This window comes from Mustela nigripes, chromosome 13 (assembly GCF_022355385.1).
Source record: "Mustela nigripes isolate SB6536 chromosome 13, MUSNIG.SB6536, whole genome shotgun sequence".
NCBI lineage: Eukaryota > Metazoa > Chordata > Mammalia > Carnivora > Mustelidae > Mustela > Mustela nigripes.
In genome coordinates this window covers 51377837-51518349 of record NC_081569.1, presented here as the reverse complement: position 1 = coordinate 51518349, position 140513 = coordinate 51377837, and the positions used below count along the sequence as shown (strand labels likewise).

The 140513-nt window shown below is 36.0% G+C and overlaps 7 protein-coding genes across 7 annotated transcripts; 2 read left to right on the top strand and 5 right to left on the bottom strand.

Moving 5' to 3' along the window:
• Positions 1-19365: 19365 nt before the first annotated feature.
• Positions 19366-20304, bottom strand: LOC131999326 (olfactory receptor 4F4-like). The gene has a single exon (XM_059372102.1). The coding sequence runs from the start codon at positions 20302-20304 to the stop codon at positions 19366-19368; it is 939 nt and encodes a 312-aa protein (XP_059228085.1).
• An 18573-nt stretch (positions 20305-38877) lies between these two features.
• On the top strand, positions 38878-39816 carry LOC131998651 (olfactory receptor 4F6-like). Its single transcript, XM_059371139.1, has one exon. It carries the CDS (start codon positions 38878-38880, stop codon positions 39814-39816), a length of 939 nt encoding a protein of 312 aa, XP_059227122.1.
• Positions 39817-44719: 4903 nt separating this feature from the next.
• Positions 44720-45626, bottom strand: LOC131998649 (olfactory receptor 4K3-like). The gene is given in 2 exon segments (XM_059371138.1): positions 44720-45424; positions 45426-45626. Coding segments are annotated over 2 exon segments (906 nt in total).
• Positions 45627-81207: 35581 nt separating this feature from the next.
• Positions 81208-91390, top strand: LOC131998648 (olfactory receptor 4F6-like). Its single transcript, XM_059371137.1, has 2 exons — positions 81208-82119; positions 91373-91390. Exons 1-2 carry the CDS (start codon positions 81208-81210, stop codon positions 91388-91390), a joined length of 930 nt encoding a protein of 309 aa, XP_059227120.1.
• A 19690-nt stretch (positions 91391-111080) lies between these two features.
• Positions 111081-112019, bottom strand: LOC131998647 (olfactory receptor 4L1-like). Its single transcript, XM_059371136.1, has one exon. The coding sequence runs from the start codon at positions 112017-112019 to the stop codon at positions 111081-111083; it is 939 nt and encodes a 312-aa protein (XP_059227119.1).
• A 6811-nt stretch (positions 112020-118830) lies between these two features.
• On the bottom strand, positions 118831-119772 carry LOC131999325 (olfactory receptor 4K13-like). Its single transcript, XM_059372101.1, has one exon. The coding sequence runs from the start codon at positions 119770-119772 to the stop codon at positions 118831-118833; it is 942 nt and encodes a 313-aa protein (XP_059228084.1).
• Positions 119773-129327: 9555 nt separating this feature from the next.
• Positions 129328-130254, bottom strand: LOC131998646 (olfactory receptor 4N5). The gene has a single exon (XM_059371135.1). The coding sequence runs from the start codon at positions 130252-130254 to the stop codon at positions 129328-129330; it is 927 nt and encodes a 308-aa protein (XP_059227118.1).
• Between the last annotated feature and the right edge of the window lie 10259 nt (positions 130255-140513).

Below are 140513 nucleotides of genomic sequence, written 5' to 3'. Positions count from 1 at the left end.
AAAAAAAAAAAAAAATGCATATCTTACATTACATATGTATCTTTTTAAAAACGCTTGTAAGGATTTTCCACCTGTGTCTTTTTAAAACCCTTGTATGGATTCTCATTGCCCATAGGGTAAAAGTTTTATTCAGTATCAGGTTATTCATTGTAACTCGTACCTACATGTTGAATTCTGAATCTGTAGCTTTATCTCTTACTCCAGAGTAATATATCCGAATCAGTATGTGGCATACTCAGATGGAAGTTCCACCTCCATCTTGAAGTTAATGTCAAATTGAATTTATGATATTTTAATTGACAGCAATGCTTTAATAAATGTCATTACCATTCTCCCCAGTGCCCAGTGTAGATATCTGGGTCATACTCTGTCCTAGTACTTCCAGCTTCAGTTGCACAATTTTTACTTTCAACTATTTTTCATTTCAGTTCCTTCCTCATTTTTATTGTCATTTTGTCTTTTACTTCTGGTCTACATATTTTCCCATACTAATTGTTGAAGAGGCTCCTAAATTATCTCCCCATTCCATTCTTCATCTGTCCATTCCATTGTACAGTCTATTTCCATATCTGTCTATCTAAAGATCAAATAACACCACATGGCTTTCCTACTTGAAGCCTTTGGTGGATCTGTCAAGAGAAAAGTTTTGATCCCACAGCATATCACATAAGACCATGAGAAGAGATGAGCAATATTTGACTTGAGAGGATATTTCCATAAAAACTTTAAGAAATGAAAGTACTAAATAGTCACTGGATAAATTTCAAAATTGACCCGTGATTTAAAAAAAAAAAAAACTCTTAGTAAAATAGGATTAAGAAATATTTTAATATGATTTTATGGCTAACAGACACATCAAAAAAATGTTCATCAGCATTAGCCATCAGGGAGATTCAAATCAAAACCATATTGAGATACCACCTTACACCATTTAGAACGGCCAAAATCACCAAGACAATAAACAAGTGTTGGAGAGGATGTGGAGAAATAGGAACCCTCTTCTCTGTTCGTGGAAATGCAAGTTGGTGCAGCCACTTTGGAAAACAGTGTGGAGATACCTTAAGAAATTAAAAATAGGGCTACCTTATGACCCTGTAATTGCACTACTGGGTATTTAACCCAAAGATACAGATGTAGTGAAAAGAAGAGCCATATGTACCCCAACATTCATAGCAGCAATGGCCACAATTGCCAAACTGTGGAAAGAGCTAAGATGCCCTTCAACAGAAGAATAGATAAAGAAGATATGGTCCATATATACAATGGGATATTATGCCTCCATCAGAAAGGATGAATACCCAACTTTTCTATCAACATGGATGGGACTGGAGGAGATTATGCTGAGTGAAATAAGTCAAGCAGAGAGTGTCAATTATCATATGGTTTCACTTTTGGACCATAAGGAATACCATGGAGGATATTAGGAAAAGGAAAGGAAAAGTGAATTGGGGGAAATTGGAGGGGGAGATGAACCATGAGAGACTGTGGACTCTGAGAAACATACTGAGGGTTTTGGAGAGGATAGGGGTAGGGGGTTAGGTGAGCTTGGTGATGGTTATTAAGGAGGGCATGTATTGTATGGAGCACTGGGTGTGGTGTATAAACAATCTTAGAACACTGAAAAAATAAAATAAAATAAGAGATGATTTTAATAAATGTTTAAACCAATAGTCAATGTCTGGTTATAGATGGTGTATAAACAATGAATCTTGGAACATTGAAAAAAAAATTAAATTAAAAAATAAGAAGTTTAAAACCATGAACATAAAGAAAGAAGCCTGCCGCACTATGTTTCAATGATTTACTACAGCAGAAATATTAAATCACATAATATTCTTGAAAGAATAGTATTGAAACTAAAATCATTCCCAACTCAAACAATTTTCCATGTCAAAAACTTACAATTAAATGAAAAATAAATCTAGCAAGATTATTTTAATAAATATAATAAATAATAAATAGTAAATGACATTAAAATTTGATTGAAAAGCTCTCATTTGTAAGTAAAACAAATGTGTAATATATGCACTCTATTGAAAAAAACAAACTTTCCTGCAACATTTGAAATGCAGATTAAAATCAGAATGAATCCATGCAAATAGAAAATGTTTTTACAACTAAAAAAATCCATTCTTAATGAACTATCTTGAGCAATAACTGCAGTGTCCATTAAAAGCCCAACAGAAATGTTTTGGAGCTTAACAAAGATAACTAAATGTCCATTTCAAAGCTCAGGGATATTTTGAAAAAGAAATCAAGTGCGTACCAAGGGGAGAAAAGAGAATACTTTCTATAAAAGATATTGGGATATATCATAAACCCATGCTAATTAAATAATGATTGATTTGACTGAAATTGACAGGTAAATAGGACAAACTGTAGTTATGAATATGATACAAGTTAGGGAACTTAGTATATGATAAAGAGGGAAAAACAATTAAATAGGATAATGGAGGACTTTAGAATTTAGAATATATCTAAATTCAGAGTATTCAATGGTTATTAAACATATAGCTCAACACTGGAAACAAACTTTTAAGTATCTTACTATATATCTTACAGCAAAGTATATTGTAGATTATTAGAAGCCTTACATGTAAAAATCAAGTTGTAAAGTTTAATACATTGAATTATGATTCACTTTCTAAAACTTGAGATTGTAGCATTTACCTCAAATTCAGAAAGCAGATTCCATTTTTGTATTTTCTCCTCAACAGACTGAATAAGCCTTTTGATGTTGTAGAATTGGAGAAGCAGTGCTTCCAGTTCTCAGGTGAAGGGAAATGTGAAGTAGTACAGTCATTCCAGAAGGCAGGTGAGTCATAAAAGTAAAAAATATTTTAACTGTAATTCAGTAATGCTATGCCTTGAAATTAATTGAAACAAAATAGATAAATACAAAAAAACATATGTTACTTTACTTTAACATTTCTTATAATATGAAATGTTTAATGATAAAAGACTGATTATGTGGATATATTCTATTTTTAAAAAGCCATTTGGTCTACATTAATGAGCATGGAAAGGTATGAGTTAAGTCCAGAAAACTACAGTAAAAACTAATCACAGTAAAAAAAAAAATAAATAAATAAATATTTTTACTGGTGGAGGGGAGTGCAAATGACATTTAAATGAATAGAGTTTTAGAATTTGTCCCAAATATCTATAGGTGGTGTGGTTAAGACTTTTTTAATTTGAATATAGCTGACACACAATGTTACATTAGTTTCAGGTTTGATTCAGTATCGTTATATGCTGTTATGTTCACCACAAGTGTAACTACCATCTGTTGTCATACAGGTGGTGGAATTTTAACTAATCTTATGCATGTTTCTTTACCCCCAACTTGATTTGCTGTATTTTTAGAGGTAATATTCATTTTTTTTTTAATTTGAAAACAAATGTGTCAAAATAAATTGAGGAGATGGAAACATTTATATAGAAACCATTTCAATACATAGTAAAACAGTGTTTAAGGGCACAGACATGGGGACCAAAATACATCCCCAGGTCCCCCATTTACCTGCTGTGTATTCCATATGAATTACTCAGCTGCCAGATACATCTGTTTCTGCATCTGTTAAAGACAGATACTAACAGTCTCTATTTCCTGTAATTGTTTTGAGGACTAAATGAGTTGAAACAAGAAAACATCAGATAGTGCTTGGACATACACAAAGTGCTAAATAAGTGTTATATATTGTGATTATTTTGATGATTTTCAGGAAACAGACCAAAGTTTTAACAGTGATTGAGTAAATCTGGCAGACAGAAAGCTAGCATGCTTTTTTCATGTTATTTCAGTAGGAATAGAAGAGAAAAGGCATAGACATTGCATCTTATTTTTAAGATCCTAATATTCAGAGAAAAGGGAGATGAGAGACACAATATACTTCATATACTATTTTCAAAAAGATACTAGAGCTCTGAAGAATATGTTACGTTCATCTGTCATGCAATTTTAACTCTTAGAATAAGACTAGAAGGATATAAAACAGTGTGAATGAAAATTATTCAAATAAAGTGAGTTAACAAAGGAAAGGGGTAACTAGGAAAGAAGTAAACTGTGGGGAATGTAAAAAAGGAGTTAATTATGGAACCTGATGCTGGAGAATTAAAGATGGGGTTTTCACCTACCTGCACAGGCTCTGGTTTTCACCCTCAGCAGCTTCAAGGGATTGAGAAACACAGAGACATTCACTCCCTTCTAGATTCATCTTTATTAATTGAGACATAAGGTTATAAATAGTTGTTACTGTTAGGAATGAAACCAATTACAGGATTGGGTATTAATAACTAACATTTATTCTATTATTGGCTGTCTATAGATGTTAGGAGTTTCATGACATTAGCTTTTTCCCCAAGGGTCAAGGTACATGAGATGCAGAATAAGTCACAGCGAAATTAAAGAATCTGTGTGTTGAAAAGTAATTATGTGGTTTTGACAGTATTTTTACAAATTTGAGATCAGAGACATTATACATCACCGATATTTTAAACTATAGAATTGTTGAACATTATTGTGAATCACTAATTATATTTTTTTGGCATCAATATCATGTAAAAGACAAAATACCACTACACATTCTTTTTCAAAACATTTTTGTATAAATTCAATTAATTAACATATAATATATTATTATTTTGAGAGGTAGAGGTCAGTCATTCATCAATCTTTTATAGTACCCAGTGCTCATTACATCACACACCCTCCTCAATGTCCATCACTCAGTTACCCCATCTCTCCATCTCCCTTCCCTCCAGCAACCCTCAGTTTCCTATGATTAAGAGTCTCTTATGGTTCGTCTCCCCCTCTGATTTCATCTTGTTTTATGTGTTCCTCTCTTCCCCTATGATCATCTTTTTTGTTTCTTAAATTCCACATAGTGATATTATCTGATAATTATCTTTCTCTGATTGAGTTATTTCACTTAGCATAATACTCTCTAGTTGTATTCACATTGTTGCAAATTGCAAGATTTCTCTTTCTTTTTTTCTTTTTTTCTTTTTTTTTTTTTTTTTTTGATGGCAGAGGAGTATCCCATTGTGTATATATACCATTTCTTCTTTATGCATTCATCTGTTGAGGACATTTGGGCTCTTTCCATAGTTTGGCTATTGTGGACCTTGCTTCTGTAAGCATTGGGTTGCATGTGCCCATTCATATCATTACATTTGTATCTTTGAGGTAAATACTTAGTAGTGCAATTTCTGGTTCATAGGTAGCTCCATTTTCAACTTTTTGAGGAACCTCCATACTGGTTTCCAGAGAGTCTGCACCAGCTTACATTTCCACCCAAAGTGTAAGAGGGTTCCCCTTTCTCCGCATCCTCACCAATATCTATCATTTCCTGACTTGTTAATTTTAGCCATTCTGCCTGATGTGAGGTGGTATCTCATTGTGGTTTTGATTAGTATTTGCCTGGTGCCAAGAAGTGTTGAGCATTTTTTTAATGGATCTGTTGGCCATTTGGATATTTTCTTTGGAGAAATGTCTCTTCATGTCTTCTGCCCATTTCTTTTTTTTTCTTTCTTTCTTTCTTTTTTTTAAATTTTTGCTGTAAATCTGATTTAATGTTAGATACAAATATATACAATATCTTAATGTTCCTTCTGACATATTTTGCAATATATAGATATAAAGTATGAAACTGACAGTAGCTCCATAATTTGCATACACTTCAAAACACCTGTTTATTACATTCTATCTCTGTTCTTCCAATTACAGTTAATTTTAAAATTCTCTTATTAGATTGTTTAGTATGAAGCTTCATATAAAATAATTGCTCTTCATCAAATGCGACAGTATTTTTTTATGTTCAACTTTTTTTTTTAAATTTCTTTTCAGTGTAACAGTATTCATTGTTTTTGTACCACACCCAGTGCTCCATGTCCTCCCCGATATCTACCACCTGGTTCCCCCAACCTCCCACCCCCCCACCCCTTCAAAACTCTCAGGTTGTTTTTCAGTGTTCATAGTCTCTCATGGTTCTCCTCCCCTTCCAATTTCCCTCAACTCCCTTCTCCTCTCCATCTCCCCATGTCCTCCATGTTATTTGTTATGCTCCACAAATAAGTAGCAAGACAGGAAACAATGTGTGTTGGAGAGGATGTGGGGAAAGGGGAACCCTCTTATACTGTTGGTGGGAATGCAAGTTGGTGCAGCCTCTTTGGAGAACGGTGTGGAGGTTCCTCAAGAAATTAAAGAGAGCTTCCCTATGACCCTGCAATTGCACTACTGGGTATTTACCCCAAAGATACAGACGTAGTGAAAAGAAGGGCCATATGTACCCCAATGTTCATAGTAGCAATGGCCACGGTCGCCAAACTGTGGAAAGAACCAAGATGCCCTTCAACGGACGAATGGATAAGGAAGATGTGGTCCATATACACTATGGAGTATTATGCCTCCATCAGAAAGGATGAATACTCAATTTTTGTAGCAATATGAACAGACTGGAAGAGATTATGCTGAGTGAAATAAGTCAAGCAGAGAGAGTCAATTATCATATGGTTTCACTTATTTGTGGAGCATATCAAATAGCATGGAGGACATGGGGAGTTAGAGAGGAGAAGGGAGTTGGGGGAAATTGGAAGGGGAGGTGAACCATGAGAGACTATGGACTCTGAAAAACAATCTGAGTGTTTTGAAGGGGCTGGGTTTGGGAGGTTGAGTTACCAGGTGGTGCGTGTTATAGAGGGCATGGATTGCATGGAGCACTGGATGTGGTGCAAAAATAATGAATACTGTTATACTGAAAATAAATTAAAAATAAATTTAAAAAACAATAAATAAATAAAAAAACAAAGAAGGAAAAACGTTCCATACCATGGATTGGAAAGGCAAATATTGTTAAAATGTTTATACTACCTATAGTAATCTATACCTTCCTTGTAATCCCTATGAAAATACCAACAAATTTTTTCATAGAAATGAAACAAATAATCCTAAAATCTCTATGGAAACATAAAAGCATCCATATTTATCAGTGATATTGGTCTGAAATTCTCCTTTTTGGTAGGGTCTTTGCCTGGTTTGGGGATCAGGGTATAATGCTGGCTTCATAGAAAGAGTCTGGAAGTTTTCCTTCTGCTTCAATTTTTTGAAACAGCTTCAGGAGAATAGGTGTTATTTCTTCTTTGAAAGTTTGGTAGAATTCCCCAGGGAATCCATCAGGTCCTGGGCTCTTGTTTTTTGGGAGGTTTTTGATCACTGCTTCCATCTCATTACTAGATATTGGTCTATTCGGGTTGTCAATTTCTTCCTGGTTCAATTTTGGGAGTTTATAGTTTTCCAGGAATGCATCCATTTCATCTAGGTTGCTTAGCTTATTGGCATATAACTGTTGATAATAACTTCTGATGGGTTATCGGTTGAGTACTGATTTGTAACCCAGTATGCGGTCTATTCTGGAGAAAGTTCCATGTGCACTTGAGAAGAATGAGTATTCTGTAGTTTTAGGGTGGAATGTTCCGTATATATCTATGAGGTCCATCTGGTCCAATGTGTCATTCAATGCTCTTGTTTCTTTATTGATTTTCTGCTTCGATGATCTGTCTATTTCTGAGAGAGTCGTGTTAAGATCTCCTACTATGAATGTATTCATATCAATATGACTCTTTATCTTGATTAACAGTTTTCTTATGCAATTGGCTACTCCCATATTGGGGGCATAGATATTTACAATTGTTAGATCCTCTTGGTGAATAGTCCCTTTCAGAATGATGTAGTTTCCTTCTGTATCTCTGACTACAATCTTTAGTTTAAAATCTAATTTATCTGATATGAGAATTGCTACCCCAGCCTTCTTTGGAGGCCCCTGTGCCATTTTATGGGCACATTTAGGCCATTCACATTGAGAGTGATTATTGATAGATACGTTTTTATTGATATCGTGTTACCTTTGAAGTCTTTCTTTCTGTAGATTGTCTATATATTTCAATATATTTGCATTGAAATATATTTCAATGCTATTCTTAGGATTTTTCCTCTTTTATAGAACCCCCCCCCTTAATATTTCCTGCAGTGTCGGCTTGGTGGTTGTGCAGTCTTTTAAGCCTTGCTGGTCTCGGAAATTTTCTATCTCTCCATCAATTTGAATGTCAGTCTTGCTGGATAAAGTATTCTTGGCTGCATGTTCTTCTCATTTAATGCCCTAAATATATCTTGCCAGCCCTTTCTGTCTTGCCAGGTCTCTGCGGACAGGCCTGACGTTGTTCTGATGGGCTTTCCTCTGTAAGTAAGGAGCCTCTTTGTCCTAGCAGCTTTCAAGAGATTATACCTATAATTATGATTCCTCAATTTGACTATCAGGTGTCTTGATGTTTTTTTGGAATGTGTAATCTTGGGTGGAGACCTTTCGGCCTCTAGTACATGAATGCTTGTTCCATTCGTGAGATTGGGAAAATTTTCATGAAGCACTTGTCCCACTATATCTTCTAGACTTCTTTCTTTCTCCTCCCCTTCAGGGATTCCAAAAATTCTGACGTTGGAATGTTTCATGGCATGATTTATTTTCCTGATTCTGTTTTCGTGGCTTCTAAGGTGTTTGTTCCAGGCTTCCTCCTGATCCTTTCTCTCTATCTGTTTATCTTCCAGATCACTAATTCTATCTTCTGTCTCAGTTACCCTAGCTTTGAGAGGATTTAGATTAGATTGGAACTCATTGAGAGCATTGTGAACCTCAGCCCTGGTAGCTTTTAACTCCGCCCTAACATTGTGGACATCATCTCTGGTCACTTTCAGCTCAAGCCTAATCAATTCCATTTGGTCATCCATGGCTTTCTCCAACCTAGTTATTGCCTGGATAATTGTTAGCCTGAATTCTCTTTCTGACATATTGTCTATGTTGATAGCCATTAGCTCTGTTGCAGAAGGTCCATCCTCTGTATTTTTCTTTTCTTGGGCATTCCTCCTCCTAGTCATTTTGGTGAGAAATGACTGAACATATGTAGCTGGATGTATCGACTGTGGTGCAGTCAAGGTGCACCCTGGAACACTTCTGAGCAATCAGGATTCCCCACCCATACGAGAAACAAAAGAAAAAAAAAAAAAAGAAAGAAAGAAAGAGAGAGAGACAGGAAAGAAAGGGAAGATGAAAGAGAAGGTTCAGCCCAAATGGGAGCCAAGGTAAGATTTATGAAGTATACAAACAAAAACAGACAAACACAAAGACTGATAAAAGTATATGACAAGAGAAAAATATATATATATATGCAAATAAAGGAAAAGCCTGGTCAAAAAGAACCCCAAGTGTAAGATTTATATACTATCAGGACAAACACAAAAACACAGAAACAGTGGAAGAAAAAGATGGGAGAGTGGTTATAAATTCTCAGTGTGGGCGAGGAAGTTTGTTTTGATTCTTCCTTGGATGTATCTTGATATCTTTGTTAAATGACTCAACTTTCCTAAGGTAAAGGGGGATTAAAAATTGGTTTACCTATAGGGGTAGTATTGATTGGGAAAGGGATTACTTTGAAGTTTAACTCTGTATGAATATTAAAAAATAAAAATAAAAAGGAATAAACTAAACTAAAATTTTTAAAAAGTTCAAAAATAGAAATACAAAAGAAAAACACAGGTGTATGTATCAAAAAGTTCAGGTTAGAAGGTTATTACGGAATTTGATGTACTGGACAGCTCACTGTGATGGCAAATAGGTTAAAAAATTATCTATATAAAAAAAAATGAACCAGAATAGTGGGAATGAGTTAAAAATAAAAGTTGTCCTATGAAGTAGTGATGGTTGTTCTCTTGTAGTCTTTTTTTTTTTTTTTTTCCTTTCTTGGTTGGTTTTCTGGGGGAAGGGCCTGCCATGTGGGTCTTCACTCAATGATGTTCCCTGAATTAAGTCCTCCCGCCCCCCTCAATGGGGTGGGCTCTGAGGAAACTGGTCTTTTTCAGGCTTTTGTTCTTTGGCAGTTTTTATGTTTGTTCACTTTTTTTTTTTTTCTCTCACCTTGACCGCTTTTGATGGTTTTTGTAGTTTTAGAGGAAAACAAACTGCACCCTGACCTCCCTGTCAGAGAGAAGCCTCAGTTTGGCTGCAGAGCCCAAATAAGTTCCCCCTCTGCTGCTGGCAGAGCAGGTTCCAAGTCGCGGTCCCTGGGGACGCAGGATCTTTTGCTTGTACCCAAAACCACGGCAGGCAGCAGTGGCTGTCTGGGCAGCTCTAGACCACCAGAGAGGTTCCAAGCAGCGATCGCACACTGTGATTTTCCCGCTGGCCCCAGGCTGGGAGTGCCAGTCTTTCTGGATCTAAGAGTGCCCGGCTTGCACGCACCTCTTTCAGGGGAGGCTGTGGGTCACGCACACGTTTCAGGCTCCGAGAACAGGGTGCAGGTCTGAAAGCACCATGCTGGGCCTTCACGCGCCTCTCTTAGGCTCTGAAACAATGGCGTGGGTCAAAGAGCATAGGCTGGGCCTTTGTGTACCTCTCCCAGGGGAGGATGAGGGGCGTGCGCATCACAGGCTGTATAGCAGGGCTTGCATGTTCTGTCATCTGGTGAGGCTACCAGCCCCTCACAGGAGCTGGACCCCACACGTTCTCAGGCGTGCTGGCGGCTTAGGGACCAAGACCTGGTTTCTCCACCACACTCTCTCTTGCTCAACGCCAGGGGAGGCTGTCCTGGAAATGGTGACTTAAGCCCCTGTCCCTAGCCACCCCGATTCCCACAGTTTCCCCCCGCCTGCGATCCTTTGTTCTTTTGGAGTGCTTTCAACCAGTCTCCAAGTTAAGGCTGGTCCCCAGACACAGGTCACTCTCTCTCGTATTGGGGGTATTACTTTCTAACCAGTCGCCTCTGGTCGCTCCCTCCCCCTTTTGTTAATCTTCGATATCAGTTCTCCGTTCTCACTCCGCTTTACCTGCCCACTGGCGTCTTCTGCCCCTGTAGAGATCCACATGTGTATAATTCTGATCTAAGCCTGATTTCATGGGTGATCGGAGTTCTTTGGTAGGTAGGTAATCAGCTCACTTTAGGGTATAGGTTTAAAAGGCTCCACCTCCTACTTCCCTGCCATCTTGTCCCTCCCTCCATTTTTTTGTTTTTTCCTCAATTTCTTTTATGAGTGTTCTATAGTTTTTGGAGTACAGATTGTTTACCTCTGGTTCAGTTTATTTAAGGTATCTTATGGTTTTGAATGCAATTGTAAATGGGATCTACTCCCTAATTTCTCTTTCTTCCATCTCAGTGTATTGAAATGCAACTGTTTTCTGTGCATTGATTTTATATCCTGCCACTTCGTTGAATTCCTATCTGAGTTCTAGCAATTTTGGTGTGGGGTATTTTGGATTTTTCACATAAATCATCATATATCTGCAAAGAGTGAGATTTTAATTTCTTTGCTGATTCAGATGTGTTTTGTTTCTTTTTATTCCTGATTGCTGAGGCTGGGTATTTAAGTACTATGTGGAACAGTAATGACAATACTGGACATCCCTGTCATGTTCCTCAGGGAAAAGGCTTTCTGTATTTTCCCCATTGAGAATGATATTTTTTGTGGGCTTTTTGTATATGGCTTTTATGATATTTAGGTATGTTCCCTCTATCCCTACACTGTGAAGACTTTTAATCAACAAAAGATGCTGTACTTTGTCAAATGCTTCCTCTGCATCTACTAAGAGAATAATATGGTTCTTGTTCTTTCTTTTATTAATGTGGTGTATCACACTGATTGTTTTGCAGATGTTGAACCATCCTTAAAGCCCAGGAATAAATACCACTTAATCATGGTGAATTAGCCTTATAATGTACTGTGGCATCCTATTGGTTAGTCCTGATGAGAATTTTGGCATCCATGCTCATCAGGGATATTGGTCTGTGATTCTTCTTTTTGGTGGAATCTTTGTCTGGCTTTGGGATCAAGGTAATGCTGGTTTCATAGAATGAGTTTGGAAGTTTTCCTTCCATTTCTATTTTTGAAACAGCTTCAGAGAAATAGGTATTAATTCTTCTTTAAATGTTTGGTGGAGGGTACCTGGGTGGCTCAGATAGTTGAACACCTATCTTCAGCTAAGGTGATAGTCCCAGGATTCTGGGATCCAGCCCTGTGTCAGGCTCCCTGCTGGGCTGGGAGCCTGCCTCTCCTTCTCTCTCTCCTACTCCCACTGCTTATACTTGTCTCACTCTCTCTGTAAAAATAAGTAAATAAAATCTATAAATAAATAAATAAATAAATAAATAAATATTTGGTAGAATTCCCCTGGGAACCCATCCAGTCTGGACTCTTGTTTGTTGGGTGATTTTTCACTACTTATTCCATTTGCTTGCTGATATTGTTCAGGTTTTCTACTTCTTCCTACTTTTGTTTTGGTGTGTATACATCTCTAGGGATGCATTGATTTCTTCCAGATTGCCTAATTTGTTGGCATGTAGTTGCTTCTAATATGTTCTTGTAATTATTTATATTTCTGTGGTGTTGGTGTGATCTCTTTCCTTTGTGATTTTACTTTGGTTCCTTTCTTCTTTTTGACAAGGAAGGCCAGTGCTTTTTCACTGTTATTAATTTCTTCAAAGAACAAGCTCCTAATTTCCTAGAAAGGAAGCAAGCAGTGTTCTACTGTTCTTCTGATTTGTTTCATTAATTTCTGCTCTAGTCACTATTAATTCTATTCTACTGCTGTGTTTATTGTTTGTTCTCTCTCCCACTCTTTTAGGTATAAGATTAGCATATATATTTGAAAACTTTCTTGTTTTGTTGAGAAAGGCTTGTATTGCTATATACTTCCCTCTTTGGATAAACTTTGCTTTTTCCCAAAGGTTTTGAACAGTTGTGTTTTTATTTTCACTTCTTTCTAAGAAAACTTCTTTAATTTCCTGGTTGACCCATTCATTCTTTCGTAGGATGCTCTTTAGCCTCCATGTATTTGAGTTCTTTCCAAATTTCCTCTGTGTTTGAGTTCCAGTTTCAAAGCATTGTAGTCTGTAATTTGCAGGCAATGACCCAGTCTTTTTGTATTGTTTGAGACCTGATTTGTGACTCAGTATGGGATCTATTCTGGAGAATGCTCCATATACACTTGAGACAAATGTATATTGTTTTACTTCAGGATGGAAATCTTTGAATGTATGTGTGAAGTCCATCTGGTCCAGTCTGTTATTCAAAGCCCTTGCTTCCTTGTTAATCTTTCGCTTAGATAATTTGTCCATTGCAGGGAGTGGATGTTAAAGTCACCTGATATTATTGCATTATTATTGATGTATTTCTTTAATTTTGTTACTAATTGGTTTATATAATTGGCTGTTCCCATGTTAGGGGCAAAAATATTTATGATTCTTAGAACTTCTTGTTGAATATACCCTTTAAGTATGATACTGTGATATTTCTTATCTCTTATTACAGTCTTTAATTGGAAATCTATTTTTTCTGCTGTAAGGATTGCCACCCCAGCTTTCTTTTGTTGTCATTAGCATGAAAAGATTTTCCACCCCTGTACTGTAAATCTGAAGGTGTCTTTGGGTGTAAAATGAGTCTCTTGCGGACAGCATATCAATGGGTCTTGCTTTTTTATCTAATCTGATACCCTGTGTCTTTTGATTGGGACATTTAGCCCATTTACATTCAGCATAACTCTTGAAAGATATGAATTTAGTGCCATTGTATTCCCTGTCCAGTCACTGTTTCTGTATATTGTCTCTGTTCCTTTCTGATCTATTTTACTTTTGGACTCTCTCTTGACTTAAAGGACCTTTACAATATTTCTTGTAGGGCTGGTTTAGTGATAACAAATGGTTTTAGTTTCTGTTTGTCCTGAATGCTTGTTATCTCTCCTTCAATTTTTTAAATTTATTATTATTTTTTTAATATTTATTTGACAGAGAGAGATACAACAAGAGAGGAAACACAAGCAGGGAGAGTGAAAGCGGGAGAAGCAAGCTTCCTGCAGAGCAGGGAGCCCAGTGTGGAGCTAGATCTGAGGACCCTGGGATCATGACCTGAGCCAAAGGCAGACACTTAATGACAGAGCCACCCAGGCACACCTCTCCTTCAATTTGAATGACACCCTAACTGGATAAAGTATTCTTGGCTGCATATTTTTCTCATTTAGCACCCTGAAAATATCATGCCAGTCCTTTCTGGCCTGTTATGGTCTCTGTGGTTTGGTCTTCTGCCAGTTTAAAGTTTCTACCCCTCAAGGCTACAGATATCTTGTCCTGAGCTGCTTTCAGGATTTTTTCTTTGTCTCTGTGATTTGCAAGTTTCACTAATTCATGTCAGTGTGTTCGCCTATTCTTATTGATTTTGAGGGGAGTTCTCTGTGCCTCTTGGACTTCAATGCCTGTTTCCTTCCCCAAATTAGGGAAGTTTCTGCTACAATTTGCTCCAGTATACTTCTGGACCTACCTCTCATTTTCTCTCTCTCTCTCTCTCTCTCCTTTTCCTCTTTTCCTCCAGGGTCCCAGTTATCCTGGTATTTTTTGACTTTATACTGTCACTTATCTCTCACATTTTCCCCTTGTGATCCAGTAGTTGTTTATTTCTTAGCTATTTCTTAGCTTCTTTATTCTCCATCATTTTGTCTTTTATATCACTAATTCTCGCTTCTACCTCATTTTTCCTAGAAGTTAGAGCCTCCATTTTTTATTACATCTCATTAATAGACTTAATTAGATTTTAGTTCTTTTGTTTCTCTAGAAAGGGATTCTCTAGTGTCTTCTATACTTTTTTCAAGCCCAGGTAGGAATTTATAACATTATTCTGAACTCTAGTTCTGACATCTTACTTATCTCCATACTGATTAGGTCCCTGATTTTTAATACTTATTCTTGTTCTGTTTTCTGAGGTGAGTTTTTCCATCTTGTCATTCTGTCCAGAGAAGAATAGATGAAAAAGAGTAAAATACTAAAATGGGAACAGTGATGCCAGAGAAACATACACTAAACAAATCAGAAGATACCTGAAAATGGAAAACAAAACAAAACAACGCATTAAAATTTTTAAAAAGGGAGTAAATATAATGAGAGAGCTGAAGAGAATAGAGCAATATACTGGATCCTGTGTCTATTTTGGTGTTTTGTTTTGTTTTGTTTTCAAACTAGATCCCAAAAGTGTAAGAAAGAAAACCTTATATATGTAAAGAAATGAAATTAAATACAATGAAAGGATAGAATGTAAATGTAAAAATGAAAATTAAAAGAGGGAGGGAAAAAAAAGAACAAAAATAAGAAATATAAACAGTTAAGCAGAACAGAGCAATACACTATATCCTGAGTGTGTTTTGGTCAGTTTGTTAGATGAAACTACAACTCAAAATGATAAAAAAAAGAAAAACATATATGTAAACATTCATTCATGTAAACATTCAAAGGATAGAATGTAACTGTAAAGATGAAAATTTTAAAAGCTTAAAAAAAGGTAGGAAAAGAAAACGAAAGTGAATATGATTAGACAGGTGAAAAGAACAGAGCCATACACTAGATTCTGGGTTTCTTTTTATCTGTTCCTTAGAAGAAACCACACTCCAGGGGCACCTGGATGGCTCAGTGGGTTAAAGCATCTGTCTTCAGCTCAGGTCACCATCCCAGGGTTCTGGGATCAAGCCCCACATTGGGCTTTCTGCTCAGCATGGAGCCTGCTTCCTCCTCTCTCCCTGCCTGCCTCTCTGCCTAGTTGTGATCTCTGTCTGTCAAATAAATAAATAAAATCTTTTAAAAAAAATCACACTCCAAAATGTAAAAAAAGACAAATATATATACACATATATTTTATTTTTGTATGTGTGTATATATATAGTTCATATAATATATACATTTATTTTTGTATGTATATGAATAATATTAAATACAATGAAAGTATAGAATGTACTTTAAAAATGAAAATTAAAGTAGATTTAAAACAGAGTTATTAAAATATGAAATTGGTTGAAGATAGGAAGAGAAAAAAATTAAAATTGAAAGACTGAAGAATCATGGGGAAAAAAGAAATGAATTCCGCATACTATTTTCCTCTAGTGCTCGAGTTTTGCAGTTTTGTGTGATCCATAAACTTGGTCTTAGCCCCATGTTCTTGCTGATCTTCTGGAGGAGGGGCTTGTTGCCTTGACTCTCAAGTGTCATTGCACTGGGTGGAATTGCACCACCCTTGCCAGGCAGCCAGGCTAAATACACTGCTTGGCTTGCTCTATGTGGGTTTTGTTCCCTGAAGGCTTTCCACGCCTCTTTAGAGGATGGAATGAAATGTAGCCTCCCCATCTCCAGCCCTGGAGCCAAAAGCCCTATGATCCAATCCTCAATGCATCCTTAGGGAAAACAGTCCATTTTGTTTCCCTGGTTTCCCTCCACATTCCCTGCTCACCAGGCCTGTGACAGAGTATTTCTCTTTCAAGCATGTGACCCTGTTTCGAGTCTCCAAACCCTGTAGACTCCTGCAGCATGCCACTATGCCACTCCTCCCAAGGGAGGAAGGGGAGTCTTGCCAGTTCTGCCACTGCTTTTTGGGTCCCTGCTAAGAGAGTGGTCCCAACAATGCCACAGTCTGTGGTATATGGCAACCCTGAACTGATTGCAGCTGGCTTTCTAGCTCCAATGCTTTGGTACTCTGCCACACCTAGGCATCCTGAGACTACACCACACTGTCCCACCTTGGATTCTGCCTTCCTTTGTCACCTAAGCACCCTTTAGACAGGGATATTCCTCACTGGAGCTGATTTCTAGGAAGTTCTTATTTTGTGCTCCTGTGCTATGTGACTTTGTGGTAGCCAACTTACTTAAGCTCCCTGCCACCAGGTTTATCTTCTAATACTTCACTTCAGACTCACATTTCCACACATTCTACCTTGCAAAATGTGACCTCTTTTATATTTCTAGACTTGAAGTTATTTTCTAAGATCTGTGGTGGGGTTCCCAATTGGTCAGAATGATTTGATAGCTATCCAGCTAAATTCCTGGATCAGAGGAAAATGAGGTCTCCTCCTCTGCCATCTTGGACTCTCACTACATACACTTAATTGCTAATTCCAGTTAGAATTTTGAGTAATATTAATTGACATTTGAAAAATATGAATGCTTAAAGGATCAAATGAATATAAACTCAAAAATTTCACTTGGAGTTTTAATACCTATAATTACTCTATACAAATTTATAGAGATAAAGGAATGTTTGTTTTGGGAGAAAAAGATGTTCATGGGTTAAATACCATAATGGTGTTTTTCAGTCCTCACTCACCACTGAATAAGCAAACAGAGTTACAACTATGCAAATTCTGATTATCAATTATTATCCTTTCTAAGTGGTACGACTATAAATGTTGGAATTTTTAAAAGCCTTGTTTATTTGAGAGAGAAAAAGTTGGGGGGAAAGTGTGAAGAAAGAGAGAGAATCCTCAAGTAGACTCCATGCAGAGCATGGACCCTCCCTATGTAGAGCTGGATACCAGGACCTGGAAATTGTGACTGAAACCAAAGTCAAGAGTCAGATATTTAACTGACTGAGCCCCCCAGGCATCCCCAGTATTGGAATTTTTAACGTATTTTTATAATGGAATAAACAGAAAAGGAGCAGAAATAGGGCTTCACTGCAAAATTACTTGGATTTCTATTTGAACAGCTGTTACTTGGGATCACTCTTTTGAAGAAAAGATTTTCTTTTTAAAGTAAACACAGAAGCTATTTACTTAAGGTGAATCTATTTTCTGGAGGGATTAGCTCCAGAACACCAGTCCCTATTAGCTAAAATGGGAAAGCTTTTTATAGGAAACATATTGGCCACATCCCTATACACTGAGCTATAAAAATAGTGAATAACAAAATAAGAAGGAGAATATAATGAATCATACAGAATAAGAATACAGGCTAGTTGTGAAGTGTGAATTTTGTGGACAAGGAATGATCAAGACAGCTTCCAAAGGCCGAGGATCTATTTTCTGCAAAACTGAATCCATAAATATCTATTGCTTTCAGGCAGGCCTGATTAAATAATGGGAAGTCAAGAGGTTTAGCATTAAAGAATTAAGAATTATGCCTCTCTTGACTATTTGCTCTCCTCCTCATCGTAGCAATATAAACTACAAGGAAGGTAAGGCAGTATGACTGTGCAATGGCATGGTGCATTGTCTGTACTGACATGATAAAAGTCTGAAGTAATTCATTGTTTTTCAGTGGTTAAGTCCATTTTCACCTACCAGCAGAGCATAACGTTTCCATTAATACACACTGGTACATGTTCTCAACAATGATTGTTAGTGTCAGATTTTTTTCTCATGCCCATTTAAAAGGTGTAAGGTAGTATTTCATTCTGATCGTAAGTTACATTTTCTTAATTAATAATGAGGTTGAGTGTTTAGGGTCCCGTGGTATTTCTTTTCAGGCATAAATAACGATTCAATTCATTTGCCCTATGTCTCCCCTTTTGGGTCATCCTTTTTTATTCATTTCTAGGAGGATTTTGGATCTTTATCTAAATTTATTGTATTGCTTTCATTGATGGCTTCTTTTTGGCTTTCTTCTCACCCCTTTATATTTCTTTTGCTTTGAAACAGCACATTCTTCTATTTTCCCCATCCTCCTAGCTCTCTTTGCTTTGATATAAGGTAAAATGATAATTATAAAAATCCTTTATTAACTCAAGGAAATAATGCTTCAAGGGGTTGCAAATGATTCTTCCGTGTTTTTAACAATAACAACAACAAAATTGCCGAGAAATTCCAACTTTAAATCAACAATGAAGACTTGGAAACTTGAACTATAAAGGTAATGCTGTGGAGTACAAGTACAATATCATTACAACTTGTTTGATTTATTTCTCAGTAGAAATAGACCACTCGAATAGTTTTAGTATCTTGTCTAGCTAACCTACAGTTGAGGTAAGTAAATCGTGTAATTTTAGAAATGAGTCCAATGATAAGTAGTCCAGAATAGTTTTGTAATAATACCTAACCTGGGTAAAATGTTTAGCATGGTGTTGGGAATGTTGGTAGTGTTAAATAATGGTAGTAATGATTACTTTTATAATTATCATTGTTATCATCTGAAAATCTTTAAGTAAATACAAAGGAGTATTTATCCAAATTATGATTATTATTTATTGTCTTCTCCAAGTGGCAAGAATGTAAGTGTTGGATTTCTTAAAGAGATTGATTTATTAGTAGAGAAATAGAGAATAGGGAAGTTCTAGAGGAAGAGAGAGAATCCTCGAGTCAACTCTAAGCTGAGCAGGGACCCCCATGCAGGACTGGATCCCAGGCCCCTGAAATTATCACGTGAGCCAAAATATTTTTGTAATGGAATAACCGCAAACCATACATCTGGGAATACTCCAAGCATATAGATATAAATAAATCTCATACCCAGTTTAGTTTATAGGTCAAATGTGGCCAAATTGGGATGCATTTTTTGATTATATGAGAAAACTAAAAATAAAAACTAAAAATTATCCTGTGAATCCATATGCTGATTTATCAGTCTCTTTATGGCATTCCTAATGTCTTTATTTCTCAGTGTATAAATGGCTGGATTCAGGAGAGGTGTGATTACTGTGTAAAACACAGCAAGAAACTTGTCCATCCAAGTGATGTTAAGTGGCCACAGATAGATGAAGATGCAGGGTCCAAAGAATAGCAACACCACTGTGATGTGGGAAGTACAGGTAGAGAGTGCTTTTGATGCTCCGTCTTTGGAGTTTAGACGGACCGTTAGGAGGATGTAGGTGTAGGACATCAGTAAGAGAATGAAGCAAGTTGTTGCCAAGATCCCGCTGTCAGCATTTATTAGCATTCCTAGAGTATGTGTATCCATGCAGGCCAGTTTGATCACCAAAGGGATATCACAGAAAAAACTGTCCACTATTCTGGATCCACAGAAGGGCAGATCTAAAATCATGGCTAGCTGGCTCATGGCATGCACAAAGCCAATGGTCCATGATATCAAAACTAACCAGATGCATTTCTGTCTGTCCATGATGCTAGAGTAATGCAGTGGCTTGCAGATGGCCACATAACGATCATAGGCCATTGTCACCAGCAGCACCATCTCGCCACCTGCAAAAAAATGCACACCGAAGATCTGGGTCATGCAGCCACCAAAGGAGATGGTTTTATTATCCTTTAGAAAGTCTGTGGTCAGTTTAGGGGTAGTTACTGAGGAAAGGCAGAAGTCCACAAATGAGAGATTGGCTAAGAGGAAGTACATTGGGGAATGGAGATGAGGGTCAGTGATGAATAAGAGCACGACAAAGAGGTTGCCCACAACAGTCATCAGGTAGAGCATAGAAAAAGGCAGTAAGAGGAAGGTCTGGAGCAACCTTGAATCACAAAGTCCACGAAAAATGAACTCAGACGCCATAGACTGGTTTGCTTCCTCCATTTTGTACATGGAATTCTATTGGAGCCCAAAGAAAGAGATGAACTAAGAACTTCTAGAATGGAAAGAAGAATCTCATTAACACTCAGGTACTGAGAGCAGACATGTCCTATTCATGGGCAAAATTCAAATCTTACCATTGTACTAGCTGAAAATTGAAAATAAACTGTTCTTGAATTTATAGGTAGATATAGACTTATAGTTAAGATGGGGAGTTAAGTATAGAGGGATAATTCAAACATCTTACCTATCAGAATTACAGTTGTCATGGGAATCAAAAATGATTAAAAATGTCAATAGTAAGGAATCATGGAAATAATTTCTCCACGGCTTGAATTTACCTCCTCTGCAGGGATAATACATAGCTTTAATGCATCAGAGTTTCTATCCCCCCAGGGCAATAACTGAATGCTACCTTTCTGATACAAAACATGCTTCTCAGAAACAAATCTATTGCTAAGTGTATATGTGTTAGCAGACTGAACTGAACAAAACATTCAGAAATTCTGGGGAAAACTGTTAATCAGATGACTTGAGAAAATATAAATTTGCGTTCCAAAAGAGACCCTGGATACTGACTATGCATTTCTAGTATCCAGTATTTCCCTGCATTTGCAATCTCCCCTTAAAAGGATATTTCCACAAAACTTACATATTTCTTGGCCTGAGTAACATTATTTATGAACATCCATTGACTGGTCCTTGGTTCTTTTGTGGCAACAGAGATTTCTTTTCTGAGATTGGATTAAATGTTGGAGATATGAAGGATATCTTACTCTTGACTCTTCTTCTTGGGGGGTCATTGTACCTAAACTATTGACTTACACTGTTTAAATTGACCTCTGTGGAATTACATATATTTGCTATCTAAACTATTGACTTACACTGTTTAAATTGACCTCTGTGGAAATACATATATTTGCTATTTTCTATAAACCAGGAGACCAACTCTTTTTCTCTTTCATTCCTTCTCTTTTTCCATTCTTTCTTTTGTTCTCTTCATTTCTGGATCTTTCTAATATCCTGTTTTTTTTGTTTTTGTTTTTTGTTTTTTTTCAGGCTATGATGTTCGGATTATAGAGTTGACGACATAGCTCTTCATATGTACCAGGTCTGTGTTAAGCACCTTAAAAGCATCTATCTGTTTTGCTTTTCATTTGTTTCTTTGTGTTCCTTCCATAGGGTTTAAAGTACTTTGCATTTCCACCAGCAATGTATGAATTACCTGTTTTTTCCAAGTCTCTCCAATGCAATATTATTGTCATATGATGATAAAAATAGCAACCCAATGTAGTTTTAATTTCTTATTCTGAGATTAAGCATTTTTCATATTTTTAAGGATCATATACCTCTCCTTTCCTTTGAACTGCATAGTCCCTTTATTTATTTATTTATTTTCCCCCATTTTTCCTACTGGAATTTGTTCTTTCTCTTTCTAAGTTTTTTTTTTTTTTAATTCAAAAAACTGTACACCTTTTTTTTTTTTTAACAAAAATCAACATGTCCATGTGTTTGCTATCTCATTTTTTAGTTCTAATGATTTTATTTAATTTTATGTTTTTATTTTTTTGGTAAGTATATTTAACATGAACTTCATAACCTCCCAAACTATCTATGTAGATACACAAATTATCTATTTTTCACATTGTAAAATAAATAGTAATAAATGAGAATATAAAGTGAGGTCTCTTTTAATATAACTTCACTACTAGATAATTGCTTCTGGTGGAAACCTTGATTTTGACAAGTCTAAGAAAATAAATAAGATTGATATTTTTAAAATATTGTATAGAACAAATAATATTTCTGAAGTAATTCATTTTTTTCAACGAAAAGGTAACAGAGACATGAATAATTGTAAATGACTAATAATGATAAGAATGAGATATACAGGGGCATGTGGGTGGCTCAGTGGGTTAAAGCCTCTGTCTTTGGCTTGGGTCCTGATCCCAGGGTCTTGGGATCAAGCCCCACATTGGGCTCTGCTTGGTGGGGAGCCTGCTTCCTTTCCTCTCTCTCTGCCTGCCTCTCTGCCTACCTATGATCTCTGTCTGTCAAATAAATAAATAAAATAAAAAATAAAAAGACAGAATGAGATATACAGGTTCACATTAAAATGAATCAGCATCATTGTTTGATTTTATTTATTTATTTAGAATATTTTATTCATTTGACAGAAAGAGAGAGATCATAAGTAGTTAGAGAGTCAGCTGTTGGGGGCAAGCAGGCTTCCTGCTGAGCAGAGAGCCTGAAGCAGGGCTAAATCCCAGGACCCTGAGACCATGACCTTAGCTGAAGGCAGAGGATTAACTGACTGAGCCTTCCAGGTGCCTCTCAATGTTTAAGTTTAAATTTTAGACACTTTGGCCTACTAATTTTTTAGTGAAGCATTTCTCCATTTTCTACTTTGAGGAAAGACAAAACAAGTAAAATCCAAAAGGAATTAGAAAATGTCAGGATAAGTTGGAAGGTTTTTGAGAACCAGTCATCCCCGATCTGGACTTCTGGGAGCATCTATGAATGTAGATAGGCAGTGCTTTTGTTAGTGTATGAAATGCTGTTAGGAATTTAGAAGTCCCAGGGATTCGCTGGGAGAGAAAACCCATAATCATTCCCCTAAGATATTCACTGAAGAACACATTCAGAACTCTAAACTCTATAGATAGGTATGAAAAAAAAAATGCTTCAGGGGAAGAGAAAGAAGTAAGTTTCAAAATAGGGGAAGACATTGAATGTGTGAGTCAAACACTAGTTGTCCAGGATGTACTTACCTTACACAGATCACTCCTGAAACCGGTTCCTTCCTTGCTTACTGAGAGGTCTTACTCTAGAATCTACCTTACTTGGAATGAAGTCCAATTAAGTTTCTGCCATGAGCAGTGTTGGAGGATTGTGTCCTCCTGGATGTGCAAACTGTAAGGAGTAGCCTCTGAGCTTGTAGGCTTTCCATCTCAGTGGCTTAAATAGAGCCAAGTGTTTGGAAAGGCTTTCCCTATCATGCTCTTGGGGATCCTGAACTTCCAGTTGTCCCTGAGGAAAATTTGGGCTTTGAGGGCATCATGCAATAACCCATGCCTTTCAAAGCTAGATCCAAGGTAGTCCAGTTGAATACAAGTAAAAGTGTAAGAGAAGGGGGATCAAAATGTTTAATTACTTTGTTTATGAGGAGGCTATAACTTTCATTCTTTAGCTGTCTGTCTACTTTGTCATAAAGTGAACTAAGATGTCAGTTCCAGTCCCACCAGAATCTAGTTGAGTTATGTAGGTGGGCAGGTTGCAAGTAGCTCCTCATTGGCATGTTGCAACTATGGTCATGATTTAAGGGGCTACTTGAACTCACTTTCTTGGATTTCAGAAGGATGTTAGGTCTCAGCCTTCACATTCCTTCCTTAAGCAGGTCCTAACATCAACAGTTTGAGTTTAAAGCATATTAGAGGCATCTCTCTAAGTGATAGAGAGATAATAAAAAGATACTTTTGGGGGCACCTGGGTGGCTCAGTGGGTTAAGCCTCCACCTTTGGCTCAGGTCATGATCTCAGCGTCCTCTCTCTCTCTCTCTCTCTCCCTGCCTCTGCCTACTTGTGATCACTCTTTCTCTGTCAAATAAATGAATAAAATCTTAAAAAAAATTATATTTTTAAGTCATTCATTTATGAAATAAATAATATGTGAATGTTATCTAACTTAATAAGATTTCAACCATTAAAAATAGGTGTATTTGGAGAAAATAGTGAAGACCCCCTTCTCCTGTGCTCTCACAGTCTCATGCAATCTTGGAGGTAACAACTACCGGTCTTGCAGTGCATCCTTCTGTTCCCGTTCCCATCAATAACGATGACTATACATATCACCATGTGTCCTTAGAGAATTTTGTCTTTTATCTTGCTTTTGTGTTTGTTTTTACTTTTGATTTTAAATAAATTAGATGTGAAAGGCTATTAATAAAAGTCTCCCATTTCTTTCTTTTTCTCTTATTCCTTACTGGCCCTAGCCTTCTATGTCCTCTTTGCTGTCTCATTTTATCCCTTTCAGAGTTTTATTCATTTTTTTCATGTCTAGATCACAAAAAATTTATTTGCCCCATGAGACATTTTGTATCCCAATGTCTAGAGTCCATAGCCATCTCAGTCTGAGAACATAAAGTTTCAGCACTTATCACTTGCTTGTGTACTACAACAGCTTTCCAGGGAACAGTTCATATAATAATCACGATACCACTTAGATTCAATTATAGAAGGGAAATAGGACAAAGAGGCTAAGTGACTTTCCCAAGCCTTACAAATGTTAAGTGAAAACCAATCAGAGGTGCCTTTTGGGAAAGGATGCTGGTTTAGAGGAAAGTTTGAGGGAGTGTATGCTTGCAAGAAACTTGAAAAAACAAAAATAAAAACCTTTGTAATGCTTTACTCTTAGAGAGCTCTTGTTCTCTTTCCTTTCCTGGCTATTGTTTACTTGAGTGTTTTCATTTCTAGAATCTCATTTAGCTGTATACTTATGATTTCCTTAGTTTCCTACTTTTCCATCTCTTCTCTGTCCACTCTTTCTGCCACTATTTGGCTCACACATAATGGGCACATTCAAGGATTAATAGCAGTCAGAAGGATGCCAATTTGAGACTTATTAGGAACTACAAGGTCATGGGATACTTGGGTGGCTCAGTGGGTTAAGCCTACTGAGCCCTTTGGCTCAGGTCATGGTCTCAGGGTCCTGGGATTGAGCCCCACATTGAGCCCTCTGCTCAGCAGGAAGCCTGCTGTCTCTTCTCTCTCTGCCTACTTGTGATCTATCTCTCTGTCAAATAAATTAATAAAATTTTAAAAAAAAGAACTACAAGCTCATGATGTGAAAGGAAATAATGACTTTGTAATCAAGCATTAGACAAGTTTGAAAAGTACAACAAGAACATATAGGAGACTTCTGTTTTCTGTCTGACAGGTAAAGAGCTTATAATTTGTCACTTTTATTTTTACAAGAAACTGAATTGCTGAAAATCATTTCCCTTTTTTTGTACCCATAAAATAACTGAAATCGTAAGGCAAACTGCCACTTTGAAACCTAGAGAGAAAGGCATATTTAGAAAGACTCAAATTAAGCCTGATTAACTGGAGAAGAAGCCCCTGGAGCAGTGAAGTTGTAGGGACACTTGATTGGTAATTTTGGTGATTTGTTGTAAGCTTGAGTGTGGAATAGCATAGGAGCTTTTGGGGGCCACATTTTGGGATGGCACGCTTTGGGGGCCTGTCCATCTAAGAACCCTACCAGGTTCTCACTATAATGATTTAAGAAGGATCTTTTTCTCATGGTTATACCTGAGGATGGGCAAAGAAAACATTGTGAACCATACTCAGGGTCTTTTCTATAACTAGGGGCAAGTGAAAGATCTTGTCAGAGCACAACTTTAAAACCTTTCACAGGTGAGTAAGGAAGTTTTTCCAGGCCAATTTTTTTTTTTTTTTTTTTAAGTCTTGATGGGCTAACCAACATAGTCAAAAGGGGTCAGGGCTTTAAAATGATTTATCTGGGAAGGAAGTAGGAGGCAGAAGAATTAAATGAGCTACACCACTGGAGAAATAACCTTAAAACACAGATCCACTAAAGGATGGTAATCTAATACCAGAAAATTACAGAATGTTCCCTTGCCCTTGCAGTATATCACAATATAATCAGGGCTCAGGTATAGTGATAACAGATTACAGCTAAAAGAATTGCATGTCACAGATTTCTCTGAGGAAAAATGTGTAGGGAGACCCAGTGTCAAGAGGAGAATAAAACAAATGCACTAGAGAAATTTGGCCTCAACATAGCCAAGGAATGAAGGAATGAGCTTTATGATGCCCGTATTGAAAGGCAAAGACAAAGAGAATGAAAAAAAAAAAAAAAAAAAGCAGAAGAGAACAACCGAAAATTGTGGGACAATAAAAAGAGATGTTGTGTATGTGTTGGTGGATGGCCAAAGAGAGAAGAATAAAAGAACAGAGCAGAAAAAAATACTTGAAGTAATAATGGGTTAGAACTGTCAAAACATAATAAAAGAACCCTAGATCCAGGGAGCCAAGAGAAGACCAAAAATGATAAATACAGAACAAAACAAAAGCCCCACACGTAGGCTTATCAAATACAAATACAGAAATTAAAAGACAAACGGGAAATATCTTGAAAGAAAGAAAAGGTGGAAAGGACATCATACCAATCACAATGAGCTTCTTGTTAGAGCCATGCAAACAAAAAGAGTGGAGTGGAATTCTATAGCCGTGAAATCATCCTTCAAAGTAAAGGAGAAATAACAAGTTTTAAAGACAAAAACTGGAGGATTCCATTATCAGAAAAGCTATCCTGAAATAAATGCTTTAAAATGTTCTTCAGGCAGCAAGAAAATGAAAGAGTCCAGAAACTTGGATATACATTTTAAAAATGAAAGGCACTGGAGAAGGAATAAGTGATAGAGTGAAATGCTTTTTCATATTCTTAACTGATTTAAGAATAATTCCCCTCTCTCACCTTTTAAGGCAATAGATGTAATAATGTATGGGTGGTTATAACATGCAGATGTATGAATGTTACTAGTGTCACAAAGGTACAAAGTGAAGAATTGAGAATATTGTGTTATAAGGTATGTGTAGTACATGTGAGACAGTATAGTATTATTTGAAATTGCATTTAGATTAGTTACAAATGTATATTAAGTCTATGGCAACTTCCAAAGATTTTTAAAAAATATAATTTATATGGTAAGAGAGGAGATAAGTGGAATCAAGAAAAAATATATATTTTTTACAAATTTTGCTCAAACACAACTAAAATTTTTAAGTAATCTGTATCATAATAATAATGATAACAGTAGTCATCAGGACCTTTAGACTGTGGATAAAATATTGCTTAGATAAAATTTTATAGCTCTTCAACTTTTAAAACAAACCAAGTGAGAATGAGCAAAATATTATAAATTTTTGTTTTTTTTTAACTTTGGAATATAAGTGATGGATAGGATAGTAAACCCAAGCAACATGGCAGAATGTAATATATAGAAAAGTAAATATTAATCAATTTAAAACCAAATTCACGGTAAAATCAATGAGTAAATCCAGAATAATTTCTTTGAAGAAAATATGGTAATTGAAATATTAGCTAATAGCTTTAAATAAAGAAAGCATAACTTCATAGTATTTTAATTGAGGATGAAGAAATCAACATAAGCACAGAGGAAATTTTAAAATAATTTAATATTTATTTTCAAAAATGAACTTGAAATGCAAAATTAATTTGGAGGAAGTATTTATTACAAGTAACTCTAAAATTATTTAAAAAGAAAATCAAGCAAACCAATTATACCAGGAAAACACACACAAACCATTTCCCCAAATAAGCACAGCTCTTCTCCAAAATCAAGACATTTCAAAAGTGTGGGAAGACTACCAATCCAACAGTGAAACAGTGTGGTTCTTTAATATGGGGGCTAGATAAAGTCTGAAAGTCTTATGAAAAAGAGAGATACAGTGTAACTTTTTTTCTGCCTTTTTTGGTAATTCACATCTTGTCTTTCAATTTACAGCTGGATTATTAGCAGTCTTTTTCTCATGCCTCTACTTCTATTACTATTTAGCTACTTAGAATACTGTGCATTTAAGCTTTAATCTTTCTTCTGCAGGCATTGCATTTAAATATCATTTATATCTATAGCACAGTTCCCACCCTGATTTGAAGGCCCTTCCAAACATGTTATGTTTTGTAGGAATTTTAGATATTAATGTCTTACTTTCCTGGTTTCCCAATTTACCAGGTTTAGTTCTTAGAAAAATTTCATAAAAATAATTTCACAGGGAAACCTGGGTGGCGCAGTGGGTTAAAGCCTCTGCTTTCAGCTCAGGTCATGTACCCAGCATCCTGGGATTGAGCCCCACATCAGGCTCTCTGTTTGGCAGGGAGCCTGCTTCCCTTCCTCTCTCTCTGCCTGCCTCTCTGCCTGCTTGCGATCTCTGGCTGCCAAATAAATAAATAAATAAATAAATAAATAAATAAATAAAAATAATTCCACAATATACATAGTATGATTCCTTTTGTATCTAAAAAAAGGACGTAGTGTATATACATAGAAAATGTTTCAAGGGATGCAAAAGAACATATTCCACAATGATTACTTCTGGGAAACTAGAGAAGAACTGAGGAATTTAACACTCTTTCATATTTTTTGAAATTATTTTATCACATATGTGTAAATATTGATTGAATAAGCTAGACAGATATTTAAAAATATTTTAAAGTAGGGGCACCTGGGTGTCTCAGTCTTAGTGAAGCATCTGACTCTTGATTTTGGCTGAGGTCATGATCTCAGGGTCCTGAAGTCGAGCCCCACATCAGCTCCATGCTGTGCTCAATGGGAAGTCATCTTGAGAGTCTCTCTCTCCCTCTCCCCCTGCACCCACCCCCCACATTCAAATAAATCTCTCTCTTCAAATAAATAAATACATCTTTAAAATACATATATTTTAAAGTAACATATTTTCATCTCAGTTGGATTCTGGACATAATGTAGGGAAGCCACTTTTACAATAGATATTTCAGGAATATTTTCAGCTCAATAGACAATAAAATTTTCCCTGTCAATAGACAGGAAAAGTTTCAGCTCAATGGACAATCACAAAATTATGAAGACCCTGAATCATCAAAGCACAAGTTTAGCCTCCATAGAGAGTATTCTAAATTCAGCACGAGATGTTAACATGCAAAAACATTTTGTTGTTAACAAGCAGAAAATAGTCAATAAACATTAGTGATTTAAAGAATGAACCCATGTTGTCCATTTCCATATCGATTGAATTTATTTATAGGCATTCCTTTGACATTTTTCACTCTAAAAGGCATAAGTGTGCATGGAGCATTATGTTTAGGGCTGCTTTCACAACTTAATACTAACTAATTCATTCAGTCAAAAACTCTGTTTAATATTGTTAGGAATCGGTTGGACAGTTAGGTGGTCAGGGCCAGGGTCTCCAACAAGAAAACATAGAGTCAGGACAGCTAAGACAAAATAGCTCTACCATCCTGTTTTGTAGCTTTGATAAGACCATCAACACGTGAGCATTAACCATAGGTAGACAGTTGCTAATCAAAACCCTGACTGGCATGTATTAGCACACCCTGGTTGCTTAAGACAGTTTTGCAAAAGAGCTCATAAACACCCTAGACTTGGAAACTCCAGTGGCAACCTTTTTGGGTCCTCTCCCTCTTTGGGAGCTTTGTACCCAATAAACTTTGCTTTGCTGTCCATCACTCTTTGCATGGTCTACCTCTTTATTCTTCAAAGCTGTATGACCAAGAACCATGAGCACTAAAGGAAAAATCATGAAACAATATGGACATCAAATAGTTGGTTTATCAACCATGTTTTCCAGTTTGTTTGTTTGTTTGTTTGTTTTTTTAAAGATTTTATTTATTTATTTGACAGAGAGAGATCACAAGCATGCAGAGAGGCAGGCAGAGAGAGAGGAGGAAGCAGGCTCCCTGCTGAGCAGAGAGCCCCATGCGGGCCTTGATCCCAGGACCCTGAGATCAGTGGGCTTAACCCACTGAGCCACCCAGGCGCCCCAGTTTGTTTGTTTTTTTGTTTGTTTCTTTTTGTAGTATTGAATGGGTGGATTATAAGACTTCCATTTAGTTAATCTCACAAATATTTAAATCGGTGATTATTGAAATATATTTTTTGTAGCTCAACAGTAATGAATAAAGAGTAAATTACTCTTCAACTACTGTTTTTATCATAAATGTATATTCCAAATTAGTCATTAAAGGAAGCTATATTGGGACACCTGGGTGGCTCATTTGGTTGGGCATCTGCCTTCTGTTTGGGTCATGATCCTGGGGTTTTGGGATCAAGCCCCATGTCAGGCTCTGTGCTCAGCAGGCAGCCTACTTCTCCCTCTTCCTCTGCTGGCCACTCTCCCTGCTTGTGCTCTCTCTCTCTGGCGAATAAATAAATAATTTTTAAAATAGTTTTTTAAAAAAAGAAGTTATATTAATGACTCATAAATCTTTTTGTATGAAAAGACTTTAGAAGTTATCTAATATTAAAAAATCTAGTATAATTTTACTCTATGGCAATTCTGTCAGTAACTGATTATTAATTTTTGCTCTAATTCTTCTGATGACAGAAATCTCACTCCCTAACTACAATAATAATTTCATGGAAACTGATGTATGCATAGTCTGTTCTTTCATTCTCATAATTTATTTAATTAATTAATTAAAAATTTCAAACAGATTGAACACTTGGGTGGTTCAGAAGGTTAAGTGTCTGCCTTCAGCTTAGGTCATGATCTCAGGGTCCTCAGATTGAGTCTTGCATCTGGCGCCCTTCTCAGTAGGAGCCTGCATCTCCCTCTCCCTCTGTCTCCCCCTGCTTGTGCTCTTTCTCTGTCAAATAAATAAATAAATAAAATATTGTTTTTAAAAAATTAAAATTTTAAAATTAAAAAATTAAAAATATTTAACATATTTCAGTCAATTTTCAGGAACTAATTTCTATTATTATTGATGAGGGAGCAGGAGGCTGACTGAGGACAAAGCAAAAGCTGGCGCCTTGCACCCCCTCTCCACCCGCTCCCCTCGGTAATATGTGTAACATTCCTCAGGCACCCCTGACTGCCATAAACGAGAAACAAATAGTTAACTTGCAGAGATCACAATCCTGCAAGACAGGAGTCTTCCTTGGTTTACAAATGTCCTAGAGATCTACAAACAAAGAAGTTACCTAATCAACAGCACAATTTCCAGAGGCAAATAACTCAGTTCCTCAAGCCCTAATGTCACCCCCAAACAAAACTGAAGGAGGCTGAGGTAGAAGGAAATGTAAATATAGTTAAATCTCTTCTGAAACTAAGTCTAACTAACAAAGATGCTTGATAGCAGGATTGTGACATCCACCAGGAATCTCCCAACTATCTTGATGTTAATAGCTGGCCAAAAGACTACATTGTTCAAGCAGCAAGGCCTCTGCATCCCAGCACCTTGTAGGCCCTCTTCAGCATATGAAAGCTCCGTTGAAACCTCCCTTCCCCTCACCTTCCCCCAACTTCAAGGTGCAGCCATCTATCCTAACCCTGGGCAGCAGCTCTTTTTGCCCAAGGATCCTGTCCCTGTGCTTTAATAAACCACCATTTTACACCAAAGATGTCTCAAGAATTCTTTCTTGGTCATCGGCTCTGGACCTCAGCCCACAGAACCTCACCTAGATTCTAGAACTTCACCATTATTTCTATTTCTATTGTATTAATTACTCACTTGGTCATTTACTTTGTATAAACACGATTTTAAAAATCACACTCAGCTTTATATCCTATCTGTGCCTGTGAATGTTTAAATAATTAGTGCATAAAATTTCTCAGCTACTTTTATACTCTGCAAAGTAGACTTTATGAAGAACATGGTGTAATAATAAACAAAAAATGACTAGTAGCAATTTCATTGACAACAATTAAATTTGGATATTTATTTCAGCTGAAATCATGTGTTTGAAAGTAATTCTTATTCTAAAATTAAATTCCCATGATTAAAGGTGTGTGAGGTTGAATTTTTTACTTATTTACATTTCTGAACAACATTCTAGCTATTTATTATGTCTGGTGTTAGGGCAGAATCCCAGAATTAGGTGAGTTCTCTGCTACCTACCTTAAGTGAATCATGTGTTGTAAGTTCTCATTTTCAATCTATCAAGTCAGAAGTATGTGATGAGATATTTGTCATATTGATCACAAAATTTAAAACATACCTAAACTTATTTTTTAAGCTACCTTAACTTATGAACCCCTGTTGATATGCTATAAGGATGACATAAAAGGGAGACAGTATAGTATAGTGGTTAATTTCTTGATCTCTGAAATCAGATACATCTGGATTTGAATATTGGTTACATAAAATCAACAGGGTGACCTTGGTCAACTTATTTTGCTTGAAACTTAACTTTATTAGAGTGAGAATTCATGTGCAGACTTTCTCACTTAAGCCTTTTTGTTAATATGCTTCACAATAGAAATTTAAAGTGTGCTTACTAAATGTATTAATAGCTATTTCCTGTTCACTGAGATTAGTTTCACAGGTGTTTTGTAACATCCTGCTGCCTGGAAATAGTGATTCTCCTTTAAAGGATTCCCCAAATGTGCTTGGTTGCACAAATATTTGTTTTCCTTTAATTTAATTTTACTCTATAAACTCCTATATTCCATCTTTCTTCAGACCATGGGGATTCTAAGGCAGAATTCCCGAGGTGAATGAACTGAGGACTATTAGGTCACCAAAGTATAGTTTGGTCACAGAGAGCTGACATTTTTGCTGGAACAACTCTAATTTACTCTAGTGATATCTCAGTAATAACTACAAAATGTCACAAGGATAGATTTTTAAAATGATACAGGCATTTCTGAAGATACTCCTTTTTAATTTCATTTTCTTGTCTCCATTTTGTTGTTGTTGGGTCAGGTAAGTGAGATAAAATTAAAGTTGATAGTCTTCTGCAATTCCAGAATTATAAGGATACTGTCTCTCCTTTTTAGTTCAACAAACATTTTTTGAATACCTCCCAGGTGCTAACTTTTAGCAGAGGAAAATTAAAACTTTTGGCTACATGGGTTGTTATATATGGGTAGATTATACCCTGATTTATGAGAAGAATTTTTGTGTGTGTGTGCCTGGGTCATAGCATATTCCAGGAGGGGCTAGAATGACTTGGACAGTGATTATTAGGTACACTGCTTTGGACTGTGCCTTGAAGGTTTTTGAATACTCATTAAGAAAGAGTTGTTGTTCTCTTTCCATGCCCCATACTTTTGGCTCAGATAAATTCTACTGGTTATTTCTATTTATTCAAATTTATTTTATAGAGTACTGAATTTTCTACTCCATTGTCCTTGAAGCTATAAGGACATCTAAGTGTGACCCTAGAATACCTAAAGGTATTCTAGGTTTCATGCTTGTGGAGTTGCAGGTATAGGTAGGAGTGGGGGAGGAATGAAGATGGTCATATTCTATCAGCCGTGTCAGGTATAGAGAACCCTCCTCTGGAAATAAAAATGTTTTATGTGCGTGAGTCTCTCTTGATAAAAATATACTTTTTGGATGAGTTATATAGTGTGGTGCCTTAGAAGATTCATTATTCAAGTGTAACGAAAGCCATTTGAAGTTTACAAATCAGTGGATTTAAAATAATTAAAGTAATATCTGTACTTTCACAGAAGGCTTGGTTTGTAGAAGGCATCATAATTTGTCTGGTAGATCACAGAATCTTACAGGACACAAGTCAGGACCAGTGAAAAGAGTCCATTAGCAAGACACAGGGAAAACAGAAATGAGACTTTCAGTGATTTCTCACTGCCCAGGATTACTTTGTGTTTCTTTGCAATATGCTTTAATCCTTGTTCTCACAGAATTCATGAGAGGGATACACAGAAACTTGGTTTCCACTGGTCAAAAAAATATAAATTCAGTATGCAAATTTGCTATGGAATTTTCAAACTTTGATTCTTTTCCCACTGGACAGACATTAGAGAAATATTCATTTCATGCTTGTAACTTCTTCAAGGGCATGAACTACATATTTGGATATTATTGCAGGGATCATAGACTTTTCAGGGATAGGGAATGTATTCATAGGGAATCTCTTTAAAAAAAAGACTTCTAGAAATATACAAATACCGTCATCAGATAAAAATTCCTAAGGGCACCTGGGTGGCTCAGTGGGTTAATCCACTGCCTTCAGCTCAGGTCATGATCTCAGGGTCCTGGGATCGAGTCCCGCATTGGGTTCTCTGCTCAGCAGGGAGCCTGCTTCCCTCTCTCTCTCTCTGCCTTCCTCTCTGCCTCCTTGTGATCTCTGCTTGTCAAATAAATAAATAAATAAAATCTTAAAAAAAAAAATTTCTAAGAATATATTCTATAATGATTTCAAAGTTTCTGGAAGTGGGGGAATATAAAATAAATAAGTAAACTGACATTAAAAAATAATTTTTCAAAAGACTACTTCAATTGGTCAGATGTCACAAATATCAGTTATTATAAGCATGTCAAAATTAGTTTAAGAAATTTAGATATCTTTAGAAAATCTAATAGAAATTAGAGTGAAGAGTTGAAAAATGTCCTGTTTGTTTCAGTTATTTCTAACTTGTATTTAAAAAATAAAGAAGTAGGGGCGCCTGGGTGACTCAGTCAGTTAAATGGCTGCCTTCGGCTCAGATCATGATCCCAGGGTTCTAGGATTGAGCCCCATATCAGCTCCCTGCTCAGGTGGGGAGCCTGCTTCTCCCTTTGCCTGCTGCTCTGCCTACTTGTGCTATCTGCCAAATATATAAATAAAATCTTTTAAAAAATAAAAAAATAATGAAGTAATAAAGGGAAGACTCATTCAAGGAATTAGGAGATGAAAGTCTGTATATATCCTCATAAACATTTGATCTTTTTGAACTAATCAAGATTATTTTTAAAAAATGAACAGTTTGAAACAATTGGTTAGAGATAATTTTCTATTTACTTTTGAATATTTCACTTTTTATTGGGGAAAATAAATTTTCACATGCCAAAAATAGCTAACAATATAAATAACTTACAAGAGAAGTATGCACTGAAGTAATTATAGGTGTCAATAGAAGGACATAGAAAACAAATGCACAGTTCAGGTTAGAGTTTAAAAGATGAAGGAAAATATTTAGTATGTTGATGATGACAGGGATATCGCCAGGTTATTGCTTGTGCATTGCCACCAACACCCATAGCTGCTTCTTCTGCTGTTGTTTCTACTCCCTGCTTCTTTTAATAATAATCAAAAGCTTCATTAGAAGCAAGTAATGTAGCTCTGAGCTGCAGTGAGGAGTGCTTTAGCATGTGAGGTCTGGGAAATTCCCTGAACTGGCAGGATTCAGAGATTAATGGAAAGATAGGAATTAAAGTTGTGGAGAAACCTGAAACATAATGTAGAGTGCTTCCTGAGAAAAAAGTTAGGGCATAAATATTTAGACAGACATTTAGCCAATAAATAATAACGTAGAACTCACCTGGACACTGGGATACATGGGGGGAATATCAGTGCCAGAGTCCAGGACCGAATCTTGCTGCCTATGTGTCCCAAACTCTCAAAGACATGGATTTAGACAGCAGACCCTGAGGGCAGCCTCTTTAGTATGGTAGGTTTCAACAAGACTGCACATTTCTTAGGTCACTTTATATTTTCTGACTTACTGCTGCATGTTATTTTGTGGGAAACAGTGTTAGCTGAGCCTCTCCTATCAGTTATTTTTTATTAAAATTAAAATAAGATAGATGTATATGCTTCAGAAATCAATTCTGATTCACAGTAGTCTTTGAATGCACCTCCCCTTTAAATTTGATGGATTCACTCTCTTGGCTGGTGATAAAGTTACAGGCAGGTTGTGAAGGATTAATTCACCCTTCCAAATGCTTAATTACATTCATTGACCATGAAACTAGCCATTTTATGGACAGGATCAAAAATATAAGATAATATATAATAATAAACTATTATTATCTGATCAGTCACCTGTTCATCCATTTATTTACATATACACAAACATTTGTTGAACACTTACTATGGGCCAGAATTTGTAAATAAGATACTGTATCTCTTTATGGAACTCATAGATGTTGTAGGAATGATATACAGGACAGTGAAAGTGGTATCATAAACATTATGCTTGCACAGCATGAGAGCATAAAGGAACAAGGGTTAGTTGCAGCTGAAAGAAAGGAAGCTGTCCTTGAGCAGGTGTTACATGAATTGTACTTGTGAAAAGCAGTCAGCTGAACATAGGAAGCAAGCAAACTAATGTCAACCAAAACAAGGTCATTCATAGTCCAAGAAAATTGGAGACTATTTATTGGGAATAGTGGAGAATCAAGATGCAAGGCTGGGGATAAACAGAGAACAGATCACCTATATGAAAGAGTCCAAACTTTTGTGGAGGAATAAAAGTCACGGAAGGAGTTTAAGCAGAACTCTGACCAAAGTCAGAGGACTCCCACAGACACCTCTCTTTTCTTTTACTCTCTCAATTGATTACTTCTATTTCTCTTTTCTCCTTTTTGTTTTTCATCTTTGTCAGTTCCTCCCTTTTCTCTCTCTCTCAGTCTTTTTTTGAGAGAAAGTGAGAGAGCACCTGGGGATGGGGAGAAAGGGCAGAGGGAGAGAGAGTTTTTTTTTTTTTTAATTTAAGATTTTATTTATTTATTTGAAAGAGAGCACAAGTGGGGTGAGGGGTAGTATGAGAAGCAGGCCCTCCGCTGAGTGGGGTGCCGTATGTGGGACTGGATCCTGGGACTTCTAGGTCATGACCTGAGCCCAAGGAAGACACTTAACCTACTGAGTCACTGAGGTGCCTGAAGAGAGAATCTTAAATAGCTTTCATGCCCAGTGCAGAGCCAGCACAGGGCTCAATCCCACAACCCTGAGATAATGACATGATCTGAAATTAGTCAGATGCTTAACCAACTAAGCCACCCAGGAAACCCCCCTTTTCCTCTCTTATAAAAATCATCTCCCTCCTTAATCAATCAAAAATGTATCACTTATTTGTGGAGCATAACAAATAACATGGAGGACATAAGGAGATGGAGAAGAGAAGGGAGTTGAGGGAAACTGGAAGGGGAGATGAACCATGAGAGACTATGGACTCTGAAAATCAATCTGAGGGTTTTGTAGGGGTGGGGGGTGGGAGGCTGAGAAAACCAGGTGGTGGGTACTACGGAGGGCACGGATTGCATGGAGCACTGGGTGTGGTGCATAAACAATGAATTCTGTTACGCTGAAAAGAAATTAATTAAAAAAATGTATCTATTATCTCTCTCTCACACACACACATACACACATATCTTCAGAAAAAGAAAGTATTAAAAATATAAATATATAAAGGTTGCACCTCAAGATGGACCCTTTGCTGAGAACTTTTGCTATATTGATAGTTTTGATTTTTGGTGAGAAAGGAGTTGATCACTTATTAGTAAAGTTTTAAGTCATTTTTTCAGTGTTTGTGTTGTGCTTTTTCCTTTTAAGATGCTGTACATTTTTAATTTTCACTTTTATTATTTTCTAATTCTAAAATTTTTAAATTTTAAAAGTGTTTATTAGTTTCAGGTATACAATATAATGATTCAGCAATTTTGTACATTATTCAGGGCTCATCATAAATGTACTCTTAATCTCCTTCCTCATTTCTCCCCACTGCCCTCCCCACAACTTTCCTGTGGCAATGAGTCTATTTTTATGTTTCTCTCTTTTTTTTCTTTGTTTTGTTTCTTAAATTCTTAATTTCTCTGACTGACTTGTTTCACTTAGCAGTATATCTTCTAGTTCCATCCATGTTGCTGCAAATGGCAAAACCTCATTCTTTTTAATGGCTTTTTAATGGAATATATATAATTTTCCATTACACACACACACACACACACACACACACACACACTCTCTCACACATAACACCACATTTTCTTTATCTCTTTATCTATGGATGGATACTTGGGTTGCTTCCATATTTTAGCTATTATTTAAAAATGATGAAATACACATATGTACATTAATTTATATTAGTATACACTTCCATCAGCAATGTATAAGAAATCTTTATATTATAAATTATAATCATTTGGTTATGTGATTGTTTAATGCCGAGCTTCACAACTAGACTACAAACTACATAAAGACAGGGTATATATTTGTCATGAGCATACTATGAAGGCACACACATGAGTTGTATCCTTCCACAGCGTCAACTTTATTCAGTCATAAAGCAAAGTTAAATCACAATTATAAAGCAGGTTCAGGATTCCAAACTCAATGACAACACCATGTGATTAAACTTGGCTTCTTACACAGAACACAGAGCAGGACAGAAAATCGGCCACACTACAAACAAGATAACAGAAGGGTGTAGGAAGTTAACAAACCAAACACAAAGTCAGTCTGGGGTTGCACATTTGAGATAAGACCTCCATCTCGTCTGGGTCAGCTCCGGCCACTTAGTGCTTAAGTTCAAGCAGTGAAGGATTTCAGTTCTGTTCAGAGATCAGTCGGGCAGAGCTTTCCACGGCAGTTGCTTTTTCTAAGTGGTCAGACATAGAGGGGTCAGGTCTGGAGAGTTTGACAGTTAACTGCCAAAATCCTTCCCTTTTTAAAGGGACTTAATCAGTTTGTTTTGCAGACCTCCTCTGGTTCTACTCATTATCAGTTCTGCGGTGTCAGCTGACATGTGTCACGGTGATATTTTCTAGCTGTAGTACCTGATCTGCTTCTGTCACTGCTTGATGCAGGCTCCTGCTTGACATGAGGGACCCCATTTTGCTTTGTAGAATATTATGCCCCAGAATGTGGCACAGTGCCAGGTACATAGATCTTCATGGTAGCTGCTGAATGAACATTTGTTAAATGAATAAATTTTCTATGACTTTTTCAAAGGAGTTTTGTGACAAGAGTGAAGTTTCTTCTTTAATGTCAGAATTTGAAACCCAGTGACTTCTGTTTCTTTCAGTAGCTCTCATGCATCCCTTTATAATTATTTTTATTTGACCCTTTTAGGTAACACAAAGTCAATGAATAAATCAAATTACTCTTCAGTTTCTGAATTTGTGTTGCTGGGACTTTCTACCTCTAGACCAGTACAGCATTTTCTCCTTGCCTTCTCTACAGTGTTTTATGTAACAATTGTTCTGGGAAATTTCCTTGTTGTGTTTGTAGTGACCTTTGACCCTCATTTACGGTCCCCTATGTACTTCCTTTTAGCTAATCTCTCATTCATTGATTTGTGTTTTTCTACCTTAACGGTTCCTAAGATGATTCATGACCTGTACTCTGGGCACAAAACCATATCCTTTCAGGGATGTGTCATCCAGATATTTGCTCTTCATGTCCTGGGTGGATCAGAGATGGTGATGCTGGTCACCATGGCCTTGGATCGATATGTGGCCATATGTAAGCCCCTCCACTACCTGACAATCATGAGCCCACAGATGTGCATTTTGCTTCTGTTTGGTGCTTGGGCTATTGGCCTCATACATTCAATGGCCCAGTTGGCTTTTGTTGTCCATTTGCCTTTTTGTGGTCCTAATGAGATAGATAGCTTTTACTGTGACCTTCCTTGGTTTATCAAACTTGCCTGCACTGACACCTACAGAATGGAATTCATAGTTACTGCCAACAGTGGGTTTATTTCCATGGGCACCTTTGTCTTATTGCTTATCTCCTATATCTTCATCTTGGTCACTGTATGGAAACATTCCTCAGGTGGTTTGTCTAAGGCCTTTTCTACTCTGTCAGCTCACATCACCGTGGTGATTTTGTTCTTTGGACCATGCATCTTTGTTTATGTGTGGCCATTTCCCACTGTGTCAGTGGATAAATTTCTTGCCATTTTGGACTTTATGATTACACCCATTCTGAATCCTCTTATCTACACACTGAGGAACAAGGACATGAAGATGGCACTGAAGAGACTGCGTAGTCAACTCCTGAGTCTGAGAATGATTTCCTAAACAACTCTCAGGAGAACAAGTTACTCTTTGCATTTTCAAGTAACTTCAAGTAATACAAATGCTTAAAATACTTATACAAAATTTGGAGCTGTTTTTTCCTAAAGCCCCCATTTTATTATATTCAGAATAGATCTGTAATTATGAGGGTATGTGGAACTATCAGGTTAAATCTAATAGATTGTGTGACAACTGAATTGAAGCCCCAAAAAAAGTTTACAGGAATTTGAAAAAGCACAGATTACCAACTTAGAATCTGTTGAAAGTATGACCTCAGATATTAATTAGACTATCTGGATTCAAACTGATCTATTTCGAGCTAATATACTAAAACTTTTGATGGAACTATGAAATATATAGCTTTCCTTCCATTTAAACCTAGGATATGAATAATTCAGTTCTATTTTTTTACTGAAAGACAAAAAATATATGAGAGAGGATTTAAATCCTGGAGAAAAAGGAACAAAGAGGGAGATGTGAGGTAGACAGAAGTAATGAAGACTGAGATATGTAGGTGGAAAAACAAGACGGAGAGCCTCAGAGATAGCATGTTTCATGTATTTGGCCTGTGGCTATTACACTTACCTCTGGTTGCCTCAATTCTATGAACTCAAGCCATCTCCGCTTGGCCTGGGGCAGGGGAATATATATATGTGTGTATACACACACACACACACACACACACACACACACACATATATCTTTATTTTAAATATATTATACTTATACATACTTATATATATCTTATTTCATAATTTTTGAACTTTTGACTTAATGTCTATGACTCAATCAGCAGATATTCTTTAACTGCCAAGTAGATATTTGATACTATTAAATAGATATATGGCTGGTATTATTGAACCATTACTCTGTCCAAATTATTTGTTGACAATTTTTCTCTAGTAGCTAGTCTTGTATAACTCTTTTCTTGTTCAGGCTATGGGTCTTAAGTATATATGTGTGTGCATGTGTGTGTAGAATCTGTAGAAATTGTGAAACTAATTTAATTTATATTTTGGTTTGATAACAAGAAGATCAAGCCAAATTCACTGCTAGACTGTGAAAGGACTCTATATCCTGAGTATTTGCAGTTGTTTCTGGTTATACATTCAGTAATATTTCACATTTTTCCTGTTCATTATTACTTTGTTGCTTAATATTTATGTTTGTAATGGATTCTTACTGGATAGATTAAATTGAAAAGGATAAACATAAAACCAGATTTCTGAGTGAGGAATCTGCCATACTTTTGATGCTAGCAGGAAAATGGAGAAGGCTAAAGTTCTAAGCTCAAAAATTCTGAAGGGCAGGGGACCTGGCTGGCTAAGTTGCAGAGCTTGCAACTCTTGGATCTCAGGATTCTGAGTTTGAGCTCCACGTTTGGGTGTAAACATTATTTAAAAATAAAGAAAAAACCTTAAAAAAAATTCTGAAGGGCCTAACTAAACCACCTAAAATATTTCAGACTGAGAAGCAAGAGATCCATTAGAATCATAATTAAAATTTGGAAAAGATATATCCAAGGAACAGGTATAAACCCGAAGTATACTGAGTCTTATAAAAACTACAATCCATTCAAATCTGCTCAGTACTTGATTGGATTAATGTGATTACACCATACCCTTTTATGCCCCATTGAAGAAAGAGTAAATAGTTTCTGGAGGAATATATTAAGTCAAACCTATATGACTTTTTATATACAGTGCCTAAAACACATAAAATAGGAACATGCAAAGAACCAGGGATATATATACTTCATAATTTTTAAGAGGAAAATAGTTTAAAAGAAGAGCACAGAGGGCTCAATTGCTGAAATTAGTAGAGTATAAAATGACATATTTTTAAAAAGTGCTAGAACAGTTGAAAAAAATGGAAGTTAAAAAAATTTAACAGAGAAATGGAATATCTAAGAATCAAATGATATTTTAGAACTGAAAAAGCAATGTAAAGTTATGAATGTAAGTAAGAGGCTTAAAAACAGTGAACACAGAAGAATCAGTGAATTCAAAGACAAGTCAGTAAATAGATAATATCCAAACTGATGTACAGAGATATAAAATACAAAAAAACCCTCAGAATGTATATGTGTGTACACACACACACACACACATACACACACTCACAGAAATAGTTATTTTATATAAGGGTTTGTGTTTCAGACTCTATTTTGGGATGTTTCAAAGTACACAAGACCATGTTACCTTTACTGGCTCTTTGGCCCCGGGGAACCTGTTGCCACTGCTTATCTTGGGAGTGAACATGTTCGCTTGCACACTGGCTGGAGCAGCAACTGCTGGAGGCCAGTGTAGGGAGGCTCAAGGTCTCCCAGGCTCCCAGAGTCTTCAGAGGTTTAGTGATATTGCATGCAAAATGCCTGCAAGGATGGCCTGCTGGTAGGTGCTCCAGCTAGAAGCAGCATCTTCGAGGCCCAGATCCTGTGTATTATTCTTAAGACAGTAGGGAAGAGACTGCTGAAGAATGCTTTTCAGTCCAAAACAATGAATGACTGCCTAGAAGTCTCAAGAAAACACTATTCTCCAGCCAAAAGATCTTCATATATTTCAGACCTTTCCTGTGGCTTTGGTCCTGTGTCAACATTCTACTAAAATTGATGAGTTTCTACTCAGATAAGGAAACTAGATGAAAGAGTACACTTTAAATAATAATGGGCTGTTTCTTTTGGTAAAGTATTTTTATATTTAAGACCAGCAAATGTGAGAAGCATTTGGGTGGCTCAGTCGGTTAAGTGTTTAACTCTAGGTCTCAGCTCAGGTCCCAAGTTCAAGTCCTACATGAATTCAAGTGCCTACAGGCAGTCATGAGACTCTTTAAGAAAAAAAAAAAAAATACCATGAAATGTACCTCTGTCTTAAGGGATTTACTATTGTTCCTGTACCTGGAATATTATATATGTTTTATTTACTGGATGTTTCCATTTGGGTAAGGAAACAACTTTGCTGATTCAAAAGTTGAATATTTGTAATTTGTTGCTCCTAAGATTTTTATAACCTAACAGAACTTGTTCTTTCTTCATGAATTTACAGTTTTTAAATGAAGACAAGCAAGTATAAAACTGTGAGAAGAATAAGCTTTATTAATCAAATGATATCTTGATTTTTCTAAATAAGAAGATTGTTTAATTTGTATCACTAAACATGGGAGCTGTGTCTTAGCAAATGTGTTTGGAAAGATTCATGTTGTGTTTAGATTACTTTATCCTGTGTACAAACCAGACTTAGTCTATGTCTTCTTAAGTTCCTCTACTTTACCCTTGTGGTTATACTTTAAAAAAAAAAAAATACTACATTATTTCATGTCTTAAAAAAAGTGTTTTAATGTGATCATCAGAACATGCAAATAATTAAACACAAAATAATGTGAAAACATGACAACCTAAAGGAATTCTTAAGTCACAAGTGTTTTACTTTGATGAGGTGCCTTTGGTTTAACTTGTGACAATTTTAAAAGGATCCTTTTTGTTTATAATAATCTTTGATGAGTTTGGAAATAAAATTTCTGCTTAATACATCATTTAAAAAATATGAAATTTGAAGTGTATCTGGGTCCGTGGATTTCAGATAAAAAGATGTAAATTTGCATACCTTTTTGTGGCATACAGTAGGAAGAATTCTTAAGTTATTGATATGGGGCCTCGAGGGAATGGTTGAGAAAGAATACTTGGTATGTTTTTGGTGCAAAAAGTTGCTTTTATTATAGCATGGGGACAGGACCCATGGGCAGAAAGGGCTGAACTTTTGCTGTCTGAAGCTGATTGTTATATGCTTGGTGCCTGAGGGAGAGGGACACACAAGGAGTGTTAAATCACAAATGTTTTCTTTGAATTTCTACTCATAAACTACTTGTGCGAGATTTCTATGGTGCTTATCATTCAGCTCAATTTTAACTATCAGTGAGATGTACAGGCAGTCGTGAGACCCTATAAGAATGGAGCAACTAGCACGTATTTGATTCTTATTGGAGCTATATAGGCTACAGATCAGCCTTCTGGGTTAAAGGTGAACATTCTTCTGCTCCCATCCCTCTTCAGTTATGTTATATGTAGGAATGAACAATGCACAAACTTATTATATAGCCCAGTTGCTTACAAGCTATCTGAACACTGAAATGAATTAAATGGATAATTTATTCCAAAATCAGACTTTTGGGCCTCACTTTCATAACACTTTTCCCTGTTTTTATCTGATATAGATCATGAACTTTTTAACCCATTTACAAATAAAAAGAGAAGAAGCAAAATTCCCAAAGGTTGTTAGTATATCCATCTCTGTATTTAATTTAGCACATCTTCTGATAATAATTACACAAATAGCTAAAATATTATGTTGAGGGGACAACACTCTCATCAGATTATAATTATGATGCATTGCTTTTCTGAGTATGAAAAGAAATACTTAATTATTACCTTTACAGCTGTCTTTCCAAATAAGGTAGCTAAATGTCAACTGAGAGACTATTTATCCCTTAATAAATACAAAGAGCAATATTCAGTGCACTGACCTATTGACCAAAATTTAAAGATCTATGCGAAATGCTTTGCTCAAAGAAATGCTTAGCATAATAGAAAATTTTAAGTTGTTGAAATAGCAGCACAAATACTAGTAAGTAACATTAACTTGTTATTAATTTTAAGTCATTTTTGTGCACAACCAAAATCAGTCATAGAGACTTTCCACATTTTCCAGACAGGAAATCATTTTGCATTCCGTGATCAACAAATGATTATGGAATATGATAGAATTGTCATAAAACTTTTATCTGGAGATACACATGATTTCCATATGTGAATGGGGGAATGCTTCCCAGTCCCAAGCAACAGGAAAGGCATGGGTAATTTAGAGATTCTGATACCGTGAGACCCCAAAATACTGAAATCCATATGCTAACATCATAGTCTCTTAATGGCATTTTTAATTTCTTTGTTCCTTAGAGTATAAATAGCTGGATTTAGGAGAGGTGTGATCTCTGCATAAAATACAGCAAGAAACTTGTCCATCCAGGTGATGCCGAGTGGCCACAGGTAGATAAAGATGCAAGGCCCAAAGAATAACACTACCACTGTGATGTGGGCAGCACAGGTAGAGAGAACCTTGGATGCCCCATCCTTAGAGTGAAGGCAGATGGTAAACAGAATATAAGAGTAAGAGATTAACAACACAATGAAGCAGATGGTTGCCAGAACCCCACTGTCAGCATTTTTCCACATTTCTAGAATAGAGGTGTCTGTGCAGGCTAGCTTGATCAACAATGGAATATCACAGAAAAAGCTATCCAGTTCCCTCAGTCTACAGAAGGGCAGTTTTATAATCATAGCTAGCTGGCTTATTGAATGCGCAAACCCAACGATCCGTGATGTCATCACTAACCCAATGCACATTTGCCTGTTCATGATGCTGGAGTAATGAAGTGGTTTACAGATGGCTACATGATGGTCATAGGCCATTGACACAAGGAGCACCATCTCACCCCCTCCAAAGAAATGTCCAAAGAAAATCTGACACATGCAGCCTTCAAAGGAGATTATCTTGTTTTCCTTGAGAAAGTCTGTGATCATTTTAGGGGTAGTGACTGAGGAAAGGCAGAAGTCAATGAATGGAAAGATTGGCTAACAGGAAATACAATGGGGAGTGGAGATGAAAGTCAACAATAATTAGGAGCATAATGAAGATGTTACCTAAGATAATGATCAAATAAAGTGAAGAAAATATCGCTAGAAGGAAGGCCTGGAGCTCCCATGAACTACAAAGCCCCCAAATAATAAATTCAGACACCACAGACTGGTTTACTTCTTCCATTTCGTCTAGTTTGTTCTAAATTTATCTGAAGAAAAGACAGGAGATCAGATTTTCTGAATAAACAGTTTGTGAATCAAGATTTCTTATACATTGCTGATGGAAGTGTATACTAATATAATCAGTCTAGAAAAATGTTGGCCTTATCTTGTAAAGTTCAATGTTCACGAATTCTGTGGTTCATCAATTTCATTCCCATTTCCATAACCCAAGATAAAGTCTTATGAATGTACAGAAAAAGAAGTGTAATAATCCCCATAAGTAATACAATTGAATATTAGTCAGAACCATAATAAATTATAATTATAAAATGATATAGCTGTATCTTAGACATAATAGTGAAAGTAAAGTCCAAAATGGATCCACTCAGCACAATTTTTATAAAATGAAAAGCAATAGAAAAATAACAGTATACATTGCAGGAACTCATACAAGTGGTTAAAACTATGTACAGAAAGAGAAGTTGTAAGATGTAAATAACCTCAAGTAAAGGGAGATGAAAAGTCAGCATAAAGATGAGCACATAAGCAGTTGTATGTTATGAACAATTCTTTAGATCTTGTATTTTTAGATCATGTTTTCATCAGTATAATTTTACCATTAAATAAACAAGCAAGTAAACACAAAAATGTGCTTGCAAAAATTGTTAGGCTGTGTTATAAATCAAGAATTATGGTCAATTTGGGGTGTGTGGCTCAATTAGTCAGTAGAGTATGCAACTCTTGATCTTGGAGTTGTAAGTTCAAGCCTCACAGTGAGTGTAGAAATTACTTTAAAGTAAATTTTTTTTTTTTTTAAGAATTATAATCACTTCAATGCTATAGACCTAGGTAAATAACATTTTTTCTTTTTTTTTTAAGATTTTATTTATTTAATTTGACATACAGAGATCACAAGTAGGCAGACAGGCAGGCAGAGAGAGAGAGAGGAGGAAGCAGGCTCCCTGCTGAGCAGAGAGCCTGATGCGGGACTCGATCCCAGGACCCTGAGATCATGACCTGAGCCGAAGGCAGTGGCTTAACCCACTGAGCCACCCAGGCACCCTAAATAACATTTTTTAAAATGACATTTTGTTGTGTCAGGTCTGTATGTTAGAAAAATAGTTTCTATTTATAAATTTGAAAAACTGAAACAATGTTCAACATTATTGAAGGGCAATTTTTTAATGAATAAATGGATGAATCAATCAGTTTTTAAAATGAGATATTAATACTATTTTTGCCAAAATGATAGAACTTATTCACTAATGAACATATTTAGCTGAGTACAAAGCAGATAACCTATCAAAAAGAAGATAGTTAAAAATTATTAAAGAATAAATGTTCCAGGGATAAAGAAAGGATTAAATCACGAACAACAAGAAGAAATTGTTCTCTATTCATGAAATTCAAAGCTTACCTAACCTGTGAGAAATTACTTACAGCCTGAAGTATACCTCAGCCATAGTGAAACCTGAAGTTTAGTTTGAATATCAAACTCTAAACTGTGTTTGAAAGCCATTCTGCCAGACTTGGTATAAACCATTGAATATACAATGTGGTGTTAGGTTTCTAATTCCAGACAAGATGGCTTCTGAGAAACTAAAATCTGGAAATCTGTACATGAACTAAAATGATCCAAAGTCTGTAATTAACTCTGGGAGAGATACTATGCATCAAGCTACTAGAGGAAAATATTTTTGTGTGTGTTACAAATGAGAGTTTCAGAGGTAGGCAAATTCCTTCCTTTCCCACATATCCATTGAAAGTCATTTCCATTCAATCTTATTTGCTTCAGCCTGAGAATTCATGATTTTTGGAAGATGTTCCAGAAATCTTTGGCAGAAGACTTTCTTTGCAATAACAGAGTAAATGGCAAATACAAATTAATGAGATTTTTTATCAAATAAGTTATTTTATCAAATAAGTTAAAAGAAACTTTAAGTTTGCCTTTAAACTTGTCATTTTTACCATTTAAATTAATTACTTTAAAAATTTAACAATCCTATCAGGCTAGAAAATAGATTCATATTCTCTCTCTCTTCCTTTGCTTTTCTCTCTTCTTCCTTGTTTCATTTTTCCTTCTTTTTTTGCCATCTGCTTCTGCCATATTTTAAAAATTTGTAGATCAGAAGGGCTTTGCTGTAATGGTTCAGTCATTTCCAGCAACCACTTTTAATACTTGATGACTGGTGTTCATAGTTCTCTATCAAAGTTAGAAAGCAGCTCTACAGTATTTTTTTTCCTTTTTTATATAACTCAGTGCTATTATAAACATTTTTAAAAAGGTTTTATTTATTTATTTGAGAGAGAGAGTGAGTTAGAGAGAGCATGAGAGGGGAGAAAGTCAGAGGGAGAAGCAGACTCCCCATGGAGCTGGGAGCCTGATGCAGGACATGACTCCGAGATCATGACCTGAGCCGAAGGCATTCTGACTGAGTTAAGCCAAAGGCTTAACTGACTGAGCCACCCAGGCCCCTGATAAGCATTTTTAATCATTGTTTCATAACCATGACTATAATCATATTCATTTTACTACGGAAAAGCTGAGTTAAAAGGTAAATGCCCAAACTAACATAGTTAATAGCATCTATTTGGAGTTAGCTTTTGGAAAGAATGTTAGTTTAGAGAAATGTTAGTTTAGTTGAGAAGAAATAGGATTTCTATGAATCAAGAAAAATAATAAAACTCTTTATAAGAATACATGTTCTATGAAGAGATAATTGATATAAGAAATATAAATGGTCAATAGCTATTTGAAAAGTATGCTCTGTATCTGTAATAATTCTGCTAATGCTCTTGGCACTAACTGCTTCAAGCTTCCTCTGATTTGTCTGTTACCCTCACCTTTGTCTATAATGAACATGTTAATATTGTTTAAATCCACAAAGGTGATCAGATACCAGGATGAAAATGTCTAGAAAGTACTAGAGTAGGAGGGCCTTTTAATTTCTTCTAATACAATCAAGAAGAACATATTGAATTTATTTTTACTGTGTACTCTAATAACTTTTGGACACTGTGGATGAAAATGAAATAGTCTCTAGGTGCTGCAGGTTATACCAAAGAAAAAACAGCTTATGCGTATTTTCTCACCTAATACTTGCTTTAAAAGTTGTTATATTGGGGCACCTGGGTGGCTCAGGGGGTTAATGCCTCTGCCTTCGGCTAGGGCATGGTCCCAGGGCCCTGGGATTGAGCCCCACAGTAAGGAGCCTGCTTCCCCCTCTCTCTCTCTGCCTGCCTCTCTGTCTACTTGTAATCTCTGTCAAATAAATAAATAAAATCTTTTAAAAAAAAGTTGTTAATATTATTGTAGTTGAATTATGAAAGACAAAATATTATTGCTAAATTAAGTATATTAATAGCCATATTAATAATACTGTTATAATTTATTTTCAAACATGTCTTAGGTAGGAGAGTTAAATTTCCAGATTCCAAGAGTGTAATTGAAAATCAAATGACTTAAAGCAGAACTCAGCAAAGAGAATCAAAACTAAGGGGGAAAAAGAAGGAACGAAAGAAAGAAAATGAGACAATTCCTATTTTTGCTTATTGAGCTACTAGTTTCAAGTGGTATGAAAACTAATCTCCCTGTTTCTTAACTGTGTTTCCCCTCCTCCCCCTGAATACCCACTTAACTTACTTAACTGACTGAGCCAGAAACTTTCACTGACATTATCTAATCTCCACAATAACCCCATGAAATAGGTGTTTTTACTCTGACACTGACTCCCAGTGTAACCTGGTAGAAGTCTCAGAGCAGAGAAATAAGTGTGACTGTGGTGCACACTCAATGTTTCTGACTCTAGTCCTTCTCCAACTTTAGTACCACTCTGCATTTCCTTCTATTCATTTCCAAAAGCATAATTCCATCCCCATGGTAACTATTGACTGTTAAAACTTTTGAGAGATTTCTTTCCACATTTTCTATCAGGTTTTTTTCCTGACCTTAATTATTAACATCAATTTTCTCCATGTTTGGAAAATTTCTGTTAATTATGCCTACATATCTGTGTCCGGAACAGTCCCTTAATCCAGAAAAACTGCAGACCCTGCTGACTATGGTGCTGTGAAATGCAAATACTTCCTCAACCAGGGCATTTAGGGAGGGGTGACACCAAATAGAAAGCATTTTGTCTGATGCTGTAGGGAGCCCAAAAGTCCCGAGATATAGCTGGGAAAGGAAACCTTTGATATTTCTGGAAGCTGTGCAGAAAGTCCAAGCCATCCCAATTAGTGTGTATGGAAAATGGTATTAAAACATTGTGAAAGTATCTTAAATGTGATAGAGGAACAGAATTACGGGAGCAGTTAAGAAACTTACAGAGTTGAAAAGGCTGTCTTTTTTCCATTGGACATTCTTTCCTGCTTTGTCGAAGATTAGTTGACCATAGATTTGAGGGTCTATTTCTGGGCTCTCTATTCTGTTCCATTGATCTATGTGTCTGTTTTTGTGCCAGTACCATGCTGTCTTGATGATGACAGCTTTGTAATAGAGCTTGAAGTCCGGAATTGTGATGCCACCAACGTTGGCTTTCTTTTTCAATATCCCTTTGGCTATTCGAGGTCTTTTCTGGTTCCATATAAATTTTAGCATTATTTGTTCCATTTCTTTGAAAAAGATGGATGGTACTTTGATAGGAATTGCATTAAATCTGTAGATTGCTTTAGGTAGCATAGACATTTTCACAATATTTATTCTTCCAATCCAGGAGCATGGAACATTTTTCCATTTCTTTGTGTCTTCCTCAATTTCTTTCATGAGTACTTTATAGTTTTCTGAGTATAGATTCTGTGTCTCTTTGGTTAGGTTTATTCCTAGGTATCTTATGGTTTTGGATGCAATTGTAAATGGGATTGACTCCTTAATATCTCTTTCTTCTGTCTTGCTGTTGGTGTAGAGAAATGCAACTGATTTCTGTGCATTGATTTTATATCCTGACACTTTACTGAATTCCTGTATAAGTTCTAGCAGTTTTGGAGTGGAGTCTTTTGGGTTTTCCACATATAGTATCATATCATCTGCGAAGAGTGATAATTTGACTTCTTCTTTGCCGATTTGGATGCCTTTAATTTCCTTTTGTTGTCTGATTGCTGAGGCTAGGACCTCTAGTACTATGTTGAATAGCAGTGGTGATAATGGACATCCCTGCCGTGTTCCTGACCTTAGCGGAAAAGCTTTCAGTTTTTCTCCATTGAGAATGATATTTGCGGTGGGTTTTTCATAGATGGCTTTGATGATATTGAGGTATGTGCCCTCTATCCCTACACTTTGAAGAGTTTTGATCAGGAAGGGATGCTGTACTTTGTCAAATGCTTTTTCAGCATCTATTGAGAGTATCATATGGTTCTTGTTCTTTCTTTTATTGATGTGTTGTATCACATTGACTGATTTGCGGATGTTGAACCAACCTTGCAGCCCTGGAATAAATTCCACTTGGTCGTGGTGAATAATCTTTTTAATGTACTGTTGAATCCTATTGGCTAGTATTTTGTTGAGTATTTTCGCATCTGTGTTCATCAAGGATATCGGTCTATAGCTCTCTTTTTTGGTGGGATCCTTGTCTGGTTTTGGGATCAAGGCGATGCTGGCCTCATAAAATGAGTTTGGAAGTTTTCCTTCCATTTCTATTTTTTGGAACAGTTTCAGGAGAATAGGAATTAGTTCTTCTTTAAATGTTTGGTAGAATTCCCCCGGGAAGCCGTCTGGCCCTGGGCTTTTGTTTGTTTGGAGATTTTTAATGACTGTTTCAATCTCCTTACTGGTTATGGGTCTGTTCAGGCTTTCTATTTCTTCCTGGTTCAGTTGTGGTAGTTTATATGTTTCTAGGAATGCATCCATTTCTTCCAGATTGTCAAATTTGTTGGCGTAGAGTTGCTCATAGTATGTTCTTATAATAGTTTGTATTTCTTTGGTGTTAGTTGTGATCTCTCCTCTTTCATTCATGATTTTATTTATTTGGGTCCTTTCTCTTTTCTTTTTGGTAAGTCTGGACAGGGGTTTATCAATTTTATTAATTCTTTCAAAGTACCACCTCCTAGTTTCGTTGATTTGTGCTATTGTATTTTTGGTTTCTATTTCATTGATTACTGCTCTGATCTTTATGATTTCACTTCTCCTGCTGGGCTTAGGGTTTCTTTCTTGTTCTTTCTCCAGCTCCTTTAGGTGTAGGGTTAGGTTGTGTACCTGAGACATTTCTTGTTTATTGAGGAAGCCTTGTACCGCTATATATTTTCCTCTCAGGACTCCCGTTGTTGTGTCCCACAGATTTTGAACTGTTGTATTTTCATTATCATTTGTTTCCATGATTTTTTTTTCAATTCTTCTTTAATTTCCCGGTTGACCCATTCATTCTTTAGAAGGATGCTGTTTAGTCTCCATGTATTGGGTACTTTCCAAACTTCCTTTTGTGGTTGAGTTCTAGCTTTAGAGCATTGTGGTCTGAAAATATGCAGGGAATGATGCCAATCTTTTGATACCGGTTGAGTCCTGATTTAGGACCGAGGATGTGATCTATTCTGGAGAATGTTCCATGTGCACTAGAGAAGAATGTGTATTCTGTTACTTTGGGATGAAATGTTCTGAATATATCTGTGATGTCCATCTGGTCCAATGTGTTGTTTAAGGCCTTTATTTCCTTGCTGGTCTTTTGCTTGGATGACCTGTCCATTTCAGTGAGGGGAGTGTTAAAGTCCCCTACTATTATTGTATTATTGTTGATGTGTTTCTTTGATTTTGTTATTAATTGGTTTATATAGTTGGCTGCTCCCACATTGGGGGCATAGATATTTAAAATTGTTAAATCTTCTTGTTGGACAGACCCTTTGAGTATGATATAGTGTCCTTCCTCATCTCTTATTATAGTCTTTGGCTTAAAATCTAATTGATCTGATATAAGGATTGCCACTCCTGCTTTCTTCTGATGTCCATTAGCATGGTAAATTCTTTTCCACCCCCTCACTTTAAATCTGGAGGTGTCTTCGGGCTTAAAATGAGTTTCTTGGAGGCAACATATAGATGGGTTTTGTTTTTTTATCCATTCTGATACCCTGTGTCTTTTGACAGGGGCATTTAGCCCATTCACATTCAGGGTAACTATTGAGAGATATGAATTTAGTGCCATTGTATTGCCTGTAAGGTGACTGTTACTGTATATGGTCTCTGTTCCTTTCTGATCTACCACTTGTAGGCTCTCTCTTTGCTTAGAGGACACCTTTCAATATTTCCTGTAGAGCTGGTTTGGTATTTGCAAATTCTTTCAGTTGTTGTTTGTCCTGGAAGCTTTTAATCTCTCCTTCTATTTTCAATGATAGCCTAGCTGGATACTGGGAAAATTGGACAGCCACATGCAGAAAAATGAAATTGGACCATTTCCTTACACCACACACAAAAATAGACTCAAAATGGATGAAGGACCTCAATGTGCGAAAGGTATCCATCAAAATCCTTGAGGAGAACACAGGCAGCAACCTCTTCGACATCTGCCGCAGCAACATCTTCCTAGGAACAACGCAAAAGGCAAGGGAAGCAAGGGAAAAAATGAACTACTGGGATTTCATCAAGATCAAAAGCTTTTGCACAGCAAAGGAAACAGTTAACAAAATCAAAAGACAACTGACAGAATGGGAGAAGATATTTGCAAACGACATATCAGATAAAGGACTACTGTCCAGAATCTATAAAGAACTTAGCAAACTCAACACCCAAAGAACAAATAATCCAATCAAGAAATGGGAAGAAGACATTTCTGCAAAGAAGACATCCAGATGGCGAACAGACACATGAAAAAGTGTTCCATATCACTCGGCATCAGGGAAATACAAATCAAAACCACAATGAGATATCACCTCACACCAGTCAGAATGGCTAAAATCAACAAGTCAGGAAATGACAGATGCTGGCGAGGATGCGGAGAAAGGGGAACCCTCCTACACTGTTGGTGGGAATGCAAGCTGGTGCAGCCACTCTGGAAAACAGCATGGAGGTTCCTCAAAATGTTGAAAATAGAACTGCCCTATGACCCAGCAATTGCACTATTGGGTATTTACCCTAAAGATACAAATGTTGTGATCCAAAGGGACACATGCACCTGAATGTTTATAGCAGCAATGTCCACAATAGCCAAACTATGGAAAGAACCTAGATGTCCATCAACAGATGAATGGATCAAGAAGATGTGGTATATATACACAATGGAATACTATGCAGCCATCAAAAGAAATGAAATCTTGCCATTTGCAACAACATGGATGGACCTAGAGCGTATCATGCTTAGTGAAATAAGTCAAGCAGAGAAAGACAACTATCATATGATCTCCCTGATATGAGGAAGTGGTGATGCAACATGGAGGCTTAAGTGGGTAGAAGAAGAATAAATGAAACAAGATGGGATTGGGAGGGAGACAAACCATAAGTGACTCTTAATCTCACAAAACAAACTGAGGGTTGCCGGGGGGAGGGGGTTTGGGAGAAGGGGGTGGGATTATGGACATTGGGGAGGGTATGTGATTTGGTGAGTGCTGTGAAGTGTGTAAACCTGGTGATTCACAGACCTGTACCCCTGGGGATAAAAATATATGTTTATAAAAAATAAAAAATTAAAAAAAAAAAAGAAAGAAACTTACAGAGTATAAACTATACCTTCTTACCAGAGGAATACTGTATTTGATCATATTTTTTTTTCTCATGGATAAAGCACTGTTTATATTCTAACTAGAATTTGAAATAAAATTATATTGCAGCAAAACAAATAATCTACTTTCAGTTGTGTCCAGTATTCATGTGAGAGTGTGAGGCATATACTCATTGTAGAGAATAGCCTCTGGAGTAGGAAACTACCCATGTTATATTCCCTTGGGACCTCTTAATTTCTGTGTTTCTCTGAATTGATAGTATCTCCTGAAAGTGTGCCTTTCATCAAGGTCAGAGACAGACCTGGTCAGTACAATCATAAAATTTTCAGTGATGGAAATTAAGTACAGTTTTAAAACATTTCTTTGGCTACTTTTTTTTTTTTTTAAAGGAAAATACTATTTAGAACGAAGTTGCCATTTAGTTCTAGTTCCTTTAGAAGCCAGATGATTTAGGTGAGTGGTCAGAGAAGACCAGCAAAAGGAAATGAGCTGGTTACTGATGTGCACCAACTGTACCTATGGCAGAAGAGCCAGCCTTGAATTACTGGTTTTGTTGCGTTTTAATGGAGAGTAGAAAAACATTTTGAAGTCTTGAGAATTTTTGTGTTTACATGGGCAATGTTCTAATTTTAAATTTAATGTTAACATAATTAATGTTCTTTTAAATAACAAAACAATGATGGAAGCTTACCTCTTTATTTTCATTTATAAAGTATTATGTAAATTCAGTAGTACTGATCAAGAATCCAACACTTTAGAGGTTTGAGAAGGAAATATGATAGTCTGTCTCTATCTACATTTTCCTCTTATTTTTTTTCTTTTTTTAACCACACACACACAAAATCTGCCCACATTTTGGTGGGGTTGTTTCAGTTTTCTTTTTTTTTTAATATTTTATTTATTTCTTTGATAGAGAGCAGATGTAGGCAGAGAGGCAGGCAGAGAGAGAGGGGGAAGCAGGCTCCCTGCGGAGCAGAGAGTCCAATGTGGGGTTCAATCCCGGGAGCCTGGGATTATGACCTGAGCCGAGGGCAGAGGCTTTAACCAACTGAGCCACCCAGGGCACCCTGTTTCAGTTTTATTTTCATGCAATTAGTTATATGTACACATGTCCGTATATATATATAATTGAAGGAGTCTTGTTTGTTTTTGAATATATAAGATATAGAAATGTACTATAACTCCCAATTTATTTAAAATCAACTTATGCTTAAATATCCTTCATTCAGAGGCACCTGGGTTAAAGCCTCTGCCTTCAGCTCAGGTCATGATCCCAGGGTCCTAGTATTGAGCCCCAAATCGGGCTCTCTGCATAGCAAGGAGCCTGCTTCCCTTTCTCTCTCTCTGCCTGCTGCTCTGCCTACTTGTGATCTCTCTCTGTCAAATTAATAAATAAAATCTTTAAAAAATATATCCTTCATTTAATGGTAATGATTGCTTTTAGAAAAATAAAGAGAAATTAAGAGTAAATTTATTTAAAATTTACCCTTCTTTTGTTCAAAAGCAAAGGTAATTTTCAAGTTTCTTCATAATTTCTTGGAGTTTGGAAAGCAAATGTAGAAAAACAATGAGGTTCAAAGAAGAGATTGTCAGTCTTGACATTAACTATGTGGATAATATCAGTGATGTGAATCCACTGGTTTAGCTTGGCTGAAGATTAGATAGATAAAGGAAGGAAGGCAGTGTCTTGAGATATAGCCTAGAGGAATCTCTACATTAAAGTATAGTTTGCTATGTTTAAGGAATAGGAACCACAGTTAAATAAGTCAATAAACTATTTAGGTTGCATTGTGTGAGCATTATACAATCTGGAGAATATGAACATTTTAAAATACAGTAACTACACTAAAATAACTTTGAATATGGAGTGGAGCAGAGTCATAATATATCTTCCCCTCAACCCCACATAAGCTTATCAAGAATGAGTGGCTACAATACAGGGTATCTGTTACTTATTTCCTTTTCTTCTAATGGTTAGAGAATTTTTACTAAATAGACATTTCACTAGTTCTCAGTAATAGGAGACTCTACACAGGTTTCAAGCACTTACCAAGTATAGACTTCATAGTCACTATCCCTGTATCTGGAACATTCTATGTAAGTATTCTAGGGAGTGAATGAATCTTGTGTTTCAGCTCCACCAAGTAAGAGAAGACAACAGTAGAGAAGGTTAGTGTGTTCAGCTGAGAAAGGTTTTAATATTGTGATTCTTTGAGGCAGAAGGGAGTAGTTACCTCTTTAAATCTTGCTCATTCCTAAGTAAAGCTAAAAGAGTAGAAAGTGTCAGAGACTTTCACCTTGGAAGATGAGCATTTATGTAGCAAAGAACCCTTGGATATATCATCTACCTGAAGTGGGTACAATCAGCCAGATGGAAGTGATTTGAAAGGACTGGGCAAAATGTAATTTGATAGAGAATAAAAGTAATCTCTTGGTCATATTGATAAATCCACTTAACAGGGATTTTAATAAGCCACCACAGATGTCTCAAAATATTTTTATTGGAATTGAATGATCACTATGCTCATCCTATACATGAGAAAGATACTTTGGGGATAATATTATAATAGTACATCATAATCCTGAGACACATGTCAACATCCACAGCTGACTGGAGAGGTACTGAAATGTTTCCTGGCCAATAGACCAGGCACATTGCAGGAGAGTGATGATGAAAACTTGAATAACTGCCTGATAGGAGCAAGCCAAGTAACCAAAAACAGCATAAACTCAGGTATGAGAGTTAAAACACATGCACACAACTCAAAAAAAAAAAAAAAAAAAAACCAGAAACTTGAACAATGCCCATTGAATTTATATTTCTATTAATGTTAAAGGTGGAGTAAGGAGGTGAAGTTTAAGTAAGTACATATGCAAACGAATTGTTGCCAACTTAAAAAGGCACCCACATGTATATATCATAGGGGATATTGGGAAAAAGATGAAGACATCCATGGCTTAAATCAGAATGCTGGATTATGTTAGAAAGGGCTATTCTAAGACCACTGGCTCTAAAAGAATTATAATTTTCAGTTAAGTAATTATTGCACAAAAAGGACTTACACAAATAGGAGTTTTCTTGAATGCTAGCCTAGATCTTCTCCCAGACTGACAATATAAAGAGCAATAGGCTAGTGGCACTGGGGTCCCTGAGCAGCAGACTGCTCATAATTCTCAGTTTCTGCTGACCACTGAAATTCAGATGGGCTTTTATGAAGTAACATGGAGGCAATTAAAAACTTTTTCTTTTATTTGGCTTTATCGTCTTTTCTATCAACTGCTTGTTTGAAAGAAAACTAGAGAATACTAAGGCAACTTAAACTGTGTCTAAGTTGTTCTCCTTACCAAAGTTTGAAAAATAACATCTTTTGTTTGTTTTTGGTTTTTGTTCTCAAGAAGTTTGGATAGCCAACTAGATTAAGAATTTCAATGGCTTTAAAATCATATGTTTCTCCAGCTTCTGGGCAATGGGGCTCCTGTTCAATTACAATGAGAACAAAATACTGAAAACCCCAGCCTGGCTAATATAATTAATAAGGCCAAGATTTCTATGAGCTAAGAATTGCTGTACAAGGATAATGAGGAGGAAAGAATTGTCGTATAGTTATGGATGGGCTCCACTTCCCACATTTTTAACAGTACTTTTTTGATGATCTCTTTGTAGGCCCTCAAGAGATGACACTTTCTGTATTGGTAGGGATTATCTTATTCTAGCTTCAGATTCTGGAAGACTGGGGCATATAAGGTTTAAGGTTATGATTTCTGTAACCTGCTATTTTCAAAGCAAAGTTCTTTTTGGTGGAATTTCACTGCTTGATGCCTATCATTTTCTTGCCATCATCTTCTAGCAATCTACCCAACGAAGAGAGTGAGTTAAAGATTATGTCTTAGAAGAACTGCTAGATATAAATACATATAACACAGATCCCTTATCTTAAAGACTAGAGTAATAAATAAATAAATAATTAGCATAATAAATAAAACCTTGAACAACAGAAAGTAGTATATAATTAGGGTTACATTTTTCAAAGGATTAAAGGATCAACCTGGGTAGCACAGATTGGTTAAAGTACTATGGAATATACCAAATTTGAGTGAATGATAGGTAGATTCTCCAAAGATATAGGGATAAGGAATGTAATTTCAAAAAGTGGGAACCTTAGTATAGTACATGAAAGAGGATAGTGAATCATATAAACCAGAGCCCGGGCTTTGAAGACAGGCAACTGTAGTCTGAAATTTGGCTCTATCTTTTATAAATTATAGAAGCTTAGTCAAGTTACAAAATCTTAGCCTCATATTTTTGTATCTAAAATGGGATTCTTGTATTAGCTTAATATTTATGTGTGTGTGTGTGTGTGTGTGTGTGTGTTTCTAGACAGTATCCAACGAAAGTAGTTCAGGTAAACAGAGAAATGCACAATATGTAAAATGTGATCATAGTGTACCAGATTTAGTTTATACATCACAGCAGATATTCAATTTTGCCCTCCTTGCTTTCTTTCTAGCTGAAGTATCCATAACAATGGTTGTCTTTGCCTCTACCATACAACCAAGGGCCCACTATCGTTGCTTGTGTGGATCCTTTTTGTCTTTCTCAGACATGTTGAGACATTGTTTTGTCTCCTTCCAACATGTCACCTTTGGCTTCTCACCTCTGGACCTGTTTTGGTGTGAGTTTCCTTCTTCCAAAGAGGAGCTTGAATAAAAAACTTGTATGTAGCTAGTTTATGTGAGAAGGGGATCTCTGGAGTTAGGAATGACAGAACAAAGGAGATGTGACTGGAAAGGAAGAAAATCCAACATAAATGTACATTTTTGAGGTCATTGAGGAGAGCAAATGTTATGTCATTTGCCCACAATGTGCAAGGCAGTTGTCCTAGCATTGAGAATATTAGGTTGACTAAACTATAGACAAGAACTTAGAGGTTTTTTTTTTTTTTTAAAGATTTTATTTATTTATTTGACAGACGGAGATCACAAGCAGGCAGAGAGGCAGGCAGAGAGAGAGGAGGAAGCAGGCTCCCCGCTGAGCAGAGAGCCCAATGCGGGGCTCGATCCCAGGACCCTGAAATCATGATCTGAGCTGAAGGCAGCGGCTTAACCCACTGAGCCACCCAGGCGCCCCAAGAACTTAGAGTTTTGAGGGAAAATCAGATATCAAACAAATACTTATATAAAGAAATAAATAACTGAAGCTTGCAGAGAATCTCTGTGGAAGAAAAGGTATACAGTGCTGTGAGAGAGTGAATGAGGAAATAATTTTTTTAAGTAATACTTAAATATTTTTATTTGAGTAGAGTTGACAAACAATGTGTACATTAGTTTCATATGGACGACATAGTGATTCAATCTCTCTTTATATTATGCTATTCTCGCCACAAGTGTATTCCAGTACAATTGACTATATTTCCTATGCTATGACTTTTATTCCTGTGTCATTCATTCCATAACTGGAAACTTGTATCTCCCACTCCCATTCACCATTTTGACCCCCACTCTCTGGTAACTATGAGTTTGTTCTCTGTATTTATAGGTTTATTCTGCTTTTTGTTTGCTTTGTTTTTCAGATGTCATGTATAAGTGAAATCATATGGTAATTGACTTTCTCAGATTTATTTCACTTTGCCTAATACCTTCAAGTTCCATCAAACATGTCACAAATGGCAAGAATTCATTCTTTTTTTATAGCTGAGTAATATTCCATTTTGTATATATCACATCTTCTTATTCATTTGTCTATTGATAGACATTTAGGTTGCTTCCATATCTTGGCTATTATAAAATAATGCTGTGGTAAATTTAGGAGTGCAAATATCTTTTAAATAGGTGTTTTCATTTAGGGAGATAAATACCCAGTAGTGGAATTATTGAATCATATGGTATTTCCTATTTTTAATTTTTTGAGGAAACTTCACAGTGGCTGTACCAATTTATATTCTTATCAACAGTATACAAGTGTTCCCTTTTCTCTACATCATTGCCAACACTTGGTATTTCTTAACCTTTTTATTTTAACTATTCTACCAGGTATGAGGTAATTGTGGTTTTGATTTGCATTTCCCTGATTATTAGTGATGTTGAGCATCTTTTCCTGTGTCTTTTGGCCATCTGTATGCTTTCTTTAGAATAATGCCTATTCAGGTCTTCTGCCTATTTTTTTAAATTGAGTTTTTTGGTATTGTATGAGTTCTTTGTATATTTTGAATATTAAGCTCCTATTGGATATATCATTTTCAAATATCTTCTCCTATTCAGTAGGTCTTCTTTTTGTTTTGTTGATGGTTTCCTTCCCTGTGCAAAAGCTTTTTATTTTGGTGTAATTCCAGTACTTTTGCTTTTGTTTTCTTTGCCTGAGGAGACATATCTAGGAAAATGTTGCTATAGCTGATGTCAGAGAAATTGTTGCCTGTGTTCTAGGATTTTTATGGTTTCAGGTCTCACATTTAAGTTTTTAATCCATGTTGAATTTACTTTTTGTGTAGGGTGTAAAAAAATGGTCCCCAGACTTATTTTTTGTATGTAGCTGTCTAGTTTTCCCAGCACCATTTATTGAAGAGATTGTCTTTTCTCCATTGTATATTCTTGCCTCTTTGTCATAGATTAATTGGTCATGTGAGTGTGCATTTGTTCTGGGATCTTGGTTCTGTTTCACTGATCAATGTGTCTTTTTTTGTGGCTATACCATACAGTTTTGATTACTCCAGCCTTGTAGTATATTTTGAAATCTGGGATTATGATACCTTCAGCTTTGTTGTTCTTTCTCAGGACTGCTTAACTGTTCAGGGTCTTCTGTGTCCTGTAAAATTTTTGTATTAATTGTCCTAGTTTTGTGAATAATACTGGTGGTATTTTGATGGAAATTGCATTAAATCTGTAGGTTGACTTGGGTGATATCAACACTTTAAAATATTAATTCTTAATCCCTGAGCATGGAATATCTATCCATTTTTTGTGTCATCTTCAGTTTCTTTCCTCAGTTTTATAGTTTTTGGAGTGGGGTTTTTCATCTGTTTGGTTAAATTTATTTGTAGGTAATTTATTCTTTTTGAGGCAATTGTAAATGGTCTGTTTTTAAATTTCTCTTTCTGCTAGTTCATTATTGATGTATAGAAACACTATTGATTTCTGGGCATTAATTTTGTATCCTGCCATTTTACTGAATTCATTTATAACTTGATGTGTTTTTTTTATGGAATCTTTAAGATTTTATATGTATAGTATCATGTCTTCTGCATATAGTGACAGTTTACTTCTTCTTTACCCATATGGATGCTTATTTCTTTTTTTTTTTTTTTTTTTTTTTAAGATTTTTATTTATTCTTCAGAGAGAGAGGGAGAGAGAGCGAGCACAGGCAGACAGAATGGCAGGCAGAGGCTGAGGGAGAAGCAGGCTCCCTGCTGAGCAAGGAGCCCGATGTGGGACTCGATCCCAGGACGCTGGGATCATGACCTGAGCTGCTTAACCAACTGAGCCACCCAGGCGTCCCTGGATGCTTATTTCTTTTTCTTGTCTGCTTGCTGTGGCTAGGACTTTCAGTACTAGATTGAATGAGAGTGGTGAAAGTGGACATCCTTGTCTTTTTCTGATCTTAGAGGAAAAGGTCTCCATATTTTAACATTGAGTATGACATTAGCTGTGAGTTTTTCATATATGGTCTTTATTATGTTGAGGTATGTTTCCTTTAACTCCATTTTGTTGAGTTTTTTTTTTTTTTTAAATCATGAGTGAATGTTGAATTTTGTCAAATACTTTTTTTGCATCTATTGAGGTAGTCATATGAATGTTATCCTTTTTGTTGTTGATGTGGCTTATGATATAGATTGATATATGAATATCAAACCATCCTTGTATCCCCAGAGTAAATCCCACTTGGTGGTGGTGAATGGCCTTTTCAGTGTATTACTATATGTAATTTGCTAACATTTTGTTGAAGATTTTTGCATCTGTGTTCATCAGGGATATTTGCGTATAGTTTTCTTTTTTTATGGTGTCTTTTTTCTGGATTTGGTATCAAAGTAATTCTGACCTCAAATATATTTGGAAGCTTTCCTTCCATTTCTGTTTTGTGGAATAGTTTGTGGAGAATAAATATTAACTTTTCTTTAAATCTTGAGTAGTATTCACCTGTGAATCCATATGTTCCTGGAATTTTATTTTTTCTGGTAGTTTTTTTTTTCTGATTTAATTTCATTACTTATAGCTGATTTGTATTGTACTGTTTATCCTAGTTATGTGAATAATGCTTGTAGCTGTTCAGATTTTCTATTTCTTCCTGGTTCAGTTTTGAATGATTGTGTGCTTCTAGGAATTTATACACTTCTTCTAGATTGTCTAGTTTGTTGTTATAATATAACCCTTTATAATCCTCTGTATTTATGTGGTGGCTGTTGTTACTTTACTTGCATATCTGATTTCATTTATTTGGGAACTTTTCTTTGATGAGTTTGGTTAATTTATCAGTTTTGTTCATCTTTCCAAAGAACAAGATCTTGGTTTCACTAATTCTCTTTCTGGGTTTTGTTTTTGTTTCTGTTTTGTTTTATTTGTGTCTGTGTCATTAACTTCAGCTCTCATCTTTATTTTCTTCCTTCTACACACCGTGGACTTTGTTCTTAAGTTTCTAGTTTCTTTAGGTAAAAGATGGAATAATTTAGATTTGTAATTCAGAGAAGCCTACATAACAAGTGAGGTCTAAAATATTCCTGAGACACATAAAGATAGAAAACTTACAGAAATAAAAATTACAGAAAACTGTAATTTTAGAGTAATAGTAACTCATATACATAGTCTTTGGGTGTTCACATGTGATTTATCATATAAAGTTATTTTACTTTTATTTTTGGCTGAATGTAAATAGTTTGCTCAAAATCACAAAACTGTTAAGTGGTAGACCTAGATTTTAAACTGAGGCAGCCTCACTGAGAGAACCCGTGCTCCTAGACACTATACTGTGAAGAATGAAGAAAAAAAAAATGGTAGAAAATACCAGTGGAACAAGGAATATTATGTGGGATAATACTATGAGAGCCATTGATAGTTTCTTATTGGCATTTGTTCTGCTCAATAGACAATTGTAATGAAAACTGAAAAATTCTGTTTGAGGATACCTATAACAGATCCATTCAAAGCCAAGTCTTCATACATCTAAAAGGCGTTTACATGACCTCACCCCTGTTTATTCCTTTGATTGATTACCTACTACTCCTGTCCCTCATTCACTCTACCTACCTTAAATTCCTTACTGTTCCTAGAACATATCAATCATGCTTTATATTATAACCTTATGGCTTTTGTAGTAGTTGCCCTTATAATTGACACATAATTCCCCTAGTTGTCCTTACATATAATCAATTTCTTTAAGTCTTTGTTTAAATATTACCTACTCAAAGATGCCTTTCCTGTGCTGACCATTCAATTTAATGCTGTAATCAACCTGACCCTGGGTACTCATTTTCATTCTTACTCTGCTCTACTTCTTTTTTTGCCTATACTACACAGATCAGCTTCTAACATTAACATGTGGTTATTTATTATGTTTATTTAGTACTGTATATTGAGTGTTTTCTGTATTGCACTATTAGAGCCTTAAAGACATGAATACTTATTTTGCTCTCTAATTTACCTTCAGTTGTCTATACAGTAAAAAGTACTATATAATATGTAATCAGTATCTGTGAAAATAATAAACACAATGATTATGCAGTATTTCTTGGGTAATCATAGCTCATCAAGTATACACAGTATACTTTGATGGGCTATATCAATATTTCTTAGTTTGTAAAGTTGGTTTCTGGGTGTGAAGTAGACTTCAGAGACATCAGACTTCAGAGATATAATTTTTTGTCTATGTTACTTTTCTTATTGTAAGTTGAGCTGATTAACATGTATCCTAACAACCATTAAGACTTATCATTTGATATACTTTAAAGGCAAGCAAGACAGGACTGAATGTGTTTAGACACACCATTTTGGTAATAAAGTATTTATGGGTCAGGGTGAAAAAGAAATGGTTGATATCAATCAGTTCTGAAAGTGCTGATTAGTCAACTAGTGATATATAAATGTTACATTATAACTTGAAGAACATGTAACATATTATCTTTTTTCCAGCCACCTTAGCTCTTGTTAGCCTGAAAATGAGATTGTAGCTCCAGAATAGAGGGTTGGTGAGAAAGCATTAAAATGGAATAGATATATAGTCTGTGCAAAAATATCTTACAAAGACATTTTAGGAAAAATCTCTTCCCACTGAGTATGGTTAACAAAGTTGTATATAATTTCAAAAGAAACATTCATTAAATACATATTAGAGATGGCAAGGAAATAAGAATGTTTTAAAATCAGTTTTATTTCAAGGCACACTAAAAAGTTAGAGAAAATGCATTCTTGAGACAAAGCAGTCCTCAGAGCCTGAAGCAGATAAGACATATTTTAGAATTATTGGACAAAGAATTTAAAATAACTATAACACATAAAGGGTTCTAATGGAGAAAGTAGGCTATATGCAAGAACAGATATTAATGAAAATAGAGAGATGGAAACTCTAAAAATGACAAAAAAAAATTCATGCAGAGTATTCAAGAATGGGGGATAATAATAAAAGGACATACATATAATTGGAATTCCAGAGGGAAACAAGGAGAAAAAGAGAAGACAAATTTGAAATAATAATGGCTTGAAATTTTTCCAAAAGTAGTGACCAACATGAAAAAAAAAAAAGAAAGAAGATAAAACTCTACACATAGGTATATTATATTCCAACTATAGAAAACAAAAGAAAAAAAGAAATTGAAGGAATCCAAAAGGGATAAACATATTGTTTATAGTGGAACAAGGATGTGAATTATATCAGACTTCTTGTCATAAGGCATGTAATTAGAAAGAGTGAAGTGAAATATTTACCATGTTAAAAAAACCAACCAACCAAACAAAACCCAAGCAAAAACACTAACCTAGACTTATATGTTTAGCAAAATTATCCTCTGAAAGTGTAGGGGGGGGGGAAGGAATCTTTCTTAGAGAAAAATACTGAAAGGAAAACACTCATTCTTTGAAGACATAACATTCCTTAGTGTGCATGTTCCTAATAACAGAGCATGAAAATCATGAGGCAAAACCTGATATAAATCCAAAGAGGAAGAAACAAATCTACTATTATAGTTGGAGACTTCAACTCTTGGTCTTCAATAACCGATACAACCAGAAGGCAGAAATTTAGTAATCAAAGAGTTGTTCTCAAAAGAACCATCAGTCAGCTTGATCTAATTTACATTTATAGTCCCCTTCATCCAACGATAGTAGAATACACATGCTTTTCCAGTTCATATGGAATGTTCAGCAAGATAGAGCACATTTTGGGTCATAAAATACACCTTAATAAATTTTAAAAAGTAGAAAGCATATCAAGTATGTTCTCAAATCACATTGGATTTGAGAACTAAACTAAAAATCAATGGAAGTATAGCTGGAACATTCTAATACATTTGGAGATTAAGCAATAGAATTCTAAATAGCACATGGATTAAATAGCACATGGATCAAAGAAGTCTCAAAATGTATTAAAAATGCCTTGAAATGGGATGTCTGGGAGGCTTAGTAGTTAAAGCCTCTGCCTTCAACTTGGGTCAGGATCCCAGAGTCCTGGGATTGAGCCCCACATCGGGATCTCTGCTTGGCAGCGAGCCTGCTTCCCTTTCTCTCTCTCTGCCTTCCTCTCTGTCTACTTGTGATCTCTGTCAAATAAATAATAATAAATAAAATCTTTTAAAAAATGCTTTGAGCTACATGAGAGTGATACTACAACTTATCAAATTTTGTACGACACAATGAAAGAAGTATTTATAGGGAAATTTATAGCATTGAATTCATATATTAGAAAAGAATAAGGAGCTAAAGTCAGTAATTTAAGCTTACATCTTAGAAAACTGAAAAAAAAGAATATTATTTTCAAAATAAAGAACAAGTTAAGCCTAGAGCAAATAAAAAAATATAAATATTAGAACAGAAATCAATGAAATTTGAAACAGAAAAACAATAGGAAAATCTCAACAACAAAAAGGTGTTTTTTCCCCAAAGTAGTTGAATCATTCTTTATTTCTGTTATCCCTTTAAAGAAGTCTTTTTGAAATTTTTCCAAAAGTAGTGACCAACATGAAAAAAAAAAAAGAAAGAAGATAAAACTCTACACATAGGTATATTATATTCCAACTATAGAAAACAAAAGAAAAAAAGAAATTGAAGGAATCCAAAAGGGATAAACATATTGTTTATAGTGGAACAAGGATGTGAATTATATCAGACATATATATTTTTAAAAATATTACATAGCTGAAAAATGATTTTTTTTCTGTATAATGAAACTTTTGTTTAATTTCTTTTCAGTGTAACAGAATTCATTGTTTTTGCACCACACTCAGTGCTCCATTCAATACATGCCCTCCATAATACCCACTACCTGTCTCCCCTGAACTCCCACCCCCTGCCCCTTCAAAACCATCAGATTGTTTTTCAGAGTCCATAGTCTCTCATGGTTCCCCTCCCCTTCCAATTTCCCTCAACTTCCTTCTCCTCTCCATCTCCCTATGTCCTCCATGTTATTTGTTATGCTCCACAAATAAGGGAAACCATATGATATTTGACACTCTCTGCTTGACTTATTTCACTCAGCATAATCTCTTCTAGTCTTGTCCATGTTGCTACAAAAGTTGGGTATTCATCCTTTCTGATGGAGGCATAATACTCCATAGTGTATATGGACCACATCTTCCTTATCCATTCATCCGTTGAAGGGCATCTTGGTTCTTTCCACAGTTTGGCGACAGTGGCCATTGCTGCTGTAAACACTGGGGTACAGATGGCCCTTCTTTTCACTACATCTGTATCTTTAGGGTAAATACCCAGTAGTGCAATTGCAGGGTCATAGGAAAGCTATATTTTTTAATTTCTTGAGGAATCTCCACACTGTTTTCCAAAGTGGCTGCACCAACTTGCATTCCCACCAACAGTGGAAGAGGGTTCCCCTTTCTACACATCCCCTCCAACACATGTTGTTTCCTGTCTTGCTAATTTTGGCCATTCTAACTGGTGTAAGGTGATATCTCAATGTTGTTTTAATTTGAATCTCGCTGATGGCTAGTGATGATGAACATTTTTTCATGAGTCTGATAGCCATTTGTATGTCTTCATTAGTGAAGTGTTTGTTCATGTCTTCTGCCCATTTTTTGACATGATTATCTGTTTTGTGTGTGTTGAGTTTGAGAAGTTCTTATAGATTCTGGATATCAGCCTTTTGTCTGTACGGTCATTTGCAAATATCTTCTCCCATTCCGTGTGTTGCCTCATTGTTTTGTTGACTATTTCCTTTGCTGTGCAGAAACTTTTGATCTTGATGAAGTCCCAAAAGTTCATTTTCACTTTCATTTCCTTTACGTTTGGAGACATATCTTGAAAGAAGTTGCTGTGGCTAATATTGAAGAGGTTACTGCCAATGTTCTCCTCTAGGATTCTGATGGATTCCTGTCTCACGTTGAGGTCTTTTATCCATTTCGAGTCTATCTTTGTGTACTGTGTAAGGGAATGGGTGATTTCATTCTACATATAGCTGTCCAATTTTTGCAGCACCATTTATTGAAGAGACTGTCTTTTTTTCCACTGTATATTTTTTCCTGCTTTGTCAAAGATTATTTGACCATAGAGTTGAGGGTCCATATCTGGGCTCTCTACTCTGTTCCACTGGTCTATGTGTCTTTTTTAATGACAGTACCATGCTGTCTTGGTGATCACAGCTTTGTAGTAAAGCTTGAAATCAGGTAACGTGATGCCACTAGTTTTATTTTTGTTTTCAACATTTCCTTAGCAATTTGGGGTGTCTTCTGACTCCATACAAAATTTTGGATTATTTGCTCCAGCTCTTTGAAAAATACTGGTGGAATTTTGATCAGAATGGCATTAAAAATATAGATTGCTCTAGGCAGTATAGACATTTTAACAATGTTTATTCTTCTGATCCAAGAGCATGGAATGGTCTTCTATCTTTTTGTGTCTCCTGCAATTTCTTTCATGAGTGTTCTGTAGTTCCTCGAGTACAGATCCTTTACCTCTTTGGTTAAGTTTATTCCCAGGTATCTTATGGTTCTTGGTGCTATAGTAAATGGAATCGATTCTCTAATTTCCCTTTCTGTATAAGAAAGCAACTGATTTCTGTACATTGACTTTGTATCCTGCCACATTACTGAATTGCTGTATGAGTTCTAGTAGTTTGGGGGTGGAGTCTTTTGGGTTTTCCAGATAAAGAATCATGTCATCTGCAAAGAGAGAGAGAGAGTTTGAATTCTTCATTGCCAAATTGGATACCTTTTATTTCTCTTTGTTGTCTGATTGCTGTTGCTAGGACTTCTAATACTATGTTGAACAAGAATGGTGAGTGGGCATCCTTGTCGTGTTCCTGATTTCAACGGGAAGGCTACAAGCTTTTTCCCATTGAGGATGATATTTGCTGTGGGTCTTTCATAGATAGATTTTATGAAGTTCAGGAATGTTCCCTCTATCCCTATACTTTGAAGCGTTTTAATCAGGAATGGATGCTGGATTTTGTCAAATGCTTTTTCTGTATCAAATGAGAGAACCATGTGGTTCTTCTCTCTTCTCTTATTGATTTGTTCTCTCACATTGATTGATTTGCAAACGTTGAACCATCCTTGTAACCCAGGGATGAATCCCACCTTGTCATGGAGGATAATCTTTTTAATGTGCTGTTGGATCCTCTTTGCCAGGATCTTGTTGAGAATCTTAGCATCCATATTCATCAGTGATATTGGTCTGAAATTCTTCTTTTTGGTGTGGTCTTTGCCTGTTTTGGGGATTAGGGTAACACTGGCTTCATAGAAAAGGTCTGTAAAGTTTTCCTTCTATTTCAATTTTTTGAAAAAGCTTCAGGAGAATAGGTGTGATTTCTTTGTGAAAGTTTGGTAGAATCCCTAGGGAATCTGTCAGGTCCTGGGCTCTTGTTTTTTGGGAGGATTTGATCACTGCTTCAATCTCATTACTAGATATCGGTCTATTTGGGTTGTCAATTTCTTCCTGGTTCAGTTTTGGGAGTTTATAGTTTTGTAGGAATGCATGCATTTCATCTAGGTTGCTTAACTTATTGGCATATAACTGTTGATAATAACTTCTGATGATTGTTTCTACTTCCTTGGTGTTCATTGTGATCTCTCCTTTTTCGTTCATAATTTTATGAATTTGGGCTTTCTCTCTTTTCTTTTGGATTAGTGTGGCCAATGTTTTATCGATCTTAATGATTCTTTCATAAAACCAGCTTCTAGTTTTATTGATACGTTCTACTTTATCACTGGTTTCTACCTCATTGATCTCAGCTCTAATCTTGATTATTTCTCTTCTTATGTATGGAGTTGGTTTTATTTGTTGTTGATTCTCCAGTTCTTTAAGGTGTAGAGACAGCTGCTGGGTTCTGGATTTTTCAATTCTTTTGAGGGATGCTTGGATGGCTATGTATTTCCCCCTTAGGACCACCTTTGCTGTATCCCATAGGTTTGGGACTGAAGTGTCTTCATTCTCAGTGATTTCCATGAATTGTTTAAGTTCTTCTTTGATCTCCTGGTTGATCCAAGCATTCTTAAGCAAGGTGGTCTTTAGCTTCCAGGTGTTTGGGTTCCTCACGAACTTTTCCTTGTGATTGAGCTCCAGTTTCAAAGCATCGTGGTCTGAGAATGTGCAGGGAATAATCTCAGTCTTTTGGTATCGGTTGAGTCCTGATTTGTGACCCAGTATGTGGTCTATTCTGGAGAAGGTTCCATGTGCACTTGAGAAGAATAAGTATTCTGTTGTTTTAGGGTGGAATGTTCTGTATATATCTATGAGGTCTATCTGGTCCAATGTGTCATTCAATGCTCTTGTTTCTTTATTGATTTTCTGCTTCGATGATCTGTCTATTTCTGAGAGAGGCATGTTAAGGTCTCCTACTATTAGTGTATTCATATCAATATGACTCTTTATCTTGATTAACAGTTTTCTTATGTAATTGGCTTTTCCCATATTGGGGGCATAGATATTTACAATTGTTAGATCCTCTTGGTGGATAGTCCCTTTAAGAATTATGTAGTGTCCTTCTGTATCTCTGACTACAGTCTTTAGTTTAAAATCTAACTTGTCTGATATAAGAATCACTATCCTGGCCTTCTTTTGAGGTCCATTGGCATGAAAAATCCTTCTCCATCCCTTCACTTTCAGTCTGGGTGCATCTTTAGGTTCAAAATGGGTCTCTTGTAGACAACATATGGATGGGTCCTGTCGTTTCAGGACATGCAACCCTGTGCCATTTTATGGGCGCATTTAGGCCATTCACATTGAGAGTGATTATTGATAGATACGGTTTTATTGACTTCGTGTTAACTTTGAAGTCTTTCTTTCTGCAGATTGTCTCTATATTTCTGTTCAATGCTATTCTTACAATTTTTCCTCTTTTATAGTACCCCCTTAATATTTACTGCAGTGTTGGGTTGGTGGTTGCATAGTCTTTTCAGCCCTGCTGGTCTTGGAAACTTTATCTCTCTATCTATTTTGAATGACAGTCTTGCTGGATAAAGTATTTATGTTCTTCTCATGCATGTTCTTCTCATTTAGTGCCCTGAATATATCTTGCCAGCCCTTTCTGGCTTGCAAGATTTCTGTGGACATTATTCTGATGGGCTTTCCTCTACACGTAAGGCGTTTCTTTATTCTAGCTGCCGTCAAGGGGGTCTGCCTACAATTATAATTCTTCATTCTTACTATTAGGTGTCTCGTGGACTTTCAAGAGACCATTCTGCCTCTAGTACATGAACACTGGTTCCATTCTTGAGGTTGGATAAATTTTAATGGAGAACTTGTTCCACTGTATCTTCTAGACTTCTTTCTTTCTCCTCCCCTTCAGGGATTCCAATAATTCTGACGTTGGAATGTTTCATGGCATCATTTATTTCCCTGATTCTGTTTTTATGGCTTCTATGCTATTTGTTCCAGGCTTCCTCCTGATCCTTTCTCTTTATCTGTTTGTCCTCCAGATCACTAATTCTATCTTCTGTCTCAGTTACCTTAGCTTTTAGAGAATTTAGATTAGATTGGAACTCATTGAGAGCATTGTGAACATCATCCTTGGTGGCTTTCAGTTCTGCCCTAATCAATTCTGTTTTGTCATCCATGGCTTTCTCCAACCTAGGATCATTGTTAGCCTGAATTCCCTTTTGACATATTGTTTATGTCAATAGATATTAGCTCTGTTGCAGAAGGCCCATCCTCTGATTTTTTCTTCCTTTGGGCATTCCTCCTCCTAGTCATTTTGGTGAGAGATGGCTGAATGGTTGTAGCTGGTTATATCGACTGTGGTGCAGTCGAGGTGCACCCTGGAACGCTTTTGAGCAATCAGGAGTCCCCACCCAAATGAAAGAAAAAGAAAGGGAGAAAAAAGAAAATAAAAAGTAAAAAATAGAGAGAGATAGAGAGAGACAGAAAAAAAAAGAAAGAAAAATAAGACTCAGCCCAAATGAGCCCCAAGGTAAGATTTATGAAGTATACAAACAAAAACAAACAAAAAGACTGATAAAAGTATATGAAAGGATCTCTCTCTATATATATATGCAAAAAAAAAGTATAAGATATATAAGTATAAGTATAAGATTTATACTCTACCAAGACAAACACAAATACACAGAATCACTGGCGGAAGAAGAAGATGGGAGAGTGGTTATAAATTCTCAGTGTGGGCAAGGAAGGTTATTTTGATTCTTCGTGGATGTATCTTGATTTCTTTGTTAAAGGACTGAACTTTACTAAGATAAAAGGGGACTAAAAATTTGTTTAACTATAGGGGTAGCATTGATTGGGGAAAGGGGATTACCTTGAAGTTTAACTGTATATGACTATTAAAAAATAAAAATTTTCAAATAAATAAGCTAAACTAAACTAAAATTTAAGAAAAAATAAAAAAAATAGAAAAGCAAAAGAAAAACACAAGTATATGTATCAAAAAATTCAGGTTAAAAGGTTATTATGGAATTTGATGTATTGGACATCTCACTGTGATGGTAAATAGGTTAAAAAATTATCTATATAAAAAAAATGAACCAGCAAAGTGGGAACGAATTAAAAGTAAAAGTTGTATCTATGAAGTAGTGTTGGTTGTTCTCTTGTCATCTTTCTTTTTTATTTTTCCTTTTTTTTTCCTGGTGGCTTTCTGGGGGAGGGGACTTCCATGTGGGTTTTCAGGCATTGTTCTCTGAGTTAAGCCTCCTGCCCCCCTCAAGGGAGGTGGGCTCTGAGGAAACAGGTTTTTCAGGCTTTTGTTCTCTGGAGGTTTTTATGTTTGTTTGTTTGTTTTCTCTTGCCTTGACAGCTTTTGATAGTTTTTGGAGGTTTAGAGGAAAGCAAAGTGCACTCAGACCTCCCTCTCAGAGAGAAGCTTCAGTCTGTTCCCCTGTGAGTGCTCCAGAGCACATAAGTTCCCCCTTGGCTGCTAGCAGAGCACATTCTGAGTTGCTCAAAATAGCAGAGCACATTCTGAGTTTGTGGGGACACAGGAACTCCTGCTTGTACCCAAAACCAAGACAGTGGCAGCTGTCTGGGCAGCTCCAGACCACTAGAGAGGTTCCAAGCAGCAATCGCACACTAAGATTTTCCCGCTGGCCTGGGCTGGGAGTGCCTGGTCTTTCTGGGTCTGAGAGCTCTGGGTTGGCACTGTGTGCACCTTTCTAAGGGGAGGGTGTGGGGCACGTGCATCTTAGGCACTGATAGCACTGTGTGGTGCTTGCGTGGAGTGTGCAAAAAGGCTGTACATTTGCTGGCTGGCGAGGCTCCCAGCCCCTCATGGGAGCCAGACCCCATGCACCAGGGGTGTCTGTCCTGGGTCTGGGGACTTAAGCCCCTGTCCCTAAATGCCCTGATTCCCACAATTTCCCCCCATGATCCTTTGCTCTTTTTGAGTGCTTTCAACCAGACTCCAAGTTAATGCTGGTCCCCAGATGCAGGGCACTCTTGTTTTGGGGTATTAATTTCCAATGGGTCAACTCTGGTGGCTCCCTCCCCCTTTTGTTTATCTTCCATTATCAGTAGGAAGTTCTCACTCTGCTTTACCTGCCCACTGGCATCTTCTGCCCCCCGTAGCAATCCAGATGTGTATAATTCTGATCTCAGGCTGATTTCACGGGTGATCAGAGTTCTTTGGTAGGTAATCAGCTCACTTTAGGGTACAGGTTGAAATCACCCCCCTCCTACTTCCCCACAATCTTGTCTCCCCCCCTAGAAAAATCAAAGGTGGTTCTTTGAAAAAAAATCAATAAAAGCAATAAACTTCCAATCATGGCAACCAAAGGGAAAAGAGAGGAGACACAAATACCAGTATTAGATATAAAAAAGCGGTCATTACTAAGGATTAGATACTAAAAGAATAATAAGGAAATATTATGAACAACCTTAATCCCATGAATTTGTTACCTTAGATGAAATGGACCGATTAATTCCTTAAAAGACACAAACTACCAAAACTTAAGTAACGTAGAAATAGATAATATGATAAGCCTATATGTAACGAGAAACATAAATCAATAATTAATAACTTTCAGGTGCCTGGGTGGCTCAGTGGGTTAAGCCACTGCCTTCGGCTCAGGTCATAATCTCAGGGTCCTGGGATTGAGTCCCGCATTGGGCTCTCTGCTCAGCAGGGAGTCTGCTTCCTCCTCTCTCTTTCTGCCTGCCTCTCTGCCCACTTGTGATCTCTGTCTGTCAAATAAATAAATAAAATCTTTAAAAAATAATTAATAACTTTGAAAAAATGCAGCTGGGCCCATTGGTTTCACTGGTGATTTTAGCAAATACTTATAGAAGAAATGATATTAATTCTCAACAATTTCTTCCAGAAAATAGAAACAAAGGGAACACTATCTAATTCACTTTGTGAGGCTAGCATTATTCTTTTTCATAACTAAATAAGTGCTAATTATTTATTATTTTTATTATCATTTATTACTGCTACTACTATTACCATCATCATATATACCTCCCTAATATATTTTTTTAAGTTTTTAATTTAAATTCTAGGTAGTTAACATAGAGTGTAATATTGGTTCAAAAGTAGAATTGAGTGATTCATCGCTTACATGTAACACCAAGTGCTCATCCAATAAGTGCCCTCCTTAATGCCCATCACCCCTTCACTCATTCTCAGCCCACCTCCCTCCATCAATCCTCAGTTTTTTATCTACCTTTTAGAGTATCTTATGGTTTGCCTCCCTCTCTTTCCCCCTCCCTTCCCCTATGTTCTTCTGTTTTTGTTTTTTAAATTCCACATGTGAAAGAAATAATATGGTTTTTGTCTTTCTCTGACTGACTTATTTTGGAGGCTAGCATTATTCTTATATATTTCTTTTCTAAGAAAGAAAAACTACAGAACAATATCTTTCATGAACATACATGTAAAATCCCTAACAAAATATTAGCAAATCAGCATCGAGAATCTATAAAGAGCTTAGCAAATTCAACACCCAAAGAACAAATAATCCAACCAAGAAATGTGCAGAGGACATGAACAGACATTTGTTCAAAGAAGACATCCATATGGCCAATAAACACTTGAAAAAATCTTCCACATCACTTGGCATCAGGGAAATACAAATCAAAACCACAATGAGATACCCCTCACACCAGTCAGAATGGCTAAAATTAACAAGTCAGGAAATGGCAGATGCTGATGAGGATGCAGAGAAAGGGGAACTCTCCCACCCTGTTGGTGGGAATGCAAGTTGGTGCAGCCACTCTGGAAAACAGCAGGAAGGTTCCTCAAAAAGTTGAAAATAGAGCTACCTTATGACCCAGCAATTGCACTACTGGGTGTTTACCCTAAAGATACAAAGGTAGTTATCTGAAGGGGCACGTGCACCTGAATGTTTATAGCAGCAATGTCCACAATAGCCAAACTATGGAAAGAACCTAGATGTCCATCAACAGATGAATGGATAAAGAAGATGTGTGTGTGTGTGTGTGTGTGTGTATATATATATATATAGTGCCTTATATATAATGGAATACTATGCAGCCATCAAAAGAAATGAAATATTTCTATTTGCAATGACACGGATGGAACTAGAGGGCATTATGCTTAGCGAAATCAGTCATTTGGAGAAAAACAGCTATCATATGATCTCCCTGATATGAGTAAGTGGAGATGAAACATGGGGGGTTTGGGGTAGAAAAATAATAAATGAAACAAGATGGGATTGGGAGTGAGACAAAACATAAGAGACTCTTAATCTCACAAAGCAAACTGAGGGGGTCCGGGGGAGATGGGTAGGGAAAGGGTGGTGGGGTTATGGACATTGGGGTGGGTATATGCTATGGTGAGTGCTGTGAAGTTGTGTAAATCTGGCAATTCACAGACCTGTACCCCTGGGGCTAATAATACATTATATGTTTATAAAAAATAAAAAAAATTGGGGCGCCTGGGTGGCTCAGTGGGTTAAGCCGCTGCCTTCGGCTCAGGTCATGATCTCAGGGTCCTGGGATCGAGTCCTGCATTGGGCTCTCTGCTCAGCAGGGAGCCTGATTCCTTCTCTCTCTCTCTCTGCCTGCCTCTCAGTTTACTTGTAATTTCTCTCTGTCAAATAAATAAATAAAATCTTTAAAAAAAATAAAAAATAAATAAAAAATTAAAAAATATATATATTAGCAAATCAAAATCATCAATATTTTAAAAAGATTATACCCAAGACCAAGGGGGAGTTATTTTTATATTATAGCAATCATATTAAAAGAAGGTAGTATAATGTAGGGACTAAATTCATGTATGTTGAAATCAGAAAATAATTGTGTTTGAATATTAGACATGATTCTAGCATAGTGACCTTGGCTCACATATTTAATCTCCATGGTATATAATATTAGTATCTCTAAAATGGGGGTGGTAATTGTATAAATGAGGTAAAAAGCAGGTGCAGTGTTTTCACAAATAGCCATGAATGTGCTTCTAAAAGAATTCTAAATAATTCTTAATAAATTTGTTAATAACTATTTGTTTTTCAATGGTATTAATCTAAATGATAATTAATAAATAGACATTAAAATGTTAGAAGGTACTGCTTTTCCTTGAAGATATATTTATGTTATATTTTATTATACATTGCATTATTATACATTGCTTTCCATTTACTTACTTAATCAAACTTCTGATACTTCTTCATTCTCTTAATTCCATACCATGAGAATTAAAAGAAAAACTCCCATGATGAATGGCCTGGGGACTAAGGTCATGGAATCATCAAATGGTCACCAAAAGCTGTTAAGTTACTGTTAGAGCTGGAACAGTTGTAAGAAGCACTACCAATATAGCACCAAAGAAGGAAATATTTTTTTTAAAAGATCCAATAACAGTAAAAATATTGCTTTCTGGTTTTTGTTTTTGTTTTTGTTTTGGCCAGGTAAGTGGAGATGATATACATCAATTGCCTGCTGAAAATATTGGCTATTTTTGTCATACTGGTAATGCATACATTTATGGCACAACAGTATAAAGCTTCTCTTTCTCTCTCCTTCCCTTTTTTTTTAAATTTGCATTTCTAGTTTTGAATTCAACAAGCACTTATTAAACAGCCAGTTGCACCAGTCTCTCCAAGGGAAGTGAGAAATATCATTTCAGGTTGTATGCATTGCTCTATATGCTTAGATTAGGTCTTAATATACAGGGGAATTTCTGAGTATTGATTATATTACATTTGGATAGGGACTAGAAAGGACCTTGGAAATTGGTTATAATGTGAATAGCCTTATACCTGCCATATGTTCACAGCAATTTCTAGAGCAGCGATTGTTTTTTATTCTGTCGGCATTAGTCTGTTCTTGGCCATATTGGGATCATGATGCTCCCACCTACTTATGCAGCTTTCTTGCTGAGGAAGTGCAAACTTGTGACATGCAGGAGACTGGGTATGATGTGGGGTAGCAAGGGAGGAATGATGACATAAGAAAGAATGATGACATAAGAAAAAATGTTAGTAGCGTGGGGTCTGGAGAAAATATTGGTGTTGGCAATGCAAGTTGAGAACTCATGTTATTTAATTCAGATGTGAAATAAGCCTCAATAATTTGATTTGGTTTAATGATAAGGTAGTTGAGAAAATTATGTAAATAACAAATAAGTTATCATATTAGATTGAAATCTGTAACATTGAAACTTAATTTTGGGGCTACAGAAAAACGATACTATATGGTTCAAACTAATAAATACACAGAGCCCAGAGAGTAACAATTTATTGATAAGCATTAAAGATAAGCATATTTCTATTTTTTTCTAAACATATAAGTTTTAAGAATGGGTTTCCTATTCATTTTTTTTTCCCCTCAGATCTAGGGTTAGGGCTAAGATACATGCCTAGTATCCTGCTGTTCAGAGACCTCTGCAAAGGGTTAGGCTTAGGGATTAAGATTTACTATTCATTTTATTTTATAACCAGTTCTTTTTATTTAATGAAAATTATTCATATCTTTTCATGGTATGAACTTTTATTTCAGTATACAAAGTTAAATCCTTCCTCAGGCGGAATTACTATTAACAATTTAATTCTCTATTGTGGACATTTAGGTTATTTCTAATATTTTTAAAATAAATATGGTGTTGATAGATAGCCCTATAGCTTCTTTTTGAATTCATCTATTGTAAATTTAAGCAAATTTTTTTGAAGTGAGATTCTTGGTCATAAATTAAGGAAAATTAAAAATTTTTGGTATGTATTATTGTTATTTCAAAGAATTCTGCAGTTTGTTTTATTAAAGTATAGTTGATATACAACATTATATTAGTTTCAGGTGTACAGTATAGTGATTCACCAAATCTATACCTTACACAACGCTCACCATGATAAGTACAGTTACCCTATGTCACCAAACATTATTATAATATTATTGACTATATTCCCTAGCCTGTATTTTCATCCTAATCACTTACTTATTTTAGAACAGGAAATTGTACTTTTTAAAAAAAGATTTTATTTATTTATTTGACAGACAGAGATCACAAGTAGGCAGAGAGGCAGCCAGAGAGAGAGGAGGAAGCAGGCTCCCAGCTGAGCACAGAGCCTGACACAGGACTCTATGCTAGGACCCTGGGATCATGACCTGAGCCAAAGGGAGAGGATTTAACCCACTGAGCCACCCAGGTGTCCCAGGAAGATTGTAATTCTTAATTCCCTTCATGTACTTTGCCCATCCTGATACCTCTTACCCTCTGGTAATCAACCATCTCTGTATTTATGAGTCTGTTTTTTTTTTTTTAATTGTTTGTCTTGCTTTTTGGATTTCACATATAAGTGAAATCATTTGGTCTTTCGCCTACTCTATCTTGACTCATTTCACTTAGCACAACACCCTCTAGGTCTATCAGAGTTGTTACAAAAGGCAAAAGACAAGATCTTATTCTTTATTATGGCTCAGTAACACTCCCTATTCCAGTGTTAGTCCATATATATGTTATATGTAGCCTAATATATATACATATATATATTTTCATATATATCTATTCATTTATCAATGGACACTTAGATTGCTTCCATGTCTTGTAAGTAATGCTGCAATAAGCATAGGAGTGCAGATATCTTTTTGAATAGATGTTTTTATTTTCTTTGAGTAAATACCCAGTACTGGAACTGTTGAATCATATGGTATCTCTATTTTTCATCTTTTTTTTAAGCTTTAAAATCACTTTTATTGCTGTATAATTTACACAGAATAAAATTCACTAATTTTTAAATATACAATTTAGTGACTTGACAAATATATGCAGTTATGTAACCACAAATGCAATAAATGCATTTAAAATGTAGTTGGTGGCTAATTCTTATTTGGAGAAAGTTTAAAGAATAAACAAAATCCATAATTTATAAAGGGAAATGTGGATATATTAAATCTAGATGGTTAAATGTGGAAAAATTAAATACTAAATAATAGAAAGCACAATTAATGAGTGTATTTGATTCTTCATAGCCTCATTTATGAAAAATCATCAATATTTTAAAAACTTAGGTAACTTGTGAGAGCAAAATGGTACTCTGGTGTAATCTTATTTACATTTAATTGATTACTGTTTTACTTTTCATATGATTATGATTAATAGCCATTTTGTTTTTGTTAATAGTTTTCATGTTTTATTCATTTTAAAATTGGTATGTTACTTTTATGAAATGTATCTGGAAGAAGTAATTTTATATTAAAAAAGTTAATAATCTGTCTGATATTTTCCAGTGTTCTTACTTTTATTTGTATAGTGCTTTTATCTTCATACAAAAATATAAATGCATATATCTATATATACTATCCTTCTGTATGTATGTATAAGTACATGTGATATGATTTTGATTTTAATGTCATAGTTACTGTCAACAATTTCCTTTTGTTATGTTAATGAAGAATGTTAAGAATGAATTTTCCAGGGCAGCCTGGGTGGCTCAGTTGGTTAAGTGTCTGCCTCTTGATTTAAGTTCAGGTCATGGTCTCAGGGTTTGTTGTAGGATCTAGTTCTGCATCGGACTCCACACTGGGCATAATGCCTGCTTAAGATTCTCTTCTCCCTCTCTGCCTGCCTCTCCTCCTCTCTCCCTCTCCAAAAAAAAAAAAAAAAAAAAGAATTTTTCCATCTTAATGTCTAGGTATTTATATATTTCTTTCAGATATTTTTAACATTTAAACATGCATTAAAATTTCCTTGAGTTCATGTTGAAAGGCAAAAACCTGCACTTTTCCAAGTTCATTTCCTTATACCAACACTGTTGATCGAATAATTCACCTTGTCCACACTGATATATGATTCCTCAATAATCTCCTGAGAGATCACTAAGTTTACCTTATGGTTTTTATTCAGTTCTTTGCATTGAAGCTTTGGTGACTGACAGCAGAAATACACCAAGCTACTCCTTAAAATCCCCAATAATTTTCTATTGCTTTTAGGATGTAAGGCAAAGTTTAATTCATGGATAAAAGCTTCCATCCTGTCTGGCCTATTACAATTATTCATCCAGCCTGATTTCAATTATCCATCCTCTTGCCTTGCTAACCTTTCTGTCTCACTATCTTTGGACATGGTGTTCCCATAGTATAGACTCTACTTTTCAGTACTAATTCCTTGTTAAGCAGAATCTGAACAATAACCACTTGAATGAGTCATATGGTTATTATGGTACTCTGTTCTTTTCCTTTTAATCTATTATCAGAGTTCTATCTGTATTTAAAGCATTTAATGTCTAGTTCCACCATTAATCTGTAAGCTTCCTGAAGTCAAGATTAGTTTTTTACCTCAAAACTTGTCATAGTACCAGGCATGGTAGATCCTCAATAGGATTATTACATTATTCTCTCTATGTATATTAGCTGAATGGATAAATTAATACATTTAAAGAAATGTTAATGTTTACAAATTTTTTAAAATGATGTTTTTAAGAAAATACCTTATGGCTATTACTGAGGATTTCCTCTTAAAACCATTCTTTTTTTTTTTCTTTTTAATTTTTATTTTTTTTTATAAACATATGATGTATTATTAGCCCCAGGGGTATAGGTCTGTGAATCGCCAGGTTTACACATTTCACAGTACTTACCATATCACACACTCTCACCAATGTCCATAACCCCACCACCCTCTCCCTACCCCTGTACCCCATGCCACCCTCAGTTTGTTTTGTGAGATTAAGAGTCTCTTATGGTTTGTCTCCCTCCCAATCCCGTCTTGTTTCATTTATTCCTTTTCTACCCGGCAAACACCCCATGTTGCCTCTCAGCTTCCTCATATCAGGGAGATCATATGATAATTTTCTTTCTCTGATGGACTTATTTCGCTAAGCATTCTTAATAAAAGCTCACATCTGTTTTTAAATAATAATTTCTGATAAATTCTTTCTTCATTATTTGGTTTGGTCTTTTAGGTTCACCAGGCAAGCCAATGTATGAAGCAAATTACTCTGAAGTGACTCAATTTGTATTCTTGGGACTTGCTACCTATAGACCAGTGCAGAATTTTCTTCTTGCCTTCTCTACAGTGTTTTATGTAACGATTGTTTTGGGAAACCTCCTTGTGGTGTTTACAGTGACCTATGACCCTTACTTACATTCCCCCATGTACTTCCTTTTAGCCAATCTCTCATTTATTGATTTGTGTCTTTCTACCTTAACGGTTCCTAAGATGATATCTGATCTGCACTCAGGACACAAAACCATATCCTTTCAGGGATGTGTTATCCAGATATTTGTCCTTCATGTCCTGGGTGGATCAGAGATGGTGCTGCTGGTCGCCATGGCCTTGGATCGATATGTGGCCATATGTAAGCCCCTCCACTACCTGACAATCATGAGCCCACAGATGTGCATTTTGCTTCTGTCTGGTGCTTGGGCTATTGGCCTCATACATTCAATGGCCCAGTTGGCTTTTGTTGTCCATTTGCCTTTTTGTGGTCCTAATGAGATAGATAGCTTTTACTGTGACCTTCCTTGGTTTATCAAACTTGCCTGCACGGACACCTACAGAATGGAATTCATGGTTACTGCCAACAGTGGGTTTATTTCCATGGGCACCTTTGTCTTATTGCTTATCTCCTATATCTTCATCTTGGTCACTGTATGGAAACATTCCTCAGGTGGTTTGTCTAAGGCCGTTTCTACTCTGTCAGCTCACATCACCGTGGTGATTTTGTTCTTTGGGCCATGTATCTTTGTTTATGTGTGGCCATTTCCCACTGTGTCAGTGGATAAATTTCTTGCCATTCTGGACTTTATGATTACACCTATTCTGAATCCTATTATCTACACATTGAGGAACAAGGACATGAAGATGGCAATGAAAAGACTGCATAGTCAAGTCCTGAATTTGAGAATGATCTCCTAAATGACTTGCGAGAAAACCAAGTGGTACCTTCTAAAAGTAATACTGTATGCATAAATGTTAAGGATTATATAATATCTTAAAACAGTTAATTTTATTTCAGCAGTTCAAAAACTTCTTGGGTAGTTTATTCTATGCTAATGGCCAATAGTGTGAAAATAAATAAATATATACACACATATATATATGTATATATATAAAACTATTTTGCATATCTTAAAATTTTACAATACTGAAAATACATATTTTGTGTGACTTTCATTTTGAATAGTCCATAGAATCTTGGAAAGTTTTATGAATTTGAAATCACAGTACTGTGTGTAAAAAATTTTCTGTGTTATTTGATTGGAACATATTCTCATATAAAGAGAATGATTGGTTCTTACACCTTATTTTTGGCAAGCAAAGTAGGTTTGTTTTTAAGTTGATTCAAGTGTGCTTTTGCTTTTTTCTTTCCTTTATTACTTATGTTAACAGATAGACTCTGTTATTTGAATATAATTTTTGTCATAGATTAAATATTATCTGATATTCAACTATGCAGAAAACAATAAAGTGGACAAGAATAGTTAAACAGTTAATAATATTTGACAGCATGTGAGGATCTGTTTTCTAAGAGGGAAAAGTTAAATCCTCTTCCTCTCAACTTTGCTTTTAACTATTTCCTTTAAATGTGTGCTGACATTAGAAGGACATGAATTAAAAAGTAACACTCATTAAAGAGAATAGAACTAGGATGGGATTTTGGAAGTGTTAAAGGGAAGGAATTCAGATGTAGTATTACTCAACCATGGATACAATGCAGTACTGAACACCACTCCATGTTCAAGCATGAAGGCTGTGCTTTTAAGCTGGCTGGCCTGACAGTCCACTAACGCACAAAATACAACCATGTGTTTTTCAGCTTTGGTTTTTGAAATTTTATTTTTATATTGAGATGGAATTTCCCTCCTTATGTATTTCATATTGTATTTCTCATTTATAGTCTAGAAGTAGATTGAAAAAACTTCCATATGTTTCTTCCTTTTATGTTTGGAAAAAAAATGATGATCTTATATCTTGTAGCTTTAAGATAAACATTCCTTCTGAGACCAAACATCTAAAGTCTTTCTAAGAAAAATTCCCCATGTAGAAAATTTCTCGAGGGTTATGTATGTATATGAGTATGTAGGTACCTTTTCATGTGGTAGCCTGAAAAGTCAGTTTAATTTCTTGTTAAAATCTATTTCTGTGGCAACTTGGGCATATGCTGTTAATGATTCTAGCCATGAAGCAGAGAAAAATTTATGATAATATTCCATCATAAATAAAATGTCATTAAATCTACAGTACAAGATATAGAAGAATATCTGAATCAGAAATTCAATATCTCTGACTGTAAATGACTAATAATTAGAAAATAAGATGTAAGAACCAACTTACACTCAAAACAATATTTAAATAAGACAAAATCATTTCAGAAATGACTAATAAACTACTAGGAATTCAAAAGAGAGCTGAATGGCCAAAATTATAATGAAGATCACAAGAAATAAGGATGAAAAGAACCAAGAAAATAACACCTAATTAAAAAAAAAGGTAAAAACTTTTCAGAGAGAAAGTCATATAGAGTGAGGCAAATGATATTCAATATTTGTATAATTTTTAAATGAGACAATATAATAGAATTAACTTTTCAAACTCATATTAATGTGTCAGAAGTAAAAGACCAGAATATACATAATGAAATAGCTTCTAATAAAGTTGGGAAATTTGGCCCCAGATGATTAAATCAAGGCATATTCTAATAATATTATTAGGTATTTAAAATAGAGTATCTTCTGAGCCTCCTATCAAAATAAATGAGGTACCTTAAATAGGAGAGTAAATCTGGTTTCTGACTTCTTTTTTTTTTAATTTTTAATTTAAAAAAAATTTTTATAAACATACAATGTATTTTTATCCCCAGGTGTACAGGTCTGTGAATCGCTAGGTTTACACACTTCACAGCACTCACAATAGCACATACCCTCCCCAATGTCCATAACACCACCCCCCATCTCCCAACCCCCCTCTCCCCAGCAAACCTCAGTTTGTTTTGTGACATTAAGAGTCTCTTATGGTTTGTCTCCCTCCCAATCCCATCTTGTTTCATTTATTCTTCTCCTACCCCCTTAAGCCCCCCATGTTGCAACTCCACTTCCTCATTTCGTGAAACATGATACCCTCTAGTTCCATCCACGTCATCACAAATAGCAAGATTTCATTTCTTTTGATGTCTGCATAGTATTCCATTCTGTATATATACCACTTCTTCTTTATCCATTCATCTGTTGATGGACACCTAGGTTCTTTCCATAGTTTGGCTATTGTAGACATTGCTGCTATAAACATTCAGGTGCACGTGCCCCTTCGGATAACTACGTTTGTATCCTTAGGGTAAATACCCAGTAGTGCAATTGCTGAGTCATAAGGTAGTTCTATTTTCAACATTTTGAGGAACCTCCATGCTGTTTTCCAGAGTGGCTGTACCAGCTTGCCTTCACACCAACAGTGTAGGAGGGTTCCCCTTATTCTGCATCCTCGCCAGCATCTGTCATTTCCTGACTTGTTAATTTTAGCCATTCTGACTGGTGTGAGGTGATATCTCATTGTGGTTTTGATTTGTATTTTCGTGATGCCCAGTGATGTGGAGCACTTTTTCATATTCTGTTGGTCATTTGGATGTCTTCTGTGCAGAAATGTCTGTTCATGTCTTCTGCCCATTTCTTGATTGGATTATTTGTTCTTTGGGTGTTGAGTTTGCTAAGTTCTTTATAGATTTTGGACACTAGCACTTTATCTATTATGTCGTTTGCAAATATCTTCTTCCATTGTGTCAGTTGTCTTTGGCTTTGTTAACTGTTTCCTTTGCTGTGCAAAAGCTTTTGATCTTGATGAAATCCCGATAGTTCATTTTTGTCCTTGCTTCCCTTGCCTTTGGCAATGCTCCTAGGAAGATGTTGCTGTGGCTGATGCCCAAGAGGTTGCTGCCTGTGTTTTCCTCAAGAATTTTGATGGATTCCTCCTCACATTGAGGTCCTTCATCCATTTTGAATCTATTTTCATGGATGGTGTAAGGAAATAGTCCAATTTCATTTTTCTGCATGTGGCTGTCCAATTTTCCCAACACCATTTATTGAAGAGGCTGTCTTTTTTCCATTGGACATTCTTTCCTGCTTTGTCGAAGACTAGTTGACCATAGAGTTGGGAGTCTATTTCTGGGCTCTCTGATCTATATGTCTGTTTTTGTGTCAGTACCATGCTGTCTTGATGATGACAGCTTTGTAATAGAGCTTGAAGTCCAGAATTGTGATGCTACCAACTTTGGCTTTCTTTTTCAACATTCCTTTGGCTATTCGATGTCTTTACTGGTTCCATATAAATTTTAGGATTATTTGTTCCATTTCTTTGAAAAAAATGCATGGTATTTTGATAGGAATTGCATTAAATGTGTAGATTGCTTTAGGTAGCATAGACATTTTCACAATATTTATTCTTCCAATCCAGGAGAATGGAACATTTTTCCATTTCATTGTGTCTTCCTCAATTTCTTTCATGAGTACTTTATAGTTTTCTGAGTATAGATTCTTAGCCTCTTTGGTTAGGTTTATTCCTAGGTATCTTATAGTTTTGGGTGCAATTGTGAATGCTATTGACTCCTTAATTTCTCTTTCTTCTGTCTTGTTGTTGGTGTACAGAAATGCAACTGATTCCTGTGCATTGATTTTATATCCTGACACTTTACTAAATTCCTTTACAAGTTCTAGCAGTTTTGGAGTGGAGTCTTTTGGGTTTTCCACATATAGTATCATATCATCTGCAAAGAGTGATAGTTTGACTTCTTCTTTGCTGATTTGGATGCCTTTAATTTCCTTTTGTTGTCTGATTGCTGAGGCTAGGACTTCTAGTACTATGTTGAATAGCATTGGTGATAATGGACATCCCTGCCGTGTTCCTGACCTTAGTGGAAAAGCTTTCAGTTTTTCTCCATTGAGAATGATATTTGCAGTGGGTTTTTCATAGATGGCTTTGATAATACTGAGGTATGTGCCCTCTATCCCTACACTTTGAAGAGTTTTGATCAGGAAGGGATGCTGTCAATGCTTTTTCAGCAACTACTGAGAGTATCATATGGTTCTTGTTCTTTCTATTATTGATGTGTTGTATCACATTGATTGATTTGTGGATGTTGAACCAACCTTGCAGTCCTGGAATAAATCCCACTTGGTCGTGTTGAATAATCCTTTTAATGTACTGTTGAATCCTATTGGCTAGTATTTTGGTGAGAATTTTTGTATCTGTGTTCATGAAGGATATTAGTCTGTAGTTCTCTTTTTTGATGGGATCCTTGTCTGGTTTGGGGATCAAGGTGATGCTGGCCTCATAAAATGAGTTTGGAAGTTTTCCTTCCATTTCTATTTTTTGGAACAGTTTCAGGAGAATAGGAATTAGTTCTACTTTAAATGTTTGGTAGAATTCCCCTGGGAAGCTGTCTGGCCCTGGACATTTGTTTGTTTGGAGATTTTTGATGAGTGTTTCAATCTCCTTACTGGTTAAGTGTCTGTTCAGGTTTTCTATTTCTTCCTGGTTTAGTTGTGGTAGTTTATATGTCTCTAGGAACGTATCCATTTCTTTCAGATTGTCAAATTTGTTGGCGTAGAGTTGCTCATAGTATGTTCTTATAATTGTCTGTATTTCTTTGTTGTTAGTTTTGATGTCTCCTCTTTCATTCATGATTTTATTTATTTGGGTCCTTTTTCATTTCTTTTTGATAAGTCTGGCCAGGGGTCTATCAATCTTATTAATTCGTTCATAGAACCAGCTTCTTTTTTTTTTTTTTTTTTTTTTTTTTTTTTTTTTTTTTTTTTTTTTTTTTTTTTTTTGGTTTCTTTTTCCTTGATTTCTGCTCTGATTTTCTCTTCTCCTGCTGGGTTTACATTTTTTTTTGTTTTGTTTTTTCTTGTCCTTTCTCCAGCTCCTTTATGTGGAGGGTTAGGTTTTGTAATTGAGACCTTTCTTGTTTCTTGATAAAGGCTTGTACCGCTATATATTTTCCTCTCAGGAATGCCTTTGCTGTGTCCCACAGATTTTGAACCATTGTGTTTTCATTTTCATTTGTTTTCATGAATTTTTTCAATTCTTCATTAATTTCCTGGTTGACCCATTCATTCTTTAGAAGGATGCTGTTTAGTCTCCATGTATTTGGGTTCTTTCCAAATTTCCTCTTGTGATTGAGTTCTAACTTCAGAGCATTGTGATCTGAAAATATGCAGGGAATGATCCCAATTTTTTGATACCAGTTGAGACCTGATTTAGGATCCAGGATGTGATCTATTCTGGAGAATGTTCCATGTGCACTACAGAAGACTGTGTATTCTGTTGCTTTGGGAGGAAATGTTCTGAATATATCTGTGATGTCCATCTGGTCCAGTGTGTCATTTAAGGCCTTTATTTCCTTGTTGATCTTTTGCTTGGATGATCTGTCCATTTCATTGAGTTGAGTGTTATAATCCCCTACTGTTATTGTCAATGTGTTTCTTTGATTTTGCTCTTAATTGGTTTATATAGTTGGCTGCTCCTATGTTAGGGGCATAGATATTGAAAATTGTTAGATCTTCTTGTTGGACAGACCATTTGAGTATGATATAGTGTCCTTCCTCATCTCTTATTATAGTCTTTGGCTTAAAATCTAATTGATCTGATATAAGGATTGCCACCCCAGCTTTCTTTTGATGTCCATTAGCATGATAAATTGTTTTCCACCCCCTCACTTTAAATCTGGAGGTGTCTTCGGGTCTAAAATGAGTTTCTTGTAGGCAGCATATTAATGAATTTTGTTTTTTTATCCATTCTGATACCCTGTGTCTTTTGATTGGGGCATTTAGCCCATTTACATTCAGGGTAACTATTGAGAGATACGAATTTAGTGCCATTATACTGCCTGAAAGGTGACTGCTACTGTATATTGTCTCTGTTCCTTTCTGATCTACTACTTTTAGGCTCTCTCTTTGCTTAGAGGACACTTTTCAATATTTCTTGTAGAGTTGGTTTGGCTTTTGCAAATTCTTTTAGTTTTTGTTTGTCCTGGAAGCTTTTTCTCTCTCCTTCTATTTTCAATGGTAGCCTAGCTGGATATTGTATTCTTGGCTGTATTTTTTTCTTGTTTAGTTCTCTGAATATATCATGCCAGTTCTTTCTGGCCTGCCAGGTCTCTGTGGATAAGTCTGCTGCCAATCTCATATTTTTACCATTGTATGTTACAGACTTCTTTTCCCAGGTTGCTTTCAGGATTTTCTCTTTGTCGGTAAGACTTGTAAATTTTACTATTAGGTGACGGGGTGTGGACCTGTTCATATTGATTTTGAAGGGGGTTCTCTACACCTCCTTGATTTTTATATTTTTTCCCTTTGCCCTATTAGGGAAATTCTCTCCAATAATTCTCGCCAATATACCTTCTGCTCCCCTCTCTCTTTCTTCTTCTTCTGGAATCCCAATTATTCTAATGTTGTTTCATCTTATGGTGTCACATATCTCTCGAATTCTCCCCTTGTGGTCCAGTAGCTGTTTGTCCCTCTTTTGCTCAGCTTCTTTATTTTCTGTCATTTGGTCTTCTATATTACTAATTCTTTCTTCTACCTCATTTATTCTAGCAGTAAGAGCCTCCATTTTTTATTGCACCTTATTAATAGCTTTTTTTATTTCAACTTGGTTAGATTATAGTCCTTTTATTTATCCATAAATAGCTTTTATCTCTCCAGAGAGGGTTTCTCTAATATATTTCATGCCTTTTTCGAGCCCAGCTAGAACCTTGAGAATCGTCATTCTGAACTCTAGATCTGACATATTAGCAATGTCTGCATTAGTTAGGTCCCTAGCCTTCAGTACTGCCTCTTGAACTTTTTTTTTTTGTGAATTTTTCTACCTTGTCATTTTGTGCAGATAAGAGTATATGAAGGAGCAAATAAAATACTAAAAGGGTGACAAAGACCCCAGGAAAAGACATTTTAACCAAATTAGAATAGACCCCAAATTGTTGGGGGGAGAAAGGGGATAAAAAGAGGTTCAGTGGAAAAAAAAAAGCAATTAAAGAAAATAAAGAAAAATATAAAAAAGAAAAATATATGTATATTCAATAAACTATTTTTAAAATGTTAAAAAAGAAAAGAATAAAAGTTTAAAAAAAATTTAACCAAAGATGAAAATAAATTAAAAAGAAAATTAAATTAACTGCAAGACTAAAGAATCATGGGGCAAAAGCCATGAGTTCCATGCTTTGCTTTCTCCTCTCTGGAATTCCGCTGCTCTCCTTGGTATTGAACCTGCACTCCTTGGTAGGCAAACTTGGTCCTGGCTGGATTTTTTGTTGATCTTCTGGGGGAGGGGCCTGTTGTAGTGATTCTCAAGTGTCTTTGCCGCAGGCAGAATTGCACCACCCTTACCAGGGTCTGGGCAGAGTAATCTGCTCAGGTTTGCTTTTGGGAGCTTTAGTTCCCTGAATGCTTTCTGTAGATTTCTGGAGGATGGGAATAAAAATGGCATCCTTCCAGTCTCTGGCCCAGAGGAGTGGAGAGCTCGGAGTCCCACTCCTCAGTGCACTCTCATAGAACAGCACCCAATCACTCCCGTCTCCCTTGCCTCCAGCCGCGCTCCGAGCTCACCCAGCCTGTGACCGGTTCAAGATAACCCAGAGCTGAGAGCTCACTCCTCGGCTCTGTCTCTGTAACCAGCTTTTCCTCTCTAATACCTGCAAACTCTACGACACTCAGACACCCCCATCCTTCTGTGACCCTGTGGGACCTGGGGCCATGCTGTCCCTATGTGGGCCTCACCCCACTTTAGCTTCTGGAGAAATGTCCCTCAGCGGAACAGACTTTTAAAAGTCCCGTTTTTGTGCTCCGTTGCTCCGCCACTTCCTGGAAGCCAGCCCTCCCCCTGGTCTATCTTCCCATAGCTTTGGATTCACTTCTCCACCAGTCCTACCTTTCAGAAAGTGGTTGATTTTCTGTTGAATTGCTGTTCTTCTTCTCTTCGATCTCCCCTGGTTTCTGACTTCTTGGTAGTAGCATACAAAGAAAGGTGGCAACAGTGGAGCTATGTTTCCAAATCTATCTTTCAATTATATCATGATTAAAGAAAAATGATGTCAAGTATGCAAGCTTTTGAACAATGTTTTATGTATAGCAAACAACAAAACAGATTTATTGACTGGCATTGAAAAATGTTCTATCTAAAGCAGGTCAAGTGGTAAAATACAATAATTGAAAATAATAATTATCAAAAATGTAACCACACTAAGCTATATATGTTGGTTCTATGAATGTTTATCAGATTTTTTAAACCAATAATAGAGAATACAGTTTTTCAAGTATACATGTAACATAACTGGAAACACTAGTGATTGATTATTTAATGTCTAATTCTTTCACTAAGGAGTATACTTCCTGAAGACAGGTGGGAGTTCTATGCCAGAACTTGACACAGTATCTAGTATATATTGGGTATTTTCAGTAGGTGGTCAGTGAAAGCTAATTGAATAAATGAATTATTAGAGGCCCTTTGTGCCTGATAATGAAGATTGTTTCCAATTGCCCACCGTTGGAAACCAACTGAGATCTTTAAACACTTCTAACATACTGAATTTCAGTTTTTTCTTTTATGTAAACACAAAATCAATGGACAGAGGAAAACAGTTTCTGGTGACCTTTTATAACTTTTGGACCATGCAACAATTCCTATTTTCTTTTCTATTTCTTTAAGCATTTTCATCACCCCAAATAAACCTCATACCAGTTAACAGTCCCAATCCCCTTCTCCTCACATGTCATGGCAGCTATAAATCTTTCTGTCTCTATGGTTTTGACTATTTTGGACATTTCATATAAATGGAAGTGGCTTCTTTCATGTAGCATAATGTTTTTAATGTTTTCTCATTCCTTTTAATGGCTGTAAAATATTCCATTATTTGACTATACCACATTTTGCTTATCTATTTATCTGCTGACAAACATTTGCTTTGTCTCTACTTTTTGGGTATTGTGAATATTGTTTCTATAAACATTTGTGCACAGTTTTTGTTTGTTTGTTTGAACATCTGTTTTTAATTCTCTTGAATAGAACTGCAGGGTCATATAGTAAATTCATGTTTAATATTTTGAGAACCACTAAACTTTTCCACTGTGACTGCACCATTTTACATTCCCACCAGCAGTATGTACGGCCATCCTAATTTCTTCATATCTTCACCAACATTTGTTATTTTATTATTTTTTCATTATGGAAAATGTAATGAGTGTGAAGGAAAATCACATTTTTTAAAGAACTTATTCATTTATTTGAGAGTATCTGAGAGAGAGAACAAGTGGTAGGAGGGGCAGAAGGAGAAGCAGACTCCCTGCAGAGCAAGGAGCCCCATATGGGGCCCCATCTCAGGACCCTGGGTTCATGACCTGAGCTGAAGGCAGATGCTTAACTTATTGAGCCACCCCGGTGCCCCACATTTTGGTTTTGATTTGCCTTCCTTTAGTGACAATAATGTTGAGCATCTTTTCATGTGGTTTCTGGTTGGCCACCTATTCATTCTCTGGAGAGAAATGTCATTTCATATCTTTTGTTCATTTTAAAATTAAGTTATTTGTGTTTTTATTATCGAGTTTTTAAAACACCTTTTTAAAAAAGATTTATTTATTTATTTTAGAGAGAGAGAGAAAGAGAGAGGGCATGAGTATGAGGAAGGACAGAGGAAAAAAGATCTTAAGCAGACTTCCTGCAGAACTGGTATGGGGTTTATTTTGGGTGATGAAAATGTTTTAAGAAATAAAAAAGAAAATAGGAATTGTTGCATTGTCCAAAAGTTATAAAAGGCCAACACAAACTAATTTCCTCTCTTCATTGATTTTGTGTTTACACAGAATTTTGTTGTTTGAAGAATTGCAATTCAATTTGTGAAATTAAGGGCATTGCTTTGTATTTAGAATTAGCATGCATAGAGCCTTCCAAACTTCCAGTTATTTCCCTGCTTTGTTCATTAATATGCAACATAAAGCAGTAATTGTACAAAGCTTACCGGGGGCCATCTTAGTGACCAGCCAACTACCCTACGTAAGTAAAATACATGGTACCATCTTTTAAAAAAAGCACCTACCCTCTTACATTTTCTCTAAATTAACAAGTACATTCTTAACAACCCTATAAGATATACAGATGAAAAAGAAGTTTGCTTGCCTTTCAGTAACTTATTCACTTTTCACTTTTGTTTTTGTCCAAGGGATTATTCATATTTTAAGAAGCTCTACAGGAGGCAGTAGAACATTTTATTAAAGGACCTCTGAAATTCTTAACTCTAAGGCTGAGATTTTTCACAAAGGTAGTAATGATAACTTTGGGATTAATAAAGTTGAAAAATTAGGGAAAGGGCACAAATGAGTTACTCTCTAAGGAGTTAAAAATACATTAAAAATACATACACATTTTTCATGCTTTTCTAGATTCAATGTTTATCCATTAAGATTTTTTATTTTTTAATTTTTTTAAAGATATTATTTATTTATTTATTTGACAGAGATCACAAGTAGGCAGAGAGGCAGGCAGAGAGAGAGGAAGAAGCAGGCTCCCTGCTGAGCAGAGAACCTGATGTGGGGCTTGATCCCAGGACCCTGAGATCATGACCTGAGCCGAAGGCAGAGGCTTAACCCACTGAGCCACCCAGGTGGCCCTATTTTTTACTTTTTATTTTTTTTTTCCATTTTATTTTATTTCTTTTCAGTGTTCTAAAATTCATTATTTATGCACCACACCCATTGCTTCATGCACTAAGATTTTTTAAATAACAATTTCCCTAAAACTGTGAAATTCTCAACATTTATGTTTTTATAAGAGAAACTTGGACTCAGAATTTAATGGATTGCCTGAGAGATACATTAGGTAAGGCACATAGGGAGAAAGTCCAAGTTCCTTCTACTAGCTTAAGATACCTTCCTTTTCTCTCAGGTTGTAGTTTTATCTTACTTCTCTAGTAATAGAGTTTTATAGAATTTCTCATTGGATATATAATCCTTTTTACTTCTATTTCTATGTTAGCATATAATACTGTATCCTGTATGAAAAACTTAATTCTCTTAAACGGCAAGATCCACTTAAGCCAAGATAGCTGGAAGTTGCTAATATCCAGTATCCATCAAAGAACAGAGATCTTTTTTTTTTTTTAAAGATTTTATTTATTCATTTATTTGACAGGCAGAGATCACAAGCAGGAAGAGAGACAGGCAGAGAGAGAGAGAGACAGAGAGGGAAGCAGGCTCCCTGCTGAGCAGAAAACCAGATGTGGGACTCGATCTCAGGACCTCAAAATCATGACCTGAGCTAAAGGCAGCGGCTTAATCCACTGAGCCACCCAGGTGCCCCAGAACAGAGATCTTTTAAAGCAGACCTGAGAACATCTCTGTGGGGCTGCATGATGGTGGTGTCTGTAACCTTTGTTAAAGGGACCATAGCTCCCACAGGAATAGGATGGGAGGAGAAAAACTGTATTACCCTCTTTAAAGGTCAGAAGTTGAACAAGCCACACTCAAGTTGCCATGGGTGGGAATAGGTAATACAGATACATACAGATATTTTAAAAATTAAGGAAGAGAGTAACAGGTCATAGGGAACACGAGATAGCTTACCAAACACAAATTTTTTCTAAGACCAGATTGCTTTTTCCTCTTCTCTTCTGATGTATGCTTGAGATGATATCAACAATTGGATGGAGATAGTTTCTGTAGAAGCACTTTCCCTCAGCCTGACATATATTCACCACTAGAAGAATCCCTTGGGTGAAATTTTCCTATTCTGTATTCTGGGCAGAACAAGAATTATGAAAATAATTTCTATTGAACATCTCTTCGGGAAGTCCTTGTCAAGAATAACCTTTGCATATTGTAGAAATCAGAACAAGGAGATAAGAAAAATCATGAATAAAACAGCTATCCATTAAACATTAGTGAAGTTTTAAATTATTTTTCATTTAACATGTAAATACTAAAAAGATGTCTTCTGTGATCTTAATCTCTAACTAGATTTATGTCATCAAATTCTATTAAGGTGTTAGTTCTAGTTACAAGAGAAGTCATATCTCAACTAATGTGATCTATAACCACCATCATGGGTGGCTGCAAGATGAGTAGATCTCTGTATCTGCCTGCCAAATCTTCAAGTTAGTATAGAGGCATTAAGTGGGTTCAGCCATGTATACTGTCCAGACAGTCTCAATACCACATCACACTCTCAAGGACAGTACACATGTTGGAAGAATTTTTGGAGAATTGATCTTATTTCTCCTTTTAAAAATTTTGGCAGAATTTACCATAGAAGCCATCATTATCTCAGAGCAGTTTCTGGGAGCAAGGAAGGCAAGTGGAATGCACATTCTGAAGTGAGAGGAGAGAGTGAGGAGTCTCCCATTGTCCAGGTCGACCTCATGGGTCAACTGGTGTTTCTATCTTCTTTATGACCTCCCTTCCAATTTGCTGATTATATTTTGAAAAATTATTTCTCCTTGAAACTCTATTTTTACTTCATATGTATTAAAGTTCTGTTATCTGGAACATAAATAATTAAATGTTACCACTTCCTGATTAATTAATTTCTTTCTCAATATGAAATGACATTTTTTAAAAGATTTATTTAATTTGAGAATGAGAGAGAGTACATGTGAGAGCATGAGTGGGGGGAGGGCAGACAGGGAGAGGGAGAAGTAGACTCCCTGCTGAACAGAGAGTCTGGGGTGGGGGCGGCCTCCATCCCAGGACCCTGAGATCTCAACCTGAGCTGAAGGCAGGCATTTTACTGACTGAGTTACCCAGGCACTCATGAAATGGCATTCTTATCCCTGGTAATATTCTTTGTTCTGAAGTATACTTTGATATTAAAATGGTCTCTAGGGATTTATTTTGATTTGTATTCATTTGGTATATATTTTTCTATCCTTTCATTTTTCAAATTTTTTAAAAAGTAGCCTTTTTCTTTAGAGTGGTTTTAGACTTATGAAAAAATTGAGTGGAGTGTACAAAGAGTTCCCATGTATCTCCTGAGTCCTTCACATGCACAATCTCCCTCATGGTCAACTTTCAATACCACAGTGATAATCCTTTCAATCAGTGAACCAACACTGACATATGACTATCACTCAAAGTCCATTGTTTACATTAGGGTTCATTTTTCATATTGTTCATAATATATGTTATCATAAATCTATAATGACATATATTCAACATTGTAGTATCATACAGAATAATTTCACTGCCTTGAAATAATCTGTGCTCTGCCTATTTACTTTTCCCTTTTCTTAACTCTTGGAAACTACTAATTTTATAGATTGCATAGTTTTGCCTTTTCCAGAATGGCGTATAGTTGAAATCATACAAAATGTATCCTTTTCACGTTGGCTCTTTTCACCTGGTAATATGCATTTCAATTTCTTCCATGTCTTTTTATAGCGAGATAGCTTATTTCCTTTTAGAACTGAATAGTATTTCATTGTCTGGTTGTACCACTGTCTATTAATTGGCCTTTTGATGGAGATCTTGGTTGATTCCACATTTGGGCAACTATAAAAAACATTGCTGTGAACCTCAATATGGAGGTTTTTGTTCCAATGCATTTGGGTGAATATTAAGAGTTGTTGGATTAAATGGTTCAGAGTTTATTTAGTTTTGCAAGCAACTGCCAAATTGTCTTCCAAAGTGGGTGTACCATTTTGCATTCCCATTAGGATTAGAGTTCATGTTGCTCCATATCCTTGCTAGAATTTGATGTCATCAGTGTTTTAGATTTAGTAATTCCTATACATTTATAGTGGTTCTTGTTTTTTCATTGTTAGTTCCTTGATGATACATAATGTTGGCAGATAAGCATATTTTCAAATGCTTATCTGCCATCTGTATATATTCTTTAGTGAGGTTTTTGATCAGATGTTTTGTCAATTATTTTATCATGTTGTTTTCTTATTGTTAAGTTTAAAGAGATCTTTGAACATACTGGAAAACGGTCCTTTATCAAATATGTCTTTTGCAAATATTTTTCCCAGCATGACTTGCCTTCTCATTCTCTTGGCATTATCTTTTGCAGAGAAAATGTTCTAAATTTCTGTGCAGTCCAGCTTGTCAGTTGTTTCTTTCATGGATTGTGCTTTTGGTGTTGTATCTAAAAGGTCATTGCCACACTAAAGATCATCTAGATTTTTTCTTATGTTATCTTTTAAGGAATTAATACTTTGCACTTCACAATAGGTCTGTGATCCATTTGAGTTAAATTTTGTGAAAAGTGTAAGGCTGTGCAGATTCTTTTGTTTGTTTGTTTGTTTTTTGGTCTGCAGATGTCCAGTTGCTCAAGACCATTTGTTGTGAAGACTTATCTTTGCTCCATTGCATTGCCTCTCCTCCTTTCAAAGATAAGTTGCCTAAATTTATGTGGGTCTATTTCTGGACTTTCTATTTTATTCCTTTGATATTTGTCAATTCTGCATTATCTTGATTACTATAGCTTTATAGAAGTCCTGAAGTTGAGTAGTGTCATTTCTCTGATTTTGTTCTTCTCCTTCATTACATGTTTAACATATCTTTGTCTTTATATTTGAAGTGTGTTTCTGTGCTGTAGTATATAGTTCAGTCTGCATCAATGAGAAATATTCATCTGTAATTATTTTTATTTTGTGCCTTCTTTTCTGGCTTTGATATCAGGGTAAAATTGCCCTTATAGAATGAGTTGTGAACTGTTTCCTTCTTCTCCATTTGCTGGAAGACTTTTTGAAATTTGGCAGAATTCACCAGTGAAGCCATCAGAGCATGGAGTTTTCCTTTGGAAAATTAAAAAAAAAATACTAACAATATCTTCATTTTTATGTCTTTTAATTTTTTTTTTTTTAAGTTCAGCTCCATGCTGCCCAGGGCATGGAGCTAAACATGGGCTTTGAATTTGTGGCCCTGAGATCAAGAGTCAGAGTTTTAACTAACTGAGCCACTGAGGTGCCTCAGGATTTTCTATTTCTTATTGTATATTTTTAAGCATTTGTCCATTTGATATAAGTTATCAAATTTGTTGACATTTAGTTTTTCATAGTATTCCTTTATTTTTTAAAGATTTTTTTTATTCATTTGACAGAGAGAGAGATCACAATTAGGCAGAGAGGCAGGCAGAGAGGGGGAAGCAGGCTCCCTGCTGAGCAGAGAGCCTGATGCGGGCTCAATTCCAGGACCCTGAGATTATGACCTGAGCCGAAGGCAGAGGCTTAACCCACTGAGCCACTCTGGTGCCCCCACAGTATTCTTTTAGAATAGGTTTTACTTTTGTGGGGTCATTAAAGATGTTTCTGCTGTGACCTTTACTGTGTCAAACAATAGGGCCTGGACACAGATTTTTCTTCACTGCTCTCTGAATAAAGTTGCCTCCTCAGGCAGGACTGCCATGCACCTCTTGTCTTAAGTGCTCACCCTGGGCTGATCCCATACCATGGAGAGAGAGCCAACAAGGTAGGTGGGAGCCACCAGTGATCAAGGCTAGCCTTGGTACTTACTAATTGGGATAAAATTTTTTTGTTCCACTACTGGATCTTGGAGGGACAGTGAGAGCTGCCTCTCCTTATGGGATGCAGCACTTGTATAGCAAAGAATTTCACAGCAGAAAGCTGGGAGAAATAGGAGAAGACTCTGGCTTAAATGTCAGATTCCCCCTGCTCTTACCAAGATTCTTGAATAAACATTTCTGAATCTGCTATATGCATTCTGTTTTTTGTTCTTTGTTGTTGTTGTTTTTCCTAGAGACTTCAAAAAGTTTAAAGATTTTATTTTGTTTTGGGTATTTTTGTCTGAAAACTTTTTCCAGTTTTATTGTTTCCATTGAGTGAATACACAGGATTGTTTTCCTATGCTCTTTGTCTCTGTAACCACATTTGCTGCCACTACTTTGAATATCTTCCTAAATTTCAAGGTTTTCTATAATCATTAAATTTCAGTTTTGCGATTATGTCATATGATACATAAAAAGAGCAAAAACCCTACTAAAATACATATTGATACTCTTTTGTTGTTAGGGATCCACTTTTGAGCACAATTAGATTCCTTAAAAGGATAGAATATAACTTTCTATCGCTGCTGTTTTTTAACTCATATATTAATGTCATATAGAACAGAGAGGACTAAAGAGAAATTGTGAATAAATCTATTCAAGTTCACAGCTAGAGAAATTCCATTGAATTGTACTTTTATCAATGAGAATTACTAGAGATGTGACAATATCCAAACGCCATTACATTAATTCCTTATAAAATAATAACATGCATATTGTGGTTTATTATTAAACATACTTCAAATTCAAATTATTCTTTTTTTAAAAGATTTTATTTATTTATTTGACAGACAGAGATCACAAGTAGGCAGAGAGGCAGGCAGAGAGAGAAGAAGGGAAGCAGGCTCCCCACCAAGCAGAGAGCCCAATGTGGGGCTCGTTCCTAGGACTCTGGGAGTGAAGCTAATGTGACCAAATTGCTGCAAATTCATGATAAAACTTTAACAGATGAAGATTTGTTTCTTGCAGATGAGCAAGGAGTGGTTTCTTGAGATGAAATCTATTCCTGGTAAAGATATGATGAAGACTGTGGAAATGACAACAAAGGGTTTATGATATTACATAAACTTAATTGATATAGCAGCAAAGTTGGGGAGGATTGACTTCAATTTTGAAAGAAGTTTTGCTGTAGTTAAAATGCTATCAAAGAGTATTGCATGCTGCAGAGAAATTGTTTGTGGAAGAAAGAATCAACTAATGTGGTAAACTTCACTGTAATATTTTAAGAAATTGCTACAGCAACTCCAGCCTTCAGCAACCACCACCCTAATCAGTCAGCAGCCATCAATATGAAGGCAAGACCCCCCACCAGCACCAAGATTATAACTTGCTGAAAGCTCAAATGATAGTTAGCAATGTTTTTAAAAGAGTATTTATTTATTTGACACAGAGAGAGACCACAAGTAGGCAGAGAGGGGGAAACAGGCTCTCTGCTGAGCTGAGAGCCCAGTGCAGGGCTCGATCCGAGGACCTTGAGATCATGACCCGAGCCAAAGGCAGAAGGTTAACCCACTGAGCCAGCCAGGTGTCCCTATCATTAGCAATTTTTAATAATAAAGAGGTTTTTTTTCACCTAAGGCATATACATTTTATTTACATATAATTCGGTTGCACACTGAACAGACAATAGTATATTGTAAACACAGCTGTCATAGGCATTGGGAAACCAAAATATTCATGTGACTCACTTTATTGCAAGTTTTGCTGTATTGTGGTGGTCTAGAATGATCACCCAATATTTCCAAGGTATACTTCTATGTGTTCTATAGTGTTTTGTTTTTTAAATGTGGCCACTATGGGATGCCTGGGTGGCTCAGTGGGTTAAATGTGGTCACTAACACTTTATTTCTAAATTAATAGTTTCATGAGAAGGAACTAACTCTTGTCAGCTTTCAGGATTCCTCAGTCCCTTTCCTCACTAGGACTTCTCCACTCCCTGTAACTTCTCCCTCTCTGCCTCCGCGCAAACCCACCCAACTACATTATGGTGCGCTATTATTGACTCCCATTCTTTTCTTCACTCCTTAAATAGAGGGTGAGGTCCAATTTCTTTTCCTTACTTTGACCTAACCCATCTTTCCATAGCCCCATTATCTTTTCCTTTGTCTTTTAGCCTCATATACAATGAAGAGGAAACGGGTAATGAATTTTTGCTCTTCCCATTGCGGAGAGGAATTGGACAGGGCTGTTGAGCAGATCCCACAAAAAGAGCCCTAGCTTAGAGAAATAGAGGTAATTATGGGTGAAGTCACTGGAATAAAGCTGATCGCGAGTGACTTGTTTCTGGTGTTTATGCAGGTTCTAAGAATAGTTTAGGGAAGGTCTGTATTTCTTGTCTCGCATATTCTTACATTTTCTAGGCTCTTCTTTATTCTTCCCAGTCTCTCAAAAAATGGTCCAAGATCAGCAATATAGTGATTTCTTTATTGGAACTGGTGGAAATGAAGCAACCACACCTAAAGAAAACCCCACATAAAGCTATCTGTTTGGGTGGAAAATGCTTAGGTTTTCTTAAATTAACATGGGTTATTGAGAGTGGGCTATATGTTTTAATAGTTTAATTTAGATGCAGCCTCACTGTCTTTGCAAAGCCTTCTAGAAAGGATGATGTCAAGAAATTTAACTCTGTATCAAGAGGAAATAAATGCATATACATAAATGAATCCTCTTGAATTTCTAACTCTTTCTATTTGTCCTTAATACCTATATCAAATAATAGGTTCTCAGTGGATCTTTTCCTAACAAGCTAAGTCAGAATTAATGTTTCTCTTCTCTGTGCCCCCATGGTACTGCCTTTGCACCTAGTGATTTCATTATTTACATATGTTTCTATCATTCTTCCAAGATTATGGATTTTTAAAATTTATTTATTGTCATCTTAGCACCTGCCATGTTGACTGACATACAATGGAGGCTCATGTTTCTTTCTTAAGTGACAATAAATGCAGCCATTTATTGAGGTTCTGCCTTTTGCTAGATTCTATTTTTAGGAACGTCACATAAATCATCTCACTTAATTTTCTTAACTCTGAGTGAAATTTTCTGTCTGGCTCATTTTCCAGAATGTCTGACATATTTCCCCAAACCTGATACTGTGCCTTTCACTAATTATAACAAGCTCAGCTTGTTATATTTTGTGTGAGCTTAACAGGCAAATGCATTGACTTTATTATGTTTGCAACATCTCTTTTGCTTACAAGTTCAGAAGCAGCCATAGGCAGTGTGTTCAGGTGAGAAAGATGGCCAGGAATCTTTGGAATTCATAAATAAGAAGGAATAGATGACTAAGATGTATAAATTCCAACCTAGGGACTTCTTAATACAGTTTGTGTTAGTATTAGGTAGCACCAATAAGTGCTAGAAATTTCCAGAAATTCTCAAAAGGTAATTTTATTGGGAATTTTTTCTGTTGAGGGAATAATGCTTCACAAAGAAAGTTTTGTAATGATTTCATCTTTTAAAATAAATAATAGTTTTAATAGGCTAGATTAGGTGAGACCTACCAGTGTGATTAGAGAGATTTTTAGTGCTGGTGACTTGTTTTCTTCTGATGTCTTCAGGTGGCTGTGAGACCAGTAATTGTTTTAAATTGAGGGTTTTAAAATAATCCAATTAAGTGGATTTTGTTGTTACTGGTACCAGCAAAATGACCATTTGGAGCCTTATTATTTAAATGACTCATTTTCAAATGAATTTCTCCCACAGATGGAGAATGTAGACCCTCTATCTGCATCTTGGCAGTGAGTATGGTTTGAAAATTTGTCTTAAAAAAAAAAAAATCCTTTATTGGCAAGGCACTGTTACTCTGAATTACCAGAGTGTGAAGATGTTAAAAGCTTTTTAAGAAACCACAAAACGTAAACATCTGTCTCTACATATAAATCACTTGCAATGACCTCAAGTATAAAAGCAGAAATATGTCACCTCCTTACCCCAGGGAAGCTGTGATCATACTAATTCCATAGAATTTAAATGTGGTTCAATCCCTCTTTGTCTAAGCATCCTACAAGGGGATGAGGGAAGTGGAAAGTAGTTTTTCAGTGTCTGAACTTTGAATCAATTACAGAATCAAACCTCATCAGCAGAGAATGAGGAATTCATATAAAATGTTGTTATAATTATGAAAACAAAATGACATTCTTTACATGTTGGTAGCCAGCTATTATATGATATAGACTCTTAATTTGAGGTCCAACTCAGTGGTGATACAGATATGAGAAGAAAGTGAATGACCTGAGAAGCTAGAATAAAATTTATGAGACTCTCCTGGTGAAGCAAGTAGTAGTACTGATCTGACATGAATACTTTAGTCCCAGGCAGATAAGTCCTTGCTAGTTGTATGACAAGCTTCCAGAAAGCATTTGGATTGTGTTCCTTTTCTACTTTTTTCATATATTTATTAGAACATTTGAGACACACAGCTGTGATGAAGAATTGGGAAGATCTTTATGACTATATATGGCAGTCATATGACCTGATATTTCCAGGATACAGTGTTAAAATGAAAAAACCATAATAATGTCCACAGGAAGCAAGTAAAAAGGAAAATAAGAGGAGGTATCCACATATCTGGGCATTTTTGTAAAATGAAACACAGGAAATGAATTACTGAACAATGAAATTGGTTACCTATAAGCATTGAGTGGCAGAGAATTAAAGAAAGATTGAGGAATTATTGAAGATTTAATTTAAAAAAGAGTCATGATAATGAAATACAACTGTGATTCTGGATTGGTCTTGGACCAGAGACTTTGCTTTCTAAAAGGATATTATTCACAAAATTGGCATATAATTAAATAAGGTCGATGGATTAGATATCTATGTCTTATTGATTTCCAAGTTTAAAAATTACATTGTTTTAGGAAATACACACTGAGGTGGAAGAGCATTATGTCTATAACATAAAGTTCAGAAATAAAATTATATACATATAATTTACATATATAAGATATATGTAATATATACATATATTATGTAATATATAATATATACACATATTACCTATGTATTGTATACATATGAATATGTATGCATATGTAATTATATCTACATACACACATATAATTTAACATATGTACATATCTATATACCTTATATATACACATATTTACACGAGTATATTTATTCTTTTGCATACCTATATTATCTTTATATATACACATAAAGATAATTAAACATTAATATTAGATATTAATATTAATATAAAATACTAATATTATATTAAATATTAAATATTGATATTATAGCAGAAACAAGTTTAACTATGACAAGAAAATGAAACAAAGTGATATTTGCAAGTTGAAAATAATGATATTATGGAGAAGATTAAAAACCTGTCTTACAAGATGTGAATTATAATTTGATTAAATGGAAGTACCTATCATGCTCATGAATGAAATCATATAACATAGCAAAGACATCTAAGTTTTCCTAAATGTATATATTTTATTAAAAACTTGGCTGTTTAGGGGCGCCTGGGTGGCTCAGTGGGTTAAGCCGCTGCCTTCAGCTCAGGTCATGATCTCAGGGTCCTGGGATCAAGTCCCACATCGGGCTCCCTGCTGAGCAGAGAGCCTGCTTCCTCCTCTCTCTCTGCCTGCCTCTCTGCCTACTTGTGATCTCTCTGTCAAATAAATAAATAAAATCTTTAAAAAACAAAACAAAAAAACAAAACAAAAAAAAACTTGGCTGTTTAAAAAAAAACTGACAATAAAACATGCATAAGTAAAGGTGAATATTTTGCTAAGTGAACTTTGAGTAACAAAACAGGTGAACACATCAAGTAGATATTAAGCCATGTATGAAGTCATAGCATGAAAAATAATAAAATAATGGTAAAATAAAAAATGAATAAATGGAACTGAGTAGAAAACTCAGATCATGTATGTGTATACGCATACATTTATCTTCTAATATACACACATGTAAGTATATGTATATATGAGATTATATGTGAGCATGCATATGATATACAAATATAAATTTTTATACATGTATATACACACACACTTATGTGATAATCAAGCAGAAATGTGGTGAAAGGACAGATTAATTTGTAGCTGCTGCTGAGACTAGTTGTTAACTAAGAGAAGAAGAATAAAGTTGGGTCCCTACCTTCCAAATATACAAAGGTGGGCTCCAGAAATATTTAAACACAAAATGTGAAAAATGTGACAATATATTGAGGAATATCTGTGCAGCATATGGTTGAAGAAGAATATTTTATAATCTGATATTTTAAAATGAACAAAAAGTCAAATCTTTAATAACTTTCAGAACACAATTTGTGTTCAGTCATGGAAACTAAAGACAGAAGTAATAAAAAATTCAAAAGAAATATTTGTGGGGTGCCTGGGTGGCTCAGTGGGTTAAAAGCCTCTGCCTTCAGCTCAGGTCATGATCCCAGGGTCCTGGGATCGAGCCCTGTGTGTGTATGTGTGTGTGTGGGGGGGGGTCCCTGCTCAGCAGGGAGCCTGATTCCCACCGCCTCTGCCTGCCTCTCTGCCTACTTATGATTTCTGTCTGTCAAATAAATAAAAATTGAAAAAAAGAAAAGAAATATTTGCAATATATTAAGTTGACAAGGATTAATATCTAGATGACTGCTGCCCACTAGAATTTTCTATAATGATGAAAATGGTTAGATGAAAATGGTTTATAACCATTTTAATGTCTTATATAACCAGAAAACCATGTCTTATCCCATATAGTTTCCACTATATACATACACCTATTAAACACCTGAATCTGAGTGAGTCTTCAATTTTAATTTTATTTATTTAAGTTCATTCAAGTTAGCATTTAAACAGACATGTATGTTATTAGCTACTATACCGAACAGAAGTACAGCATGTAAATCACCAAGAAAAGAACAGAAAAGTGGGCCAAATCTTAAAAAGTAGTTCATAGAAAAGCTTGAATAGCTAGTAAGGGTGAGGGATGCCAAATTCACTCATAATCAGAAAAAATGGCAAATTAAAGCAACAAGATATTATTTTATGTTGAAACAAAAGTTTAGAAAGGCAAATTATGTTAAATTTTGTGGTGGAGACATGCACAATAGGGACTCTGTAGTTGGAATTAGAGTCATTCTGGAAAGCTATCATTACTGCATTTAGTGAAATTGCATAGGTAAATGCTTTATTATCTGTTGCGGCCAGCGCAATGAATCGACCACGGAAACCATGAGGGCTAAGAGGATGGTGAAAAGAAATTAAGAGACAAAGAGATGGGGGCAGGAGGGACACTGAGGATGATGTCCAACAGTGCCAATTTTATTCCACATCTTACCACCATTTATAAGGCAGACCAGAACAGAGATGCATTACATCAGTACCTAGTCAGATGACCGCAAGTTTCTATAACAAGTTTACACTTACTACAGGCAAACCTTGTGATGCCAGGTAGTTTCAGCTAAAGCCATTAGCAAGACAATCAACCAGGGAGTGGATCATGGGAATTACAGAACAGCAAGGACTAACTAAGAACTCAGGACTCTGGCCACATTGTTCCCTACTGCAGGGAGAGTGTGTGGGAAGTCACGTAGGCGAGCCCATAGCACAGACTCTTTCTCGGTGCACTCAACTTTCCCGTCCTTAACCTTGTCAAGGTGTCCGGACTTTGAAGAAGACACAAGTCAGAGCCTGGTTTGGTCCTCGACTCCAACTATGCCGTGGCCTCCACAAGGAGTTGTTTTGTGTGTGTGTGTGTGTGTGTGTGTGTGTGTGTGTGTTTTCCCCTGGGTGTTTATCTTAGGGAAATTCTTATCCCTGCATAGAGCTGTTGGACAAATAGTAATCATGAAAACATTTATGGTAATAAGAAATTATAAGCAGTTTAGCCATCTGTCTTTTGGTGAGTAGGTTGTAAAGTGAGTTTATTTGTACTATTGAATAATAGCAATGCTTTGAAGTAATGGGCTCACTTTGTATAAAATAATATGAATTTATTCAGAGGAGAAGAATAGAATAGCATTTTTGTAAATTAAAGCACTAAATTTCATAAAATAACAGTTTAAAGGGAGATAAATACATTTAGAATGAAAGAATTGCAGTCAATAACTAATTTAGGAAGAAGACATGAAAATAAATGAATGACATGAAAATAAATAGACTCTAGTGTTCAATAAACTGAGACATTGTTTTATCTCTATGCTATAAAACGGTTACAAAAAAAAAGTTAGGAGAAAAATGACTGATATGTTGTCTGGTGTTCTAAATCTTTTCTTGCCTGCATGATATAAAGAAGCAATTAATTAATTAAGTCCTGTCTCAAATTTTTGGCTAATAATTTCTCTTAAAAATTACAGAGAATTAGCTTATGTATCAGACAAGGTATGTTAATGATTCCTGCAATCTAATCAGTTGCTTAGTCAAGCAGTGTTATTAAGTAACTACTTCATGGAAGACACCCATTAGGGATATTCCAGTGAATGAGATAGACATGGTCCTTGACTTTATGATTTCTTTATGTCCTATGGGAAATAGAGATAGATGCAAACATTTGATTAAATAGTATATGGTCTGATGACCACTATGAAATAGCAAGCTAGGCTGCTTTGGAATCCTACGACAGACAGTCCCAGTCAAGTTTGGGGGGTTAGGGAAGCCTTCTCTCAGAAGATGATGTTGAAGCTTTCCCTGAAAAGTGAGCAGGCTTCAGTGTAGAAACGATAGTGATAGGTGGAGGAATTTATACTCAACTTTTAAAAATAAGCTAGGGGTGCCTGGGTGGCTCAGTGGGTTAAAGCCTCTGCCTTCATTTCAGGTTATGATCCCAGGGTCCTGGGATAGAGCCCTGCACTGGGCTCTCTGCTCAGCAGGGAACCTGCTTCCTCCTCTCTCTCTGCCTGCTTCTCTGCCTACTTGTGATCTATGCCTGTCAAATAAATAAATCAAATCTTAAAAAAAAATAAAAAGATTAGAAATTAATAAAATAAACATCTTTATTTTAAATGATATTATTTTAGATATAAACACTATAAATTCAGGGGAAAAAATGTTTTCATTTCAGCATTGTACTGGTGGTTTCAGCCAAAAGCAATACAACCTACCAAAAATCACTAAATATTATAAAATAAAATGTAACAAAATAAAAAGATATGCTACACTGATGAATTAGAATAATCAAAATCATAAAGTTTTTTACTTATAAATTAATCTATAAATTCTAATCTTAATTGCTATTCAGAATTGTTTTTGAAGAATTTGACGATTTATCCTGAAATCATCTGTAGATTTGATCAACAAGAACTAGGATATAAAGTAGAGCATTTGAGAGTGCAGATTCACCATGACAAATAACAACTCTGTTTAAGATAGTGTAGAGTTGTCACTGACAAACAAAATGACCAATTAAAGTATTGACAGAGACAGAAACAGACCCAAGCTTATAATGGATTATTGATATCTGGAAAAAATGACATTTCAATCAGCAGGGAAAAGCTTTTCAGTAGATGGTATTTGGATGTCTGTTTATATCCATATAAAAATAAATTAGGTTACTATTAGATACCAATACAAAATAACTAAATGTGATAAAAGAAAAAGTTTAAAATTATAAAAAAGAGAAGACAGAATATTTGGGGCAATTAGTTGTAAAAATGTATTACATAAGAGACAAAATCAGAAACCCAAAAGGAAAAGTAATTAAATGTAACTATTTTAAATTTGTGTATTTATAAACAGCAAAAAGTGTTAATATAATCAATGAGTGAAGGTATTTTCAGTTCATATAATACATATAGTGAAAAGGCAAGCTATAGAATAAAGAGTGTTTACAAATCATACATCTGATGAACAGTTAATATTGAAAAGTAAATGAATAAAAAAACAAAAAGCAGAATCAGACCTATAAATACAGAAATCAAAGGAACGTTTGCCAGAAGGAGGGGTATTAGAGGGTTGGGCAAAATGGGTGAAGGGGAGTGGGAGGCACAGGCCTTCAGTTATGGAATGAATAAGTCACAAGGATGAAAGGTAGAGCATAGGGAATTTAGTCAATGTATTGTGATAGTGCTGTACGGTAACTGATGCCAGCTATACTTGTGGCCAGCATGGCATAATGTATAGACTTGTTGAATCACTATCTTGTACACCTGAAACTAATGTAACACTGTGTGTCAATTATATTCAAATAAATTATAATAAGAAGAGTTAATATCCAGAATCTTATAAAGAACTACAATTTAACAACAAAAACCAATAGTTTAATGAGCAAAGGACTTGAATGGACATTTATCTTAAAAAAATACACAAATAGCCCACAAGCATATAAAAAAATGCCTAACATCACTCATTGTCAGGGAAAGACAAACCAAAACCACATCTGTTAGGGTGGTCACTTTGAAAACAAAAACAAAAAGAATCCAGAAAATGACAAGTGCTGGTAGGAATATGGATATGAGGAGGAATTGGAAACTTTGGCACTGTTAGTAGGAATGCAAATAGTGGAGCTGCTCTGGAAAACTCTGGAGGTTCCCCCAAAAAATTAAAAACAGAATTGCCATATGATACAGCAATCTAGCCTCTGGGTATATATCTAAAAGAATTGGGTGAGAAGGGGTGCCTCGTGGCTCAGTTGGTTAAGTGTGTGCCTTTGGCTCAGGTCATGGTCTCAGGGTCCTGGGATCAAGCCCCACATCGGGCTCCCTGCTCCGCCAGGAGCCTGCTTCCCCCTCTCCCTCTGCTTGCTTCTCTGCCTACTTGTGATCTCTCTTTGTGTCAAATAAATAAATAAAATCTTCAAAAAAATGAAAGAATTGAGAACAGGTTCTTGAAGAGATACACATTTATGTTTGTTGTGGCATTATTCACAACAACTAACAGGAGCAAGCAATCTAAATGTCCATCAGTGGATGAATGGATAAAGAAAGTGTGGCATATACCTATGATGGACTAGTATTCAGCCTTAAAAAAAAATCCTATTACATGTTATCATATGGTTAAAATTTGAAGGCATTATACTAAGTGAAATAAGCCAGTCACAAAATGACAAATGCTGCACGATTCAGTTATATAAACCTAAAGTAGTCAAACCCTTAAGATGAAGAAGGTAGAATGGTGATTGCCAGGAGCTAACAAGAGGTGGAAGGGGAAGTTTTTTGTGAATGAGGGTAGAGTATTAGTTTTGCAAGATGAAAAATTCTAGAAATCTTTTGCACAAAAACGTGCACATAGTAAACACTACTGTACACTTAAAAATGTTTAAAATGTTACATGGTTTTAACCACAATAAAAAATGAATCAGAGAAGTACAGTTTTATACAGATAAGTCATTAAAACATTAAACTGAGTAAAAAAATAAATTTTAGAATAATGACATTTATATAGATTCCATTTATATCAAGTTAAAAACACACAAAATATTTTTATATACACTATATGAAAAATGAGGAAAATAATTTTTTAAAAAAATTATTTATTTGGCAGAGAGAGATCACAAGTAGGCAGAGAGGCAGGCAGAGAGAGTGTGGAGGAAGCAGGCTTCCCGCCAAGCAGAAAGCCCGATGCAGGACTCGATCCCAGGACCCTGAGATCATGACCTGAGCCAAAGGCAGAGGCTTAACCCACTGAGCCACCCAGGTGCCCGGGAAAATAAGTTTTAAAAACATATGAAGGGGGGACACCTGGGTGGCTCAGTGGGTTAAAGCCTCTGCCTTCAGCTCGGGTCATGATCCCAGGGTCGTGGGATCGAGCCCCACATCGGGCTGTCTGCTCGGTGGAGAGCCTGCTTCCTCCTCTCTCTCTCTCTGCCTGCCTCTCTGCCTACTTGTGATCTCTGTCTGTCAAATAAATAAATAAAATCTTAAAAAAAAATAAAACATATGAAGGGGGGCACCTGGGTGGTTCAGTGGGTTAAAGCCTCTCTGCCTTTGGCTCAGGTCACGATCCCAGGGTCCTGGGATCAAGCCGCACATCAGGCTCTCTGCTCAGCAGGGAGCCTGCTTCCCCTCCTGTCTCTCTGCCTGCCTCTCTGCCTACTTGTGGTCTCTGTCAAATAAATAAATAAAATCTTTAAAAAAAATCATACAAAGGAATGATACTGGAGTAGATGATAGTGATGATCTTTGCTGCAATAAAATAACTAGGTATAGATGGTTGCTTTGGAGTCTTTATTATTGCTAATAATCCATTTTTGTAGTAAAAGAATCTGAAATAAATGTGGCAAAATGTTAGACATTTGATAAAGCTACATGTTATATCAATGTCTACAGTTAATTCTATGATTGAATTAATTCATAAGAAATAGATACAAATATATATGCCCATTGATCCTTAGGGACCCAGTTCCTATTCTCTTCAATGTGTTTTATAAAATAAAATTTTAGTCTAAAATATAGCTTGCACATGTATCTAAGAATACATCTTTAAATCACCCTTTAGTCTATAATTATTATATTACACATATCATCTAAGAGGCAATGATGAAAAAGTATTGGATAAAAGCCTATAGAAAGGTTCCTGAGCATTTGGGAGAGAGCAGGACATTTGAATTTGATATCAAAGAGGCCATACAATGTCTTTTTATTTTTATACCCATGAACCATAGATGAAACATTTTAATTTAATGCACTTTATAAAAGGTAGGCAGCTTGACTACTTCCTGGTTTGTTGTGATGTGATTGCCTGGAATATACAGGGGCTTCTTCATTTTCCCTTGTCCATGGGAAAGGGAAAATGAGATACAGGAGAACAAATATGTATACAAACATGAAAGAAGGAACAAGGTAAAATGAGCTGTGTAATATATCTATCAGTATGTGTTTCTTGTGAGTAAATGACACTTAGATCTATATACTAATAGAAACTAATCTGTTTTACCTTATTAAAAAATAATTCTTATGCATCCTAGGATCCACAAAACTGTGAGTTTATGTGTGTGTGTTTAGGAGTTTATAAGAGTTCATATAATTTTACACACACTTAGTCAACTAGAGAATTTAGTTGAAAGTCCATTAATTCTGAATTAAAAATAGATAAGTAATTTTTTTTTATTCTTTTTGATTCTTCTTTATTTAGTGAAATTTAGTCTTGGGTATTTCTTGGTTTCCAACTATAGTTAGTGAGTCAGTTTTTTTTCTATTTAATTCTTTATTACATTAAAAAGTATTAACCCTAACTGAATTAAATTTTGACTAAAATAATCATTCTTCTAATAAAACCAAACATGTTTTAGAAATATAATGAAGGAATATTTGATAATTTCAATGTATATTATGAATATTTTTAAAAGCTACAAACAGAATGAATTAATATCAACTTATTCTGAGATGTACATGGATTTTGCACTGAAATCTTCATCATTGTGCTTATTGCCTAGAAGGTCTGTCTGGATCTGATGTGTTGGGTCCTCAATCTATTCATAGCTGCTTTCATTTCCTGGTTTCTCAGAGTATAAATAATGGGGTTCAGTAAGGGTGTGATAACCGAGTAAAACACAGAAAGAAATTTATCCACTGAAAAGCTACTGAATGGCCAAGCATAAATGAAGATACATGGCCCAAAGAATAGAGTGACCACAGTAATGTGAGCAGACAGTGTGGACAGTGCCTTGGAGAGTCCACCAGAGGATCGACGTCGGACAGTTACCAGAATGACAGTGTAGGAAATGAGCAGGAGTATGAAGCAGATAAAAGACAATAGTCCACTGTCAGCAATTACCAGTAACTCCAGAATATAGGTCTCAGTGCAGGCAAGTTTTAGAACTAGAGGAAGGTCACAAAAAATATTGTCCACTATATTGGGGCCACAGAAGGGCAAGGTGATAGTAAAAACCATTTGGCTCATCGTATGCACAAAACCAACAGCCCATGAGAGCAGCACAGAGCCCACGAGGACCCGGCGATTCATGATGGATGTGTAGTGAAGAGGTTTGCATATTGCAATGTATCGATCAACAGCCATGACTATGAGAAGAGTCATCTCACTGCCACCTAAAAAATGGAGAAAGAACATCTGAGCCATACAGCCCCACAAAGAAATAGTTTTATTCTCCCTGAGGAAATCTGTGACCATCTTAGGGGTTGTGATTGTGGAAATAGACATATCCAGGAAGGAGAGATTTCCAAGGAGGAAGTACATTGGTGTCGAGTACAGAAGTGAGTCAAAGGTTACGGTGATGACGATGAGAAGGTTTCCTGCCACAATCGCTGCATAGGCCAACAAAAATATGAAAAAAAAGAAAATCTCAAGTTCCCAAGTATTGGTGAGTCCTAACAAAACAAACTCAGATATTGAGCTATTCATTGTATCCATCTAGTCTATGTAGGGGTTGTCAGAAAGTCATTAAAATGTAGAGTACTGAAAAAAGTGATAATTTAAACTGTGAGAATTTTGAAGGTATAGACATATAGAAAGTATTTGATTCCTATAGAAAGAGAAAAGATGAACATTTCTGAAAAATACATTTAATTCATTAATTCAAGCAGCATTCACATGATCAAATTTATTTTCAGCCAGAAAGGAAAAAGATAAGAAATTAATTCTAAAAATTTGTAAACAGAGTTTATAGTCATAGAGTGCATCTCCACAGTAATTTGTTGTTTCTGTCATGAGTTTATGAATGTATGAACCATGAGTTCAATAGGCCAATGAGTAAAAGAGCCAAATGATCATTAGTCAAGTGATTCAATCTTTTGCCTCCTTCCTCCTCCCTAATTTAAAATGCTCAGATGCATGGAAGTTGATATACTTTTTGGCAAATTGCTTTCAGGTAATTTCTGCATCAGCTATGCTGTATTATCACCCTTCTCTCTCTTTTGTTTTTAAATATTTTTTTTATTTTTATTAGTCGGCGAGAGAGAGAGCGAGAGCAAGTATAAGCAGGGGCAGTGGCAGGCAGTGAGAGAGAAGGGAGCTCCCCACTCAATAAGGAGCCTCATGCGAGACTTGATCCCAGGACCTTGGGATTATGAGCTGAGCTGAAGGCAGACACTGAAACAACTGAGCCACCCAGGCATCCCTCCCCTCTCTTTTATCTTAAAGAGGTATACCAATGATTTCACTTATTTCTTATTGTCCCCAAATTATAATAAATCAACCTTCCTAGGAAGTTTCTGGACAAGACCACAATGTCTCTCAGCATCCATGTTTCTTTCTTTACTTCTTTCCCTCCCCCTCCCTTCTTTCCTTCCTCACACCTTTCCTTCCTTCTTTTATTCTTTCTTCCTTCTTTATTTCTTTTATTTTTTCTTCTTTCCTCCCCTCATCCCTTTTGTCCTCATCATGTTGCCCTCCTCTTCTTCCTCATTCTTCTGAATAGCGCTGTGTATCTAATACTTTGATTTCTGGACAAAACTTGCGACCTCCACTGTTGAGCCTTTTTACCTGTTTTCCTGAATCTATTGTTGCTGAGTTTTTGACCGGAGTTTTCTTTCTTGTCCCTTTACTTTCTATATGTATATGGTCTCTGAACAACCAACAGTTTGCCAAATAGTTTTTGTTTCCTTGGCTCCTAAATTCTTATCATCTTTGTACCTAGTACAAAGGTACTTTGTACCTCTGACACAGTATCACACTTGTGTGCAGACTGAGGACTCTTACCTTGGCTCATACATTCTTGACACTAGTACTCTGTAATTGTTTCCAAATTGACCTGATACTGTTGGCTCACTATTATCTAATTTTCATTGTGATTTAGATATTTTATTCCCAACTTTCCTCCCCCCCTTTCTTTTATTCCTTTAAAAAAACTATTAGTGATGTATACCAAACACTCAGATCTAGACTTATATAGTCATAAAAGCACATACTTGTACTATGTTCCAGTCCTGGAACACCAAACAGAATGTGGAAAATCTACTCTGAATTTCCTTTTTATTTTTTGCTTAGATATTTCATGAAATATTCAGATGTTACTGTTTAGCTTAATGAACAGAATTAAAAAAGAAAAAACTGAGTCAAGAATGAAGAGTTAAATTCTAGTCCTGGGCTCAGCATTTACTAGAGAAACATACTCTTAACTTTTGAACAGTGATTTATTTTTCCATAAAAATGAAATGATACCTACACTACTACCTCACAGATTGTTATGAGGCCCCAAGGTAACATATACAGGATATATTTGTATATTTCATTGAATATATATAGGTCCTATGTATATGCATTCAAATAAGTCTATCTTTAGCATTATTTTATTTTTTGATATTGTAAGGATACTCAAATCAGCAAGAACCACAGAAGTATTTTACTATGGAAGACTTGGTAAAGAAAATATTTTTTAAAAGATTTTATTTATTTATTTGATAGAGAAATCACAAGTAGGCAGAGAGAGGGAAGCGGGCTCCCTGCTGAGCAGAGAGCCTGGTACAGGGCTAGAGCCCAGGACCCTGAGATCTTGACCTGAGCCAAAGACAGAGGCTTAACCCACTGAGCCACCCAGACGCCCCAAAGAAGATAATGCTAATGAAAACATTTTTCTCTATGAAATATAAATGATATGATTACCTAGTTGTCTTCATTATAAAGACTTAATATTATCCTTGGTATATATTTCATTCAGTAATTGAGTCTACATACTAGTTATGCGTAGCTTTGAAACTATGCAGTCCTTAATTTCAAAATACTAACAGGAGGAAAATCTTGAGAATTATAAAAATATTTTTTTAGTTCAATTTGTAAAATTGGAAAATTAAAAGCAAAGAATTATATTTATTAATTTAGCCTTTGTTTGAAAATTTATAAGCTCTTTCATAAAATATATCCAGCATATAGATGGATTTAATTCTGTCACAATAGGTGAAATCATTTATTATGACAACTTGACATTTCTTTTATTAAAGTGTAAAATTGCAGTTTGTTATTAATACTGATATTTAAACTTACCAGTTATACCTGAGGAGTGGTCTCTTCAAAGACATACAGTCACTGTGAGATCCTATATATATATTGTTTATCTTTTTTACCCCCATGATGATATATGGCAATCATTTGCAGGTTAAAAAAAAAAAAAGACAAGAGTCATATACATAAGGTGCTGACTGGTGATCAACCCTCAAAGGAAATTATTAAAATAAACATGCTTAGTATTCCCTAGAGTTCAAAACAAGGACTTACTCTCTCATTATTTAAATGGATTGTGAATTCACTAAGTGTATCAGTCATGTGAACTTTCTCTAATAAGTGCTTTGCACTAGCTCGTGTTTTGGTTGGACCAGGATGAGCACATTTATAGAAAATGGATCTATTATAAAATAAAGACTTGAGGAAATTATAATTCTATCAATCTGATTACATCAGTCTGAATATTTATTATTGATTTGGTAATTGAATGCATTTATTCTGTGAAATTAAAATAGTGAACTGAACAAGGCATATAAGGAAATTCATGGTACAAACCAGTTCTTAACAGAGACAAATCTCCTTTTACCATGTAAAGGGAGAGAAAGAGAGGAGAGAGCTTGAGCGAGCAAGCAGGGGATTCTTTCACCATGGTAATCAGTAAATGATTAATGGTAATCAATGCATAATTCCTTAATGAATTTTTACAACCAACCATTCTGGAGACAGAGAATTTTGCTAGCCCTTTTTAATTATATATAACTTCATGATGACTCAAAAGTATAAAGAAAGATCTGTAGCAAACCTTTATAAAACAATGCAATTAAGCAAATAAAATTCTAAAGGCTAACAGCATAACAATATATGATTGCAGATGAGTTCATATGCTACAGAAATTTTTTCTGTATTTATTCTTATATATAACTTTTCCATGTTTCTCCAATTAAAATCCTCTTGAAAAGGTTACAAGAAAGTGAGAGTAGTAAATATACGATACATGTGGTGCCACATTCATTTCCAAAGCCCATAACAGACATTGTTAATAGATTTCTCAAACATTTTAATTGAACCTCAGAATTTTGTTTTTAAGACTTAGTTCCTTATACAGCCACTAACAATTAGAATTGCCATGACAAATAAACGTTTTAAACATATTTATGGATGGGGCACCTGGGTGGCTCGGTGGGTTAAGTCTTTGCCTTCAGCTCAGGTCATGATCTCAGGGTCCTGGGATTGAGCCCCGCATCAGGCTCTCTGCTCAGCTTGGAAGCCTGTTTCCCCTTCTCTCTCTGCCTGCCTCTCTGCCTACTGTGATCTCTGTCTGTCAAATAAATAAGTAAAATCTTTAAAAAATATATTTATGGATGGGGTAGCTCAGTCAGTTAAGCATAAGTGAAGCAGATAAAGTCAATTATCATATGGTTTCACTTACTTGTGGAATATAAGGAATAACACAGAGGATATTAGGAGAAGGAAAGGAAAAGTGAAGGAGGAGAAATTGGAGGGGGAGACGAACCGTGAGAGACAGTGGACATGGAGAAACAAACAGGGTTTTAGAAGGGAGGTGGATGGGGAGATGGGTGAGCCTGGTGGAGGGTATTAAGGAGGGCATGTATTGCATGGAGCACTGAGTGTTATACGTTAACAGTGAATCTTGGAACACTAAAAGAAAGAAAGAAAAAGAAAGAAAGAAAGATAGAAAGAAAGAGAAAAGTTTAAAAAAAGGTTTTGTTTTGTTTTGTTTTGTTTTCCTAGCAAATCAAGACTGTGTAAGCCCCAGATAGGGCTTACCACTAAACACAAGATAGAAGTGGGGGGAACCATCTGTCTTCAACTCAGGTCATGATCCCAGGGTCCTAGGATCAAGCCCCACACTGGGCTCCCCACTCATCAGGGAGTCTGCTTTTCCCTCTCCCACTACCCATCCCCCTCAATCCTGCTCTCTCTCTGTTAAAAAAAAAAAAATCTTAAAAAAAGTATTTATGGTGAGGAAATATGTGCCATGGTTTAGTGTGGCATTTGAGGAGATGTTTGCAAGAAGAAGATTCTTTAATATAGAAATCAGAAAGATAATATTAAACAATATTGGTGTTCTGACTCAATTACCCAAACCAAGATATGGAAGCAACCAAAGTGTTCATAACTAGATGAATGGATAAGGAAGATATGGTACGTATACAGAATGGTATATTACTCAGCCATAAAAGAGAATGAAGTCTTGCCATTTGCAGCAGAATGGATGGACTTTGAGGGTGTTAAGTGAAATGAGTCAGAGAGAGACAAATAACATAAAATTTCACTCATATGTGACATCCAAAAACAAAACAAATGAATTTTAAAAATAAACAAAAAGCAAAATAAATAAAGAGAACTAATGGTTGCCAATGGGCAAAATAGGTGAAGATAAGTGGGAGATACAGGCTTATAGTGAGGGAAAGAATAAGTCATGGGAATAAGACCCACAGCATAAAGAATATAATCAGTAAAATTATAATAATATATGGTGACAGATGGAGCTACACTTCTGGTGAGCTGAGTATAATGTATAAATTTGTCAAATCACAATGTTGTACACCTGAAACTAATGTAATATGTATCTAAACTATACTCAAATTAAAAAGTTCATAATCAAAAAACAAAAAATATTAAAATATTTTTAAAAAGTGAGACATTTAAAAAATTTTTTAAAAACATAAAAAGAGATGGTTCCCAAGATGTTCAAATAATTTAAGGTTTTCTATTTGCCTTTGGAAATCTTTACAGTTTTCATAAATTCATGTATCATTATTATTTAAATAGTTTTTCATTAAATATTATTATATTATTAAATAAATTCAGGCTTGCTATCTGAAATAGTCCATTAACAATTCCCTCTGCTTTTACTTTTGCTGTATTATATTCTCTACTTAAGAGGACAGAGATATACCAAACTGTAATATATATGGGATCCCATCTTTCCCTTTATCAAAACACATTAATAGGTTTATATTGATAATAAAAATGAATCCACCAGTCTGAAAACCCTGGCCTTTTCCTTTCTATAAAATCTCAGCATAGATCTTCTCTCTTTTATTCATCAATCTCCTTCATCAAGGTCTCTCTTTAATATTTACACAAAATCGTTCTCACTTAACTCTGTCTAGGTACACTGGCCATTTGCCTGGAATGCTCTTTCCCCTGTTTAAATGTCTAATTCTAGAGCTTTCTTAATGTGTTCGTATAAATGTCTCCCCTTAAAATGGTCTTCTGAGACCACCACACCTAACATAGATGTCTCCCCTTGGTTACTGTCTCTGGAACAGGGATCAGGTCTGTATCTATAACCATGTACCTGTGTTTCTTTGGGCAGCGATTGTTACCTAGTAAATATTTTTTTAATGTTTCATGAATGATGAAATTCAGCTGAAAAAGCATTGAGTGTTCATGTGATCTGGTAGAGCAAGCTCTACGAAGTTCATGGTTTTAATCTTAAATATTTCAGTTGATATTAATTCTTAGAAAACTAGCTGAGTACTCAAAGATATGTAGGAAATAATTGTTTTTAGGCATGTTTTTTATATTTTTTAAAAGATAATTAGTATATCGAGGCTATATAGTGAAAAAGTATTCTTATCCTCAATCAAATCACAACCCCTCTGTGAAGGCCAATATGGTTGACAAATATTGACAGATATTTGAACACCTATTATGTTACTTAATATAACTTCAGGAAAAAAAATGATACTAAACACCATATAGTATGTTGTCTTACTAAAGTTATGTATTTTTACATACGGACATTAAAACTTTTAAAAAAATTTTTTAAAAAGACATATGCTTATGTATTTTAAACATTCATCAGGGTTGTTTCTCTGAATTCTTCTTTTCTTAAGATTTTATTTATTCATTTGAGAGAGAGAACACAAGTGGTGGAGAGATGTACGAGAGCAGCAGCAGGAGAGGGAGAAGCAGACTCCCCACTAAGCAGGGAGCGATTGTGAGGCTCAATCCCAGGACCCTAGGATTATGACGTGAGCCAAAGGTAGATGCCCATACATCTGAGCCACCCAGGCACCCATGTTTCTCTGAATTCTAAGGCAAGGAAGCAATGAATGCACACTTATTTTATATTAAATCTGTGCTATGAAATTTTCCACTAGATTTTTAATAAAAGTGAACTTAATAATTGTGTGAATTTTAAGGGAATAAAATAGATGGTATTATATTTTTATTTTAATTATTCCAATAAATATATTTAAGACTCAAAAGCCCCAAATAGCAGAGGACACAAAAAAGAATCAGACTTCACTTAGGAAGTGAGCCAGGAACCAAGATGCTGGCTGCTGAGTCTCTTAATGGCTGCTTTCATTTCCTGATTCCTCAGAGTATAAATAATTGGATTAAGGAGGGGAGTGATTATAGAGTAAAACACAGAAAGAAACTTATCTACAGAGTAACTACTGAATGGGAAAGCATAGATGAAGATAGTGGGACCAAAGAAGAGTGTGACCACAGTGATATGAGCAGATAGTGTGGACACTGCCTTGGAGGATGCCCTAGAGGAGTGCTGCCAGATGGTAACCAGCATGACAATATAGGATATGAGCAAGAAAATGAAGCAGACCAGGGAGAGGAGTCCACTGTTTGCAATCACCAAGAGCTCTAGGATATAGGTATCAGTGCAGGCAAGCTTGATGACCAGGGGAAGGTCACAGAAAATGCTGTCCACAACATTGGGACCACAGAAAGGTAAACCTGCAGTGAAAACCATCTGGCTTGTGGTATGTATGAACCCAATTGCCCACGAGAGCAGTAGAAGTACAATGAGAGCCCTGTGATTCATGATGGTCTTATAGTGCAAGGGTTTACATATGGCAACATACCTATCCATGGCCATAGCTATCAGAAGAGACATCTCTCCACCCCCAAAGAAGTGCATAAAAAACATCTGGGCCATGCAGCCCCACAAGGAGATGGTCTTGCGTTTTCTAAGGAAGTCCGCAATTACTTTGGGAGTTGCAGCAGAAGAAAGACACAAGTCAAAAAATGATAAATTTGCCAGAAAGAAATACATGGGGGAATGAAGATGGTTGTCAACTATTACAGAGATCACAATGAGGAGGTTTCCTACTATGATGGCTACATAGACAAGAAAGAAGATCGCAAAAAAGAGTATTTGAATTTCTTGAGAATTGGAAAGTCCCAGCAAGATGAACTCAGAAACACTTGATCTGTTGTTCGGGAGATCCATTTATCCTTTTGCATGTTTGTCAGAGGTTGCCTAGAAGAAGAAAAAAACAGGGTGTCACAGGGACTCAGAAGTCAGTAAACCTGATCTTTACTTACATGCTGTCTCATATGTAGGCAAACAACCATTTTGGTAATATGACTGCTTCGCAGGTATTTTGCAGGAGATATTTCATAGGACCGCATGACAGTACAAAGTGCGGAGGGCATGGAGCCAACTAAATGCAATGTGTGTGTTGGTTATCAGGAGCAAGGTTGCTTGGACATTTGAGAAAACCTTTCCCTTCTTGTTCAGCTGCAGATCAGACTGTGGGAAACACTTAACTTATTAGAAAGATAGAAAAGAGTTTTGGAAGGCATCAGCAAAACAGATTTTTATATTTTTCAGAAAGTGCATTTACTGACACATTTTTGTGACAGTCTCAGTATGCAGCAAAAAGTTTGCCATATTATAGGCACCTGGGTGGCTCAATTAGTTAAGTATCCAGCTCTTGGTTTTAGCTCAGGTCATGATAATCATGAATGGTGGGATTGAGCCCCCTGGAGGCTTGCACTGAACCCATGCAGACATCTTCAGATTCTTTCTCCCTCTCCCTCTGCTCATCCTCTCTCAAATAAATAAAATCTTAAAAAAAGGTTTGCCATATTAAATATTGCTGAAGTCACATAATCTGCATTATGCTTCTTAAATAGAACTGATTACAAATCATGAGCATATGGTTGTTAGAAGGTTGAATATTGGTACAGTTATATTATTAACTGAGATTAAAGCCCATTACTAAGGGTAGAGTAAGGTTGTTAGAATTGAATGAACAGATTGACTCTCAAAACTACAGATGCTCACTTACATATTGCCTAACTCTTCATGTGATTAGACATGAAGTATATCCTATCTGTGCATGCGTATCCAGTTGTTGCAAAATTGAATTAAATATCCATTTTTATCTGGTATCTTTTTTTAAGTCATATGTTTTCACATATGTAAGTGAAACATAATACATTATGTTTCATTATGTTTCACTTACATACAAGTGAAACATTCTATTACATATGTAATAGAAACATCTAAATCACTATCATTAATACTAGTGAAGTTTACCATTATAGTCTTGTTATTATAGTCTTGTTCCACTTAACTCCCATTACTGAGGGGTAAAGAGTAAGGTGAATCATTGACCTTTGTAAAAACATGATTTTATAAAATTTCAAATATGTTGGATTGTTTGAAAAGAGTGCCATTTTGGATTATTTAGCTTTCTTGGACCTGTCCTTTCTCACAATTACTTCCTTAAAGTTCTTTTAGCCTTTAACTTTATCAAGATGGAAAAAGTCATATATTATGTTACTGACTGAGATGGATTCAGCTAAGCTAAGTGAACTTTTAAAAAATACACACATATCAGGGGAATAGGTCAGCGCTCAATGTATATAAATTCACTTTTTCGAGACCTTCCTGTTTGCCTGATTGTAGCTCTGTTTTTCAAGTCTTATTCCAGGCTTGTAGTTCCTCTCCAGTCCTTTCCTTGGTTTTATGAAAGCCTAGACCCAGGCCTAATGCAGATCACCAGAAAAGAAAATAGAATACATGGCTTCAGGGTACCTATTAAACTTTTGGGTACATAGTTCAAATTTTTAAAATACAGTATATTTAGATAACATAATAAGCATTTACTCATATTCTCTTTTCTATATATGGTTACTATCACTAATACACACAGTTATTGTAAGTGGCTTATAATCTCCCATTATGTTTGACACCATCTTTCAGAGTAGCATAAAAACTTGCTTCTTTCAGGGGTGGCTGGGTTGTTTAGTCAGTAAGTGTCTGCCTTCGGCACAGGTCATGATCCCAGGGACCTGGGATCGAGCCCCATGTCGGGCTCCCTGATCAGCAGGAAGCGTGCTTCTCCCTCTCCCACTCCCCCTGCTTGTGTTCCCTTTCTTTCTGTGTCTCTCTCTGTCAAATAAATACATAAAATCTTTAAAAAAACAAAAACGTTCCTTATTTCACAAGGCAATAGAACTGAAAATGGAAATCTCTGTTAGTTCTCATTCACAGATGTGAATGTGTATTTGTTCTTTGTGCTTCACACCCCTGCTGTAAGACAATGATCTTACCTAAGCTACAGTTTCTGGATGTTCTGTATTTGTCTGCAGTATGCAATAAGTACATTTGCAGGTGCACATGGGTCTGGCAGAGATAGAGTCCTAGACAAGATGCTGTCTCTAAATTTTTTTCACATTAAAGTGTTTAACTACTTGGCCATTTTCAGAATGTTGCCATAGGAAAGTTGAATTTTCTCATACATTTTCTAATAATTCCTAAGAAGTTAATGAAACCATCAATGTTTTATAAGTGGTGATATTCTATGATTTTCAAAGTCATGAACCATGTATTTTACCCTTGCATTTCTATCATTTATCTCTCCTTTAAAATAATTGCGTTTCTAAAAACAATGAAGGAACTTTCTCTTTTTGCTATATATAAGTCAAAGAATAAAATCTTTCAGCCTGATAAAGATAACCAAACAATTTGAGCATACCTAGATTTCTTTTCCCTAAGAATAACTTACTTTGCTGGACTGTTATCTTAATTCTTGGTAGCCATTTATATAGTCTTTCTGATTTTTGTATTTTTTTTTCAGTTGTGACAAAATCAGGTATATTACAGTTTAATTTTACCCTTCCAGCCTTCTTTTCAATTATCTTTTTGGTATGTGAACATATCACTTATGGATACATTTAAGGTTATTAATGAAAATAATGAGATAGATGAAAATAATGAGAGAGATGGTATGTAAGGTAGAGTAATGGCTCAGGATTATGTAACCTACCTGTTTGCACTTGGACTTCAGAAGTAACATTGATATGAAGTGGATGCTTAATCTTCATCATTCAGTGATTTTATTTTCTGCTCTGAACTTCAAAAGACAGCTATATATCAGTGTATCGCTAGTAGAAGCACAAAGGAGAACACTCATTTGATTGTTTTTAGATTCCCCAGAGACTAGTAGTAAAAAAGCAATTGGGATGTTAAAATAAATTTGTGACACTACATGAATGAGACATCATTTTTCATCCATAAAATTGATAATACTTTAAAGACAATATTCAGTATTCAGGTGGGCAGTGGAAAGGTATGACTAGAGTTGAATTATGAAAATTTTATATTATGTTCATTCTTTTGTTGGAATTTGTTTTCTACAGTAATCACTGAAAATGTATTTAGGAAAATTTAAATATTCTAGATTATTTTAATTCTAAATTGCATTAAGGCTGAAATTTTCACATTTAAACTCTAATCTGTCTAGAATTTATTGGTAAATACTGTGAGGTAATTTTTTTATCTTTGCAATTAAATAATAATTCATTCCAGTAAGAATTTGTTAGGCTTTCTTTATAACCTTTTGAATTTGTTGATAGATCAGGTTCTTCTCCTGGTGTACTCATTTTCTGTTTTTTTCTCCCTCACAATTTTCGAGGAGGTACTACAAATTTTACTACTCATTATGTTTACAATATATTTAATGTATGGAAGGGTAAGTCTGCATTCACTCAATGCTTTATTCATTCACAGTTTTCTTGGTGAGCTTCATACGGTTTTATTCTAAATTAGATTTATTTTCTAAAGTTATAAAATTCCACCGATATTTTGATATTACAGTATTAAACTTTATAAGAAATGTAAAAAAAATGAACAGAATTACAACATTGAGTCTTTCATCCAAAAGGATTTTATTTCCTCTAAATGTCTGCCTACTTATGATACAATAAAATTTTCTCATCTTCATTATCAACACATTTTTTGCAACTCATTTTTTATTATAATTAACTTTGCCTATTTCCTACTTTGATGCTTTACTTAATATGATCTTTTTATTTATCATAATTGATTTTATTGTTTGTTTTCATTTTTTACATATTTAAGTGGTAAATGGTATCATTGTGGAAATTTCATTTGCAATTTTTTTCAGTTCATTGTCTTCTTTGTTTTAGGTTACTTGTAAAATAACCTATAAATATTAATAACATATTTTTTATAATACATTTCTTGTGTGTTATTGTATTAACTAGAATTTTAGAACAATGCAGAATAACAGTGATAATAACTATGGCAGAACTTGTTAGTTTCCCAACCATGACCCTTCCTTATTTCTTAAAAAGAAAGCTTATTTTCTTGGGATCAGCTGTCAGTGCACTTCCGTGGAGTCTCCAACCCACACACAAAGTTGATCTCCCTCCCTGAGCCAGTCACAGTTTTTCATTTTCATTTTCATTTTCCTCACCAGTTTAGCAATGAGTCCAGAACATTTCCAGTAAGGAATATTTTCCTGCCAAACACATGATTGTATCGTGGTGAGACCAATGTTGGATTTTGGACCTACACATATATGAGATAATAAATTTGGCCGAGTAGCCTTCTCCCATTCTTCATTAGTATCAGACACCTGAATTCATTAAATAACATTATGTACCCTTCCCTGCAAGAAAAAGTCGCCAATATCATGAAAGTAAACAGTGTTATTAGGAAGCTACTTGGTGAAAATTCTTTGTAGGTGCTGACTCCTAGGAGAGTTTTACACTTTTCCTCTCCCTAACTCCATTTTTTCTCAAGTCTATTTGGAAAATTTTGAGTTTTTATACTAATGTTAAGTACTATAAATGCTTATAGCTTAATGCTATCAGTTAAATATTGTACAAACAGAAGGATGTTAAGTAATTACTCAAGTGACAAAATATCTGAGTTGCTAACAGAAAATGTTCAGGGAAACCAAAGATAAGCATCAGCTGGAAGCTACCACCAAATCTAAGCTGGAGGGGCAAAAGAAGATGCAGTTATGCCATCGCCCAAGGGTGTGATCATGTTTTTGTTTTCTTCTTCTCCCTTGAGAAACTTCCATGAACATAGAGGCCTCATCCAACCAAATTTATTATCTCATATCTGCAAAGGTCTTTTTGCATGTGCATATTCACAAGTTTCCTGATAAGGGTGTTGACTTCTTTGGGAGATCATTATTCTGGTTATAACAACTACTGTGCAAAAGTCTGAAGTGTTGTGGCCCATTTCCCTAAGAGAACTAGAGCCATGGAAGTGTGGCTGAGTTTCAGAGTGAGCCACAGAAGTACTGCAGATATCTGGGCTAAGATAGTGTGAATATGTGTATGTGTGTGTATATTCTTTGTCATTCCTTCCTCCTACCTCATGTTAATCTAACAGTGATACTCATTTGTAAGCATCTGGAGGTCAAGTGACTCAGGGTCCTGGAAATGCAGTCTTCATGGATTAGGGTAGCCAATGATACAGAGCAAATTTGTAGAAATGGAAAGAATGGATTGAAAGGAAAATGGACATGCGATGGCACACATCCTTTTATTATTCAGTCTTTCTGGAATACAAGTGTGATGTGTGGAATTTCTACAGACATTTTGTGACAAATTATTTTTTAAAGATTTTACTTATTTATTTGACAAAGGGAGATCACAAGTAGTCAGAGAGGCAGGCAGAGAGAGAGAGAGAGGAAACCAGGCTCCCTGCTGAGCAGAAAGCCCGATGTGGGGCTCAATCCCTGGACCCTGAGATCATAACCTGAGCTGGAGGCAGTGGCTTAACCCACTGAGCCACCCAGGCACCCCTTTGTGACAAATTATTTAAAAAAAGAGCATACACACAGGAGGTTTTGGAGTCTCTGGTGATACTGTGGTACTACTATACCAACACTGTACTAAGATATTATGATTTGTTTTACACTAACCATAACACTATAATCATGGTTGATTACTAGCAGATCAACAATGAGACAAAATGAACACAAAAACCTCATTCTTTGAAATGAAAGGGTCCTGACACATTTGTAAAGTTTTGGGGAGTTTATATAGGGCAAGTATTCTGAGACATCAGCTTAAAAGTTAAAGTATGGCATCTTGTACCTCAATCACTACCACAAAGAAGTAAGCATAATGTCTGGTAGTTCGCTCCAAGTTTTAGGAGCTGTACATTCCAACATGTGTATATTACTTATTGATTGATTGACATGAGGGTTCTAGTTTTTATGAACTTAATTCAGGAAAGCAACTTAGCAGATTTAGTACAGAGTGAAAGTAGCCTTATTACTGGGGCCGTATGTCCAGGCAAATTCTACAGTATTAAAATTACCTATGTTGGGAAACAGACCATTTATAAGGTTTTCCATATCCTAATAGGAGAATCACAGTGTAGTTTCCTAAGATTATGTAGCATGGCTATGCCATGTGTAGCAGAGAACTGTACATGAGTTGGAAATCAGCTCCTGTCATTCTGCTATGCCCACATAGAAATGGACCATGGTAGCATAGAACTTCTACTGACTATCGAGATGGAGCTATTTTTCATATTTGTGTTCTTTTATATTAAGATGTACTAAAGAGCATCACAATTTTAAAATTGTACCCTGCTATCTTTGGGTGGCATCCTCTAGGATGTAGTGTACACTCTTATTATATAAATCACATTATATACAATTTGTTCCCAATAAGAAGAATCTTCAGGATTTTATAGGATATTCCCCATTCTTCATTCCCTGTAATACATGTGTATAATATATGCCTTCTTTTTTCACAGCTTCAGGTTCTCTAGTTCCAGAAATTCTGGGATATGTTTCCACCAGTGATGCAGTAAGATTTCTATTAACCTCAAGCTCAGTCACTTTTCAGTTTTCTTTCCCAGAGATGTAAAGGCAAGGAAAGGTGTTACCATCCTGTAAAAGGTAATTTACTTTGACCACCCAAAGAGGTAGCACTGCTACTACAAAGATAAGTAGGATCATGGAAAAAAAAAATTTTTATCCAAATTGAAATACTATCCTATTTCTGAGGTGAAAAAATGTATTGGATGGTATACTTACAGAGATGACATTGAAAAAGAAAAGATTAGTGAACATCAAAACATAGCAATAGCACTATACAAAGTAAAACACAAGAAGAATAAAAATAATTTTTTTCTAATATATTTTTTTAATTTTTTATTTTTTATACACATATATTTTTATCCCCAGGGGTACAGGTCTGTGAATCGCCAGGTTTACACACTTCACAGCACTAACCAAAGCACATACCCTCCCCAATGTCCATATCCCCACCCCCCTTCTCCCAACCCCCTTCCCCCCAGCAACCCTCAGTTTGTTTTGTGAGATTAAGAGTCACTTATGGTTTGTCTCCCTCCCAATCCCATCTTGTTTCATTTCTTCTTCTCCTACCCACTTAAGCCCCCATGTTGCATCTCCACTTCCTCATATCAGGGAGATCATATGATAGTTGTCTTTCTCCGCTTGACTTATTTCACTAAGCATGATATGCTCTAGTTCCATCCATGTTTTCGCAAATGCCAAGATTTCATTTCTTTTGATGGCTGCATAGTATTCCATTGTGTATATATACCATATCTTCTTTATCCATTTATCTGTTGATGGACATCTAGGTTCTTTCCCTAGTTTGGCTATTATGGACACCACAATGAGATATTACCTCACACCAGTCAGAATGGCTAAAATAAACAAGTCAGGAAATGACAGATGCTGGCAAGGATGTGGAGAAAGGGGAACCCTCCTACACTGTTGGTGGGAATGCAAGCTGGTGCAACCACTCTGGAAAACAGCATGGAGGTTCCTCAAAATGTTGAAAATAGAACTGCCCTATGACCCAGTAATTGCACTACTGGGTATTTACCCTAAAGATATGAACATAGTGATCCAAAGGGGCACATGCACCCGAATGTTTATAGCAGCAATGTCCACAATAAAAATAATTTTTATTATATACATCTCTTTAAAAGGTAAATGACCAGGGCGCCTGGGTGGCTCAGAGGCTGAAGCCTCTGCCTTCGGCTCAGGTCATGATCCCAGGGTCCTGGGATCGAGCCCCGAATCGGGCTCTCTGCTCAGCAGGGAGTCTGCTTCCCCCTCACTCTCTGCCTGCCTCTCTGCCTACTTGTGATATCTGTCTGTTAAATAAATAAATTTTAAAAATAGGTAAATGACCATACACAGCAAAGGTAATAACAGTATATTGTTGAATATATTATCTCAATAGATTAACAGTAGACAGTAATATAAAACAGAACAAATACCAGGGCCAAGAGAAGGTGAATGGAAATATACTGTTGTAACTTTCTTATGATACCCAGAAAGATATATATTGATATTAGACTGTGATACAGTAAAATGTTCAGTATGTATTTGTAACCCTAAAATAAACACTAAAAACCTCAAGAAAAAGATAGCTAAGAGGTCAAGATTAGTCATACAAAAAAATTTAACTAAATAATAAGTAGAAAAAAATATAAATAATACTCAAATATCCAAGAAAATACATAAAAAAGAAAACTGATAAAAAATGAAACAAATATAAAATAAAAACATTGTCAATTTTAACTGAAACATGTCTATTATGATATGTATAAATGAACTAATAACCTATTTGAAAGCAGAGATTATTGTATTGGATAGATGTATGTTGCATACAAGAAACCACCACTAATAATAAAGACCTATACAGATGAGAAGTGAAAGGATAGTGTAAGAAAAACTACTTTGATACCTTCCTGTTAACCAGACTGTGTTGTATCAATTTACTCTTTTATTGTAACAAATTACCACAACCTTAGTGACCTAAAATAATAAAAATTTATTATGCTACAATTCTTTAAGTCAGAAATCTGATCCAGGTCTCACTGGGCTACACTTAGTTGGCAGAATTGTATTCCTTTCTGGAGACTCAATGAAAGAATCTGTTTCCTTGTCTTTTCCAATTAAACCAAATGAAGCAGAAAATGTGAAAAAATATAAATATAAAACATCTGACAAGAAAGGAAATTTTAATCCAATCCTATAATAATAATCCTATAATAATCCTATTATATGTCATTTATTTTATGGGACTTGTCATGCATTTACATACACACACACACACACACACTTACATACATACACACACATACATACATACACACACAAACCCAACAAGATATCATACTCTTTTTTGTACAGTCAATATTTAGTAGATGCTTATTTACATATATCAACATATTCCTTTTTGTGGTCTTAAAACATACTAATTCATAAGATCTTTGAATCTTTGAATACCCTTGTATTGGTCATCCTCCTCACTAGAATTTTCTGTCCCCATGCAATTCCATGGGTGTATCTTTCAAGTTGCCTGGATATCAGCTAACCACTGCTCTAAAAGACCTTGCTTAACCACCAAAAGCAAATAAACTAGCATATCCCAGTCAAACTCTATCATAACACTATTTTTTATTTGCTTTAGAGCACTATCACTTTTGGATATTATGGGTTGTTTTCAGTTTAATAGTTTAAATTGTGTTTATCTACCTGACTATATCCCCAAGAGACCTGAAATCTCACCTGCCTTATTCACATAGCTAGAACAGTGCCTGAAAATTGCCAAGTACTTAATAAATGTAGTATTTGCTAAAATGACTGAATGAGTCAGTGCATGAATAAGTGTTTTAATCAGTTCCAACTAAATTTTCTCCATTGTTGCTTGTCTAATTCTTCTATTTCATTCAGTAAGCCATGTGACGATTCAGTAACTTCTTCATGGAAGCTTTCACTTCCTGGTTGCGAAGGGTATAAATCACAGGGTTCATCAAAGGAAAGATGACCGTGTGAAAGAGAGAAACCACTTTGTCAGCTGGGAAGGCTCTGAATGGGCGAGTATAGATGAAGATGGCAGGTCCAAACATCAGAAACACAATGATAATGTGTGTGGTACATGTGGAAAGAGCCTTATTCTTCCCCTCAGAGGAATGTCCCTGCACACGGCAGAGGATGACTGCATAGGAGGTCAGAAGTCCCAGGAAGCACAGCAGGGTAAGCAGGCCACTGTTGGACACCATCAGGAGCTCCACCACAAAAGTGTCTGTGCAGGCCAGCTTGATGACCTGTGGCACATCACAGAAGAAGTTATCCAGCTTGTTTGGACCACAGAAGGGCAAGTGGAGAATAAGGGCTACTTGTACAATGGAATGAGTGAAGCCTCCAAGCCACAGAGCCAACAGCAAGGCATAGCAGACTCTAGGGTTCATGACCGTGGAATAGTGCAAAGGATGACAGATGGCGATGTAGCGGTCAAAGGCCATCACAACAAGAAGGAACATCTCCCCCGCCCCCAGAAAGTGCAAGAAAAAGAGCTGAGTGATGCAGCCTCTGTAGGAGATTATTTTCTTCTCAGAGAGGAAGTCCACTAGCATCCTCGGAGCCACAATGAAGGAATAGGATGCATCAAGGAAAGCCAAATTGCCCAGAAAGAAGTAGAGTGGGGCTGTGAGGCCAGGGTCTGATCTGATGGTGAGGATGATGAGGAAATTTCCGGGGAGGATGATGAGGTAGAAAACTAAGACTAACACGAAAACTAGGAGTTGAGCCTGTTGAGACTGGGTCAGACCTAGGAGGATGAATTCTGTCACCAGTGTGCTATTCTCCCTCTCCATCTCTCCTCTGTCTGCAGAATAACAAAGTATTATCTGTTATAACCACCTTTTCATCTTTTCCATAACTCTTCTCCAGGTAAATACATTTACCACATTCAACACTTGTGTAGCTGAAAAAAATGCATGTCCCATAAGTGTCTTGTGTCTTGAGTTGACCCTACTACCCTCCATTTCTTGATCCATCCCTAATGTGTTTTTTTTCATAACCACACACTCACTCTCATTTAACCATGTGCTTCTATATAATTGTGTTCCTCTAGGACTCTGGGCTACTTTGCTTAAAGAATAGTGGAAATTTCCTGATGAAAACAGAACTTAATTAATCATTATTAATTTGTTAGGTGTGTTGTTTTCTCAGTTAGCTGTGGTGCACTGTCTCTAATGTTTAGATTTGTTGCTGGGGTTTTGTTTCTTCTCTTCATTCCTGCAGAGCAAAGTGCTTTTGCAAGTGCTTCTTTCCTTTAGCTCCTGTAGAATTCTTAGTTCTTGGTGGTATCTGTATGTTTTGTTTTCTAAATGTGTCTTTCACTCGCTCTTATTGCATTGTTCTGCTTTGGTGCCCTCTTGCACCTTTGTTCTAAACTGGTTTAGAGTCTCAAGCAAAAATCCTACATTCTCTTAACATAGAGGTATTCCCTTAGGTACATTCTTGGTTTGGATCCCAATCCTGAAACTGCTACATACCTTTTAAATCCTAATGAATACTAATCTAGTTTTATTTGCTCACCATGTGCCTATAACCTATTTTTCCCTCAGATCTCAGAATGATAGCCAAATGATATCCTGCCCACAAATATTTCCTTCTAAAACATATTGGAATATATAAAATATTTTATATATCTCAGCTGATATAATCAAAGCATGATAGAGTTGGAATTGGTCATATAGGACATATAGTATGACATACTCTTTGGGTAGAAGAGAAAAACAAAGCAATTACAGTTAGGATTTTTAGTTTTACAATTCTCTTCTTCATTCTTCACAAGTGGTAAGAAAAATGAGACGTGTGTATTCCTCAGTTTAATTGATTAGGACATTAGTAATCATCATCTACCCATTGATACTACTTTATTTAGGAAATTAATTAATCATAATTTTGCTTGCATAAATGTTTCCCCCTTTCTGGCTGTTATCTGGTCTAAATAAGAATTCTATTTAGAATTGTATTTGTGGTCATTTTCTAATTTGTATATTACTATAATTGTAGAAACTTGTTTTATTTTTTTAATTTTTTTTAAAGATTTTCATTTATTTGACAGGGAGAGAGATCACAAGTAGGCAGAGAGGCAGGCAGAGAGAAAAAGGGGAGGAAGCAGGCTCCCTGCGGAACAGAGAGCCCAATGCGGCGCCCGATCCCAGGACCCTGGGATCACGACCCGAGCCGAAGGCAGAGGCTTTAACCCAGTGAGCTACCCAGGCGCCCCGAAACTTACTTTGTAAATATATACTCATATATTGTGACACCTGTACATGTTTGACTGTTGGCATGAATGAGTTAAAAAATGAAAGATTGCTAATTGTAACACAATACTGTAATGTGACAAATAACTAAAGTTCCCTTGATTTTGAATTACATGCAATAGTTATTTTTCAAAAGTACTATGAATACAATGGAATACAGTTTGGCAATATAGAGAAATGACATATTGTAACATGCTACAATGTTGACGAACTCAAAACCATTATGCTATATGAAAGGAACCAGTCACAAAGGACCACCACATATTGTTCAACTCATTTTCTGAAAATCTGTAGACAAGGCACATTAATAAAGATAGGAAGTAGAAGAGTGGTTGCCTAGGGCTATGGGTGAAATGAGGAATGACTGCTAATATGAGTTTTCTTTTTGGAGTGATTAAAATGCTCTAAAATTTATCATGGTGATACTTGCATAACTCTGTAAATAAACTTAAAATGATTGACTTATACACCTTAAATGGTAAATTTTATATTATGTTGATTATATCTCAATAAATTTTTTTGTAAAGATTTATTTGAGTGAGAGAGAAAATGCACAGAGTGGGGAGAGGCAGAGAGAGAGGGAGATAGGATCTTTAAGCAGACTCCCTATGGAGCATGGAGCTGGACGCAGGTTTCTATCCCAGAAGCCCAAGATCACAACCTGAGCTGACCAGAGTTAGACACTGAAATGACTCCACCACCCTGTTGCCCCTCAATAAATCTTTTTTTTTTTTTTTTAAGTGCCATTATTTGTGGAAGGGAAAACTGGAGAAGTAAAAAGTCCCAATTGAAATTTGACAGAAATTTTTGATAGCATTCCTAGAAAGAAGATGTAGGAAGAGAGGAAAAAGGAAAAAACAAAACAAAACAAAACAAAAAAAAAGGAAAAATCAACCTTAAAAAGTCCATTAAAACAAATTTAGGCAATATGCTAGTATTTTAGGGCACACTTAATAGAAACATCAGAGCATATGTTCTGTGTGATTGTAACATTTGTAACTAGCAGCTAAATGTTATGCAAAAGGAATTTATAACACATGGGCATATATCTGTGCATAGAGATACTTATTCACATATGAATAAACTCTATAGTGAGTCTAAGGAACAAAACAAATGAGCAGGGGCGCCTGGATGGCTCAGTGGGTTAAAGCCTCTGCCTTTGACTTGGGTCATGATCCCAGTGCCCTGGGATCAAGCCCTGCATCGGGCTCTCTGCTCAGCAGGGAGCCTGCTTCCTCCTCTCTGCCTGCCTCTCTCTGCCTACTTGTGATCTCTGTTAAATAAATAAATACAATCTTTAAAAAAAAAATGAGCAAAGGGGGAAAAATGAGAGAGAGGCAAACCAAGAAACATATATATTTTTTAAGATTTTATTTATTTATTTGACAGAGAGAGATCACAAGTAGGCGGAGAGGCAGCCAGAGAGAGAGGAGGAAGCAGGCTCCCCACAGAGCAGAGAGCCCGATGTGGGGCTTGATCCCAGGACCCCAGGATCATGACCTGAGCTGAAGGCAGAGGCTTTAACCCACTGAGCCATCCAGGAGCCCCTAAGAAACAGATTCTTAATTATAGAGAAGAAACTAACTGATGGTTACCACTGGGGGAGTGGGTAGGTCATGTGTTAAATAGATGATGGTGATTAAGACGTGCATTTGTGATGAGCATCACCCCTTGTATGGAAGTATTGAGTCATTATATTGTACACCTGGAACTAAAACTACACTGTATATTAACTAACTGGAATTTTTTTTAAAAAGCCTAAAAACAAAAGAAATAAGAAAAAAATATCTTTGCGATCCTTGAAATTATCTGAGGAGCTTTCTTCTGTCTTTCACCCAGAATGCCTCCACATTCATTTCTTATTCTGTCTCTAGAAACCTATAGAAACCTGCTCTCAGGAAAGTCAGCCAATTGCTCCTTCTAACTATTCTTAGTCTTTGTGCTTTCCAGGTGCTCACTGACAGTTATTTCATGCTTTTCTGAGTTTGACAATTCCAAGCCACAGGAAGGATTCTAAGAGTTACAGTCTTCCATCTTCCTCTGCTTTGCTTTTCCAGATCCACTTCTATTCCCTGTTAGTAACAGATGGAATTGCATACCACTTCCCCCTTTAACCCACTTTCTTTTCCCATTCTCATTTATATACCTTCTGTTCCTGTGCTTCTCAAATTGTGCTCATCACAGAGACTGAGGACAGACATGCATCAGAGGAACATTACTCTGCATAAAATGAATTCCTGGGGAAAAGAAGCCCAAAACAGTGACTCTCACAGAGACCAGCATTTTGCTCTTGTCAGGGCAAAGAAGTATTGTTAATGTGGGCCCGGATAGAGACCTGAATGTTTTCATCATCCCTAACCTTGTTATGTCAACTGGTAGAAAAACACATCTGGCATTGAAGATGTGCAGTGGAGAGGGGGTTCATATCCTCCCCTCTCTCTCAGAGTGCAGACAAAGCATCCATAAGGCCTCACTGAGGATGCCTAGATTCCAGCTGCCATCAGATCAGCTCCTGGAACCAGGTATTTGGAGTCTGATCACCTTCCTAGCATCTCCTCCTTCATCTCTCCCCATTCATTTCCTCTTGCTTCTTTTTTATTTTTCTCATTTGCCCATTCTCTTTCTACTAGTTCTATTTTACACACTCATTTTCTCAGTTATTCTTTTTACATTTGCCTTACTTTTTATTTCTTTATTTTCCAGGCAGTTTCTCTCCATCGACCTTTTGCTTTTTCTTCCTCATTGCTCTCTTTCTTGTCATTCTCTTTCTTTCTCTCATTTACCCACATTTTTGGAGTCTTAATTCATTTTCACTCTGTTTTGTGCATGTATTCTATCATTACATTCAATGCCCATCTTTCCATCAATTCTGAGATGATAGATTATTTTTCTCTGAGGTAAAAGGAACATGGCACATGCTTCCTAAGTGTTCCATTCCAATAGATTTTTCTACAGATAAGAAGCTTGACTTCTTTTCACCGATAAGACTTTGTTTCTGAACATTATCCTTTTTGAAATTTACTTAATCTCATCCACTCATTAATTACTTCACATTCTCTTCTCAAACATTTTGTCTAACTCATTCTGACAAAAATAAATTTGCGCTCTGAAGTTAATCTCCTTAAAACCACCCTGCCAACATGAATCCATTTAATAAATGTTTGAAAATGACAGGGTGGTTTCTGGGGCAACTGGGTGGCTCAGTTGGTTGAGTGACACGCTCTTGATTTTGGCTCAGGTCATGATCTCAAGGACATGGGATTGAGCCCTGAGTAGGGGTCTGGGCTCAACGGGGTGTCTACTTGAGATTCTCTCCCTCTTCCTCTGCCTCTCACCTTGGTGAGCGTTCTCTCTCTCTAAAATGACAGTGTGTCTTCTCACTCTGTATTCATACCCTTTGTAATTTTTTCCTTTTTTATTTTTAAAAAGATTTTATTTGTTTATTTGTCAGAGAGAGAGAGAGCAATTGAGCACAGGCAGGAGGAGCAGCAGGTAAAGGGAGAAACAGGCTCCTTGCTGAGCAAGGAGCCCAGTGTAGGACTTGATCCCAGGACCTTGGGATCATGACCTGAGCCGAAAGCCGACACTTAACAGACTGAGCCACCCTTTATAAATTTTTAAATTTATACCACCCTTTTTAAAATTATTAAAATACACTCTTAAACACTTCTGCAAGTTTTGAAATATTTGGATCAAGCTGAAGAACATAAAAAAATATTTAATTGATACTAAACTTGAGGATTATATAAAACTTTATTCAGTTACTCAAATTTTCACTCAGACAACTACTTATCAATTCAATAGGATAGCTAAATTAGATGATGGAAACCTCTATCATCTTTTAATATTTTGTGTTTTTTTTAATATTTTGTGGTTTTTAGATACTATCATAAAAGTTCCAGGAAGAACTCTGCTTTGGGAATTATTCTATCTTATTTAAGCTACTATTTCTCTAACTTGGGGAGCACATAACCTTAGCAAGTCATTTAGTCTTTTAAAATATGAATTTTTTTTTAATCGATAAGGGAGGAATAATATATCTATTCTTTCTCCTGCATAGGATTGATATGAAAATCAAAGGAATGGGTTAGTAGCCACATTATATCCACATAAACAACTAAGAAAGCATTCAGTGATTAGAAAAATTCTAGTGAAAAATGCTAAGTGGACCTTGTGTCAATAGAATTTTTTGTCATTGTGCTGGAGTTAATCCCAGAGATGCTGACTGTGTAAATCTTAGTTATTTTGAGGTAAAACTTGTGTTGTTTCAAGGAAGAGTGTAAATTGTTTATTTGCATTGTTTCTTAAGCATAATGAATGTAGTAAGCCTGGGGAGGTTATTTTAGGTCTTGTTTTATAATTCAGGTAGTATTTGTGAATCAAGTCTAGTTTTAAGATCCTTAACTCTGAGCCTTGTATTTGTACATGTTAGGACCACATTCAAGAGAAGAAACTCCGGCCAACTGAGTGTGGTAACCAAGAGGTTTGTAAACCTGTGAAATCAGTGAAGTGTGTTTCTGGACTCAGCCTACCCCTTCTAACTTGTGATTCCCAATTTTCTTCTCCCCCTTATCTCTGATTTACAATAGGAAAAACCTAGTCATTTGTGTGATACTCAAATGTAAATCCAGGTGGTGAATCTCCCAAGGCTGTTGGCATGTTAACGTCTTTATAATAGTACAATTAAGGATTTTAACCCCTTTAATATAATACTAAACATCAGGACCTGCAGGATGTATATTTGAGGGACAGGGTAGAAAATGCTATATGTCTGAATTTAGAACTTACCCTTTTCCTGTTTCTGCAGGATTATTCCATTCTCATGCATTTTAAGACAGCAAATGTCTCAGACAAATAGTATGATTTTCTTTGTATTCTTCCTCTCAATTCCTTCTAAATATGAAGAATGACCAAAAATTTCACCTTCTTAGGGCTCCACTGCTACTCTCAAACAAGAGGCTGTCCTCTTCCTTCTGATGAAAAGGAGATTATCTGATCATTTCTGAACTTTTTGTCAAATATATGTTCTCATGGTGGGACATTGTAAATTCTGAAATCTGCTGTGTCATTCGTGATGCAATAGGGAATATGCTTTGGGGTTTTTCAGCTACCTTAATCATGCAGGTGTTTCCAATGGGAATTATTAGAATGTCAAGTAGAATTTGAAGAGGAAAAAGACAAGAACATCTTAAGGATTAAAAATACTCAAAACATGTGCTAGCTAAGATCCCACTGGATCATGTCAGCATTTTAAATTTGATGTTTTAACAGTGACAGTGAAATGGCACACGTTTATTAAGCATAATGAAAGTAGTAAGCCTGGGGAGATTATAAATCTTTTTATATAATTCATATACATGATGAGAAGGCAATAGTGTTTAGTAAGAATTTACTAGTGACACTAAGTCAATATAAGTATGTTAGTATCTGCATATTTTGGGTGCAAAAACGTTAGGTAGAGAGAGAGTATATTATGCTCCAGAAAGCTTTTTCAGGAATAATTCCACTTAAATAAGAGAACTTGATGGTGTCTTATACACTAGTTTTTTTTTTTTAATGTATTTAATGATTGTATTTGAGAGAGAGAGAGTGAACAAGAGAGACAGCAGGAGTAGGGGAAGAAGGGCAGAAGGAGAGGGAGAAACAGACTCACTACAGAGCAGGGACTCCCACAATGGGCTCCATTACCGGGCTCCATTTTGGGGCTTCAGGATCATGACCTGAGCTGAAGGCAGATGCTTAACTGACTGAGCCACCCAGAAACCCTTACACATATACACTAGTTCTTTTAGAAATATGCCCTCCCAAAGAAGAATTACTCTATTCTGATCTTGGTATTTATAGTTATTCACTTTTTTGAATATGTAGTTCCTATGTTCTGCCATAGCAAATGAAGGTTTTTGTCTTTTTCAACTAAAGAATATTACTTAAAGTGTCACCTTCGCGAGGTGGGGATCCTGGTGATCGGAGCTGAAGTGATGGGGGGACTACCGGCTGGATGATCAGTAGATGACTTTATATCTTATAATCACTTCTTTTATACCTTCCACAAGATCCAATTACATGTGAGATGTGATTTACATGCAGGCAATCAAGTGAGACAAATGAACTATTATCTCTTAGCTTTAAATGACAAGAACAAGTTAAGGATTCTCCACACTTAACAGATCTATCTAAAGGAGGACATGAAAACACTCCAGGGATCCTCCCATGTTTATTGTGGGCATCCACCGAGAAGACTCTTGCCTTCCATCTCCTGGAGTTTTCTTACAGGATTCAATATCACTCCAGTCACACTGGTGAGGATCTGGGTGGTATTCCAAAAATTCCCCCTTTTGTTTTTCAATTGCAACATCTTAAGAGCCAATTCCAAGCTAGATGCCTGTTTGTTCACTGGTCGTTTGAGGAGACAGTACCTTATAAGAAATATACTTAAACATATTAGCAAGGTAACTCCTGCCCCAGAAACAGAATGAATAATACTCTGAAACCAAGGTCAAGGGTAAAGGCCCTGCAGTGCCTCAGCAGTCCCTGTAGAGAGGTTCTCATAAGGAAGGCCTGGCAATTTGTTCTAAAAGTTTCAAAAATCTCCTCTGGAGCTCTTGGATGTCAAGAGATACATTCCCTCATAAGTCTTATAAATGCTATTTGATCTTATCCCATTCATAACGAGTACTATTATATTTTCAGGGGTAATACAGAAAGATGTCACATTCCAATCACAAGTGAGTACAATTTGTTGTTATAAATTAAGGACCTGAGGGGCACCTCGGTGGCTCAGTGGGTTAAAGCCCCTGCCTTCGGCTCAGGTCATGATCTCAGGGTCCTGGGATTGGGCCCCACATTGGGCTCTCTGCTCAGCAGGGAGCCTGCTTCCCCCCACCCACCGCCTCTCTGCCTACTTGTGATCTCTCTGCCAAATAAATAAATAAAATCCTAATAAATAAATAAATAAATAAAGGACCTGGTTATCCTAACCAAGTCACAGCCTGCTGTAGTTTTGCTACACGATTTTCTAATTTCTCATTTATTTTTAATCCTCATTTATTTTGTGTAGTCCATAATTCATGGGATTGATTTTGCCATTGTTCTACATATGTATGCGTTTGAACTGATGTCTGCAAGGCAATCCGAGCTACTGCAGCTACAGGAGCTATAGCAATAAGAATAATAAGGCCAAATATTATCCATTCTATAAGTCTTATTGATCGGGTCAAAATATGAGAAACTACCTTTGTCATAAGACCTTCTATTGGAGAATGTTGACATTCTCCAGTGAGATTTACAGGAAGCCCGATGTTTTTTTTTCTGGCTTTCAGAATGATAATACTATCCTTAGTGGCATTAAACGGTACAAATGAATTCATGAAAGTGTATAATTTACATGATGTACATTCAACCCTTCTAAGAGTTTCATTAAATTGTAAAGGTCTAAGAGCAAAAACATAAGGTATTAGTAAACAAGCATGAATATAAAAGGACACATTGTAATCAAATGAGTAAGTGGAACTAGACTGTTGATTGTTCCTGAGAAACTGCCTTTCCAATATTCAGGAGGTTGTGCGGCAGTGGCCAATATCCAGATACCAGGTTGTTCAGGATATAATTGGTCATTATATTTAAGGCAAGGCCGTGGTGAAGATAATCCTCCTTCATGCCAAGCCATCAAACTGTGTGTGTGGTGTTCCCAATGAGTGGTGTTGCCAATCCAAAGTATCTTATGTATATTGTCACATAGTGTTATTGTCCTCTGTACAATTGTGAGAGAATCGCCCATGTGGACCCCAATCAATGAAGTAATGAGTGTGATTGTTTATTTTCATACTCAATAATTTCCCATGGGATGAGCAGCAGTCACTCCACCAAACAGGCATATATCTCCAATGTTTATAAGATACAGATTGACATTGAGATAAAGGAGGTTTACCTTGTATAGTAATGTTCACATCTGTAAAATTAAGAGACATGGCCTCCAAAAATCCGAACAGTGTTTGTGATTGTTTTGTAGCAAAGTCTAAGCCAAGTCTGCAAGGCCAATGGAATGCAAGAAGTGCCTCCTGAACAGATAGGCAGCGTTCTATATCCTAAAGAAATGTTAAAAGGGCTACCTTCATCTTGAGGATGTTTTGGGCCCTATTGTCTCCAAGGAGAGGGCATATGTATAGAATCATTTGTGTATATTTTAGGCCCCTTTTCACTCCATTCAACCAAGTATAAGAGTGGTGGATGAGGTATCCAGGCCCAATATATATAATTTCTGCTTACTGCTGTTATACAGGTCAGAAGAGCAACTATAGCCAAAAGCAAGTTCTCAGGGGTCTGTGGGCTTCTGGAAGATCATAAAACTGCTTCTCTTTTATCTGACAGGGCCTTAATCTGACCTCATGTGGGTGGATCGTCCCTACGCCGATATGGTCAGGGTCTCTTCTTATGCAGGGACAGCACATGCATCTTGTGAGTTACCTCCTATGTATCTTCTATTTCTGGATCTTTCTTGGACATCAGGGGTGCAGTGTTATTGGCAGGGTCATTGGTTTTCCAGGGCCTGATGAGCCGAGGAGGAAGCCATAGTGTTTCAGAGGGTCTATCACCAGAATCTGAGGAAATCGGAGCAGACTCTCTGCCTTTCCTTAATAGGAGGCCAGGAAGCCATTCATTAAAAGATTTGAGCCAAATAGGAAAGATGCTTCAAGGGATCGCTGTGACTGTGAGAAGTGTTTTTCTGCTGCTGTCTGAATGTCGCCTCGGGGTAAATTCAGAAAATTAAGAGTGAATAAAGAGAGTGCCAAAACATCCTT

Excerpts from the sequence above, each read along its gene's own strand:
- LOC131998647 (XM_059371136.1), bottom strand. The coding sequence starts at position 112,019 with ATGGATACAATGAATAGCTCAATATCTGAGTTTGTTTTGTTAGGACTC.
- LOC131998646 (XM_059371135.1), bottom strand. The coding sequence starts at position 130,254 with ATGGAGAGGGAGAATAGCACACTGGTGACAGAATTCATCCTCCTAGGT.
- LOC131998651 (XM_059371139.1), top strand. The coding sequence starts at position 38,878 with ATGAATAAATCAAATTACTCTTCAGTTTCTGAATTTGTGTTGCTGGGA.
- LOC131999325 (XM_059372101.1), bottom strand. The coding sequence starts at position 119,772 with ATGGATCTCCCGAACAACAGATCAAGTGTTTCTGAGTTCATCTTGCTG.
- LOC131998648 (XM_059371137.1), top strand. The coding sequence starts at position 81,208 with ATGTATGAAGCAAATTACTCTGAAGTGACTCAATTTGTATTCTTGGGA.
- LOC131999326 (XM_059372102.1), bottom strand. The coding sequence starts at position 20,304 with ATGGAGGAAGCAAACCAGTCTATGGCGTCTGAGTTCATTTTTCGTGGA.